Genomic DNA, 127,975 nt, shown 5'->3' with positions numbered 1-127,975 from the left:
TTAAACATGTTTGATCAGTTGATTGACTTTAGAATATCCCGTCAGCATTTTCGATGACATGGTTGACGCATCGTATCCCAATTGCATAGATCAATACCCACGAATATCCCTTTTAGAATGGGTCTTCAGCAATCCTTGCAACCCTTGTCATAAGATGCAACTAACAGGTGGTCAATCTCGCAGACTAGGTTGACACATGTCATTGTATCTCAATTGCGTAGATCGATGCTCATAATGTTGATCACTGGCCTGTCTAGGATCAGGCTTGATTATTTACAAAACGAATCCATATAGTTGGAATATTGCTTAGTGTGGCGTTACACAACAAACAAAACAATAACTATACATCATTACTTTCGCCAGATGCATATTTACCTGTCGGCCACACTTCACGACTATATCACCAACTCAGGTGCATTTGGCATGCATACACATGAGCAATAATCAAGCAACACCTACATATTTTTAGAAGTACAAGAACACGGCATGTTGCTGTGTATGCTTTGAAAACCATTCGGTGCATTAAAGTGGGAACTGTAATATATTTACTCCGATTAAAACAGAAATAAATCTGGCATCTTCTCTGATTCTGTCTCCTGATTGTAGGCTTTAGGCACTTCGTTGCTCACCCCCAAGACATCCTATTATACTTGATATTTTAGAACTGTACAATGAACCCTCGTTCGTCTTTTGTTGTTTACCAAGTCATAGCTGGTAACTCAAAGGCTAACACTGCAGTCTGAAATTCAATACTTTGTCGACAGGATCTCATGAGCGTTTCTGATTTTGACAGTGACTATTTGTCAGTGAGCATGCTTAGTACTCATGCTTAGGGATACCACATGTGACACTTTGTATTCAGGGGGTATTGTTAGTGGACACCATGTATAATGTAGTCAGGAGTTTTAATCCTCTGTCTTTGTGGATAGAACCCGTGAAGGTCTGGGTTAGAAAGAACCTTCAGTAACCCATGCTTGTCGTAAGAGGCGACTAGCAGGATCGGGTTGTCAGGCTCACTGGCTTGGTTGACACAGGTCATCGGTTCCCAATTGCGCAGGTCGATGCTCATGCTGTTGACCACTGGATTGTCTGGTCCCGACTCGATTATTTACAGACTGCCGCCATATAGCTGGAATATTGCTGAGTGTGACGTAAACCTAAACTCACTCACTCACTTTGTGGTTAGTCCTTTCATGCAGATGAAGGCCAATTCAAATCAGTTCAAGCAATCTATGTCATAGAAGATTAGAATCCGTGTTTATCTGTGACGACGTATAGTAAACTTGACGCATCTTAATATTGACAATGTTATAGACACCTGGATAAAAGTTAGGCAAGCTGGTAATTTTTACAAAGTTGTATGTTTCGGCTAAGATTAGTGGTATGAACGCACAGTACGTTGGTAAAACTGAATGTTTTTTTGTAAGATCATGTCTTGACTACAAAAAAAAGCACATAAAAGGACAGTTTCTAGTTTAAATAATCAATGTGGCACCAAATACACATAATTTGTTTGGGGCTCAAAATGATACATGTTACAGGTACGGAGCTAGAGAGAGGCAACAACAAGGTGTATGTGATGAGACAAAGAGTCTGTTTGTAACGTGGGAACGTTGTACAACCAATATCTAGTATACTCGGAACTTAGGACGGGGCACGGAAGGTGAATCACTGCATTATTCTGAATGAAGGCTGTCACTGCACGAGAACGGTGTGGCCTAGCGTTGTCATCCATAACTACAGATCTTGAAACAAGGGGATGATTATCCAAATACAACTTGAGCCAACACTTTCTGGATATACTGATCATCCCTCAAATGCCCACGTATTGTCACCAAGTCACCACACCGTGACGGAACCCCACCAAAGACAACAGTTGATTGATTGTTTTTTGCTGCAAATACTTTATTTCGCTGCCTCCAAACTCTCAAGCGTCCATCAGTAACATGGCGAAGGAATTCATCAGATGAATGTATTCTTCGGTAAGTCCCCAGATTTCAGTGTGGTAAATACAATGTAACATGTTTGTTGGTGATGGTGGCTCAGTACAGGACTTTTGGTGACCCTTCTAGAGTCTTACCCGGCTCTCATTAATCAGTTCCATTCCAATTTCCGTACATACCCGGCGCAATAGGTACCCAGTGGTGCTTCCGAACAGTGCTTGTGGCAAATGGTTGTCTACGAGAGAGCCTCAATAGAACCGTGTCTTCGCGATCTGACGTCATCCTGGACAGTTGTGAGGTGGACATTCATTTCTTGACCAATTGCTTGAAATGATATACCACAGTTATACATACCAATAATTTGCTATCTCTGGCCATCTGGCAATCTTCTCGGTACCATAGTGTCAGAAGAATCATTGAACATTGTAACCCATGCCGATTAAATGCTGATTAAATAGACATGTGGCACGTGCACAAACTGCACAAACTGAAAATTTGTGGATTTGATCCTTGACATGCTCAAGGGTTTGTTTGGGAGACACTCTCCACCAAGTAGTCATGCAATAATTTCTTAAATGAACATTATTATCCCCCGCCACGAAGTAGGAGGGGGATATAGGTTTGAGCTAGGTCCATCCGTCCGAGATGATTGCGACAGATTTTCTCAAAATACTGTTATAGATAGGGAAGCCAAATCTGGTATGTGTTTTCAGGACACAAATGCCGTGATGGAGTTCGAAAACAGAAACCGTGTTACAATTTGTTACAGAGTTATCGCCCTTGTCATGCATTTCTTGACTTAGTGCACGGTATCCCCAATGGAGACAGATTTTCTCAGAAACAGTTATATAGAGAGAAACTAAATCTGGTACATGTATGTGTTTTCAGGACATGAATGTCGTGGTGGAGTTTATAAACAGGAACTGTGTTACAATTTTTAACGGAGTCATGGCCCTTGTCATGCATTTCTTAGCTTTTTCTTGGTGTCCTCAAATTGGTGCCATATAGGTGACATGCTTCCACGCAGCGGCACTGGTAACATGCACAAGGCAGTACTTATCTTCACAATCTATTTTCTTGAAATGGTTTTATTTGTGGTGATTGATGATTTTCTGTATGCTTCATCTCGCACATCCCTAACATCTTATCATAAATCATATTGTATATTTTTCTTGCATGGGCATCAATAAAGTTCATAGGCCCTGTGATCTCCTCTGTGCTGCGTGAGTCAGTGAGTTTAGTTTTATGCCGCACTCAGCAATATTCCAGCAATATGGCGGCCGTCTGTAAATAATCGAATCAATCCAGGGATCAACAGCATGAGCATCGATCTAGGCAATTGGGATACGATGACATGTGTCAACCAAGTCAGCGAGCCTGACTACCCGATCCCCTTAGTCGCCTCCTAACAAGCATGGGTAAGATCAATTCTAACCCGGATCTTCACGGGTTTACTCTTTGCTGACATAACAGTAATCCTCTCAGTAGTCATTTAACGACTTATGCATCGCTATTTGTAGGAAGAATGAATAGTTGTCAAAATAGGTGCAGAACACTGTGGCGGGGTATTGATGATCATGTCTTCTTGTTATTACAGGCATCATCATACTCAAGCTGAACTTGAACATAGTTCTGTTAACATATTTAGAGAGTGCAAGGCGATTTTCAAGGTGTTTAGTTTGTCAAGTTGTAAAGAAACAGAAACTATTTAGAAATTATGTATGTGACGTCATTGCCGGGAAAGTCTGTGTCCGGAAAGGGAGAGTCCATGTCGGTGTGGAGTTGCGTCCAAGTGGTGAAACATCCAGTACTCGAGTATGATGCATCTGGACAGACCGTACCCGGGGGGTTTCGTACCCAACGCTTTTTTGTGTCTCCAGAGATGTGAAATATAAGCCCATTGTAAAGGTTAAAGTTGATTAGTTACATATAGATATAATATTATTGTTTTGAAACTCGTAGCGATTTATATACTACCCATCAAAAGTTTAGAATCACTAGTGTAAATGTAGCCACTAACTTCTGTCAACTGTTCCAAACTAGATTTTGCAAAATATTCCACACTGTTTAAAGGTACTGTTTACTCATGGACTGACGTATTGTAAAACATATTCGTAACATTGAAAAGATTTTTCTCATGCGTTCAATAAATGATGAAACTCAGTGAAAATTGGTGAATTCTTAACAAATCTTTACTCCCCAACGCAGCTGTTCACATGCACGATATTTGCACAGGCTTTTCAGCAATTTGATGCATGATCCTCGTGGAGTTAATCTGCATACGATTTGCAGTTGCTTCCCCCAAGTTATTGGAGAAATTCATCTTCGATGCATCCTTATATATGTACACACACATACACACACACACATAACATATAGTGAGAGCTGTAAGTGGGTCTAAACTCTAGGTGGGTAGTATTATTACATTTCCTAAAAATGCTAGAAGCGCACGTACAATATCCAAAACAAGCCCCCCAAGATCGTCCGAAATACACTGAATTGGACCCATGAAAACAAACGGGATTATGAGTGAGTGAGTGAGTTTAGTTTTACGCCGCACTCATCAATATTCCAGCTATATGGCGGCGGTCTGTAAATAATCGAGTCTGGACCACACAATCCAGTGATCAACAGCATGAGCATCGACCTGCGCAATTGGGAACCGATGACATGTGTCAACCAAGCCAGCGAGCCTGACCACCCGATCCTGTTAGTCGCCTCTTACGACAAGCATGGGTTACTGAAGGTTCATTCTAACCCGGACCTTCACGGGTCGGGATTATGAAAGTGACTTAAGTCTAAAAGATAGCTCATCAGCCTCGACGTAAAGACTATCAACAGGAGAAGTTCCAAAGGATCCAAGACAATGTCTTAGACCTTGGTGGTGGACAGAATCTAGTTTATGGTAGCATTTGCAGGTTCCACCATATACCATGGATCTGTATTCAGATTTCTGACCAAGATGACCAGTGAACTATATAAGTGTTAGGAGGGTAGTTTGATCCACTCCCCTCTTTGAATTAGAAACGTCTTTCAACAAATCGAGTGCCGTCAGAGATTAAGGTTTAAGGTACTTGATATGTGGCGAAAAAAGTTAAATTGGAGTCGAAAATTAGCCCCAAGAACTTGTTCTCCATTACAACGTTGATGGGGGTGCAATTCAAAAATACCGCTGTGTCCTTACGTAGTATATATTTATTCTGCTGAAATGTATATAATTAGTTTTTGATTTCGAAACTTTAAAGCCGTTTTCAAGTTTCAACCATTTGTGATTTCATTTATACAGATTTGTAACTGTCTGTCCATTGTATGCATTCCTTTATGACGACAAGAAATCAAACTCATCCTTGAAAAGTGGTCCATCGACATTTACTAAATTAAGTGACAGACAAAGTACTGCCTTTGAACGCCCCTGATACTGATTGTAATGATAAGACAGAGTTAACCCCACTTTGACTGAAATTGCCTGTCTGACAATAAACTGCTATAAAAACTGAGATAAACGACCTCTCAAATCAAAATCATATAAATCCCATAAAATGCCGTGCTTCCAGGTGGCATCGTATGCTTACTCCTGATCAACGAAAATTGCTTCTCCGTGTTCTCCGGCATTCTTAATAAAGGATTATCAACGATCAATAGCATTTCGATTTTTCCGGAAACCACATTTACGAGATACCAAATTAATCTATTTTTTTTACCATTCGTTCCATGGTTTTACAGACACGGATAGTTAAAAATATTGGTCTTCAATACTATGGATCTGTGTGAACCCGTACAGGCTTTGGTATAGGGACTACAATGACATTATGCCATGAAGGTAATGTATTTCCTGAAGTCCATTTTTGATCAAATATATTTAGCAGTGATCAATGGATGTATTGAGCTCACATAATGGAAATATTTCACTATAGTCTTCATCATTGTATGAGTTGAAATCTAGCCTTTTTTTGTTGTTTCAAATATATATTTTTGAAACTCAGGGACATAAATTGATGACGAAGGATGTTTGGCTAGAGTGCCAACACGTTTATCTTCAATATCAGCTGTATCAATTAACAAATTGTAACAGATGGTAAACAGTAGATTTTGAGCCTGTAAATTATGGACTGTATGATGCCGGCGAAAATATGTTTCTGCTTTTTCCCTTCACTTTCTGGCATGTTTTCATTCATTATTAAACAATGATTTATGAACATGTGGATTAGAAGAGGACAGCAATGTAATTAAGTATATCGGAAAACGACTGTGTAGGATCTTCAATATTCCTGAAAAGGTCATGCTTTAGGTGTTCAGTACATCGTGTCTTAAATAATGACCAGTCCATCTTGGTGAAGTTCCTTCTTGATAAAGGTTGATCACACCAGAGGTAATAGTTTTGAGAATGGTAAGGAAATTATCACCCCAGCATCCATTCAATTGGTTATTTAAGGTTGAATTTGGTAAGTGCCAGATCTGGAACAGAATATGTCCCAGTGGCTGGATGTCAATAGATGGCTGAATCATCGTTAAATAAACATACGTTATCCTCTGAAATAAATCAATTTTTCAATACATGACTTTGGAAGCTGATCGTATAGATTTTGAACATCCGACTCTCGAGTATCAGAAAATGCTGCACAGTGTCACCGCAATATGCAGTCAGACGAACAGCAACAGTTTGAAGATTTGTGTAAAGAACTACGGGATGGTTTAGTAAGTACTTGTTTTGTTTATTTTTATGTTTTGTATTTTTTATGTCAGTACTTGTTTTGTATATTTTCATATTTTGTTTTTTGTATTTTGTTAGGTTAGCACTATCAGGTTATACGGGTCTATAGGCAAACTAGAAGGTCAGTTTTGATAAGAATACATTGCCACCATTGGTTTGTTACCGTGCAGCATCCACATCAATAACTTAATGAGATTACTAGGAACATGTAGTCTGGGGCTCCATTTTACCACATACCTCTACTGTAACAATGGCTGACATAGGGCATTATCTAAAGGTCAGGAATATGGCATCAAACCAGATATTTGATTGGGTTCACTCTAATACACGTTGATGTGCATGGGGGTTATGTGTTGAACCTTTTTTCATATAATCAAAAGACTACACAGTTGCGTTATGAGCACAAAATGTTGTTTTATTTCCTGAAATTATTCATATTTCCACCAGCATGCAAAAGGCCTAGTGGCTACATCCCCACCAGAATATATAATGGTCAATTACTGTTATGAATTTTAAATTTCTAGTGGATGAACAGTCCTATCTTTTGTTCTTTACATTGGAAATTTATAGGTAACAGGAAGTGGAATAATATGCAAATATGTTGAAGGTTAGGTGATGTTCTGAATTTATAAATATGTAAATGTCTCCGAAGCACTACATTGAATGGTAAATGTGTTTTCACTTTGATGACATGATGTAATCGAGCTCTGCAGTTTCTTAAGATTACGTCCCTCTAAAACGTGATTGTCGAATCCCCCATAGACTTGGTCTGCCCAGAGTACCCCGTACACCAAACACAATAATACCACCGTACATAGAGAATACCACACTCGGTCTCATTACATACGATTATACGAAACTCGTGACCTTCCTTTGGTTTCTGACTATGTAATGAGACAGTGAATGAAACAGAAACACGGCAACGTATGGGTAGTTGCATACTAATCTCGTACGTCACACGAGTGTCATATCGCGTTGACCTGTGTCGTAACGACTTGACCTGAGATTATAACGATTCGTAACGACTTGACCTGAGATTATAACGATTTGATTGGATAACCGATGACCTCTCAATTAGGTCACATTCTGACGTAGCTTTTTTTTCTTTCTTAACAAACACGTGAATTCATTCATTCTTCAACTTAAATGCATTGTGGGAATGTAAACATTGCGAACGTTGCCTCTTTATGAAACCGGTTTCGGTTTGAAACCAAAAAATAACAAAAATACCCTATTTTGTCAATTTAATGCATCTAAGAAGTGGGTCATAAATAAAATACCACACTCGGTCTCATTACATACGAATTATACGAAACTCGTGACCTTCCTATATTATCTGACCTCGCTTTCGCTCGGTCAGATACCATAGGAAGGACACTCGTTTCGTACAATTCGTATGTAATGAGACCTCGTGTAGTATTCTCTATTTATTACCCACGTGGTCAAAGTATGGGTAGTTGCATACTAATCTCGTACGTCACACGAGTGTCGTATCGCGTTGACCTGTGTCGTAACGACTTGACCTGAGATTATAACGATTTGATTGGATAACCGATGACCTCTCATGAACATAGGTTCATTCATAACAAACACGTGAATTCATTCATTCTACAACTTTAATGCATTGTGGGAATGTAAACATTGCGAATGTTGCCGTGTCGCTGTTTAATTGTGAGTCGAACTGAGACATTATATCCGTCGAAAAACATAAACGCAATGTTTCCACCAGTGATGTGAGACGAATGAAGCAACTGGAAACCAACAAACGAGGTGCTACGGAGTATGTTACTGTAGGAGGCTGTACGAGGCGATGACAACTGACATGCATCGTGACGTCGGTTACCAAGGCAGTGACGTCATTACAGTGTGACGTCATGCAAATCTTGTACTACAGTACAAAACTCTTCCGCAACCTCTTTATGAAACCGGCTTCGGTTTGAAACCAAAAACATAACAAAAATACGCTATTTTGTCAATTTAATGCATGGAAGACGTGGGTAATAAATAAAATACCACACTCGGTCTCGTTACATACGAATTATACGAAACTCGTGACCTTCCTATTTTATCCAGACCAACGAATTACACAGGACCCTTTCGCTCGGTCAGATACCATAGGAAGAGCACTCGTTTCGTATAATTCGTATGTAATGAGACCTCGTGTAGTATTCTCTATCTACATAAGGAAGGCAACCACAATTCTAAATAATAGACATAGAACTGAGTGTGGTTGTTGTATCTCAGATGACAGTGCCTCTGATGACGTCACTTCGGGTTAACATTATTTCTGATGACGTTGATATATCGTCCACTCAAGTGGAGACCAATCATATCGCTGATAAGATTTTGTCCACTTCTAATTTTAGTCGTCGTCCACTTTTTGAGGCGTTAGACTCAACTATAAGCAGCAAAAGATCCTTCCAAGATCCGAACAATCAACCACTGACAAGAGAACATACTATATTCAATAGATACTCTTATCGCGCGTGGACGAAGTGACCCATAAGTAGGTGTCATGGCATAAGCTGGCATAATAATACTCTTGATCCAAGCCGCCACTATACTCTTGGATATATCTTTGTCTGATTGTTCCTAACATGAACAGCGTCCATGATCAAACACATTGTCACAGAGCTGATATTTTAGACCATTTCAGAGCTCTAACTGGGCATAAGAATCTGTCCATAGCCCAGTGTATGGGCCAACGAAAGGATAGTGAAAACCCAGAGGTGCCATTTGTGTTGCCTGATTCTTGCCAATGGAACTCTTATCTGGTAATGCTTTAATTGTGACGCTGGATATAGATTTATAGGAAAGCGACTGAGAGAACTTCCAGTGCCTGCAATTCTGAAGTCCTGGAGCTGTAGCCAGTGCCATAAGGAAGGCAGTCTTCTAAAAAGGATGAGATAAAGTTGCTCCCTTCATGGGTTTAAACGGATTGTGTAACAATCGTGATAAAACTACTGATAAATCCCATTTTAAAAATATGGTATTTCCTGTAGTTCACATTATCCTGCAATGCTGCTACGAATTGGGTTCTTTCCAATATGTATCCCTTGGTTAGAAGGAACAGAAGCTAATGCTGAGTGATAAACGTCTATGGTCCCATGTAGAAGATTTAGAGCTTTTCTGCAATCATGGGCACTGTTAAAGAGACATTATCTGTTCCTGATCTGATTCTCCAATACTGGAATTGGTTTCATTTATACTCGTACAAAGCAGATGTTGAAGCTCAGGAAACTCCTTCTGAAAGTCCTACTGACTTGAGTTTCTCAGGATAGTTTCCATACGTGTAAGTGGAGCTGCTCCAGATTGCGATGGAACCTGTCTGAGAAGGGTTGGATAATGGGAAAGACGTAATGGCTGCTCTACAAGTAGAGATAGTAGAACTGGTAACCATGATCTTATCAGCCACGCTTCTTCCACTAGAAACAGCGTAATGTGACAGATCCTGATCTTGCCTAGGAATTGTGCACACTCCGGCACAGCGATGACTTAACATAACATCACTGCCACAGGCTAATTTGCATATCACGTGACCGGACTTTTCTCTTGTTTGTAATCAAACGCGCATATTCATAACAAGAAGAGACTGGACTCACCAAAGGTTTTCGGCGCTCTGTTCATAATGTTTTACATTGTTACATATATATTCTTCCACCACTCCGACAGTAAGGTCTATGACAGTACATATTTAGATATCAAACTGGCTGCATCGTTTGCTCTCCATCAGCTTCGATGACAGCACGTGGAGCCGTACAACCTCTGTAAACAAAGGATCGCTACGCGAATCGAAATAGTGTTACATGTTTTTTGGATATTTTCTCAGTGAAACTAAACCATTCTATTAAAGATGTTGAGTTAGATGTGTAGACTCGTCCAAAATAAAACAGTTAAAGTAATCTGTACATTATAATGAATGGACATTGCAAGATGTGACGAATCGTCACATTTTTCTGGCCTGTGGCAGAGATACTATGCTGGCTTGCCGCATGGAACTCTGGGTAGGAGAGTGGGAACTGTGGTCCAGATGTCATGACATCAACTAAATAAGCTTGGTGATCTGGGACTGGACTGGATTGTTGAGGGGATGTTGCAAACAGATGTATATGAGGCTTCCATTTTATTGCTATGAGTCTGGAGGCTTCCAGATGAGTCCACAGTGGTGCCGATCTTGGTGGTAGTAGCAAATATTCAAATGAAGACTTTATGGATACCCTTAAGTGAGTGGCAAACATGTTCTTATGTAACAAAGGCTTATAGGGAGGAAAATGTAAATGTGACATGTTACTGTTGGGATGCATTGTTTGTTGGCAAGACCCCATAAATGTCCTACCAGGATATCCAGCAACACTGTCTTGTTGGAATGTATTAGAATGAGACATGAATGCTGCGTCAGCCTGTTTAGAGAATAACGTTGACAAATAAATGAAAAGCTTATGTGTTAAAACGATGAGCTCATTCATTGTTGCACACGTTTAGCCAATCCTAATATGTGCATTCTACGCAATATCCCTTTCAAATTGTGCTGACTTTTAAGTAATTTCAACTAAAATCATTCAGGACATTCCTCAAAATAAGACCCTTATTCAGTAGACACGAACAAAATTTTAAAACCACCTTCAATATCTACTCTGTATTGGTACAAACGTCAGATTTGTGAACATGTAACTACATCCACACAGTACTTAAAAACACATCAGCTAAAGTAAACTCATTTAGAAAAAGATGTTTAATTGACGTCACGAATACTAAATGCAAATGGCAATGTAGTCCAGAGTCAGTGTTGCGTATTCTTCAACATCATTTCTGTATTTTATTATGTAATGTACTTGTTTGTTTGTTGTTTAATAGTGCACTCTGCCATTTTAAAATGATTGGATCGAGACCAGACAATCCAGCGACTGATACCATGGACATCAGTCCATCGTTGACACACATTGACATTCATCAACCAAGGCGACAAGAGGGACCACCCACTTCCCGTTAGTCGGTAAGGTATTTGAAAAATAAAAAACAAAACTTGGAATAATCATATTGTTTTTTATTTAGAACAAAACACAATTACAATTTCAACAATCGGCTTTGTTATATTTGGGATGACACTATCTCAGTAAAGTACAGATTCTAGTACTTCTTGGGTTGAGTCCCATTTGGAATTTGAACTCAGGCTGACAGAGTGACGCACCTAATCACGAACACACAAAGTCAACGATGTACCCCACTCAGCTATCGCGGCTTCCACAAAATGAGGTCTGACAACTGGTAGTCTAGGTCACGTACCTCCAATTAGAAAGTATTCCAGTACTAATTGGGCTGAGTCCTATCCGGGATTCAAACCCACCCTACCAGAGTAAGGCATCTAAGCCAACACGGCTTTCACAAAATGGAAGTATGACAACTAATTGCCTTGATAATATATACTGAGTCAAAAAAGAAACTTCACAAAATTTAATTTGAAAAATAATGAATAATTTTTCTCTGATGATACGTCTATGTATCCGAAATGGGATCCCTATCTGTCGACTCTAGAAAAACATTAGCAAAACCCACCCAAACCCATCCATTTGTCGTGCAAATGACGTTAGTGCAAAATCAGGTTTTGCACGTGCAGTCGATCACGCGATCTTTGCATCGAAGTTTTCTTCATATGCACGTGTTTGCATTGGCCTCAAGAATTGAAAAAACACTTTTAAACCACAGTTCTAACGGTACTTGAAATGCCACGATTGTCAAATGTGCAACGTGAACGTGCCGTTGGCATGTTGCAAGCGGGAAGATCAGTTTTTGACGTCGCAAGAGCAATGGGATGCAGCCGGCGTACTGTGTATGACTTGCGAGGTCGTCTACAACAAACTGGCACCACTTCTGATCGCCCAAGGTCGGGTCGTCCACGTGTGACGTCACGAGCAGATGACCGTCAAATAGTCCTACGTCACCTACGTGACAGATTTCTGCCGGCTACACGAACCAGGGCTGAGATGTTTAGAGGTCGTCCGTCCTCACAGACCATTCGAAATCGGTTGCAGGCTGCCAATCTCCATTCTCGACATCCATATCGTGGGCCAATATTGACGCCGTTTCATCAACGTCAACGTCTGCTGTGGGCCCAATGTCACCTCCGATGGACCCAGAGAGGCTGGAATCGAGTCGTCTTTAGCGATGAATCCAGGTTTATCCTCAGATTCGCGGACGGCAGGCACAGAGTCTGGAGACAACAACGTGAACGGTATGCCCTATGTTGTGTACAGGAAGTCGACAGATTCGGGGGCGGAATTTGCATGGTGTGGGGTGCTTTCTGTGGGAACAACCGTTCCCGACTTCTGGTCATCCGTGGAAACCTCACAGCTGCTGCTTACCGAGACCAGGTGCTCACCCCTGAACTCGTTCCTTTCATGGCGGCTCATGGCCCAGGTCTACAGTTCCAGCATGATAATGCTCGGCCGCATACCGCGATGTTGACACGAAATTTCCTTCAAAACGCTGGAATCAACGTCATGGACTGGCCATCGAGGTCCCCTGACCTTAATCCAATAGGGCACGTTTGGGATGCACTTGGGAGAAGGCCTCGTGGTCTTAGGAACCAACCTCAGAATTTGCACGAACTTGGCGCTGCCTTGCAAGAGCAATGGCGCAGAATCCCCAACCACGTGTTCAGCATCAGGCAGTCGATGAGGAGACGGTGTTTGGCAGTGGTGAATGCGCGGGGCGGCCACACACGATATTTAACTGAGAAATTTCGCATTTTTATTCTTGTGACTTCTGTATACCCATGTTTTGGAACGGCGGTGTAGCCTAATGGAACTGATTATGGCACTGTCAGTGTGGTTTGAGTGGGTTTTGCTAACGTTTTTCTAGAGTCGAAAGATAGGGATCCCATTTTGGATACATAGATGTATCATCAGAGAAAAATTATTCATTATTTTCAAATTATATTTTGTGAGGTTTCTTTTTTGACTCCGTATACTTTCCTAATATTCAAATGGTTAATGTGTCAAGTTTCCTTTTTTGAAGAGAATATATAGTTAAAGTTTAAATATCTTTTAGCAACATCGCGACAGGGACACCAGAAATTGGCTTCACACATTGTAACCATGTGGGAAATCAAGCTCGGGTCAACGGCATGATGGGCAAATGCTTTAACCACGAGGCTAACCCCATCACCCCTCTTGTAAGCGTAATACATGTACCTATTCAGTTATCACAATTATTTTTCCTCGTCGTTTCTATTTTCAGTATTAAAGATTTCTTTTTTTTAAGTTGAAGAACGTCAATCTGCATCAATGTTTTTTTTCGTAAAAGCTGTTGGTCTTCTAGGCCTCCTGTTATTGTGCAAGGAAGAGCTGGAGGCACTGTGTACGATGGGCAGAGGAGTGGCTTGATTATTACAGGGCAAGGCACTGCAGGCTTCAGAGCCAGAGCTTGGAGTAGCAACACCTTGACAACTGAAGAAAAATGTTTGATTTTAATGCTTGAGTAAACCAGTAACATAAACATCATGAAAGTTGTATCGCAAAAAAGGAAATTTGTTTACCTGTTTGATATATCCATGAAATGCATTAGCGATGAATCAAAACTCCCCTGGATATATTAACATGAGGGTAAATCATGCACAATGTGTTCAATATGTGTGATATTACTGCCTGTTTAGTTTACAGTATCGAGAAAAATTGTCTCAAAGATTTGTCAGAAGAGATAAAATGAATTTTGACCAAATTGATTTATGATTGAAAAAAGTGCGAGATATATCGGAGTCAATCAATGTTGATATGATAATAATGAATGTTTTGAGACTACATTACCACTTGCACTCCTATCAAATCAAATGTAATTTCATACCGGTGCAATTGAGCTGCCGTTTAAAAGCAGATATCTCCTTCCTTGACTTTGACTTCATGTTGTACCACCGTTTTTCGCAATCCTCTGAAGACCTAACCACACTCGGAAATTGAGCATTTATATTTCCCGTCACCTGTGCCCAAGCCTCCTTCTTAATTCGCGAAGTTATTCCCGGCCCAAACTTGCCTTTGATTATTGCCTTCCGCTCTTCGACGAGTTGGAGAAGGAGAAAACTCTGTTCAGAGGACCAATTTGGTTTGCGCTTTATCGTAATAACTTGTGGTATATCCATTTCGTCGGCTGTGAACAGATAGCAAACGCACATCGGCTTGCTTACATCACGTGATGGTCACATGACACACCATCCTTCCTCTAACGACGGAGAGTGCTCTGCATTCTAAAGAAATAACCCAACTGGAGTTGCGTCAAAACCCACATACCAATTACCAGGAACGTGCTTATGTAGTTTTGAATGAAATGTGCTGGGCCCAGCAGCACAGCTAAAACCGCGCTGTATAGCGTTCGAGCTGTATGGTTTGGGGTTTGGGTTAGGGGTAGGGTTCCGGTTTGGGTTAGGGGTATGGATCGAGTTTGGGGTTGGAGTTAAGGTTAGGGTTCTGGTTTGGGTTAGAGGTAGGGTTCCGGTTTGTGTTAGGGGTAGGGTTCTGGTTTGGCTTAGGGTTAGGGTTCCAGTTTGGGTTAGAGGTAGGGTTCTGGTGTGGGTTAGGGGTAGGGTTCCGGTTTGGGTTAGGGTTCTGGTTTGGGGTTGGGGTGGGGTTAGGGTTCCGGTTTGAGGTTGGGGGTGGGGTTAGGGTTCCAGTTTGGGTTAGGGTTCCGGTTGGGGTTAGGCATAGGGATCCAGTTTTGGGTAGGGTTAGTTTTGCGGGTAGGGTTAGGGTTCCAGTTTGGGTTAGGGTTAGGGTTCTGGTTTGGGGTTGGGGGTATGGATCGAGTTTGGGGTTGGAGTTAGGGTTAGGGTTCTGGTTTGGGTTAGAGGTAGGGTTCCGGTTTGGGTTAGTGGTAGGGTTCTGGTTTGGCTTAGGGTTAGGGTTCCAGTTTGGGTTAGAGGTAGGGTTCCGGTTTGGGTTAGGGGTAGGGTTCCGTTTGGGTTAGGGTTCTGGTTTGGGGTTGGGGTAGGGTTAGGGTTCTGGTTTGGGGTTGGGGGTGGGGTTAGGGTTCCAGTTTGGGTTAGGGTTCTGGTTTGGGGTTGGGGTAGGGTTAGGGTTCTGGTTTGGGGTTGGGGTTGGGGTTAGGGTTCCAGTTTGGGTTAGGGTTCCGGTTTGGGGTTGGGGTTAGGGTTCCGGTTGGGGTTAGGCATAGGGATCCAGTTTTGGGTAGGGTTAGTTTTGCGGGTAGGGTTAGGGTTCCAGTTTGGGTTAGGGTTAGGGTTCTGGTTTGGGGTTGGGGGTATGGTTCCGTTTTGGGCTTAGGGTTCCAGTTTGGGTAAGGGTTAGGGTTTGGGTTAGGGTTAGGGGTCCGGTTTGGTGGTAGGGTTCTGGTTTGGGGTTGGGGTTAGAGTCAGGGTTCTGGTTTGGATTAGGGGTAGGGCTCTGGTTTGGGTAAGGGCTCCGGTTTGGATTAGGGTTAGGGTTTGGGGTTGGGTAGGGTTAGGGTTCTTTTTTTTGGGTTTGGGTTAGGGGTAGGGTTCTGGTTTGGGTTAGGGGTAGGGTTCCAGTTTGGGGTTGGGGTTTGGTTAGGGTTCCAGTTTGGGGTTAGGGTTCTGGTTTTGGGTTGGGGGTGGGGCTAGGGTTCCAGTTTGGCTTAGGGTTACAGTTCTGGTTTGAGGTTCGGAGTAGGGTTCTCCAGGTTGGGGTTTAGGGGTAGGGTTAGGGTTCCAGATTGGGTTGGGTTTAGGGTAGGGTTGAGGGTTTCCCAACTGGGGTTAGGAGTTGGAGTTCCAGGCTTGGGTTGAGGGTAGGTTTGGTTAGGGTTCCGATTTGGGGTTAGGGTTCCGGCTTTGGGTTGGGGGTAGGGTTAGGGACATCAAAGCATTCCTAAGGAGAACAAAAGCATTCCTAAGGAGATCAATAGCATTCCAGGGGAGATCAAAGGCATTTTTTAAGGAGTAATCCTACATACCAAAGGAGTTTTCAGGATTCACATTCCATAAATTCCAGGAGCTGTCCTTTGAACCTTTAACCCTATTGTATACAATGATAGCCTACACTATGGTTCTATACCAGCCGGTAAAGAGTTAAGTGGCGTCTTTATTTAACATCATGACTCACGGAGATGGGAATGTGTATTGAAATGTTATGACTAGGAACCAAGCAAATTTGATATATTGAAATCATTGCTATTAAAGTTGAAATGGGTGGAATGTTGGCCACCTACATCTTTTAAATATTTGTGTTGTTTGCCATTCCATTTATCGTGTCTTGTTAACCAACCAATCAGACAGCATGTGTACTACTCTACATCCAATCAGACAGCACAAGCACTACACAATCCCATGTTGCACCTTCCACTATGAGACATTTCAAATCAGTTATCATTGCTATCATAGACCAGAAGAGTTTTGGAAAAGCATTTCTGCTCGCAATCAATATGGCGCAGAAGGTGTTGGACATGAGACGTATAGGCTTCTCAACAGACCAGTTACTTACTAGTGTGTTTCAAGAAGTGAAGGATATTGTGAATACTCAGGTACATTTGCATGAAACTATGATGCGAACAAGTGAGTTGTACAAAACCACATACACCGAGATGGCAGAGCGAATGAAGACCTTAGAAGAGAAACTGCCATCAGTATCGCCCGCTCTCTTGAGTTTGCTGTTGGATTACATGAAAATTGCTGCCACATCTGCCAACGAGAATTCAGAGAACGGAAAGCAAAAATCTCCCATCGCATCTCTTCCTAAGGCTAAGAAAACTAGAAAAGTGAAGGAGAACGAGAGACAACCAGTTGCAAAGAAGAGCAAAAGAACACAAAAGAGGAAGACCAAAAAGGAGGTAGCCAGTCCAGCAATCAAACCAAGGTAAGTGTAATCATTACGATAATTAATTATATTTGTTCTACCTAATTGTTTACAATGAAGTAATTTTGTTTCTCAATTTATATTTGTCTTCTATTGATAGGAGCGATGTCAGCGCTATTTCACCTACTGCACCGCAGCCATCTCCATCACTCCTGATAGAACCTATAACACCTCCTACAGAACCTAACTTCAATGACTGGCTTCCAACAGAGTCCACCTTAAATGACTTGTGGTTGGATTACACTCAACTCATGGAAGACATTGAACAGCAAGAGAAACAACACATGGAGATGAATGTCGCAGGTGATTTAACAGCGGAAGATCCATATGAAGAAGAGAAACTTACTCCTCTTCAACGAAATTGTAGCATTTGTCGTCACAATAATATGCTGCGCCACGTGAGCTGCAATAGTGGACAAGTCCAGTGTCACGTGTGTTGTAATGAACTTATTGACTGTTTGTGTGACTATGATCCAGAGGGGATGATGGAAGACATGTTATCTCAAGATTTTGAAGGACATATCCTATCAGTGTAAATTCAGAGGTGTTTTAATCATGCTTTGTAACATGGTGATGATCATTATGTACTGTAACACACTTTTGTGAATTGTAATAGGGATAGTGATAGAATGAATAAATAATCAAACCAAATGTGTTTTATGTTATATATATTGTTTAGTAAGTCACATTCTCCTCAGTACAACATGAGTTCCCAAAAGAAAAGCAGTGAGTTGAAACAGCAAAAAGCATTAGAAAAGTATTATTATGGCCCTCACAATCCGGGCGCTTATTATGGACCCTCCAAACTGCGTGATGAATTGAAGAAAAAGAGTCACCATAGTATCAAGCTGAGGAAGGTGAAACGATTTGTGAACAACCAAGATGCTTATAGTTTACACAAACCAGTCAAACATAGATTTAAAAGAATGAAAGTAAGAGTGAATTCCATGAATGAAATGTTTGATGTGGATCTAGCTGATCTTTCACGTTACAGCAAAGAAAATCAGGGTATACGCTACTTGCTTGTAGCTATTGATATCTTGAGTAGGTTTGCCTTTGCCTTTCCTTTACAAAATAAGAAACCAGAGACAGTCCTGAAAGCCTTCAAAAAAATACTGTTGAAACGAAAACCAAGGAAAGTTCGTGTAGATGCTGGAAGTGAGTTTAAGGGTGTATTCAAATCCTATTTAGAACAAGAAAATATTACTCTCACCATTGCACGGAATGAAAACATCAAAAGCAATTATGTGGAACGTTTCAATAGAACACTAAAATCGTTGGTCACCCGTTACATGACACACAACAATACCAAACATTACCTTGATGTTTTACCTGAACTGCTACACAACTATAATCATACTTTGCATTCCTCCTTACCCAATTTATCACCAGTTCAAGTGAATAAAGGTAATGAATTGACAGTATGGCAACATTTGTATGTCAAACCATTGATGAAACCAGTGTTGAAATCAGAAAATGCTAAACACAACCCTGTGAAGAAATTCAGATATAAAGTAGGTGACATTGTTCGCATTCCATACCTGAGGAAACCTTTCAGCAAAGAATTTGATGTCAAGTGGACACAAGAACTGTTTAAAATAGCTCATTGTTTTAGAAGACAGGAAATTCCACTGTACAAAATCAAAGATTTCCATGATGATATGATCAAAGGTACTTTTTACAGCAGTGAATTGCAAAAAGTGAACAAAGGAGAGGATATTGAGTGGCAAGTAGAGAAGATCTTGAAGAAAAGACACAAGGCGGGTAAAACTTATGTTTTGGTACATTGGTTAGGTTGGCCCAGTTCCTTTGATTCTTATGTGGAAGAAAGTCAACTGAAAGACCTGTAATGGAGAAATATGTGTTCCTCAAGTGTTCAGACTCAAAAAGTGATTATTTTAAAGACAACACTCCCTATCATTTCCGTGTAAAACTCAATCAAAGACTTGTGTTTGATGGATTCTGGGTGGTTTCTTTGACTCAACTAAACTTTGGAAAGTTGGAGCTCACTCACATCAATGATCCCTATGTAGATGTACTGTGTAACCTGTGTGACAGTTCATTGGTGGGTGACACACAATTACCTTTGTTAAGACGCATTGACTTGAGGGATGGACCTAACTTTACCTTTGCTAATGAATACAATATCCATGTGATGGTGAAAGAGTCTCCTGACATCGAAATCTGTATAAAAGCAAGTGACGGAACTCCACTGTCATTTTTGAAAGAGGACACACACTTAACACTTCACTTAAGACGTTATCCTTTTGTTGACTGATCATGGATTCTTTACCTCTGTATGTACCAGACTATATCAAATGGCAGAATTACTTCAAGAAACACATGACAGGCAGCTCCCATCTTGTGAATGGAAAAACTCAACCTAAGGTAATTCCAACTCATCAACCCGTTGATCAACCAAAAAACCTCAAATCAAACTGCAGATGACCTCAGAACCTCAAAGTGTTGTGGAGAGGGCAGATGCCAAACAGAAGCGACATAGATCTTTAAAAAGAGCTGCAGGTAAACAGGTGACCACAACCAAGAAGATACGTCAGGCAAGCAGCATCCCCTCTAAGACTGCTCGTGTTCTCAAGTGCACCCCTGTGAAAGAAAACGATATCTTTAGTTAACATCATGTCTCTGTTGACAAGTAAAGATTTTGAAGAGTTCGTGCCCGAGTCATTAAACCTTTTTACTCTACCACCTTATCAGACCAGCATCCATCAACATTATTTTGAAGATGTACGCCCACTGAGTCAAATTAATGATTTGACACCTTTGGAATTTCATGTATCCAATTCAGGCAGTGACTACATTGATCTAAAGAGGACAAGACTACATGTGAAGCTGAAGGTTACCCGTTCAGATGGAACATCATTGGTTGCCAAAGAACATGTGGCTCCTGTCAATCTGTTTCTGCAGTCACTGTTTTCACAAGTCTCTGTCTATCTCCATGATCAACTGGTCTCTTCCACCAACAATCATTATGCTTACAAGAGCATGATGAAAACATTGTTGAACTATGGAGAAGATGCAAAAAAGACTCAACTGTCATCTCAATTGTTCTACAAAGATGTGGTAAACAACAACAGTGATATTGAATCAACTGATTCTGATACAGGAGCCAACACTGGATTGAGCATGCGTGGTGAATTCATTGCATTAAGTCAGGAAATGACCATGTCTGGAAATCTATTTGAAGATGTGTTTGAGATGGACAGACACATGATTAATGGAGTAGATCTAACTTTGAAATTGTTCAGATCATCGCCTGCTTTCTGTCTGATGAGTGGAGTTGCTGATCAAGAGTATAGCATTAAACTGTTAGATGCTTATCTCAAAATCTGCAAACTCAAAGTGAACCCAGCACTGATCCTAGCCCACAATACCTTGTTTGAAAACAACTCTAATGCACTCTATCCTTTCATCAAGTCTGAAGTCAGAGTCAACAGTATCCCTGTATCACAATTAACACATACCATTGACAATGTCTCAAATCCTATTGCTAATCGATACATTGTAGGATTTGTAAACAGTAGCAGTTTGAATGGGAAATATGATGGGAATCCATTCAACTTTCAATCTAGCATGATTAAAACGATCAACCTCTATGTGAATGGAGTCAGTGTTCCTGGGAGAGCTAAACCTGCAGACGATGCAGACACGTATCTGAACATGTTTGAACAGTGTTTGATTCCGCTGAAGGGGTCGTTGTCGGCACAGGTACTACAGATACGTACCCCAGGTACGTTTCTGTATACAGATACCCTAAACAAAGTCAAAATACAGAAACGTACCTGGTACCCTAAAAGGCGGACGAGTCCACGAGTGTGCACAGCTGATTGCTATTTCCGGCTTTGTGTACGAGACAAATACGCACGGTAATCTTAATCCCTGCAAATAATACAATGCCCAGCAAAAACAACGTATAACTTAAAAGGTAAATAATCTTGTCTAGTGATGTTTAATTGCAAATTTGACGTCTCTACTGACAAAGCCGTCTTCTGTTGTTTGTTCACGCGAAGTGATACGATGTTGTTTTCTTACCCCTGGAAAAAAGTTTGACGAAAGCGTAACTCATGGAGAAGACGACCCCCTTCTACAGACTGCTTTTTTTGGTCCTCAAAATTCGGCTTATAGACGGTCATATACGGTAGCTGGAATATTGCTGAGTGCGGCGTAAAACTACAAACAAACAAGACGCAATGTGTGACATGGTCCGGTGGGACAGTCTGCAATCTCCTCACTTGGACGATATCTCACGTGACTACTCTGCATTAAAAGTAATTACGAATAATTATTATAATTACGTGATATTAAAAAGTATGATATTTTAATACATTTTGTTTTTTAACAAATGTGAACAAGATAGATACGGATGAAGATATTTCAGCTGTTACATCCTGTCATTAAACACACCATGATCAGCTAGTTGGCACGATAACAAGGTCTATTGCCAGTTGTAGTCTGTCTCACCGACCCAAGAGTATGTAGTGAATAACATATTTATTTACACTAACGTCCATTCTCGTAGCTTTGAAAGGACACTTTCGGGTTCCTTCAGGTAGGTAACCACCGTGGTGTAGTGGTTAGAGCGTCCGCCCGGAGAGCGGAAGGTCGCGGTTTCGATCTCCGGCTAAAAGATGGTACTTGTTGGTCCCTGCCTGGCGCTAGGCATTAATGGGTATAACAAGGACTGGTCGGCTCGGAGTCAGTGTAATGTGTCTGAGTGGGGTATTCATGCTTAACTGCAGCATGGTATCTCAGTGAGCTGGCACTATAAAACCAGTTTAGTCTGGACTAGTGCATATATATGAGCGAAATATTCTCAGGTACGGCGTTTTCCCACACCTCCTTCATAGAATCACATGTCCTTGCATGGAACCGTATACATTTGACAATATCATTTAGTCTGCCTCACTGTCCCTGAACCACATTATTTCCCTTCTGCCTATCCCTCCCTGCAATGCTAAAGCCCTAAATGAAGCAAGTCTAGATTTCCCCAGGTTCTGAATTTCCCATCTGACTGAGGCTCCTTTTTAATTTAAATGGGTTTATTTTTGTTACCATCAAAATTATGTATATTCCACAGTCTCAATGGGGAGGTAACTCTGTTCAGTTTACAAAGGCATTCTTGGCGAATGTAAACAAGTAACTGAAATATCAAACATAAAATAGTTCACTATTGGCAATTGTCCGGATGAGCGAGGTTCGATTGTACATAGTGGATGAGGCTTGACATGCAGGTTCGATAATTTGTGAATGTGTAATTGAATGCTTTTTATTTGATACTGCTTTATTCCACCATATGTTAAAATGGACCAAACAGAGCGACTCAAAGAACGAACATCAATGTCCGATCATCCGATCTCCTAAGTCAAAAGTGCTGGGCCTAGATTTTCGAAGCTCTCTTAGCGCTAAGATAGTCGTAAGTTAATGTTAATGTATTCCACTTACGGCTATCTTAGCGCTAAGAAAGCTTCGAAATCTAGGCCCTGGCTTCCTATTCTGACCATCTGACCCCTTTCTCTGACCAGCGGGCGGTCTCAGCATATATCACGCCGCTTAACTGTGAGTGAGTGAGCGAGTCCGGTGCTGGTGACTCGCTTCAGTGAGTGAGTGTGTGAGTTGCTTTTTATGGCGTCTTTAGCAATATTCCAGCAATATCACGGCGGGGAACACCAGAAATGGGCTTCACACATTGTACCCATGTGGGGAATCGAACCCGGGTCTTCGGCGTGACGAACGAACGCTTTTACCACTTGGCTACACGCTGCCCCCCTCTTAACAATCGTGACGACTTGGATTACATGAATTGACAATATAAGTTTTTCACTGGTCACGAGGGGGGACATGGGTTGATGTACCCTCGATGTTTGTTTATGTTCCCCTCGCCCGAAGCCCATGGGCCCCGAGGGACCAGTGAACAACGTATTTATCTTACCGAACACCTTATTGTTAATTTTGAGTTGTTTGAAGCACGAGTACAAATCCTTTTGTAGCCATCGCTAGATTTTTGCTGACAAGAAAAACAGATTAAGAGTTATTTCCCTTCCGTCGATTTGCATTCGCTAAACATCGGTAATTTCCGTACATCATACGTGTTTCAATGTTAAAGAATTACTACCTCGAAGTACCAAATGAGTTGCCACTGACAGCGGGGTACATTGAAATATTACTCGCAGAAGAGCGCTCAGCCAATCAGAAAGCGACATTTATATGCGAGGTAAGATAATGCCATTTAGTGGTCATTTATAACGTATGTTTGTATTTGGGATAACACTTTCTCAGTTAAGTACAGACTGTTGTTCCTGTTTGGGTTTCGTCCTACCCAGGGTTCGAACCCCCACACTCTCAGAGTGAGGCACTAATGGTCAACAAAGTCAGTGATCTGACCCACTCAGACATCGCGGTAGAAAAATGGAAGTATGACAATTCGTAGTAAAGATAACGTTCTTTTTTATACCCTGAATGACCTTCACTGCAAGTCACGGACGAGTTAAACAACCCATGCCTGTCGTAAGAGGCGACTGATCGGGTGGTCAGAATGCGTAGATCAACGCTCATGCTGTTGATCACTGGGTCGGGTGGTCCAGACTGAATTATTTACAGATGGCTGCCATGGCTGGAATATTGCTGAGTGTGGCGAAAAACAACAAACAAACAAGACACGATGTGTGATATGGTCCGGTCGGACAGTCTGTAATCCTTTCACTTCACTACAGAAAGGGGCAAATGGTAGCGAATGCATTTTCTCAAATCAGCAAAAGGGATGAATGGTGACGACTGCTTTTTTTCAACTTACAGAATGTGGTGAACTCCATTGGGGAACGGTGTGGTAGCCTAGTGGTTAAATCTTTCGCTCGTCATGCCAAAGACCCCGGTTCGATTCCCAACATTGGTTCAGTGCGTGAAGACCATTTCTGGTGTACCCCGCCGTGATAATGCTAAAACGGCGTAAAACTAAACTCACTCACCCACTCAAACAGTACGACCATAGTTCTAGTGTAGACATCACTGACGTTCATTCTCAGCCACCTCCACTTCACTGTATCCTGTAATATTGAAGCCCTGTCGCATGTCCCAAGATGGCACCTTTCATTGTGAATAGAATTAGAGAACTGCATGAAACTCACGATGCTGTCACGTGACGCGTGATGCAAATTATTGCTTAAAGCTACCTGTAATTATGAATTAAACATATGCATTATATGCATAGCATAACAGGACATGCGTGAATTATCTTTCCAATAATGACACGATGGTACAGAAGCCTGTGGTGTGATACAAAATACACTGTCTGTCTGTCTCACGCCACAGGACATGGGCGACGGCACTGCCATGTTATATTCAGAGTTAATATTTTTCGATAACACAGGGTAGGGATGATATCCATATCAACAGAAAACAGCAGCCCCAAATTTGCAAAAGGTGAAACGTCATCAATAAGGAGGCGAGAATTGCAAGATCGATGCTCATGCTGTTGATCACTGGGTTGTCTCGATTATCCTGACTCGATTATCTGCCGACGGTCGTCTTATAGCTTGGATATTGTTGAGTGTGGCGTTAAACAACAACCAAACCAAGCCAAAAATATATTCCATACCAAAATGTCAGCAAAGAATCGACCCGACAAAAATCAACTTCGATTAAAAAAGACTTGAAGCAAAACAGTCAGGGCCCAAAACAATAACCCAGTTTCCTACACAGCAACAAAACAGTTCCAGCGTTATGCAGGCTGAATGAACGCATATTGCTGTGAAATTGATCCAGGCACAGATTTAGTGTTAGACAAAGGTCAGTATGTTTTATAAGTATTTGTCTATCGCATCTATCCTCTCGACAGATATAAACGATCTGCTCTTTACTTCACAGCCCCACTTACCGATATTGCCGTACATAAACTACACCAGAAGCACTGCGCCACTGTTCGGGACGCGACCTTCACTTTCCAGGTTAGGACACGTTATCGCCTTCTTTGTTTCATCATCGACCGACCCTGAAGGTTGAGATTTGTTTGTTTATATTTTTATCCGTAATTCGGTTCCGTAGTTTTCGTTTCCGTTTCAAATTTTAATGTAACCTACCGTGACTGCCAACTACTTATTTATTTAGTTTTCTTTAATACAAAAGGGACGAGAAACAGGCATATTTAGTATATGTGACCTGTTTGTCCCTTAAGCCGGATATTTATGAGGGGCTTGAGTGAGCTCGAGGCCTACGTTAACTGGTGGGTCACCAACATCACGTATGTTGTAAACATAATATTTTTATGTCAGGCATCAATATGGCGCCCAAGCGTAAAGCCTAGAGGTCAAGTTGACAAACATTATAAAACCATTTTGCCTTTCACAAAATATACTATATCACTGGGATAAGTTTGAAGAGTTTGAGCATACTTTTACGCCGCTCTTCGCAATATTCCACAGGAATACCAAGATGGGGGGGAACCAGGAAACGGTCTTCACACATTCTACCCATGTGGGAAATCGGATTCGCTTTTCGTACGAATACTTAAACCACGCAACAAAACCGCCCCCTTATATGAGAATATAACTATAGTCGTTTGCAAGGTACATTAGCAGCATATAGTAGATGAATTTGAAATGGAGAACATAGGCGGATCCAGAGAGGGGTTGGGGTTGGTGCAGGGGCACACACGCACACACACACACACACACACACACACACACACACTTTGTCCTGAAAGTTCATTAAATGACCATTGAAACTCTCGTGAAAAGGGGTGAAGACCAACGGTGCACCCCTCCTTTCACAAAAAGCTGTATCCGCCCCTGAAGGAGATAACGTATTGTTTCAATTTGATATTATTTGGACATTATCAACCCTTCTGGTGGAAACTGAATGACGAATAACCTTAACATAACTAGACAAACAAATTCCTCGTTTCAGAAAAAGATGAAATAGCAAAATTTACATTCGCCGAAGACTAATATTGATTATGAGTAATGCAAATCAGAGAGTAGATATTTTAGAAACTTCCATGTCAGAATTAATTTGTATCTAGATACGTTCCGACATGCTAATGTCATTAAACAGATTTCACATGTCGCTACCGATAAAGCCTTCCCATTACAGTTCACGCCAGAGTTACCTTTCAAGCTACCAATCAGAGCGTCTCTTACGAGATCGGAAGGTGACAGTCGGAACATGTCTTTTGTTCATGCAATCTCGGAAAGGTTAATGCGGGGTATTGCGAAAGACATTTGCGGGCTGTACGACTGAATCCATCTCTCACATCTCTCACATAAACATTTGAACAGGAGGCCACTTACTATAGTCCGTTGGAAGAATTGCCTTGCGATCAAGGCTATATTTCAGACTTCAGACTGTATCACATGTTTTCTTCACCTGTAACGGGATCGGGTGATCAGGCTCGCTGACTCGGTTGACACATGTAATCGTATCCCTATTGCGTAGATTGATCACTGTTCCATGTTGTTGATCACTGGATTGTCTGGTCCAGACTCGATTATTTACAGACCGCCGCCATAGAGCTGGGATATTGCTGAGTGCGGCGTTAAACAACAACTTCTTCAACTCCACATATATAAGAAATGTTCACCTTTTCCAACCAAGAAATTAGAAAGAACATCAAAGACATCATGTTTTACAAGTCAAAAAATCATCTTCAAAGACTTCATATACCAGGCTGGGGGCTGTCCCACAACCAGATCTTCGCGCTACGATTGTCGTTGATCGAAATATTGGCCACCTCGAACATGCTTCGCGGAAGGATCCGCGGAAATCAAGTGTACCGTGTACCACACTGCAGTGGTCTTCGATTATGAGAACAAGGCGCATGATGTAGGATGACACATGACAAGGTTACATTCAGAACTACATAATAAATTACCAGATTCTATGGATGTGTAGATAGAAGCCACAAAACCCTTTCCACGTTCATACGAAATCTCTGCCAAAAGTGAAGTGAGGTGAAATTGGGTTTAACGTCATGCTTGAGAATATTTCGCTCATATGACGACGTGCATGCGTGTGTATGTGTATGTGCGGCTGCTTGTACTAGCCCAGACTTAAGCTGGTTTTATAGTGCTAGCCCACTGAGATACCATGCCGCAGTGAAGCATGAATACCCCACTCAGACACATTATACTGACTCTGAGCCGACCAGTCCTTGCTGTACCCATTAATGCCTAGCGCCAGGCAGGTACCAACAAGTACCATATTTTAACGTATTTTGGTATGACGCGATCGGGGATCGAACCCGCGACCTTCCGTTCTCCGGGCGGACGCTCTAACCACTACACCACGGAGGCGGTCTCTGCCAAAAGTGGAGTCCATTGTACAATTGTGATTATATCATGAGCAGATATTTGTTTCAGCAGTATTACAGATGTATGATCTTGTTTGCAAAACAAATCTGGTCTGAAGCAGACAATCCAGTGATTGTCACCATGCGATACGATGACACAGCATGTGTTTATGACGATACCAGGTGTTTGCAAAAAGGTGAGTGTATCCTGCCCCACCGGTGGCACCCGTCATAAACATATGCTGAGTCTAGTCATTTGTTCACCTGCAATAATTCGGGAACGTCTGGTATAAGTCAAAATAGGGAATTGCATCGGACATATTTTTTGGTCACTGATGCATCAAATTTGGAATTTTCCTCCACATGAAACAAAAAAAACCAAAATAGCAATTAAATCATTTGCGTGTCACATACTTTAGCATAAATGCCCATATCTGCTTTTTATCCTGAATCATAAAAGCCTGCTTTACATATTTTTTGTCGGTGTGACCTTTTGCCACCTGTTCATAACGCCTTCATGAATCAATTTCAAATGGTTCTATGCATGTTGCGTTGTTATACGAATTACATTTACAATGCCGGGAAAAAGAAAATGTGAAAAATGGATTTGATAATTATAAGTGTCAAAACGTTATTTGGCTGAGCTTTTCATTTCGTATCGCCTCTGATACCGTTATCAAATATCAGATTAACCAATCCCAGTTTGTTTCATTTTAAAGTGAGTGAGTGAGTGTGGTTTAACGCCACTTTTAGCAATATTCCAGCAATATCAAGGCAGAGGACACTAGAAATGGGCTTCACACAATGTACCCATGTGGGGCATGGAACCCGGGTCTTCAGGGTGACGAGTGAACGTTTTAACCACTAGGCTACCCCGCCGCCCCTCATGTTTAGAACTGTGTTTTGGCCGGCAGTTTATTATGATCAAATATCTAGCGACCGCAGTTCCCGGTAGGGGCGCTGGTGTAGCTATTTTAGAAAATGGCCAGAACTTGGTTCACCGACCCCTACAAACCGTCGCGTTTAAGGCTTAATTACACCTATTTCCGTGACGATTTCCGCGCGGTTTTTTTTAAATATGAGAAGTACAAACCTTCGAAATGGCGTATTTCGCACAACTGTATATTCTGGACGAGAAAACGATTTAATATGAGGTAAGTGAAATTTCAGATATCTACCAAATACCTTAAAATCAACAACGTCAACAAAATACGGCGAAATACGCTTAATATAGATCTAAAAGAAATGAAAATATATTTTTATGTATTTTTTTTCAATGATCAAAGCGACGAAAAAAAGGCTTAAAGTTTTCAGTCGGTCAGCTGATTAGAGTTACCTGCCCTTGTATCTGCCGTCACATATTCCCAGGCACTTCCAATGAGCGGTTCCACAGAGGGTACAAAATGTATTTTTAATCAGAATCATCATTATGAAACCTTATATTCTCATTTATGTCATCGGTTATCTATTTTCTGATACTTTAAGCAATATATTTGAGCATCCAAATTTGAAGAAAAGGCAGAAATTGTATATTAAGTGAGTTTAAAAGTTTTTGCTAGTTATTAACACTAATTATCATTATTTTTGCCACTTTTCTGCTTCTTAAATGAAAACACGTTTCTGCTTCTTAAAACGGCTTTAAATGAGAACAGAAGTTGATTGGCAAGTAGTTTAACCTGTCAGGAACTTACCATCTGTATGGAAATATAGTAAAGTTATTTTATAACATTACATGTATTTCAATTATTAGTAACTAATTATCATAATTTATGCTGCGTTTGCAAAATTGAAAACACCTTTCTTCTTCTTGAATAGGCTTTAAATGAGAACAAAAAGTGATGAGTAAGTAGTTTAACCTGAGGAACTTACCATCTGTATGGAAATATAGTATCAGTATATTAGAATATTGTATTTCAATGTAAGTTTGAAAATGTTTCAGACATCCTGATCCTGTAAGCAAAGTTTCACTGTGACTGCCAATGTTCTGCCCAACACACGAACTAAATGGAATTGGGTATATATATATAAGTTGCAGTTAACTTTGAAGACATAGATCATCAATTATTTAGTGTTCTATATATCAGTAATATGTACATGTAAATGTAATGCACAGGACACCTTTTTGAATAGGTGAATGTTCTTGTGGGTGCAAAAGTTATTGTTATTTCTTGTCATTACGAAATGCTCAAATGAGCAGTATTGAAAGAGATATCTTTTTCGCATTGTAGATTGACATCCATATGGATTAACTAGATGTTTATCTGCCAGCCAATTTCAATCTCAAATCACATGGTTTTAAGCATCAAATAGCATTATTGTTAAACCTCCTTTCATATCCAAAGACCAAGTACAGACGAAATGGCAAACATCATTCATATGCAATTTCCAAAGTCACCTCATTATCACATTTAGGAACATAGATATAAGATGGTACACTAAAATGACAATGTTGAATATTTACAGATGCACGCAGGTAGTCGCCTACTACAGCTAGGCCTATACTGAAAATGGACCGGGCAGCATAGTCTCTCTTTAATGCCACTATTTCTCTGTGTGATTTGAGGTGACCATTTACTTTAAAAAAATGACAAAATGTTCTGTTAAATATGTACTAAAATTCTGTACTTGAGACATATTGGCAAACATTTCGTGCAAAATTTTGCATGGATGTAAATAGGGTTGCTTACTAACCAGTTTGTCACTAACAATTCAGTTTGTGGAATAGATTAACAGGTTTTTTATTTGTTGTATTTTTGGTAAGTTTGTGTCAGATACTTCTTGCTTCCAATATCATAAATGTTCGTGTTCCATTTCAGTTCTACACTGCACATACTTTTGAATTGTAACTGTCATCCATATGAATGATGTATTAATAAATAACAGATTCACAATATAATTTCATTCCAAAGTTGGTTAATCGAGTACAATGTTCTGTAAACTTTACGCAGTCATTTTTATAACAAAGTATGGTATGTTATTTGTAACTAATGGTTTTCTACTATTTCAACGGTTCAAACCTCGCCCATTCATGATGCCGAATTGATGAATACGAAGGCAGTCTACCCAGGTATTACTTTAATAATGTTTTAGGACATTATGTTCCTCTTGAAATAATAGGATTTTAATATAATCATTTATCCTGCTTTATCACAATATGGACCTAACTAATGCTTCATTAAAAAGTTCCTTATAAAGCTGCAAAGACTTTTCTATTGTCCATCTATATTGTTTTTTATCCCCGCAACAATGAAGTTGCGGGGGATGTAGAAACGAGTTCCGTCCATCTGTCCGTCCATCACACTTTGTCCGAAGCATATCTTCTAAACTATTCGTGATAGCTTAACCAAACTTGGTACACATGTCTACCATGATCACTAGATGTGCCTTTTAGGGGTTAGACCCAGATATGAATTTTATTTTTTGCTGTTTCCATGGAAACATGACTTAGGCTGTGACTATGAGGAAGTCATCTTGTCTGGAGCAGATCTCCCAAACTTTAGCTTTATCAAACTTGGTACACATGTTCACAATGATCCATAGATGTGCCTTTTGGGGGTTACACCAGTGTGTGATTTTTATTGTGGTTTCCGTGACAATAAGTTTGACTTTGACTGAATTTGGTGGTAGTGTTCATTTCTGGAGCAGAACTGTAAAACCTTACAATACTCTCCTTCCACTCTGCCATATACACTACAAGACATTTGACATACGTGTACTATAATCATAACTAGTAGACATATTCATGAAGAGTATCTTGCCATTGCGAGGAATATTGATGACTTTGTCCTCTTATTCCATTTTTTTGTCCTTCAGATGATCCAAAAAATGTGATCCGGAGACCAACCATGGAAACAACTATGGAATATTCATGGTAATTTTAGTTCTGACATCCATGCAGGCTTCTTCCTCAATTGGCCTACACTGTCATATAACTGACCTACCTTTGCTTAAGAGAAAGTTTACACACTCTAAAAATTATGTCGAAATTCAACTATCAGTGTCATTATTGTTGGTGTTATGTTCTTAATTTATATTTGACTTTTATTTTGAACTGGATAAGCCTTGTAGGCTCCTATTGTAATGAAAAAGTAAAGACGTTGATGAGTCCAGCATAATAATTTTCTTCTTCCAGATGATCCAGATATTCACGTCTCGCCATGTACTGCTGACTGGACACCAACAGGAATACTTTGAATGTATGTCTTAAAAATATATGAAAAAAAAAGTATTAAATGGACATGTACTTCTGTTCTGGAATCCAAGCTGTCATTTCTTTGACATACCATGATATACATGACCTGCTGTGGTAAAAACAAATTTCTGAGGTTATGAATTATGTCTAAAATAGTAATGAAGACATTGAGTTCATTGTTTTATGGCTGTTCTTCCTCTATATTTCAGGTATGCTGCTATTTCCATTAATGGCAATCTGAAACAGAAGACAGATTCACTGGTGAAAGGCTGAAAACTGATATTGTATAGAAAAATGTATAATTGTAGAGCTTTGTTGATGTTTTTTGGAGTCTGCTACTCACTGAAACTTCAGCTCCTAAGAACTATGGAAGTGATAATTGATGCTGATATTAAGTTGTATATTTTGCTTCTGTAAAACCCCATTGATGTACAGAGATAAATGTGATGAAAAATGTATAGTTTGTAGTTTTGTTTAGTGCTTCACAGACTCCTGTCTGAGAGTAGCTGAGAAACTGAAAACACTAAGAGAGGATACGTTTCTATTCTAGGCTTATTAGTGCTACTAATAAACATGTTTTACCCCTTTATTATTGTTATGATGACTATGGATAAAAGTCACATAGTCTTCTTTGCCGTGTAAGGGTTTTCTTGTCTTGATGTATGACATTAAATTATATTTATTTACGAGTTTTGTGTGTTGTTGTGTTTCTTGGGAGCTACCCTTACTGTGAAGAGTTGCTTGAAGTCATAGTAATTATTGATGTAATGATTTCAAAATTTCAGGAATTTATAAATGATACTTATAGATAAAACCTATAAAGTCATTGCCTACATACTTTGATTAATTTTTGTTCCACATGAGTGGACGTAAATGACTTGGCAAATCTCAGTTTAGCTCGATTTTTGGGACATATATGAAGGGCTCCTACAACATTATTATGATATTCTTTGACATATAGTCTTCACTTCTGCCGTCAGAACAGTAATTGGGACTAGAATGCATAAAAAAAATAATTTTAAAAGCATTAAGAAAAATCAGCCTGCGGTGCCTACAACTTGTACAGAATTCTGGAGAAATCATATTTAAACTATAACTTAGTTTAAGTTGGAGAAAAACACACGAATCAGTTGATTCCGGACGGAGAGTCCATTAGTCCGTCCAATTCTACTTCCGGTATCAACTGTTTGAGTGGATTCTCCATTCCATGCAACTTAGGCAGGTTACAACAACCGTACCCATAACAACACATGTCACGTACGCTGATAATTGAAATCAAGTACCAGAAACCGTCAGAGAACAGTTACACTCCCCTTGCCTCGGTCTAACACATTTACCTCGGCTCGCACTGGAAGGTGTCCCGATTGAATCTACTTGGAGTATCGTTCACGTGACGATCTCATGACGTAACTGTCTGGTTTGTATCCATGGGTGGGTACCCAGCAGTTGTGATTGGTTTTTCTTTTCAAATCAAAGCGTGTACCTTATTAGTAGGGCTGCGCAATATAACCGGTTTACCGGTATTTACCGGTTCAGACATGAAAACGATACGTATTGCGATACGCTGATCGAAAACCGGTATTTTGACATGCAATCGGAAAACTTCGTAACACTCGGAAATCTTCGGATATTTCGGTTTTAAAATTGTTCCTTTCCTTGTTTCATTTGTGCCGAACATTATTTACATTTTTATTTTGTCATGATTAAAAGTTTTTATTAAAGCCTAATCAAGCATTGTGATTTTGTTGTGTTTTTGCTTTATAAATTAACACATATCGTAATACATGCTTTCGTATCGCAATATATCGCAATATGAAAATTCCCTGCAATACCCACCCCCTACTTATTAGTACAGTAGGTCAATAAGTAAGTCCTCACACATGCTGTTATGATATACAGTATTACGACAGCTGCAAATGGCTACCTTGTGAGGCTGAGGCTGTGTGATAACTCGCTGCGCCTAACAGGCAGCATGAGTCGAATACTCCCCAGGGAGTTGAGTTGGCTAAACAAAGAATGCCAGAAAAAAAGACATCCGTTGTTCAAGGGAACACTCAGGCGCCTTGAGCATGTACTAGTTGCGTGGATATGTGCGCTATATCCTATCATCATCATCATCATCATCATCATCATCATCAATAACATGCCGCAGGATCTGCTGAATGTGATATCACGTCTCCGCTGTTGCGCGAGGTATTATGTAGGTAACGGGAGGATCCGAATGAGAGCATAGGCTGAGAATGACCTCAGAAGTGTGCTTCAGACATTGAACACGAGTTCGAACTCCGATCTTTGGTGAGACCAGACGAGGCTTTAACTACTGGGCTACCCAACCCATAGAGTGAGTGAGTTGGGTATTAATACGTCGCCTTTAGCAATATTCCAGCAATATTACGGCGGGGGACATCAGAAATGGGTTTTACACATTGTACCCATGTGGGGAATCGAACCCGGATCTTCAACGTGATGAGCGGACCCTTTCACCACTAACCTACCCCACCACCCAGTGCTTTCATAGAACTAGGTGAATATAGAGCTGTATAGAATATTGGCTTCTGTCTACTTGGCCAGCGTATTGTTGAAACTTACCAATTATCTACAAATCATTTCCTCGACAGTAACCAGGCATTTTCTCCAAAACCATCGGCAATCATACTCACTTGTCGGCCATAGATGGCCTTGACATTCAAGTGATCTGAGCAGATCCGCAGAAACTGAATTGGGCAATCCGACTGGTGGAAAATATAATATACTGTAAGATTTTGACTGTTTGCTAATGGACGCGAAATATGAACTTTGCAATATTCCTTCTATTTTGGATGATGTACGGAACAGTAAATTGTTAAGAATACTTTTAGAGGTTGTAAAAATGCATTCGATATTGATTCATTTTTAGGAAATTATATCTATAAATATTTAACCTCTAAAATTATTCTTACCAATTTACTGCTCAGGTCACTTAAATGTCAAGGCCATCTATGTCCGACAAGTGAGTATGATTGCCGATGGTTTTGAGAAAATGCCTGCTTACTGTCGAGGAAATGATTTGTAGATGTTGCAATAAGTTTTTAGACCCGTGGAATGCCGCTACCGATCGAATCAAGCCCTACATAGGTGCTGTCAACGTGACACCCCACCCCCCCTTTCAAAATTCCTGGATCCGCCCATGGGAAAATATATTCAGCATAAAATAGAAGCAAACGAAAGAAATACATAACAACGTACGGTAAGTGATATGCATCTGATTGCAGTCACATAAGCCTGACAATAAGAAGGGTGATCAGGTCATCTTTGACGCCGCAATTATCTATGCGGGAGTTCTTATCTCATGCGTGGCACAAACACAGTTTCATTCTGGGTTCGAATCCCTTATCACCTTCATTATGGTTCTTCAATATTTCACACACACCCCAAACTCCCCCTCTACCCAAGCCCGTGGGTCGCTCGGCATCATCACGCCGAAGACCCGGGTTCGATTCCCCACATAGGCACAATACGTGAAGCCCATTTCGGGTGTTTCCGCCGTGATATTGCTGGAATAAATGTATTGCTAAAAGCGGCGTAAAAGCCAACTCACTCACTCACTCTCCCACATGGGTACTGAAGATCAATTCTAGCCCAGTTCTTCACGGGTGCACGTTACCAAGAAAACACATGATACACAGTTTGAAGACGATTTTTTCGAATTTCAAATAGCTTTGGGCATGCATGGATAAACACATCAGTAAAACTGTTTTTTATACACCTACATCCAGAAAAAATACAACTTGAACAGTAAATTTGTATGTATCGTGGTTTAGTTTCACAAACATATCTTAGAATAGTACAGCCACGATCAACAGACTTAAGGCTTCGTATAGTCAGATTCTTGTCTCAATCATATCATGACTGGAGGAAAACATACAATCCTTCTTATTACTGGCACACTTACGATTAGTTTTGATAAAAATACACCCCTGCTACATTAGTCTGTCACACAAACCCTGAAGCAAACATATCCAAGAAAGCCCACGCAAGTCTAGAAAATGTGGCAAGTCTAGATTTCTACAGCTTCAGGTAAGTCTCAGGGCTCCTTTTCATTTAGATATTTATTTCTTTTACTGTGAACTTATTTTCTGTAAAATATGTTCATTTCAGAGACCAGTTGTTAGTCTATTGCTACATATGAAGCGCGGACATCTCACCCTACCGGGTACCCATTCACTGCTTGGTGAACAAAGAGTTATTTCGAACAAAAGTTTCAGCATGAGGCAGGGTAGACCGCTCCAAGGCTGTACTGAATGTAAAGCCAATGGATATATAGTATTTCTATCCTTTAAAGAGGCAAGCCCAGATTAGCGGACAGTACGGGTTCCAGTCTGTTAGAGGGACAATGCGGTATTTATTACCGTAGAGTTATGCAAGGCTAGTGGCAAGGGCCAAAGCTAGCATTGCTCCAAGGCTGTACTGAAAGCTAAGCCCCTGGATGTATAGTAATTCTATCTTTTAAAGCGCCAAGTCTAGATAAGCGGACAGGCGCAAGTCTGTTAGAAGGATATTTAATTTTTGTCTAATTTATCATTTAAACTATTAATTATTACCTTAGAGACTTGTGCAAGTCTAGGCCAAACACTTGACACTCCCGTGATCTAAACTGCCGCGCAGGACAACCCATTCAGCTACAAACGTTGTAAACACTGATGTGTGACCTGTGACCTATGACCTGTATATACGACAGCGTACTTCCCACAATCCTCGACGTCGCCCTTAATCTGCCCCTATTAATGATATTAAGCTGACAGGAAGAAGTAAAGTGTTCGTGTAGACAATTACGGCTAAACAAGCTCTTCTGGCCAGATACATCTCCAAAATAACAGAAAAGCGTAATCTGTATCACTTTGAATTATTATAATCTCAACACAAACGACAACAGCTACTCTGAACATCGACCGTAAATCAGGTCACCGTGTTTACGAACTGTTTTGAAAAAGATAAAAAAGGAATCGATTTATATTTCGCCATTGTTGTTCCATTGAGACTGAATCACACTGTATGGCACATTGCAGTTCTGAGGCTTTCATGTTGATGATTACTTGATATACACGTTCCTTGCCTTATCAATTTCTATGATGGAGTTTCTTTCACTCATGATGACACAACTCAAAGTTTTGGTGAGAGCAGATTTGAATTCAATTTCAAGTCTCACATTTCCCGATTTCACCAGATTGAGATGTTCAGTTCCTACTTCATCCAGTTCGAAAACAAAGAGAGCACTGCCAAGCATGAAGTCATTTCTTGAAATGAAGTTTCCCTTGTTTTGTTTCCAAAGTCCTTTACTATCAAACATGTTCAGATACGTGTCTGCATCATCTGCAGGTTTAGCTCTCCCAGGAACACTGACTCCATTCACATAGAGGTTGATCGTTTTAATCATGCAAATTGAAAGTTGAATGGATTCCCATCATATTTCCCATTCAAACTGCTACAGTTTACACATCCTACAATGTATCGATTAGCAATAGGATTTGAGACATTGTCAATGGTATGTGTTAATTGTGATACAGAAGGATGAAGCAGGTGGAAACATCATCCTTGAGTTCTGTGGACTGAAGGCAAAAATGTATTCCTTCTTGATGAAAACAGACAAAGAACTCATTGAGAAAAAGACAGCCAAAGGCATTAAAAAATCAGTCATCAAGAAATTCCTCAGACACTGTCATAAGTTTACACAACAAATAAAATGCCTTTTGTGTTTACTTTAACCACAAAAAAAAAAGTTCACTTCAAATCGTAGTGTAGCATTGTTGCAGAATTACGGAAATGACTTTGTTTTCTGGAAGCATGAGCCATATCGAATTCATGCAAGTTGGCTGTGTAATGATATCTTGCAGGGTTTTGTAAATAATTAATCTTTGCCGGAGGTACCATTAACCTTTATTTTTACTTAATTTTCACTAGTGAGTTAAAGCTTTTGATGGGTAGTATGTCTTAGATTGAAAAAATTGCGATCCGCTGGAGTGTAGCGCCAAAACACAACTTTGAGGCGAGATGCATTAGTTTCGCCCCACTTTAACGTGGACGGTTGCGTTTGGGTGAATATTTTCAATTTCAGTAACTGACATTCCAGTCTGCGTGACTCACCAGGCTAAACCTTCCATTCATATTGACATATGTTTGTACTTCTTTTCAAACCATTTGATTTAAACCATATGTTATTTCCAAAGAAGCTATAAGGTTTGAACATTGATATTACATATAAAAGGAAATAGACTGCTGCATTTCTAGGTTGGAATTTCTGATGGAATATAAGGTAAGAGGTGATGCATGCGTACAAGTTAGACTAACAACTAGTCTCTGAAATGACCATATTTTACTGAAAAAAGTTCATAGTAAAAAATAAATAAATAAATAATGAAAAGGAGCCCTGAGACTTTCTTCATTTTCAGAAGCTGTGGAAATCTAGACTTGCTACATTTTCTAGATTTGCGTGGGCTTTCTTGGATATATTTGCTTCAGGGTCTATACGACAGACTAGCTTACAAGTGTTAACAAATAAGATGTACTATTTAATGAACATATTATTTATGGTACCAAGCGCTTATTGAAAGTGGTTAGAATCAGCTATGAATTTATAGACATGAGCAACATTCCACCCATTTCAAATTTAGTAGCAATGATTTCGATATGTCAAATTTGCTTGGTTCCTATTCATAACATTTCAATACACATTCCCATCTCCATGAGTCATGATGTTAAATAAAGACGCCCCTTAACTCTTTACCGGCTGGTATAGAACCATAGTGTCGGCTATCATTGTATACAATAGGGTTAAAGGTTCAAAGGACAGCTCCTGGAATGTATGGAATGTGAATCCTGAAAACTCCTTTGGTATGTAGGATTACTCCTAAAAAAATGCCTTTGATCTCCCCTGGAATGCTATTGATCTCCATAGGAATGCTTTTGTTCACCTAAGGAATGCTTTGATGTCCGAAACTGATTACTTCTATACTACTTTCCGGTTTTGGTTGGGGGTAGGGATCTGGTTTTGGGTTGGGGGTAGGGTTAGGGTTCCGGGTTGGGGTTAGGGTTCCAGTTTGGGGTAGACCCGAGTTCTTTACTGCATGGTTGATATATTGCTATGAACAATCCAAACCGTCAGGGTGCGATCTGCCAAGCAACCCAGTTTGACGACACTATCCATGTCACCTCTAACGACCTTCTACCCTGTGACAACTCCGGGCAGAAGACACTGATGGATTCGCTTCATTCTCTTGTTAAAAACCGTCATGTCAAAAGAGCACGGATCAGACCCTAAAGCATGCAAGACTGGCTACCGTAATGACCAGGGGCTCCTTTCACGAGGCAACATTTACTAAGGTTAACCTTAACTCCCATTCTTTAACATTGCCCTAAGGTTACCTTAGTGACTTAGGATCACCTTAGTGCTTTGTGAAAGGGTTCCGGTTTGGGTTGGGGGTCAGTCAGTCAGGAGGTCAGTCTTAGGACTATCAACACAAAGCCGACCGTCCCGGTGGACACTCAAAAGCCCCATTTCTACCCGAGTCATGGTCACCCTCGGATGATTACATAGTGACGATTAAGCAGACGCTTTGATGAGGCTACTCATAAGACTCAAACGTGAAAATAGAAGCGACAAACCCTTTCCACATTCATAAAATAGATCTGCTAAAAGCAAGAAAAAGCAAGATTGTACAAGCAAAGAAGATCCGGTTTAGAATTGGTCTTCGGCAACCCATGATTGTCATAAAAGGTGACAAAAGGGATCGAAAGTCAGAAACTTTTAAGGGTCTGGCGAATCTTCGCGGAGATATTTTGATCCACAATTGTCGGAGCAGAACAGTTCTCCCAATCTATATCATGTTGCAGCCGAAGTTATCAAGAATTTAGATGTCAGACTATACGAGATGTCTGAACATGGTCCCTTTCCCCAGGGTACACTCTATTACCTAGCTACATTTGCACATAATTATGTTAAATATTCGTGAAGATCTGGGCTAGAATTGGTCCTCAGCAACCCATGCTTGTCGGAAGAGACAACTGTCAAGATCGAGTGGTCTGACTTGGTTGAGACATGTCATTTGCGTAGATCAATGTTCATGGTGTTGATCACTTGATTGTGTGATCCAGACTCGATTACTTACATATAGCAGTAATACTGATTAGTGTAGTCACATATGGGGCCAACAGTTGAAATCTGATTCGGCACGAGTTCAAGAAATTTGGACGGGTAGTGATGGAGATTAACGCTTTTAATATTGATTTAAAAAAATTATGTTTGAATTATTCTGTCCCCGGTGGGGACCATTTTCTGAATGACATTAAGTACTCATAGAAACTATACTAACGGGATCTTTTGAAGTCAAGCAACTGATCAAAGAAGCCAATGTCAAGGTATACACAAAATGGCAATGTGAACTTTGGTGATATTGAAAAAGAAATAATTTAGGTTTGATCCCGTTGGTCGCGTCTTACGACAAGCCACTCAAATATGACGACACTCTTCGTGTTTAGAAATGACACCCTCTAATAACTATGATGCCCTTTATGGATTGGGGGCCCTTATTGGGTTGTGGGAAGTATGCATTTATCTTGAGAATACTAACTTATTAATTTAGACTCTGAAATCGACCACCAAATAATTCCACATTATTCTCAACTCTGTTCCACAACTAATCAACATAGCATCGGGTAATCCTTTGAACAACGTTGTTGTTGTTTCTGCATTACATGTGAATATATGGGTAACTGTATACCCCTAAATAAATGAACTTTAAGAACTTCAAGATAACAGTGATTAATCATTCAGGTGTTATCGGTGATCGATAGTTAGCTTTTCAACTGACCTACTTGTCCCACTGCGCTGCCACGTGCATATCACATAACGTGTATTTTATTCAACACACCAGATCCAATCGTAGACAGTGCGATTACCAACAGACACGAGAAAAACAGGTACCACTGATTGTTGTATACCCATAACGTACCATACAACTTGAATTAAACGAACTGATTAGTAACTGTTGCAATTATGTATACATGAGCGTTTAAAAACGCATACTGAAATTAAAATGTTTCACACAATATATAAAAATGGGTTGTGTGCATATGTGCTCCGATGGCGACAAGAACTTTTGACACAGATTTCATACCTGCAGTATGAACACTACAGTGTTCTGAACAGATTCGTGACATGGCAAGACTTCTTGGGAATGCCTGAAGGCACTTGATGTACTAAAAGTCGTTTCCAATTCCAAGTTGGGAGGGGATCAAACTACCCTCCTACAACTATGTCGATCACCGGTCTGTTCAAAACTTGATTATGGGTCGATCGTATATGGTGCAGCCTGCAAAGGCAATCTAAGAAACTATTAGGTTCAATCCACCATCAAGGTCTAAGACTTTGTCTTGGATCTTTTAGAACTTATCCTGTGAAAGTCTCAATGACGAGGCAGATGCGCCACCCCTTAACTAACGCCGTATACAATTATCCTTGAAGTATAAACAAAACTATATTCTAACGAGTCAAATCCTGCATTTAACTGTGTTTTTTTATGCTCTTTATGAGGATCTGTACAACAAGAAGGCTTCTCTTGTTCCGCCTCTGGGACTAAGAGTCAAGTCAAGCCTTTCATTTCTGCTGCTGACATTGAACTTGAAAATATATCTTCTTCCCGTTTGCTTCTTCTCCTCCTTGGCAGTTGGCTAGACCAGAAGTTGACCTCACACTGACAACATTTAACACATCCGAAACTAATGAATTACAATGTAAACTAGAATATAATCAATTAAACAGTAAATATAATACATACACATCCTTATAAACAGATGTATCGAAGGATGGTGGTGCGGTTATTTGTGATCCAGAACATTATCTTCTCGATTACAAGATCTCTGCTCAATTTTCACAGCTGAAGCAAACTTCATATTGACAGCCTTGAAATATATTAATAAACACCCCAAATATAAATAATATGTAATTTCAGACTCTCTTTCGTGTCTTCGGGCTATTAAAAATCTTTCTTGCAAACATTCACTTTTAATAGAAATTATTGAATTATATCATGATCTTGCTACTGGCCAATACGACATCGTCTTTTGTTGGTTAACCAGCCACCTTTCTGGGAACACAATGGCTGATTGTGCTGCTAAGGCAGCACTCAACAAATTTGTTACACCACTTCTTATTCCTTACTCTAACTGTAAAGCTATTATCAGATCTTATATCCATGATCTGATGCAAAACCAGTGGGACACTCAAGTAGGTATAAATAAATTACATGAAATAAATCTATCGGCTACACCTACTTCGGCTGTCAGTCCAGATTTGAAGAGGTCATGTCGATGTCGTATTGGCCACAGCAGGTATACACATGAATATTTGTTGAAAGGTGAGGATCCTCCATTTTGCATCCCTTGTGATGAAAGAATCGCGGTCAAGCATGTCATGGCACTCAGACAGATATAATCGACAAATATCGGAAACATCTAAGTGTTCATGTGGTCATTATAACGAAGACGTTATTCACTACCTTTTTACATGTCGGAACTATGAAAATTCAAGAACAACTGTGTAACGAAATAAGATATTATACAGCACAATAACTTCTTGATTCACTTACTATGTAGTGTATATGATATATCGTGTAACTCGGTATATGTGTATGCTTGAAGCCTTCCACAACAATGAATTATGTAATTAGCTGAATAAATATTGTATGAACCTGGTGCAGCTATAATTGATTTAATTCTTGGGTTTTAAAAGAAATAGAATTATTAGATAAATTTAAAGCAATATGTTTTGTAAATAGATAAATGTTATTTTATAAATGGTAGTATAAATTAGCAATGGCGATTGTTAGTGGCTGTATCCTCAAAGGGGGTTAAAGTATCGTAAAATTATTGTCCTCCTGAGAGGATGCGTAAGTCCCAAAACAATGAAAATTAATTGTCATTTCTCGTCACTATATGGCTGGAATATTGCCGAGGTGACGTTAACTTTTAACTCACTCACTCACTCTTCTTAATATCATCGCATATCCCAATAAGAATCCCGAAATGCATGGCATCGTCGCCCAATGTAATTAATCACATAACGAAGTATAGCCCGGTGAATGTTCCCCCATTGTTCCTGTAGTGCTTGTGCCAAGTTTGTGTGGCTCGTGTGATCGCAGACGTTTATCAAAAGCTTCCCATAAATGTTCAAAGTTCTGCAAGGCTTGTCAAGTGTGTTCCGCCGTAGACGTGTTTAGAAATGACGTGTTTAGAATTGCTTGTTGCATAATGGGAAGGTCGTGTGGCCGAAGTATTTCATCTGTGTAATGTTATGCCATTATATTGACGTGGACATGTACCAAATCTATTCCAAGGCCATGAAACTGTTACTGTTTCCGTGCACAGAACATTAAACACTTGGCGAGACATCATACGTGATAAGTATGCTATTTATGTAGATTGTGTAACGTATATTTGCCTCGAGTTCTATGCCAGAAGGCGGTGGTACATGGGCCAATCTGGTGACGTTGACCTCCAAATTCAGTTTGTATCCATTTTTTGTCATTGGCCGAACCAGCCTGACATTTTATTCTTATATAAATACAACTCTTTGCGTCATATTTGCTTGAGTATAACACCCCTGTATCCCTGGTGTCAGCATCTTGGATACCCGGTGCTATTTGACACTGTCCCCGTTGACACTCTGTGGTGCGAAACATTTTTCTTCCATTGTGGCACTACAGTCATCCACTCGAAATGAAAAGATAAGATGAATAGAAAATGTCGATCAATTAATGAGAAATATTTCACCAATGGGATTCCTAGAATCGTTTCCTTGTGATAGAGACTGTGGATTATCCCCAATAAAAAGCAACCCTTTCTGCTATTTCCAAAGCTGTTTCTGGGATCTGTGGGAAGTGACGAACGTGACCCGTCTCCGTAGTGTCTCGCTTGTAGTGGAGCGTGCACGGAGACAGCAATCGCTCAATCTTTTGTCAATCCTAACGAAATATTGACGTTACTGTGTCCGTGCACAGAACATTAAACACCTGTCGAGGCATCATACCTGACAGAAGTCGTTGTCTGTCTGACATGTCAGAGGAGGAAATTGCTGCAGGGCTATTACAAAAGTTAAACGATTTACAATTAAGAAAGTGTCATCACAAAAACGAATACTTATCTCTTGACCTTTGGCCGAACATCGCTTCCGCTATTAATCAAAGTTGGGTATTCCAATATCGGGGTTGAGACATATACAGTCAGTGGCCAAAAGTCTGTTCGCACCAGTGACGTCACGGCTATTTCTAGCGGAGTCGGGTCCCTTTTTAAAATTCGCGTATGTATGTAAATAAAATAGGTACTCACCTCAAATTTTTAGAATTTAGAGATATGACCCTGTGCTCTTAGGACATCCCGGAGCCGTCTTGGGAAACTGTCATATAGACGACGAATGTAAACGGGACTTAGCCCAGTCCAAGTGTAATCCAAGACACGGATGAGATCTTGTCTCCAGTTAATGTCACCTAATCTGGCTTTTGGTCGATATTTAACAGTTTTCCATGCATTTTCAGATATTGAGATCTGGGCTTTTTGGGGGGCCACGGCAAAGTTGGAATATGGTTTTCCTGTTTCCAACGGTTAGCCCCAACGGACACATGACAAGAGGCATTGTCTTCTTGGAAAATCCAATTGCGGTTGACAAACTGCCTGGCAACTAAAGGCCACAAATGGTTATCAAGAATGGCAATGTACTTATCAGTGTTCATGTTGCCATCAACGACAGTTAAAGTTCCCACACCATACGCACGCACTCACACACACACACAAAAAAACCAAAAAACAAAACAAAACAAAACAAAAAAAGACAAAAAACACATCACAGAAAACTTCGAATTTTGTTCATGATCGGCACGAATCCCCAAACAATCGGGTTGCCACAGCTTATCCGACTTTCTCCACACATTAACTTTTCTGTCTTTCCCGATCTGGACTTGTGTCTCATCACTAAAAATGACATTATCCCACTCATGTCGTCCCCAATGCAATTTTGTCCGACAAAATCGGCGTCTGTTCTCTCTGTTAACACGAGAAATGGTGATTTTCGTCACATGTCTACGGTACTCCTCAGTGAAGAATCATCTTCTGACAGTACGAGAAGACAGAGTAGTCTGTCCCTGATTGTTATATTCTCTCCTCCAGGAGAAACAATGACTGGAGGAGTTTCTATTCTGGTACGGCAGAGTATGATATATAGCCATGTCCCTCTTAATATGCCCCCTTCTTCGGATATCAGACTGTCGGATGTACAAACTTCGCATGATCAGTGTCCAAAGCCATGTATTATGGACGATGTGAAAGACACAACCTGCGTTGGGAAAGTGTCCATACTAATAAAATAGGTAAAATTCTAGATGGATTTATTTCAGATGATACGTCATGAATATAAAACGATGAATCTACCACTTATCTACATCAAGCTACGGGAACATATTCTGCCCTGAATCATTCACTCACCGATTCCAACTTATATAATGAATTTGAATGGATGGTCCATGATGACCTATGCAGGAGTGATCACTTCCCCACCATTCTCAAATCAGTCAACCGTGGTGATGATCCACCATTATCAAGAAGGAACTTCGCCAGGACTGACTGGTCATTATATGAGACTGTGACATTTAAAATATGGCCATTTTAGGAACAGTGAAGATAATCTTCATTAGTTTTAAGATATATTTAATAGCTGACAGAAATAACAGTCCTAATAATAATTCCACATATTCGTAAGCCATGTTTCAATAACGGATGCAAACAGGTTAAAAAGTGTTAGGAAGAAAGCAGAAAAGTATTTTCGACGACATCCTAACGTCCATAATTGAATAAAGTTAAAATTTTAAAAAGAATACATTCTCGTACACCCATTCCAAAGGTGTGGAATATGAAACAAAGGATTAAAGGCAAAGGTTCAAAATCTACTGTTCAACATCTCAAAGACGGTGACATGCTACAAACTGATAAATCTGCCAATGCGTATAAACTTTGTGACACTCTCTACCAAACCTTCCTCTTCGTCAAATTAAGTCCCAGTGTTTATAAAATATCAGAAACTACCGAAAAAGTAGTGGGGCTACGGTGGAAAAAAATTGGTCTCACTATCTCCTACGTAGGACATACTACATCCTACGTTGTACTTAATATCTCCCACTCACGACTTAGGACTTAGTAGCTCCTACGCACTACTTAATATCTCCTACGTAGGGCTTAGTATACCCTACGTAGGACTTACTAGCTCCTATGCAGTACTTACTAGCTCCTACGATATATCATTAATATGCATTAATCTGAAATGGTCGACTTAAATCCCCAGACATGCAAACCGTCAGTGACGTTTGTATATATACACCTCGTCAAAAGTATCGGAGCACCCATTTGAAAGTCAAAGCAGAAATATAACTTTTTAACACTACACGTACATATGTAATAAACGACACCATCTGTGAACATACTATCACAAACACACCCTGTTCCGAGCTGCAAGTGCATGCTTGCCTTTAGCATGCACGTTCCGGGGGACGGTTTACTATAAATGCACATAGCCCCGTTTGGTGCATATTATGTTGGCAGACACATCTAAATTTGATTATAGGCATTTATTTTGACCAACCAGTGAAATGCCCAAGCGTCCAGTGCCTCTGAACCAAAGATGGCAAATTATTGTTATGCAACAGACTGGTATATCATGTCGTGCTATTGGAGCACAACTGAACATTAATCACACTGTCATCAGCAGGCTGACACGTAAGCATACTGTTACCGGTGAAGTGATGGGTGCACCGTGGTCTGGACGTCCCAGATAAACCAATGACAGGGATGATCGTGCTCTCGTACGCCATACCAAAAGAAGCCCAATGTCTACTTGTACACAGCTGCGATATGAATGGCACCCATACAACTCAGTGCCCATCAGCATCATCAGACGAAGCCTAAAGTTGAGATTGAGATTGAGAGCACTCCTAAAAAGTCAGTACCACCATGCCCGTTTAGCCTGGTGCCAAGCACGTGCTCGCTGGAACCTGAAGACATGAAGAAGATGGTCCGATGAAAGCCGATAATTGCTGCATCATACAGACGGGAGGGCACGAGGTTGAATGCAGAGATTTACAGCATATGATCAGAGGAACATCCAAGCTGAAGCTCCTTTTGGGGGGTTGATCCGTCATGGTGTGGGGGTGTTGTTCCTATGACTGTAAACTTGACCTCATCACAGTTCCCGGGGCATTGAATGGACAGATGTACCAGAACTTGATCCTGGACGGTGCTGCAGTGCCCCATTTCGATAACCATGCTCTCGCCACACGTCCAGTCATCATGGACAATAAAGCCAGAACACATCGTGCTCGAGCTGTTGTTCAGCATTTGATACCCTACTATGGTCAGCCAGAAGTCCAGCGATGAATCCTATTGAGCATTTGTGGGACATTTGGGGACATAGGGTGAGAACCTTCAGGAATTGGCCCATGCATTGCATGGTGAGTGGCAGCAGATCCCCCAACAGAGAATCAGACGTCTGGTGGCCAGCATGAGACGGCGTGTAGAAAATATTATCCAAGTGCGAGGCGGTTACACCAGATACTGAGTTAGCCAGTCATTGTAGACCTTACTGGTGTGTTCAACATTAATGAAATGTGAACTGCGTTGTGTGTCTGTTGTAACGACCCCGGCAGCCATACTTATTTCACCTTATTTTACGGTGATATTAGTGAACATTAATTTGCTACAATTAAACCTTCAATTAGTGCTCAAATTCGGTCTTGTGTTATCAATTTTCTAACTGAATGCTCACATGAGGCCATCTAAACAGTTTAATGAGCTTTACTAAGCACAATCAAAATGTTGGGGGTGCGATTGTATGACGAGGTGCATATATACACAAATATTGTCGGTGAGGTGTAAAGGGAATTTGATAAGAATCCTGCAATTATGTGGATGTGCCACACGTAATTATTATGTCTAGCAACATCAATAATTTCTTTTATATTACAGTTTATGTCTACTTAAAGACTGGTAATGGTTAGGAGGTATTTCGAATCGGGGTACTGAGTGACGCTTAATGTCGTAATTGCGATCTTTGGCAGGCGTGTGGGGTTGTATGGTATGGGTATTAAGTTGAGAAATGTTTGGTCATGCAGGACGTCAGATGGTAGAAATGTGAGTCAGTGAATATTCATGACACAAAAGCAGTATTACTATACAGTGATTTTGTGCATTTGTATTACGTTAGGGTTACGTGGACCTTGTTCTATTGGTAATTGCAGTCATGGACGGTTGGGTATGGTCAGGTTTGATCTATCATACATATATATCTTTTCATACAAAGAGGGGTAGGGGGAATGGGAGGAGGTTATGATCTGAAACTCTGGTTAAAACACGTTTTCAGCAAGTTGTTGCTTGTCTTCAGATGGGGCAAGGTTGGATCGGATACAACGCTCGGTGTTTGCGCGACACCGAATCGTCATAATATCAACCACTGGTTTGTTTGTTCGTGGTTGTTTACAGGTTGTCTTGACTGGGGTGGAAAAGTGCTGAATACATGCTGAATAAAACAATACGAAATTCAAAAAAGGCAAAAATTGTCATTCTACTTACTTGTACACCGCTGTAACACAAAAGCCATATAATGACCTATAATCATTGACACTCGCATTACAAAAGGTCGCATAGCCTACCGACCCGATCCGCTTGAAGTCCTCTCGGACCACAAGCATAGGTTACTGGTGTCTAGTTCTAACACAGAATCCCCATGATGTGAAATTCCAAAAACTCAACAGGCTGTAATAATTATTCGCAAGTTGATGGTGACGTAGTCTTTTATCTTGGAGGAAGGTCAGGGAAAATATTGTTGACAAACATTTTTTGTGTGGGCGTAGCTACTACACCCTACCGGCTTCTGAATTCTGGGAATAAACATGCATAGATTGCCACCGATAGTCTAAGACAGGTCTGTGCACGCAGATTATGACTGCAAAGACCTCTGCAATATCCAACGCATAATAGTAAAGTGTAACAGAAAGTGCAATACATAACAGTGAACTAACTGCAACAAGTAATAGTAGAGCAAACTGAACGCAAGGCAGTAAAGTATATCAGTCGGTCCAACACAGTAATGTGCAACAATTAGTTCAACACATGACTCTAATAGTGAATGAAACAGTAGATTCTAATATACTGAGTCAAAAAAGAAACTTCACATTCTTTCTTCAGGCACTATAAAAGAACAAGTGATGGTAAGATGGTTAAATTGTTATTATTTCATTGCTGAGATCTGTGTAATGTACTCGATACACTGACAGTGCCATAATCAGTTCCATTAAGCTACACCGCCGTTCCAAAACATGGGTATACAGAATGTCAAGTCACAAGAATAAAAATGCGAAATTTCTCAGTTAAATATCGTGTGTGGCCGCCCCGCGCATTCACCACTGCCAAACACCGTCTCCTCATCGACTACCTGATGCTGAACACGTGGTTGGGGATTCTGCACCATAGCTCTTGCAAGGCAGCGCCAAGTTCCTGCAAATTCTGAGGTTGGTTCCTAAGACCACGAGGCCTTCTCCCAAGTGCATCCCAAACGTGCCCTATTGGATTAAGGTCAGGGGACCTCGATGGCCAGTCCATGACGTTGATTCCAGCCTTTTGAAGGAAATTTCGTGTCAACATCGCGGTATGCGGCCGAGCATTATCATGCTGGAACTGTAGACCTGGGCCATGAGCCGCCATGAAAGGAACGAGTTCAGGGGTGAGCACCTGGTCTCGGTAAGCAGCAGCTGTGAGGTTTCCACGGATGACCAGAAGTCGGGAACGGTTGTTCCCACAGAAAGCACCCCACACTATGCAAATTCCGCCCCCGAATCTGTCGACTTCCTGTACACAACATAGGGCATACCGTTCACGTTGTCGTCTCCAGACTCTGTGCCTGCCGTCCGCGAATCTGAGGATAAACCTGGATTCATCGCTAAAGACGACTCGATTCCAGTCTCTCTGGGTCCATCGGAGGTGACGTTGGGCCCACAGCAGACGTTGACGTTGATGAAACGGCGTCAATATTGGCCCACGATATGGATGTCGAGAATGGAGATTGGCAGCCTGCAACCGATTTCGAATGGTCTGTGAGGACAGTCGACCTCTAAACATCTCAGCCCTGGTTCGTGTAGCCGGCAGAAATCTGTCACGTAGGTGACGTAGGACGATTTGACGGTCTTCTGCTCGTGACGTCACACGTGGACGACCCGACCTTGGGCGATCAGAAGTGGTGCCAGTTTGTTGCAGACGACCTTGCCAGTCATACACAGTACGACGGCTGCATCCCATTGCTCTTGCGACGTCAGTAACTGATCTTCCTGCTTGCAGCATGCCAACGGCACGTTCACGTTGCACATTTGACAATCGTGGCATTTCAAGTACCGTTAGAACTGTGGTTTAAAAGTGTTTTTTTCAATTCTTCAGGCCAATGCAAACACGTGCATATGAAGAAAACTTCGATGCAAAGATCACGTGTTTCGACTGCACGTGCAAAACCTGATTTGGCACTAACGCCATTTGCACGACGAATGGATGGGTTTGAGTGGGTTTTGCTAACGTTTTTCTAGAGTCGACAGATAGGGATCCCATTTCGGATACATAGATGTATCATCAGAGAAAAATTATTCATTATTTTTTAAATTACATTTTGTGAAGTTTCTTTTTTGACTCAGTATATATTAATACAAAAATATCTCACCTGTACATCATGTAGCCATATTACTTTAAGCCGTACGTATCACGGCTTGGTATATCTGCAATATTGTAATCTTGGGAACCAATGAAATAAAAAATAAATTAATAAAGTCCTACGTAGGAGATACTAAGTTATAAGTCCTACGTAGGAGACACTTTGACCTATGTAGGAGATACTGAGTACTAAGTCCTACGCAGGAGATAGTATGACCTACGTAGGAGCTATTATGACCTACGTAGGAGATACTAAGTCCTGAAATGTAAGGATATAACAAAGACATATCAATGATAGCTAAAACGTGCAGAATGTCGAGAGGACTTGCCCGTTTTGAGGACACATAACCTGCAGGTTTGTACTTGATATATCGTCAGCCACAGGTAAGTGTTCTTAACACGTTGAGTTGTGTCACGTGGTTTATCACATAAGCTCCTCCCGTACACTTGAGACCACTGAAGGTGACATGAGCGTAACAAACGTCATTGCATTATTTAGTTTATAGTTTCCGAAACGCTGTATGATTTCACCACCGCACCTGCATGGCATATGACTATCTGGTGGAACACAGAATGAAACATCAGGACAGGAAATCTTGCACAGACGATATAGAACATTGACAAATTTAATCAGCTATAGTTAAGGTAAGATATTTCGTGTATATTAATATGAACTCCACAACAAATTGCATTAATTGTATCATTGATACTTGGGCGGCGGGGTAGCGTAATGGTTAAAGTGTTGGCTCATCACGCCGAAGACCTGGGTTCGAATACCCACATGGGCACAATGTGTGAAGTCCATTTCTGGTGTCCCCTGCCGTGATGCTGCTGGAATATTGCTAAAAGCGGCGTAAAACAAAACTCAGTCAGCCAGTCAGTCATTGATACTTCTTAATTCAGATCTGTTTTGCTTGAGCATACGTATTTGTTGTGTTTAGATATTTCCACGCTGAACATGCACTGGTTGCTGGGACGCCAACACGTAATCCGCATCAGAAAGCACATCTATCATACGGGATTGTAAACTTGTGTCATACCGTCGTTCGTTATCTCTACGGAGTTGTAACCAGTTATTGATCTTGTGTCGAACTTAGATACCCATAAATACAAAAAGGTGAGGTGAAGTGAAATGGGGTTTAACGTCGCACTTAAAAATGTTTCTCTCATATGACGACGTGCAAATGTGTGTATGTGTGGCTGCTTGTACTAGCCCAGACATAGGCGGTTTTATAGTACTACCCCACTGAGATATCATGCCGCAGTGAAGCATGAATACCCCATTCAGACACATTATACTGACTCCGAGCCGACCAGTCCTTGTTGTACCTTGATTTGGTTAATTTAATACATCATATTTCGGCTGAAAGAACTCTTCATAATCACCTCTTTAATTAGCAATATCAGGGAGTGAGAGAGTTTAGTTTTACGCCGCACTCGACAACATTCCAGCTATATGGCGGCGGTCTGTAAATAGTCAGGTTTGGACCAGGTGAGGTGAGGTGAAATTGGGTTTAACCTCGTGCTTGAGAATATTTTGCTCATATGACGACGTGCATGCGTGTGTATATGGTGTCCTATAATTGCCATCGCGTGGCGCGTAAAAAAAGAACTACGTCGACGACGACGTCGTCCACGACGTCGTGCAGAAATACACAAGAATGATCTACGACAAAAATACAAAATCGACGTCGTCCACGACGTCGAAGGCGACGTCGTGTTTAGAAATTGTTATATTAGAAAATCGGGGAATAACCTTTTGTGGTGCAGTTGAACTGCTATTGATCTCTAATCACCGATTTCATGTTTAACATTACTACTTATTTAAGTAAACCAATCGAGGGGTTAGCGCCAGAACACCTTAAGTAAAAAATTCTGTCAAATTTAGTTGATGTTTGATGTTGTGAAAACGGTGTTGTTTTAAGGGATCAATACACTGGTTTTCTACAAAATGTAAAATGTCTCCACTCAGGAAACGAAATATGACTTTTGTACCAGCGGGTTGACATGTGAACCAGCGGGTTTAGTGAGTGAGTTTAGTTCACTCAGTTCATTAGTAGTGAGTTATTAAATTTCTAACATAAACGTGCAAGCTATAAGAATGTTGGAATTGACAGTTTTCATCATCATTTCCACAAATTCAGTCATGGAAAATGCACAATAGGTTGCTTTATACTTCTCGTGGTGGAACATACATATATGTAAATGGTTATATGTTTATTGTGAACAAGAAGAAAAGGGGAAAATGGATCTCGTGGAGATGCATTCAGAACGACTGCATATCAGTCTTAACAGTGAAGGACATAATTTCTTAAATACCTGGAGACCACAACCACGGACCTGTACACAGCGGACTGTACCAAAAATACTGACGGCCCCCGCACAAACAACAACCTCCGGGGTTGCAATTGGCATGGCCGTCTCACGAAGGTTGTGGTAAAACAACATCCCATCCTGTTCGAGATGGCCAAGTTCCTGGAAGATGAACGAGGACTGAACGAGGCAAAGATGCTTCAGTACAATGCCGGCCAAAGACTGTCCCCAAATAGAAGTACAGAGATTTGGAGGAACGACTAGATACCTTGAAGTTCAGGCTTGCAAATAACCACCCGACATTGATGGAGTACCTGGACAATGACAGACAGACAGACAGTCACACAGGTTTTATTCAGTAGTTAAGGCCCAGTGGCCCAGAGTACAATTGAAGTTACTCAATTACAACTATTGGTCACGTGACATTAAATTATGATTTTACATGTGATTTACGGATGGACATCAAATGTTTCATGAAAATGGCAACAGATTTAATAATATCAGCATTATTAGAATTAAGTACATTGAATATCGTTTGTGGGGCATCATTAGTGCATTTTAAATACTTCTTTCGGCAGGCAGAGAAAGTCTTACAGACTAATAATAAGTGTCGGTCGTCTTCAGTTTTACCAGAAGAACAATAAGAACATGATAAATCTTCCAATGTATTATTATCTTTTCTGAAAGGTTGTATTTTTAAGGCATGTAGAGAGATTTTAAATTTACAAAAGAAATCTTAAAAGGGACTTATCATTAAGAACACTGACATATTTTGCAGGTCCGAACATCGATTTACATTGTGAATAATGACTAAGAAAACTGGATGAATTGACTGATGCGTACCAACTCTGAATATATATCTTTTATTCGTTGTTTAAATGTTGACAAATCATTTTTATATCACCAACATCTTGCTTAAACCAAACATAAGAAAACTCGCTAGAAAATTACATATTTCTCACATCTGAAGCCCATGAATACTTTCCATTTTATTCAGTGATAACAATATTTGACAGCTTTGATTGGGGTAGCGATAATCAGGCATTCTTGTAAGTTTAATCCAGTATCTAATAACTCTCATTTGACTCTCAATATGCATGTTATAGGGTCCTGTTTCGCTAAGTATGGCTTTATTGGAAGCAAATGTACCTTCTGTAAGAAATCTTTTAAAATAGGATGCATGGACATTTTCAATGGCTTCGAAATAATTTGCTCCCCATATTATATGGGAAATTATGACATGATTATATATGTTAAAAGAAATATATTAAATCACAACCTTTTGTAATATGTTATAAAGGATCAAAGAAAGTATACATTTACACACACAAATATTCTTATGTGTTTTCATTGTATTCTAAACCGTAAACAACACCAGCCCAAATCCGATAGCCAGCGCGAATGCATATGCTTAAATTTGCTAGTACACATGAAAGGCAAAATGGTATTATATCTACTAGTACCTAAATACTTCTTTATAGAGTCGCAAAGCGTAGTATTTTAAGCAAACACGTTGCTCGAAGTGAAGCCTTATTTTCTATATATTCTCAACAAACACACTGTGTCACAAGCGTTCGGTCCGGCTTGGCTCGAGTCGTCAAAGGCACCTAACACCTCAAAGGTGTATCTTTAATTGTGCTTAAATCCATACATTAGTATTATATCTACCTACATATCACATTGAAATGTTACAAAATGCCTCATGTAAAGGTAACTGCTCCGTTAAAGTGAAACCCTTGTCTGCCCTCCCTCAAAATAGCCTCAATCAAAAGTGTTCAGTCTGTTCGGCCCGACTTGGCCCGGGCTGTCAAAAGCAACTTAAACCTCACACATGTATCTTGAAATGTGTTTAAATCCATAGATCAGTATTATATGCCGGACCGAACAATAGTGGCGGTGATTATGTTTAGAGTGTGGGGAAGAGATCTTTTCATTTGCAAATGGGTATGCCTTACATACAATGAACAGTGGCCTTCTAGGATGGTATTTGATTGGATATAGGCGTAAAAACATTTTCGGGTCGACAGAAATGTTTATCGGGAATGACTGAAGCATTTTTGCGTTTTAAATCCTGTTTCGTTTAACGATTCTTCTTTTAGACGTAACCTTGGTCAGCCACGTTCAGAGGCCGATAACCACTCGATATAGACAGACGTCGCCCACGAGGTCGCCCAGGACGTCGTCCACGTTATTTTTGTAGCCAAAATATATTTTAGAAAGCGACGTCGCGCGCGACGTCGTCTTTTTTATGCGACGTCGTGGGCGACGTCGTCCACGACGTAGTTCTTTTTTTACGCGCCACGCGATGGCAATTATAGGACACCATAGACCAGTCCTTGTTGTACCCATTAATGCCGAGCGCCAGGCAGGGACCGCTCTCCGGGCGGACGCTCTAACTAACACACCACGGAGGCGGTCGGTTTGGACCAGACAATCCAGGGATCAACAGCATGAACATCGATCTACACACCTGGGACACGATGACATCTGTCAACAATGTCAGCGAGCCTGACCAACGGATACCGTTAGTCGCCAATTATGACAAGCACGGGTTACTTAAGACCATTTCTAACACGGATCTTTAACGGTTGAGTTCAAGGTCAGATGCAGTTGTTAACGAATCCAAATCACGTGTTGGAAATATGTGATGAAAAGACCAGGCTAGGTCTGAACCATTTAAATAGACATGCTAACACTAGGAGAGCAGAGCTACAAACATATCCTCGTATAATCGGTTTTCGGTCACATAAGAAATCCCGCCGCGTATTTCAGACAATGCATAATAAATCTTGATATTGTCTATCTTACCCTTGAAAGTGGTTATTTATTGACAACATAAATAAATTCGATAAGATTACCTCGTGTGTAAACACTTCTGTCGGCCGTTAACTTTGCTGTCCAAACATCGCTGCATGGATGTGACGTCATCAGTTTTCGTTCAAATGATTGGTCGGCTGTTTTAAGGTTTACAGGAGGCGGTATAGCGGTGTGGCAGGGACATAATTTTATAGGATGCTGGTGTCAATCAAACAGTCTCAGCCATATCTATACAAGTTAACATTCGTCGCACACAGAAACGAAGAAAGAATAATTCCAAAATATTTCACAAGAAATGTCGACTACGTAGGACTTAATATATCCTTTTAAGGATGGTTATTAAGTTGAGAAATGTTTGGCTATGCAGGACGTTAGTCGAAATGTGAATCAGTGAATATTCATGACACTAACGCAGTGTTACTGTACAGTGCTATTGTGTGTGTATAACGTTAGGGTGACGTGGACCCTGTTCTAATTGCAGTTATGCAGGTTTGGGTATGGTTATGTTTAATCTTTCATACATACATCTATTCACACACACACAAGCACACACAAATACACAGAGAGAGAGAGGTGGGTGGGATGGTTGGGGTGAGGTTGTGATATGAAACTCGGGTTAAACACGACCTCCGCAAGTTGTTGCTTGTCTTTATAGGGCTAAGTTGGATCGTATGCAACGCTCGTTTGCGGTTTTATTCGTAATTGTTTACAGGTTGACTTGACTGGGGTGGACAAGTGTTGAGTGCGGCGTAACACAATACGAAATTCAAAAAGGCAAAGAATTGTCATTATAGTTATTTGTATAAATCTAAGGGGATACGTGCACATAGATTGTCCCCTATAGTCTAAGATACGTCTGTACACGCAGATTATTATTCATGTGCAACGACCTCTGAAAAACCCAATGCATAATAGTAAAGTGTAACAAAGTGCAACATATAACAGTGAACTAATGATAGTAGACTCTAACAGTAAATGAAACACATAACTGTAGATGTAGACTCTAATAGTGAATGAAACGAATGACTGTAGACTCTTACAGTGACTGAAACAGTGAAACAGGAGATTGCGTGCGTGTCTGGGGCTTTAAGTCGACCGTTTCAGATTCTAAGTCCTACGTAGGAGATACCCACTTAGGAGATACTAACTCCTACGTAGGAGATACTAAGTCCTACGTAGGAGATATTAAGTCCTACGTAGGAGATAAAATGTCCTATGTAGGAGATACTAAGTCCGAAGAAGGAGATACCCACTTAGGAGATACTAAGTCCTACGTAGGAGATACTATGTCCTACGTAGGAGATACTAAGTCCTACGTAGGAGATAACCACTTAGGCAATACTAACTCCTACGTTGGAGATACTATGTCCTACGTAGGATATACTAAGTCCTACGTAGGAGATACTAACACCTACGTAGGAGATCCTAAGTCCTACGTAGGAGATCCTAAGTCCTACGTAGGAGATACTAAGTCCTACGTAGGAGATATTAAGTCCTACGTAGAAGATACTAAGTCCTTCGTAGGAGATAACCACTTAGGAGAAACTAACTCCTACGAAGGAGATACTAAGTCCTACGTAGGGGATACTATGTCCTTCGTAGGAGATACTATGTCCTACGTGGGAGATACTTTGTCCTACTTGGGAGATACTATGTCCTACGTAGGAGATACTAAGTCCTACGTAGGAGATACTATGTCCTACGTAGGAGATATTAAGTCCTACGTAGGAGATACTATGTCCTACGCAGTAGATAAGTGAGTGAGTGAGTGAGTGAATATTTAACGTCACATCGGCAATATTTCAGCCATATTGTGATGACAAAAAGTTACGTACTAGGAATAAACATATGTATACTAATTTGAAAACCTGCCAGCGAAGGACAGTATGACGACTAAAATATCACAATTGGATTAAAACTAGTTTGAGTTCAGTGTAAAATGCTAAATCATTTCAAAACATCACAATATAAAATCGGGCTATAGATCGCCAACAACTGAAAGTAGATCACCATACTAGGGATCATGGGGACTTACATTACGTTTGCTACCTGCATGAGCCCTAGCTGGATTTACACCATCCCCTCAGCCGCTGGCGATGGAAGGGAATTTAGCCATAATTTAAAATAACAAATATTCTACGCTTAAAAAGCATGGTTGAACTAAAGTTTTGGGACTTACGTATCCTCTCAGGAGGACAATAATTTTACGATACTTTAACCCCCTTTGAGGATACAGCCACTAACAATCGCGGTTTGCTAATTTATACTACCATTGATAATAAATGACATTTATATATTTACAAAACATATTTAAACAAAATTTATCTAATAATTCAATTTCTTTTAAAAATGCGATAATTAAATGAGAACGTACATTAAAAAAAAGATCCTTCATTGTTTTGACACTGAAATATTTATCCCTTGTGATGGAAAAATCAATACAGTCAAGCAGGATATGCTTGACTGTGATTCTCTCATCACAAGGGATACAAAATGGAGGATCCTCACCTTTAAGTAAATACTCATGAGTGTATCGAGACTGGCCAATACGGCATCGTCGTAGAATGACCTCTTCAAATCTGGACCGACAACCCAAGTAGGTGTAACCGATAGTTAGTTTTATTGCATGTAATTTATTAATACCTACTTGGGTGTCCCACTTCTTCTGCATAAAACCCCTGATGTAACTTCTTATAACTGGTTTATAATCACGATAAGGTATTAGAAGTGGTGTCACAGATTTGTTGAGAGCGGCCTTTGCAGCAGAGTCGGTCACTGTGTTACCAGTGATTCAAACATGGCTGGGTAACCAAAAAAAGACGATGTCGTATTGGCCAGTAGCAAGATTATTATGTAGTTCTATCATGTCAAGTAAAACAGGATGCTGACACGAATTGTTTTCAATTGCTTGAAGACAAGACAGCGAGTCCGAAAAAATAATAAAGTCCTTATGTTTAGACTGTTTGATATATCTGAGGGCATTTAGAATGGCCTTTGATTCGGCTGTAAACATGGAAGCGTGATCTGGTAATCTAGTTGATAATGTTTTGGATCCAATGACAGTGGCACAAGCAACTGGGCCAACATCCTTGGATCTATCTGTAAATATAGATTTATATGTATTATATGTACTTCTTAATTGATTAAATTCTTGTTTATACTGTAACTGATTTGTTTCTGATTTCTTTAGTTTGATTAATGTCAGGTCAACTCTTGGCTGGACCAACTGCCAAGGTGGAGACGAGAGCAGGCGGAAAGGAGATATGTTAGTGAGTGCAATATTAGCAGCTGAAATAAAAGGTTGAATTCGTATTTCCAGAGGTGGAATTAGCGATGACTTTTTACCGTAAAGATCTTCATACAGAGGATTAAATACACAATTGTAAGCAGGGTTAGACTTATTAGCATATAACTTGGTTATGTCCTGTAACGAGAGTTTAATTCGGCGTTGTTTTAGGGATGGCTCGTCAGCTTCAACGTAAAGACTGTCAATAGGAGAAGTTCGGAAAGATCCAAGACATAGTCTTAGACCTTGATGGTGAATAGAATCAAGCACTTCAAGATTACTTTTACAAGCTCCACCATAGACGATGGAACCATAATCAAGCTTGGAACGGATCAACGATCTATACAAGTGTAGGAAGGTTGACTGATCACCTCCCAACTTAGAGTTAGAGACAATTTTCAAGAGATCCAAAGCTTTCAGACATTTTGTTTTAAGAGTGTGAGTGAGTGAGTGAGTTATTATTTAACGTCACATCGGCAATATTTCAGCCATATCGTGACGAGAACATTTGAGATTGAAATGGAATATGTGTATAATATAAAAAACCTGCCAACGAAGGGCAGTAAAACAACTAGAATATCACAGATATGTATGTAAAACCAGCAATTAAACTAAAATATGTTAATTTGAAATGACAATACAATATAAAAACGGACTATAGATCGCCAATAACTGAAGGTAGATCACCATACTAGGAACCATGGGGACTTACATTACTTTTGCTACCTACATGGATCCTAGTTGGATTTACACCAACCCTTCAGCCATTGGCGACAGAAGAGAAATCTAGCCATAAATTAAAAGCACACATATTCTACGATTAAAAACGTGGTAAGCCTAAATTTACTCTAAATGTGTTGGGACTTACGTACCCCCTCAGGAGGACAATAATTTTACAATACTTCAACCCCCTTTGAGGGTACAGCCACTAACAATCTAAGTTGATAATCTAAACTACCAATTATAAAACCTTATCTATCTACAAAACATATATCAAAATTCATTTAACAGATCTATCTCCTTTAAAAAATCAATGATTAAATGATAGTTAACATTACTAAAAAGGTCCTTTATTGTTTTGACATTAAAATATCTACCCCTTATGATGGAGAATTCAACACAGTCAAGCAGGACATGCTTGACCGTGGTTCTCTCATCACAAGGGATACAAAACGGAGGATCCTCACCTTGCAATAGGTACCCATGAGTGTATCTAGTGTGGCCAATACGACATCGTCGCATGATGACCTCTTCAAATCTGGACTGACAACCCAAGTAGGTGTAACCAATGTAGGGTTTTATGGCATGTAATTTATTAATACCTACTTGGGTGTCCCACTTCTTTTGCATCAGATCGCGGATGTATGTTCTAATGCTAGCTTTGTAATCAGAGTAAGGAATAAGAAGTGGTGTCACAGATTTGTTGAGTGCTGCCTTTGCAGCAAGATCGGCCATTGTATTCCCAGAAATACCAACGTGACTGGGTAACCAACAGAGGACGATGTCGCATTGGCCAGTTGCAAGATCATTATATAATTCTATAATTTCTATTAAAAGTGGATGTTTACAAGAAATATTTTTAATCGCCTGAAGGCAAGAAAGAGAGTCTGAAAATATGATATATTGTTTATATTTAGGGTGTCTATTTATATAGTTAAGAGCTGTTAGTATTGCGTTTGCTTCTGCTGTGAAAATTGAACTGTCATTGGGTAATCTGGAAGATATTGTTTTGGACCCAATGACAGTGGCACAAGCAGCCGCGTCACTGTCCTTGGACCCATCTGTAAATAAGGATTTATATGTATTATATGTACTTTTTAATTGATTATATTCTTGTTTATATAGTAAGTCATTAGTTTCTGATTTTTTAAATTTAGTGAGTGTTAGGTCGACTTGTGGCCTAACCAATTGCCAAGGAGGAGAAGAAAGAAGACGGGAAGGAGCTATATTTTCCAGCTCAATGCCGGCAGCAGCAATAAATGGCTGAATTCTGAGCCCAAGAGGCGGAACAAGAGAGAAGACTTTTTGTCGTATAAATCCTCGTAGAGAGGATGAAAAACACAATTAAATGCAGGATTTGACTCGTTAGAATATAGTTTAGTTACATACTGCAAGGATAATTTTATACGGCGTTGGTTAAGAGATGGCTCATCGGCCTCGACGTAAAGACTGTCAATAGGAGAGGTTCTAAAAGATCCAAGACAAAGTCTTAGACCTTGGTGATGGATAGAATCAAGTATTTTAAGGTTGCTTTTACAGGCTCCACCGTATACAATGGAGCCGTAATCAAGTTTCGAACGGATGAGAGATCTGTAGAGGTGTAGGAGGGTAGTTTGGTCCCCTCCCCACTTAGAATTGGAAACGACTTTCAACAGATCAAGTGCCTTCAGGCATTTAGCTTTAAGTGACTTAATGTGTGGCAGAAAAGTTAAATGCGAATCAAAAATAAGACCTAAGAACTTGGCCTCCTTCACAACTTTGATGGGTGTGCCATTTAGAGATAGTTCCGGGATCTTTATGCGGTTTATATTTACGGCAGAAATGTATACAATTAGTTTTGGATTTAGAAAATTTAAACCCGTTTTCAAGACACCATTTATTTATTTTGTTTAAACACATCTGCATTTGCCGTTCAATGGTATGCATATTTTTACCACGACAAGAAATATTAAAATCATCCACAAATAACGAGCCATCTATGGAATCGTTTAAAACTTTTGATAAACTATTTATCTTTATACTAAATAGTGTGACAGACAAAATACTGCCTTGTGGAACACCCTGATCCTGATTGTAATGATCAGACAGGGTTGATCCCACGCGGACTTGAAATTGTCTGTCCTTTAAAAAGTTGGCTATAAATTGAGGCAAACGGCCTCGCAAACCAAAGCCATGTAAATCTTTTAAAATGCCATATTTCCAGGTTGTGTCATATGCCTTTTCAAGATCAAAAAAGATAGACACAGCGTGTTGTTTATTAATAAGAGCGTTTTTAACAAATGATTCCAAACGCACTAAGTGATCGACAGTACTTCTGTTTTTACGGAAACCACATTGTATATCTGTTAGAAGGTTATTTGTTTCCAAGTACCAAACAAGTCGATTATTTATCATTCGTTCCATGGTTTTGCAAACACAGCTAGTGAGTGAAATAGGTCTATAATTTGACGGATCCGTATGATCACGTCCAGGTTTAGGTATAGGTACTACTATAGCGTCACGCCATGAGGGAGGAAAGTTACCTGATGTCCAAATATCATCAAAGATATTTAAAAGCGTTTCTAGACAGGATTCTGGTAAATGCTTCAGGAGTTGATAATGTATGTTATCAGCCCCTGTAGCAGTATCGTGAGCTTGTTCAAGAGCAGTATGGAGCTCATGAAGAGAAAATAGTTCATTATAGTCTTCACCGTTATCTGAATTGAAATTAATAGTTTTCTTTTCTTGTTGTTTTTGATATTGTTGGAATTTAGGTACATAATTAGAAGAGGAAGAATGTTTAGCAAGAGTTTCCCCCAGTTTGTTCGCAATATCTGATTTATCAGTAAGTAATTGTTCTCCATGTTTAAGATGATGGACGCTAGATTTGGTACCTTTACCTTTAATTTTCTGTATCATGTTCCACACTTTAGACATGGGTGTTCGAGAATTTATTTTGGATACATAATTTTGCCAAGATTGGCGTTTATTCTGTTTAAAGGTACGGCGCGCTTTAGCATTTAAAATTTTAAATTTATTTAAGTTATGCACCATAGGGTGGCGACGGAAATAATGTTCTGCTTTTTTTCCTTGCCTTTCTAGCTTGTTTGCATTCATCGTTGAACCAAGGTTTTCGAATATGTGGAATTGCAGAGGACTTTGGTATACATTCATCAGCTATGATGTTCAGTTCATCAGAAAAGCATTTGATAGCATCAGGAACATCAACAAAAAATTCAGGTTTAAGTTTCGTAACACACAGCAGTTCATAAAGAGGCCAGTTAGCCTTTCTAAAATTCCATCTTGATGATGGAGGAACATCAGATGGGGTTACAGGTTTTAGTAGAGTAGGAAAATGATCACTTCCACAGAGATCATCGTGAACTGACCATTCAAATTCATTCAGTAAGTTGGAGTCAGTTATTGACATATCAAGAGCTGAATATGATCCTGTGCCAGGATGTAAATATGTATTTGTACCATCATTATATATACATAAATTATTATTCGAAATAAAATCCTCCAAAACTTGACCTTTTGCGTTTGTGGCCACACCACCCCAGAGAGGGTTGTGCCCATTCAAATCACCCATGAATATACAAGGCTTGGGTAGTTGATCGTAGAGAGTTTGTAGTTCAGCCTGCTGAAGAGTTGATGAAGGTGGAATGTACAATGAACACAGAGTAAGTGTAACGTTCAAAGTAATTCGCACTGCAACTGCTTGAAGATTAGTTTTAGTGTAACAGGGCTATGAATAACATCATTCCTTACAAGGATTGATGATCCTCCAGTGGCTCTAGCACCAGGTGGAGAAAAACAATGATATGCATTATAGTGACGGAAGTCAAAAGTATTTGTCTGCTTTAGATACGTTTCTTGCAAGCAGAAAGCTGAAGGTTTAAAGTCTTGGACTAATAGGTGCAGTTCATTAAGATTAGTGTTTAGGCCTCTGCAATTCCACTGAATAATATGTGAAGAAACTATTTCTTCGGAGGGTTTATTGGGGATCTACCCCTTGCTTTCCTTGAGGGCGACAAGCTATGTGCCCGCATTTGGATGTTTTCGGACACATCCATGTCCTCTAAGGATCCAAACTTGTTAAAAATTTGGATTTGGTCATTTGAACCTTTGAGGCTCTGCTACTTTGGCATTTTTGCAAATCATTTCTGGCTTTGATTTTATGCTTGGTAATATGTTTCCCATTATTTTGTGATTGATGTTTTGGTATGGGCTGTAATGATGATGACGAGGATTGTTCTGGAGAAGATGACCGTGACTGAACTTGAAGTGTTTTTGGAATTGATTCAGCTGTCTGAGTGGACTGGTTGGGTGAGTATATTTCAGGCTTTTCTGTATCCACCCATGTCAGATCAGTTTGGCAGAGTGTTGATGAAGTGGATACAGTGACTTTGTGACTGACGGCAGAGGGCGCTCTCGTAATTGAGGCATAAGAAGTATTTGGTTCCGGTGTGGGAACAAGAAGTTTCTTAGCATCAGCAAAACTGATATTCTGTGTAAATTTAATTTTATTGATCTCCATTTGTTGCTTCCAGATTGGACATTGTTTAGAGAAAGAAGAATGTGTCCCAGAGCAGTTGACGCATTTCTTAATGGTATTATTGCAATCCTCAGTAACATGAGTTTTCTCACTGCAATGAGCGCATGTGACCGAGTTAGTACAGTTATTTGCACCGTGTCCGTACTTCTGGCATTTGAAACATCTCAGTGGATTAGGAATAAAAATATCAACACTGATATTGCAATATCCTGCTCTAACTGATTTTGGAATGGTTGGAGAAGAAAAATGGAAGAGATAAGTATTGGTAGGTTGTGTTTCAGAGTTTATTCGGGTTGTAAATCTCTTAACGAAAAGCACTCCTTGTTCTTTCATTTCTGATACGATGTCGAGTTCAGTCATATCAGCAAATAATCGATCTCGATCTCTGACAATCCCTTTGCTCGTGTTCAGAGTTCTGTGTGGAGAAACTGATACCGGAACGCCAACAAACAACTCGGTTGACAACAGGTTGGCTGATTGCTGTTTCCTGTTACATTCTATAAGAAGGGATCCTGAACGCAATCTTTTGATATTCTTTACCTCACCTGCGATACCATGTATACCTTTTGATACTGCAAAAGGGTTTAATTTTATAGCTGATTTGTCAAGTGTCTCGATCACGAGAAATCGTGGCCAATATTCGATTGACGTGGACGGTCGTGGTTCATCATCATCATCATTGTCAAGCTGACGTTTGTTTCTTTTAAGGGGGGGTTGTGTAAGCCATAGTAAGTTTAGTATGGTTCATCATCTGAGCTCCCCACCCACCACGGAGTATCACAAGGACAATGCTAAAAGCAAGTGGGCCTCCGACTTGCAGCACCAAGGATACTCAGATGAGATACTCCAGCAGAAGAATTATAAATAATAAATCCACTAGATTGGCCCATGAGCCACCGCCTTCTGGGCATACGACTCTAGGCAAATTTAACATTAATTGAATTTGTAAATCAATATAAATTTAGTGAAGTAAGTTGACCAATGCCCCTATCAGGATTATTAATAGCAATCAAATTTGTGCAATTTCAAATATAATGCACAGGGCATGACGTGACCAGCCGATTGGTTGAACCGGGCCCATTCAACCACCCGTCTAGGTGAAGTAAGGGGCGAAGTGGTGTGTTGGGCAAAGGAACACTGTTCCCGGACCCAGTGCCCTCAACCACCAGCCTCCCGTCCTCCACCGACACAGGGGCGCAACCCACGGCAAACGGGTTGGTGGACCAAAATATCCCCCCCGGGTCCACAACGGGGGGGTTGAAAGGCGCTTAGCGTGACCCAGCACCCACCACGAGGAGGTGGCCTTTCATGGGTGCCTGTTTTAAGATATTTGATATGAGGTAGGAATGTAAGATGATGGTCATATATGATACATGTACCTAAGAATTTAGCTTCTTTAACTACTTTTATGGGGGTACCCGATAGATGTAAGTCTGGGTCTTTATGTGATGTATACTTACGACAGATATGGATGCAGTTAGTTAGACTTAGAAAACTTAAAGCCATTTTGTTCGGACCAATCATTGAGTTTATTGAGACAGACTTGCAACTGTCTCTTAATTGTGCGCATATTTTTACCTCGACATGAAACATTAAAATCATCGACAAATAACGACCCGTCAATAGAGTCGTTTAAAACTTTAGATAAGCTGTTGATTTTTATACTAAACAACGTTACCGACAATATGCTGCCTTGTGGTACACCCTGATCTTGGTCGTAAAAATCAGACAAGGTGGATCCCACTCGAACCTGGAAATGCCTGTTTGCCAAAAACTGTGATATGAAATTTGGCAAACGGCCTCTCCAACCCATGTTATGAAGATCTGTTAAAATTCCATGTTTCCAGGTGGTATCATAAGCTTTCTCTAAGTCAAAAAATATAGATACGTTGTGTTGTTTATTAATAAAACCATTCTTCACAAAAGTTTCCAGTCTAACCAAATGGTCAATGGTACTTCTGTTTTTCCTAAACCCACACTGGATATCCGTAATCAGTTCATTTGTTTCTAAGTACCATATTAGTCTGTTATTGACCATTCGTTCCATGGTCTTACAAACAGAACTAGTAAGCGATATTGGCCTATAGTTTGAAGGATCAGTGTGATCACGGCCAGGTGTCGGTATAGGAATGACGACAGCATTACGCCATGATGAAGGAAAATTTCCCGTTGTCCAGATGTGAACGAATATATTTCATAAAGTTTCTAAACAGGAATCAGGTAAATGTTTAAGTAACTGATAATGAATATTATCAGAACCTGTAGCAGTATCATGAGCTTGCCCCAAGGCAATATGCAGCTCATGAATGGAGAAAACCTCATTATAGTCCTCCCCATTATCTGAAGCAAAATTGCGTTTCTTTTTTTCTGCGTGTTTAGGTTTTTTTAAATTTCGGTGTAAAATTTGTTGAAGATGAATGTTGAGCTAACGTTTCTCCCAATTTATTTGCTATGTCAGATTTACTGAGTGTGTCACCATCCTTCAGATGATGAACACTAGATCTTGAACCTTTACCTTTTATCCTTTGCACCATATTCCAAACTTTGGACATAGGTGTTCGAGAATTAAGTTTGGACACATACTCCCGCCAAGACTGCCGTTTGTTTTGTTTGAAGGTACGAGGTGCCTTAGCATTAAGTATTTTAAATTTATTCAAGTTATGGACAGTTGGGTTCGCTTTTCTAGCATGTTTACAATCTGAACTTACGCATGGTTTCCGCACATGTGGACTCGTAGAGGACTTTGGTATACAATGATCAGCTATATCATTTAAAGCGTCAGAAAATACCTGAATAGGATCAGCTACATCACTGAAAAAATTAGTTTGTAGTTTTGATTTACACATAGTTTCTTACAAGGACCAGTTAGCCTTGGAAAAATTCCATCTTGTGTATTTCTGAAAGTATAGTTGGGAAGTGGTCACTTCCACAAAGGTAATTATGGACTGACCAATCAAATTCATTGAGAAGGTTAGAGTCAGCCAGAGACAAGTCCAAAGAAGAGTAAGTGCCGGTTGCAGGATGGAGGTAAGTGTGTGAATCATCATTATATATACAGAGATCATTATCTGAGAAGAAATCTTCTATTATTTTACCTTTAGTGTTAGTGTTTGTACTACCCCAGATCGGGTTATGACCATTTAGGTCACCCACGATAACACAGGGTTTCGGAAGTTGATTATAGAGCGATTGGAGATCAGCAAGATGAATTGCTGAATTTCGGAATATATAGCGAGCATAATGTAAAAGCCACGTGAAAAGTAATCCGCACTGCAAAGGCTTGGAGATTAGTTTTAAGTGTTAAAGGACTATGGATAATATCCTACTTAACAAAGATTGAAGATCCTCCAGTGGCCCTGTCACCCGGAGGAGAAAAAGAATGATATCCAATGAACTGACGTAAATTAAAATCGTCCGCCTGCTTCAGGTAGGTTTCCTGTAAGCAGAAAGCTGATGCTTATTAATCCTGAATCAATAGCTGTAATTCATTGAAGTTGGTCTTTAGTCCTCTACAATTCCATTGGACAGTACGTGAAGAAACTATGTCTTTGGTGGGTTGATTGGGGATCTACCCCTTGTCGGTTTTTTGGGCGACAAGCTATGAGCCCTGTACTGGATGTTTTCAGAGACATCCATGTCTTCGAGAGATCCAAACTTATTGTAAATTTGGATTTTGTCTTCTGTCCCTTTTGAGGCTTTGCCACTATGGTATTCGTTTATTGGTTTGTTTTTTTGTTTCGATACTTGCTTCCCATTAATTCCAGATGGAAGTTTGGAAGTAGACTGTGATGATGATTATCCCTGGGAAGATGGCCGAGATTCATATTGCTCTAGCAGTTGTTGTGGATGTTGATACAACGGTTTGCGTTGACTGGTCAGGAGAGTAGAGCTTGGGTGCATCAGAGTCAACCCATGTCAAATTAGTTTGGCATTGTGTTGATGAAGTGGACACAGTTGAAGTTACATTTTGATGAGTTCCGGATCTCGTAACTGAAGCATAGGACTCATTTGGTTCTGGTGTGTGAACAACACGTTTTTTGGCATCAACAAAACTAATATTCCTTGTGAATTCAATTTTATTAATATCCATTAGTTGTTTCCAGATTGGACTTTTTTGAAAGAGATGAATTAGTACCAAAGCAGTTAGTGCATTGTTTAAGGTTGTTATAACAATCTTCAGTAACATGGGTTTTTTGGCTGCAGTGAGCGCATGTAATAGAATTTGTGCAGTTGTTTACACCATATGACCATACTTTTGGTATTTGAAACATCTCAATGGGTTGGGAATATAAATATCAACGTTGAGATGACAATACCCTGCTTTAATTGATTTTGGAGCAGTTGGATAAGAAAAATGGAATAGGTAAGTGTTTGTTGGTTTAGTCTCAGAGTTTTTCCGTGTTGTGAATCGTTTCACAAACGTCATTCCTTGTTCTTTCATTTCAGAGACTATGTCTAATTCACTCATATCTGCAAATAGTTGATCCCAGTCTCTGACGATTCCTTTGCTTGTGTTCAAAGTTCTATGTGGAGATACCAAAACCGGTATTCCAACAAACAGCTGAGTTGACATCAAATTTGTTGATTGCTGTTTCCTGCTGCATTCGATGAGCAAAGAGCCTGAGCGCAATCGTGTGATATTGCGGACCTCTCCTGCAATACCATGTACACCATTTGACACTGCAAAAGGGTTAAATTTTAAAGGAGATTTGTCAAGAGTCTCGAGAACTAAAAATCGTGGCCAGTATTCAATTGAGGTAGACGGTCGTTGGTCGTCATCATCACTGTCCAATTGACGTTTGTTTCGTTTTGGGGGGATTTGGTAGTCCATATTTAGCGTAGAAGGTTCTTCATCCGAGCTCCCCACCCGCCATGGAGTATCATAAAGACAATGCTAAAAACAAGTGGATATCCGACTTGGAGCACCAAGGATACTCAGATGATATACTCCAGCAGAAAAACTAAAAGTTTAATTATTCCACTGAATTGGCCCATGAGCCACCGCCTTCTGGGCATACGACTCTAGGCAAAAGGAACAATCGTTCTAATTTAAAGTCAATTCAAAATTTGTGAAATCTTTTTTTTTCCAAAGCCCAAAACAGGATCATTTAAATAAATCAAATTTGTGCAATATAAAATAGAATGCACAGGGCTTGGCATGTCGAGCCGATTGGTTGAACCGGGCCCATTCAACCTCCCGTCTAGGTGAAGTAAGGGCCGAAGTGGTGTGTTGGGCAAAAGGAACACTGTTCCTGGCTCCAGTGGCCTCATCCACCAGAATCCCGTCCTCCACCGACACAGGGGCGCAACCCACGGCAAACAGGTTGGTGGACCAAATATACCCCCGGGTCCACAACAGGGGATCGAAGAGCTCTTGGCGTTACCCAGCACCCACCACGAGGAGGTGGCTCTTCACGGGTGCCTACGTAGGAGATACTAAGTCCTACGTAGGAGATACTAAGTCCTACGTAGGAGATATTAAGTCCTACGTAGGAGATATTAAGTACTACGTAGGAGATAGTAAGACCAAAAAAAAATTTCACCGTGGCCCTACTACGCTTCCGTACTGGCATGATAAATAATCTTCACAAGTTATTCCTCCTTCTCATCATGACAAGGACACCAGAATACTGACGTGGCACGAACAACTCTTACGGGTGTGCATACTTTCAGGTTAACCCAGTGTTTGCACGATGGGTGTGTGCATTCTGCCCATGAGACAAACTCGATGCTCTGGCATCCTTCGAGTTCCTGTGGTGTAAATCTGTGACAGTGACAGCAAAGTTCATCATCTGTGATCTCATTTTCTTCGTCAGAAGAATCAACGACGGGATCGATTCTAAGGAAGTAAATGCCTGATGTACCTAGCTGAGGAGACGATGATTTATCTGTCATGATGTTTTGTCTCGATTTTGTTTTTTTATTTGCAGATTTTCTTTTCTTCACAGGGGGATTGCAAACTTGATGTTCTCTAACTTTCTCCATAATTGAATCCTCTGTAATGCCCTTGCCACCGACGACCGCACTAAGAACTTTCCTCTCCTTTGTAGACTGCGATTTATCAGTCAAAACGCTCTGTTTTGAAAAAAAAGAAAGGTCTTGACAGACGATGTTGTTGTTTTGTCGTTAGAATTGTCGACACGTTCGGATCTATCAGCGTCTTCACATGGGGTGTGAAAAACAGTTGAAGGGGCAAAGTTAATGCGACTTACAGTACCGTTATCAAATGGATAAATCCCACACGTCTTGAACGATGACTGTAGATTTGATGGAGTTAATGCCAAGGAGTACGCTTTACATGCCAGTTCACAAACGGAATGTTTTGCAACAGCAACGATGGCATTGATCCTCATGAATTTATGTCGGAGATTGTTGTAAATCTTGGAAAAAGATCCAAAACAGCAGACGTCCAAAGGTTGTGTTCACAAGCCCAGGTTATCAGCGATAATGACACATGCAATCTATGTCCATCATAGAAAATAAGCAAGGGACGATTAACAGACGCTGTGACGGAATTCTTCAGGAAATGGTGTTCAAGATATTTCGGATTTCGACCATCCAGAATCAGAAACAGTTCCGGCTGCTCCTGGTGTCGATCCTGTCATGTTTTCTTCACGCATTCTTTTCCCCTTGAAAACAAAATACGGGGGTATTACGGCGCCTGAAGCACTACCGCACCCTATAATCGTAGTAGTGCTAGATCTCGGACAGGTGACAGCATATGGGGTGGCCTGACTTGACCATACCACAGACGGAGGAGTGTGGTTTTCCACAATTCCCTTCTCATCAATGTTGTATATCCGATGTGGGTTATCCTTCAAGTTGTACTTGTCAAGAATCTGTCCAAGTTCTTTGAAGTAGTGTCCGACCGTTTCGTGGGACGTAGCCTTCGCACGCTGTAACTCAAGTGATCTTGGTTTTTGGACTTTGAGATCATGCCAACGCGACAAGAAATTATAAAACCATTGCATAGACCGTGGTTCGTCGGTTTTGGATTTCTTCCCCAGGTGAATTGCTAAATCTGTAGCAAGGTCGGCAACATCAGAACGTGTATATCCAAAGCCAAAGTCGGCCATTGCTTGAATATGAACAACAAGATTTCTCTCCTCTTTGATTGACAACAAAGGCTCAGGACCAGACTTTAAACACTCCATACCAATATTCCCACTAGTACGGTCACGGAGAGTAGCAAAGGGAACAGAAAAGTTTTTAGCAGCTTTCCTAACAGACATTCCGTCAATAACGGCTTCATACGCATTTTCCAAAGCCTCAGATGAATATTGGCGCTATTGTCCCCTTCCAGTATACTGGCCATTCGTCAAAACCTAAACTAAATATATGCTATTAATCTCTGTTCAGAAACAACGATTTGCTGTTTTTCGAAAAACGATAAGTGATGACCCTTCCCATCTTCCATAGATTTTCTTTACGATGGCAATGTCACGTGATATATAATGTGACAAAATGATGACAAGACGTAAAGAAACAGACGACGAGTTACTGTGTAATTTACAAGCTATGATTGATCAAGATGTAGCATTTATTTGCAAGTCACTTTTTTACATTAGTAATCTCAGTCGTAAAATAGGAGTTTCACATCTATTTATTGATATTTACCTTGTTGATCTTGACACGAAGCATTTTCGTAGTCCGAGCGATAGAATTCCGACTCTCGGCTGAATGTATCTGCCTGATGTCGCGAAATCTCCTAGCGTATCATGAGAAAACTTATACAAAATGTCTGACCGAAAACCGATTCTGAACGAAAACAAATGACGGTGGGATACTATATCTTTCTGAAAAGATCCTTTGGGATCGTTTCCTGCAGACAAATTTCGCCCAAGATCGCCCGAGTTGCGGCCGTCCAAACGTTACCACCCAAGCCCAGGACCGCTACATCCGGGTTGCTCACTTGCGTCATCGTTTTGCCGCAGCCGTAGAGACTGAACAGTGATTTGAGAATAATTTCAGGAACCGATTGCGTGAAGTGGGGTTTCGACCAAGAAGGCCAGTTGTCTCCCCTGTTTTGAGAGACTTCCATCGGCACAATCTCTTAAGGCACAATCGAGTCCGGAACTTGAACCTTAGAAACTGGAGGCGAGTCTAGTTCAGTGATGAATCACGATTTCTTCTTCACCGGTGAGATTGAAGACAGCGTGTTTACAGTGGAAATGAACGTTTTGACGCTATTTGCATTCGATAGATCGACAAACATCGGTGGATTAAGTATCATGGTGTAGGGTGCCATATCCAGCACACAAATATCAGATTTATTAGTGGCTCAGGGGAATTTGACAGGGAATCGGTACGTCAACGAAGTGTTTGCACATCACATGCTTCCGATTATGGACCGACAGAGGGAGTTGTTCCAGCATGACAACGCGACTTCTATCACCACATCTAAACCCGATGGGATACCTATGGGAAGAATTCGATCGACGTGTACGTCAACGACAAAACACGCTTCCACAACCGGCCATCGTATTGCAGGAAGAGTGGGGGAAAATACCGCAAGAACGACTTCGTCGACTGATCCAGTCTGTGCCGAGTAGTAATTGGTGCCAATAGTGGCCGTACAAAGTACTGAATTTGATGCCATGGGCTTGTGGGCTCAAGTAAACAGAAACACAACAATAAAGGCTGGTATTGACGAACACTTGTCTATAGACATGTGAATTTTCACTTTTTAACCATTGAATTATACATGAATAAACTGTTTTGAAACTAATGCAGTAAACAACATTTTTGAAGAGTGTGGACAATTTGAATTGTCACAAATGTGATATAAAATTAGCAAACATTACAACGTAAGAAGAAACTTTATCACCGAAAAAGAAGCAGAAAAGAAAAACATTTAGACCTGTTTTGCTTGAGCAACGTGTCTGTTGTATTTAAATACATGTATTTCCACGCTGTACATGCACTGGTTACTGGGATGCCAACACGTACTTTGCCATACTCCGCACAAGGAAGCACATCTATCATACGGGAGTTTCAACTTATGTCATACCGTCCATATACCGTTCGTTATCTTTGCGGAGTTGTCACCAGTTATTGATTTTGTGTCGAACTCAGATACCCAGCCGTCAGTACATAACTTGGTAATTCATTGACAGAAAGCCGTATCTGGACTGGATAAATACAAAAAGGTGAGGTGAAGTGAAATGGGGTTTAACGTCGCACTTATAAATGTTTCGCTCATATGACGACGTGCAAATGTGTGTATGTGTGGCTGCTTGTACTAACCCAGACTTAAGGCGGTTTTATAGTACTAGCTCACTGAGATACCATGCCGCAGTTAAGCATGAATACCCAATTCAGACACATTATACTGACTCCGAGTCGACCAGTCCTTGTTGTACTCATTAATGCCGAGCGCCAGGCAGGGACCAACAAGTGCCATATTGTAACGTCTTTTGGAATGATGTGGCCCGGGATCGAACCAGCTACCTTCCGCTCCTCAGGCGAACGCTCCTCAGGCGATTGATAAATAAAAAGCTGTTGAGGGTTTTCATTGGAGTGAATGCCACTCAGTATTTGTATATTGAGTCAAAAAAACAACCTTCACATTCTTTCTTCAGGGCACTATAAAAGAACAAGAGATGGTAAGATGGTTAAATTGTTATTATTTCATTGCTGATATCTGTGTGATGTACTCGATACACTGACAGTGCCATAATCAGTTCCATTAGGCTACACCGCCGTTCCAAAACATGGGTATACAGAATGTCAAGTCACAAGAACAAAAATGCGACATTTCTCAGTTCAATATCGTGTATGGCCGCCCCGGCCGCCTCTGGGTCCAACGGAGGTGACGTTGGGCCCACAGCAGACGTTGACGTTGATGAAACGGCGTCAATATTGGCCCACGATATGGACGTCGAGAATGGAGATTGGCAGCCCGCAACGGATTCCGAATGGTCTGTGAGGACAGTCGACCTCTAAACATCTCAGCCCTGGTTCGTTTAGCCGGCAGAAATTTGTCACGTAGGTGACGTAGGACGATTTGACGGTCTTCTGCTCGTGACGTCACACGTGGACGACCCGACCTTGGGCGATCAGAAGTGGTGCCAGTTTGTTGTAGATGATCTCGCAAGTCATACACAGTACGACGGCTGCATCCCATTGCTCTTGCGACGTCAATAACTGATCTTCCCGCTTGCAACATGCCAACGGCACGTTCACGTTGCACATGTGACAATCGTGGCATTTCAAGTCAATGCAAACACGTGCATATGAAGAAAACTTCGATGTGAAGATCACGTGATCGACTGCACGTGCAAAACCTGATTTGGCACTAACGTCATTTGCACGACGAATGGATGGGTTTGAGTGGGTTTTGCTAACGTTTTTCTAGAGTCGAAAGATAGGGATCCCATTTCGGATACATAGATGTATCATCAGAGAAAAATTATTCATTATTTTTCAAATTACATTTTGTGAAGTTTCTTTTTTGACTCAGTATATTATTTATTTAGACGACTGTATAAAACACTTATGTTGCAGGTCAACGGAATGCTGGTGAATGGGGACCAAAGCAGGTATGCTTCTATTAGCCACTGGTACCTTCTTACGAATGAATCCCTCTAATACTTGATTGCCGAATACCACATAGGCGTGGTGGCCTCTGAGTACACCAGACTAGGTTTGGAAGACAACCACATAACATAAAAATTTAGATGTTAAGGATAGGACAATTAAATAGTTTGGTTGCTTTGGTTGTTCTGACAACTCTTGAGAACAATGTCGTGCTGGAATAACTAAATGTTGAAAATATTGGTGGAAAATTAGTAAGGTATAATAAGAATACTCCATTAAGAATAAGTTATTGCCAAACCTACGCAAATGTGATAATAATAATAATAATATGTGTATTTATAATGCGCTGAATTCCTCACATAAGGCATGCTCAAAGCGCTACATATTTACAAATATTTACAAAGGGAAAGTTTATGCTAGAACGAGGCTGAAATTTTTGGAAAGTTAAGTTATAGATCGTAATATTTTCTGAAAAGATGGGTTTTCAGGGAACTTTTAAATGAGTCAATGGAGGGAGACATTTTGAGTTCAGTCGGGAGTTGATTCCACAACTGTGGAGCACCATAGCTGAAGGAGCGAAACCCGAATGCCTGTCTAGGAATAGTGAGAAGGTGTCTATCTGCCGATCTTAACATTCTGGAAGGATTGTGCTTGGTGACTAGCTCAACAAGGTACTCTGGAGCCGTAAGATGGTAACACTGGTAGGCAATACTCAGGACCTTGAATTCAATTCTGGCTCTGACTGGTAGCCAGTGAAGAGACTTAAGAACAGGCGTTATGTGGATCCTAGAGGGAACTTTGCTGACAAGTCGAGCTGCAGAGTTTTGTACTTTCTGGAGTTTTGATAGAAGTTTTTCGGAAAGTCCATAGAACATGCTGTTACAGTAGTCAATCTTTGAGAGAACCAGAGATCGCACCAGTGCATGAGCTGCCGCTGTAGTAAGGGAGCTTCGGATGCTGCTAATGTTCCGCAAATGGAAGTAACAGGATTTGCAGACTGTGTCAATATGAGCTTTCAAAGAGAGATCAGAGTCCAGATGAAGTCCAAGGTTTTTTTACGGTTTTCGAAAATGGAATGACAATGTTGCAAACTGTGACTGAGTTAGTCATCACTTGATGAAGATTCTTCTTATTGCCGACAAGCAACGCCTCTGTTTTCGTCTCATTCAGTTTGAGCAAATGTGTCGTCATCTATGTTTTTACGTCACTTGTACACTCTGACAGTCGTTCCCACATTCGATATGCTGTACTGGAATTGCACGAAACAGACAACTGGGTGTCATCAGCATAAAAATGGTGGCTCACATCATGCGTACTGATTACATCTCCTAGATCTCTGGTGTAAAGCGTACACAACACTGGTCCCAGAACCGATCCTTGTGGTACTCCACAGGATAAAGGGCTTTTCTTAGATGCGTGATTATTTACGATAACTGACGGCTGTCGATTGCTGAGGTACGAAACAAACCATGCGCTCTAAGATGTGTGTCAGGTTCCGTGATTTTAATTAGAAAAGTAAGTACCTGTCAGAAAAAGAGTCTGTGTGTCCTCTGCTTTGCTCTTATTATAAAATCATAATGTAAGGCTGACAATCGTCTGTCCATATGTTCGGCGATCGAGTGACATAAAATCTCAAAAGTCGATAAATCTGTGAATGAGTTTACCCATACGATATGGCTTTATTTATGAAATCACATGTCAAATCTAACTTGTGCATGTGACATGTTTGAATCTTTGTAAGTGAATTCACCAATGCACTGTTCGCGTATGGGAGCTTTTGTCTGTGAGCTTTTGAATGTGGTACTCCTGATCTTGTTTACACCATTTATATACATTTTGCAAATAATATAAACCAGGCGAAAGAAAGTTATCACCGACTTCACTTGACCAAAAATTAGACACAAAGACATATGCGAGATTTAGGGTAATTATTTTGCAAACAAAAAAAATCATTTTCCATTAAGTTGACTAAATTCAAAGAAATGCTGGTCTTTGTCGCGATTCATTAAAAAGTATTCAAGGGAGGAAAATTAGAAATAACACAAATCAGAGTGCATTAAAAAAGTACATAAAGAGTCACATAAAGAGACAAGAGTCAGGGGACACGTCATCAGTAGTGAGTGTGATCACCCTGGGCATCAAAACACGCCAACACACGTCTCCTCATTGACGTAGTCAGTCGGCGGATAATGTCACCAGGAATCCTGTTCCATAAGGTGGTACACGGGGTTCATATCTGGAGAATGCGCTGGCCAAGGCAATTCGTTGACGTTGAGGTTGTGCAAGTATTCTCGATCCATTCTGGTGTGAGGCCTGGCGTTGTTGTGCTGCAAACTGACTCCTCACCACAAAGGTCTCAACATATTCCTGTATCGCTGGAAATTCAGATTTTGCCGACAGATAATATACCAGCCTTGTTGTTCTCTGGCCACAAATGCTGCCCCATACGTGACTCCTTCTTCATTGATTGGATGAACTTCTTGAACGCAGTTTGGTGGAAGTTGCTCTCCTCTAGGTCGAAAAACTCGATCTCTGCCATAGTTTCTGAACCGACTGAACTGACTTTCATCTACAAAGAGCACTCTCTCTCTCAGTCACGCCACTGACACCGACGTACAGTTGTAGTCTGCACTGACGATGTAGAGGGGTCAAGGCCATTTAACGGAAGGTGCAGTAGGCTGGTATACCAGCCATACCAAATCATCAAAGGGCTGTTCGTCTGCTGATGGCATGTCCTGGTGCTGTCAGTTGCCGTCATAAATCTGTTCTGGAGGTGGATCTGCCGAATCTGTTCCAGGGGATGTTCCGGCAGAACATCCGCCAGATGGAGCGGTCTTGGGCCATTGTCGTGACAATTGGTCTTCCCGAACTTTGGTCTTTCTTGGGTCTTGCCTGTTTGCTGGTAGCGGTTTATCAATTTACTGGTGTTATGAACCCCGATATTGGCCACACCAAACCGCCCTGTCTCATTTCGGCTGAGTCTTAGAATAATCGTGTTAGGTTTTTGGTTGCTCTGTCCAAAATCGGTATTTATGCCATAATCAGACTCATGCATTTGGACCAATGTCTCACAATAACTATTTTTACGTTTTGAATAAATGTTTTCGGACAGCTGCTTTGTTATTTGGACCATGTTGACTTTTGGCAAATGTTTTCTGCTTGGCTTCAAACCTGCATCAGCCGTTTGTTTATATACAATTACTCTTAAAAGGGATAAGCTTCTTTGCCCGGTAGTTTAATCTGTTCCATTTATCTATTATTCCCATAAATATGAGCAAATGTATCATACGATTTCATTGTGATACGTCCTTCAAACCACTGACCATTTACTTGTTTTACTATATCCGCAGATAATTGCAAGAAGTGTCTGGAGGTCAAACAGAAGTTAGGAAACACTTGCGGTGAACCACATCTATATGTATTGCATTCATCAAGGAGACTTTTCCACACCAAAGGAGAAAAAGCTAAGAAAAGTGATAAAAAGAAGCTCCTGCATGATGTTGGGAAGACTGCAACAGCTCTTCGTAACTCTATAGGGGGCATTATTACTCTTCACCTTCAGGATTTGAATGAGGCAGACAGAAGTCTGGAGGAAGTTGATGAAGCTATTGGGCGAACATTTAGTGAACTTATTGAAGATGGTGCGCTGTTTGTAGACTCGTTTGTCCGTAATTGGCTTTCGGATAAACCTGGTTTTGAACTTTACAAAGACTTTCTATTTGTAAATGTGACGAAAACTAAGTGTATCACAACAACAGACTTCAACACTAAAATACGGACAGATTTCGAAAACCATCAGCCAACAGCTTTGTCTATTGCTGCCATTTTGTCCAAGACGTTTTATGATCCAGACTCTCCCCCAAAGATCAGAGGCATTGATGTTCGGCACTTATATGAAGACAGGCATGTTGAATTAAAATCATACAAGCCCAAAACACAACAGCTATCTTTACACAAACATGATGAAACAGAACTTGCTAGGTACATTTGGGATGATCTAAAATTGAAAGATAACATAACTTCCCTTTCAAAAGTGAAAGGGGGTGGTTCTTATTATGTTGGAATAAGTGAAGAAGCAAAAACTTTCGAACACTATGTGGGCAAGGAACCCATTATTCATGGTTTTGAAATCACTGCTGATTTCCAGCGTAAATTAATTAAAGTCCTTTCTGAAAAGGTACAGTCTGAAATCGTTGTTCTTGGTATCAATGGACGGTTTACCGATGCTCCATCTGATTTGTATGAAGTTGCCTTCCATGGAGTGGATGGCACAGACCCAAAGAAGTATGTGTTGGAAGTAGCTGTGAGATATGTTGATGGTGTTGTATTTTTTGACAAAGGTCCAAGGTCCTACGTGATAAACTGCAAGGGAGTGATACAGCGCATGGACCGATCTGTGTGGTTACAGAGAATGCAACAGAAATGCCCAGCATGGCATAAATATTAGGAAAACGTTTCAAAATTATGTCGTGGATCATTGCATAATGTCAAATCTGGGATTTGTCGGCCTGATCACCAGACCAAGGCATGTGACGTCAAGTTCGAAGCTTTCTGTCTATGTGGTCACCTGTCAAACGCCCATTTGATGACAACCAATTAACATGTCTCCCATAACAAACATTTCTGCTGACAAATGCACTGGTAAAGCCAATTACAAGAACATATTCTTTTACTGTAATATGTAATAAGCATTGCCTGTCGTTCTAAACTGTTTAGCAAAGGAGACAAAATGTCACTGACGTCAAGCAGCGACAGCGACCCAGAACTGGACTACTCAGACGAGGAAATCAGGTGCTCTTTCACAAGGAGTCCTACCATCTCTGACGAGGATGGGGAAGACACACACATCCTTGGTAAATAATTATAGCACATTCATTATGTCTATATTAGTACGTTTGACGCATCACATCTCAATGCATTTGAGGAAAGAAATGAAAGTGAAGCAGAGTTTCATGAGTGCAATTATACACAAGATATAAGTAAGCACCATCTATGGCCGTTGTGTAACAAAATTCCACCGTCACCTATTTTTGTTTCTTCCAGCAACATCCAATTTTGGGCTGAGTTACGATGAAAGAAAAGAGCTACTCAACACTAATTTCACACAACAAAAACGAGGTAAGTCCATCATAAGATTTGCAAGACCAAAGAAACTGTGCACTATCGGGCGACCATGCCTCTGAGTCCCAAATGCACTGGCAATCAGACTAATTAAAACTTCCAATAATTATTCAACAAGTCGGATTTACGTGTCAATTGAATTATGTATGGAATGCATTACTTCTCAGCTTTCTAAATATATAATCTTCAATTAGTTTGTGTACCCTAAAAAGAAACGCCCGCGAATTAAAAATGTGTTCGCCAAAATTATCGGCACACAGCCGCAAATAACGGCCATTGTTGACTTCAGGCACATATCACGTCGCATGGTACCCAGTCTAATATTTTCTTCATAATGAAATAATTTTTAATAATTTGATTCATATTTTTGCTCTTCCGTGAAGAGAAAACATTCCCATTTTCTAAAAATTTGTAACTTTCGGTTTAATTATTTATAAACAAAAACAATCTCAATGTTACACCGATTGGACGAATAGGAACGATCATGACAACGGCGGTAAACAAACAACTCCACGTGCATTGTGATGCCGAAACAAATGTGCCATCTTTTTTATAGATCCAACTATTTTTCGCTGGAAATAATTACATGGTCTGATTAGGTAAATGGTATTGTCTTTGTAACAAAATTATCATATTTATCGAGTTTATAATGCTGGATAAACCTTCCGACACTGACATTGTTTGACATCCGTAGGTCACGCGTAAGGGCGTAGCCAAACTCGCGGTATTTTTAAGTGACAAGACACAAAGGATGTTTGAAAATACGCATTCATAAGCAGAATCTGAACTCAAAAACATTCAAAGAAAACGACTCAATACCTAAATAATGCAGATCATGAAACATTATCACAATATTTGTAATTGTACCCACCCTTGATGAAACCGGAAGCACTTACGGCATGACACTCATGGAGGTAAAATAGGCACGAGTTGGAAAACGACCATTGATACATTTTCTACATTGATTCAAATTCCCGTAAAATCCAAAATATATAATAGAATTCAGTTTTTAATCACTTTCAGTTCGTTACTGTTAGCTGTTTTCAACAGTAGTTGGTATATTTTGCTTGCGTTGTATATTTTTTCTCTTCAATATTGCCGCCGGTGCGTAGATCTTTATTTTTACAAATTCGTAATGGATCTCGCGGTCGATGATTTTCGAAGAATGTTCTAACACGTGAGATATTATAAAATGTCAGTATGTCATAACAATAACATAATATTGTTATGGGTCTATCGCCACAAGAAGGACAATTCTGGTGACTGAAGATGTCATGCATGAATTCTATTTTCCTTTCACAGAAACGGATGAAACCAGATCTAGTTTAAGAATGTAATGTAAATGGATTTCTTAAAAATTGGAATGACGAGATACAAAAATAGTCATAGTCTGCGTGAGTGCATTTTACTCAAAATCGGTGTTTATTTTAGCCATTAAAACAGCTAAATAGCACATCTTTTGTTTTCCAAGCAGGAGCAAAATTGAAATAAATCTTTTGCCTCAAAAAGCAGAGCTTTCAAAGTTGTACCTACTAGTTCTTCACATTTTTGACGTGTGTCCATTTTTTCAACAACACAAACATTACTGGTCAAGTGACCCAGTGCATTGCTCGATTTAGCATTTAGAATTTGCACTGGCGCAACCTAAAACTGCAAAATGGAACCTCATAGTTATACCTACTTGCATACTGTGCATGTTCATATTTCATCTGGGAAACAGACTGATGACCCAAACTGGCTTGGAGCAATGATCACACTGACAGTAATTGTTAGAGTGACCTTTTTTTTCATTTCATGAAATTTTATGAAGTATTAAAAACATTATCATGCTAGACCCGAATAATGTTGTTGTAATGACACTGTGAATCAGCAATATCAAAACCACAAGTAATAGATAATTATATACTGTGCAGGAGGTGCAACCTGTTTTTGTCTGAGGCATCGAGGTAATCATGTAAGGTAGCACCAGGGACAAATAGGTTTACTTTCCCTAAATCAAGCCATGCAATAAATGTTTTTTTGTTGTCCAGTTTTTATTGCCATATGTATATGTGGCAACGACAATATCAAATACATACAGACCCTAAAAGAAAGAGTGCTCAGGTTTTGGCATTTTTTAATTCAAAGAAAACTGTTCTTGACATTTTTTGTTTTATGATGGCAGAGGCAATTTTACATACTGTAGTGATAGGTGCATATCACTATCAGACACTTCAGCAAACAGCAACACTCCTTTAAAGTCCAGTAGACTAATTTCCCAATATGTCATTGCTCCAAAACCCAGGAAATTATGCTAAGGTAAATAATTTCTATTTACTTTAACTTTAACAGAATATGAGGCCTGTTGACTTTCATCTGAGACCATATGATCTATCACATGTATATTGTCTCCATATCCATATATTTTATGGTATAGTTGTATTAAATAATTATGTAAAGTTGTTAGTTTTCCACATCACTGAAAGACATTAATTAGTTATTTACATTTTGCTAATGCATTTGATAGATCCTTAGTGCCTATACCCATGACCATTTGGGAGAGAAACATACTAATCATATACTACCAATCAAAAGTTAAGACTCACTTAAAGCAGTCACTATATGTTATGTATAAATATATGGTTACATTGAAGATAAATTTCTCCACTAACTTTGGGGAACCAACTTCAGACCTCATGCAGATGAATTGCACGAGGGTCATGCATCAAATTGCTGAAAAGCATGTACAAATATTGTACATGTGAACAGCTGCGTTTTGGTGTAAAGTCTTAAGAATTTGCCAATTTTCACCGAGTTTCATCATTTATTGAACTCACGACAATAATCTTTTCAACGTTACGAATTTGTTTTACAATGCATCAGTTCATGTGTAAACAGTACCTATAAACATAATGGAACATTTTGCACAATCTAGTTTAGAACAGTTGACTAAAGTAAGCGGCCACATTTATACTAGTGAGTCTAAACTTTTGATTGGTAGTATATTATTAATAACAATCAACATATGAAAATGTTTAAGTTGTAATCAGCTGTGATACGTTAAGCATTAGAAATCTATCATCAGTATTCACCAAGGATTTTAATTTATTGCATAAATTTATATATGTAATTCAAATTGTTCTGAAGTGAGACTATAAATTTGGAATACATTTAATATGAACGCAAAAGTTATTAAATCATCCCTAATTTTACGTCAAACTATAATTGATACTTTATTTTAGTATGCAATATAATACGTATGCATCATGCATCATATTTTGGCACAATAAGAAAAGCATGAATGTTATTTTGAAACACACACGTTGTTGTGTCGGACAAAGTTAAAAAGCCAAACAAACATGCATTAACATGCCTCACAATTATATGTTTCTTATCTGCATATGCAGTGTAGAATAAAGTGGTTGTCCTAATATCAACAAATGTTCAAATAAAAGATACTGAGAAACTTGCATGTGGAGTGTTGATCGACTACTGTTTCCGGGTCACGGGAGCCTACAAGGTCAAACTGGTTCCGTGATATGCCAATGATATAGTAAAAAAACAACATGTTTTTTTCCTATGAGCTAAGATTAATCATTCTAAATAATGATTTGACTTTCATTTGGGATTGCCAGACGAAATATTTCCAAATTTACTGTTAGTATTGAAAGACGAAAGATTTTTACCAAACAACCCCTGTCTGTGACATCACATCAGGTGACCTTTGCACTTACCAGAAAACAAGTTAGATTTCGCGATCTTAATTTTCGTTTCTCTTTTGTCATATTAAACTGAAAATGATAAAAATGAAACACGCGTAGAATGGGAAATTCTTCAACTTTCCCCAGGGCTTATACACGAAGGTCCTGTAAACTCTGTTCTTATAAAAATAGCAATATTTTATGTTGGGTTGGACGAAGTGCGTCATGTTTGCTTTTCGTACGTGTAACACGGCTCAACACTGGTTTTCTGTGGGCTTGTTTCGAAAATAATGAACCATAACACTTGAAATTAATACACGTGAATATTCATAATTCATATATTTTATCCTGCAATTTTCATGTCATGACACGTTGGAATAAACGTAATTGATTCATTTGAACAAAACATGTGATGACATCGAAAAATACGATTTGTTTACGACGAACGTTTCCGATTGTTATATTTCAGATGTTTTCTAATTTATCGTCGTGCTGATGATTGCCGATAAAAAATATCCTAATTTAAAGTCAGATAATTATGAGATATCGGAAATAGGAATATTGAAATTTGCAGCAACATGAAGTTAGAAACGGATTCGGGATTGAGGATTGGGGATTCGAATCCCGAATCTGAATATTTTTTCCATATTTGGGATTCGAATCCCGAATCTGAATATTTTTTCCATGTTCGGGATTCGAATCCCGAATCTGAATTTTTTTCAGATTCGGTATTTTTGCACATTCGACACTCGGCATTCGGTATTTGAACTCTTATATTTCACCCCCCTTCTAAAGTACTAGGTGCTCGTTGTATACCTGGGTAACTACAGTTCCCATATTTGAACCTCAAATCTGAGTTTTCTCAACATTCGGGTTTATGGGATTTGAATCCCGAATCTAAATATTGTTTCCCTATTCGGGATTCAAATCCCGAATCTGAATTTTTTTCAGATTCGGTATTTTTGCACATTCGACACTCGTCATTCGGTATTTGAACTCTTATATTTCATCCCCCTTCTAAAGTACTAGGTGCTCGTTGTATACCTGGGTAACTACAGTTTCCCATATTTGAACCTCAAATCTGAGTTTTCTCAACATTCGGGTTTCGGGATTTGAATCCCGAATCTAAATATTGTTTCCATATTCGGGATTTGAATCCCGAATCTGAATATTTTTTCCACATTCGGGAATTTTTTTCAGATTCGGTATTTTTGCACATTCGTCACTCGGCATTTGGTATTTGAACTCTTATATTTCATCCCCCTTCTAAAGTACTAGGTGCTCGTTGTATCCCTGGGTAACTACAGTTTCCCATATTTGAACCTCAAATCTGAGTTTTCTCAACATTCGGGTTTCGGGATTTGAATCCCGAATCTGAATATTTTTTATATATTTGGGATTTGAATCCCGAATCTGAATATGTTTTCCATGTTCGGGATTCGAATCCCGAATATGATTTTTTTTCAGATTCGGTATTTTTGCACATTCGACACTCGGCATTCGGTATTTGAACTCTTATATTTCATCCCCCTTCTAAAGTACTAGGTGCTCGTTGTATCCCTGGGTAACTACAGTTTCCCATATTTGAACCTCAAATCTGAGTTTTCTCAACATTCGGGTTTCGGGATTTGAATCCCGAATCTGAATATTTTTTATATATTTGGGATTTGAATCCCGAATCTGAATATGTTTTCCATGTTCGGGATTCGAATCCCGAATATGATTTTTTTTCAGATTCGGTATTTTTGCACATTCGACACTCGGCATTCGCTATTTGAACTCTTATATTTCATCCCCCTTCTAAAGTACTAGGTGCTCGTTGTATCCCTGGGTAACTACAGTTTCCCATATTTGAACCTCAAATCTGAGTTTTCTCAACATTCGGGTTTCGGGATTTGAATCCCGAATCTGATTTTTTTACACATTCAGATATATTCTTTTGCACATTCGGCACTCGGCATTGGGCATTCGGTATTTGGTGTTTGAACATTATTATGCATTACTTCTACTCATTTTGAATTCGGGACTTCAGCGGCTGTGTAAATGTAGTCTTTGTACCTTCACTCTTCAAACTTATCTACCCTCGGCGCTGGCGTTCTCCGTCGGGGAGAGTCGAAAGGTCGTGAAGCTCTCCCCTGCATGTATGTGTTGCAGATAGAACTTTGCACATCGGGATTTTATATAAAAAAGTGTGTGTGTGTGCGTGTGCGTGTGCGTGTGCGTGTGCGTGCGTGTGTGTGTGTGTGTGTGTGTGTGTGTGTGTGTGTGTGTGTGTGTGTGTGTGTGTGTGTGTGTTCATTTATCAATAGGACAGTTAAAATATAGGTAATGTGTCTTTCAAGCCCTTAACAAACCCAAGCCAAGAGGTGCTCAACTGACTGGCCAAGCTAACATTCCAAGTTAAACCCTTTGTCTAATAGCTTGCACTGAGTCTGTACTTAGTCACTCTATAGCGAATTTGACAGGAAAACTTTCACATCAGGTTAGTCCAATATGTCTCTATATATTTATATTATTGCATTTATATGTTACAGTACATTGAACCTGTTCTATTAAAGTAAACTAAGTGTTTGATATTATCTAAATCTCACCCATTATCTATTTAAATGAATGTGCTGAACGAGGCTTATAAATTGTAAGCTTCTGTAATTACTAACAAACAGCTTTTCTATATCTTTACTCTTGTGTGCATGAGATAAGAGGCTGATTGTGTTGCAGAATACTCCTATTGAAATTCTGTTGTGGTTAGGTATGAGTGTGCAGCAAACGGCATTAACATTTCAAGTAGTATGTAAATTATATATATATGTGCACACACGTATACACATATATATGCACACACATACACACATATTATATATGCACAAACATACATATGTGCATACATACATACATACGTACATACTCAAACATGCATGCAAACATATACACATAATCAGCACATACATTAAAACATAAAAAATACTAATAAAATGTTATGAATTACCCATCTGTATGTAAGTTACACCTATGAAACATTTTAGATACAGTATTAGCCAAAAATATATTTAATTCAAAGTTTTGAAGACGCTTTACATTAATGAATAAATTATACATATCATTCATGGGTACATTATACAAACTGAGAGAGAGGGTAAATAAGTCATATGTAAGATCATAATAAAAGTCACATTCACACAAGAAATGTATTTTATTTTCGACCTTTCCTCAAAAGGGACAGGTTCTCAGGTGAATAGGAGCAGGGGGGTTAGAAAAACGTGCTGTTTCAATATACATCGTAATTACAATATGAGATATTCATAGGTGGGTTGAGACAACAGATGGATTGTTCATCGGTCTGAATAGTGCCTCAGTATCCATTTTCGTTGTAGCTAACCATTCTTTGGATAGTGTACAACATTATCTTTGTTCGCATCGTAGTTTGCAGGTTTCATTACATCACACAACCTCACTGATGGCGCAGTAGCTTCACATGTCACCACCTAACTTTAGTGATAAAAAATGCAAGTTTTTTCAAACATACAGTAGTCTCCACAAACCTGTATTTAGAAATACTGTGGTTAGTTGGATAAATGCCAAACTTCATCCCTTCGTTCATTCATCATGCATTCATTCATTGGTTCCTGTGACTGGTTCTATAATGTAGGATGGGTGACTTATTGGACGTTTTTGCTGAATGAAGAAATAAAGTTTTTGAGGTTTTATTTTGCTTACATGAACAATATTGGGGAATTCCGAGTTTTGACAACTGAAGGTGCAAAGAGTATAGTTACAAGGACGGTGAAGTTCCCGAATTCCAAGTGTGTTAATACCCGTGAAGGTGCGGGTTAGAATTGGCCTTCGGTAATCCATGCTTGTTGGTAGAGGCGACTAACGGGATCGGGTGGACAGGCTCGCTGGCGTGGTTGACACGTGTCATCGGTTCCCCATTGCGCAGATCGATGCTCATGCTGTTGATCACTGGCTTGTCTGGTCCAGACTCGATTATTTACCAACCGCCTCCATATAGCTGGAATATTGCTGAGTGCGGCGTAAAACTAAACTCACTCAGTCACTCTCCGAATGTTTTAATGAAATGCATGATAAGAGTTCAAATACCAAATACCGAATGCCCAATGGCGAGTGTCGAATGTGCAAAAGAAAAAACTGAAGGTGATCAAATTGCAGATTTGGGATTCGAATCCCGAATATGAACAAAAAATTCAGATTCGGGATTCGAATCCCGAATATGAAAGAAAAATTCAGATTCATCATTCGAATCCCGAATCTGAAAAAATATTCAGATTCGGGATTCGAATTCCGAATGTGAAAAAATATTCAGATTCGGGATTCGAACTCCGAATGTGAAAAAAATATTCAGATTCAAATCCCGAAACCCGAATGTTGAGAAAACTCAGATTTGAGGTTCAAATATGGGAAACTGTAGTTACCCAGGTATACATCGAGCACCTAGTACTTTAGAAGGGGGGGTGAAATATAAGAGTTCAAATAGCGAATGCCGAGTGTCGAATGTGCAAAAATGCCGAATCTGAAAAAAATTCAGATTCGGGATTCGAATCCCGAATATGAAAAAAAAATTCTGATTCATCATTCGAATCCTGAATGTGAAAAAATATTCAGACTCGGGATTCGAAACCCGAACGTGAACAAAATATTCAGATTCGGGATTCGAACCCTGAATATGAAAAAAATATTCAGATTCGGGATTCGAATCCCAAATGTGAAAAAAATATTCAGATTTGGGATTCGAATCCCGAATGTGAACAAAATATTCAGATTCGGGATTCGAATCCCCAATCCCCAATCCCCAATCCGTTTCTAACTTCATGTTCCCGAAATTTGCGCTAATTTATTCAGGTTCCTTAAAGGAACGCATTCCATTGTCAATCAAGCATTTCAGGTAAATTCAGAAAAAATACATTATTTATGTTTGCTTTGTCATAAACTTTGACAATTATTTGAAATTATCACGATATTTTGAGACAATAATGTTCATTTTTCTATCTAGTATTAATAATATGCCAAATATTGTTTTCAGTTTTCCCGTAATTAATGACAACCGACTGTTTGAATCACCCACCCTCTTTACAATGCCTTATACTGAAATTAATTCAGCAGGCTAAAGGTTAAGGATGGTATTGATAACTGATTCAGAATAATATATTGTTTGTACATAACAGTGAAAACCCCTTGTTCCTACATTGCTAAACAGTCCAAAACAGTCCGACTTGACAAACCTGTTATTCCTTTAAACCTGTACAATCTATACTTCCAATCAAAAGTTAAGACTCACTAGTGTAAATATATCCACTTACGTCAGGCAACTGTTCTAAACTAACTTTTGCAAAATATTCCATACTGTTTAAAGGTACTGTTTACGCATGAACTGATTTATTGTAAAAGAAATATGTAACGTTGAAAAATTGTTGTCATGAGTTCAATAAATGATAAAAGTCAGTGAGAATTGGCGCATTCAAAACAAAACTTTACACCAAAACGCAGCTGTTCACATGCATGATATTTGCACATGCTTGTCAGCAATTTGATGCATGATCCTCGTGCAATTCATCTGCATATAGTTTGCAGTTGGTTCCCCCAATTGTAAGTGTTTATAGTTACATCGAAGATGTATACATATATATACATAACCTATAGTGAGTCTAAACTTTTGATGGGAAGTAGATTTGTCCCACATGCTACTGGGTTTTTTATTCCACTTTTTTGTTGTACAGCAAATCATATATGTCATAATATGTCATTTAACATATGTTTCATTGGAAGAATTCATATTATGTCGTACATCAATAAAAAGTTTCATCGAAAAGGGTAATTGAATAAAATGGTTCAAACAGAGCTTATGGCATCTGGACCAATGTCATACATCGATAAACTAAGTTTCATCGAAAAGAGTAATTGAATAGAATGGTTCAAACAAACAGCTTATGGCAACTGGAGACCCGTGAACATCCGGGGTAGAATAGGTCTTCAGCAACCCATGCTTGCCACAAAAGGCGACTATGCTTGTCGTAAGAGGCGACTAACGGGATCGCTGGCTCGCTGACTTGGAATTTAACAAATTTATTGTAATCACAGTTAGAGCAAGCTATGGCTTTTTTATGTTGTAGTAATTTGTTAACTCCCTCTGGATAAAAGCAAAGGAAAGTCCCACATGCTACTTGTTTCGTCAGTGGTGTATTTTGATTTCAGATCTGAGGCTGTATCCAGGAAATATGCACAACTGGCTCAAGGACAATCACCCAGACATTTTCCAAAGACTCCAGCACTTTTTGAAGGACAAGAATCACTTTGCTTTTTGTGCACCTTCTGTTTCGCAAAGTCTGAACAGTCGACGAGCACCTATTTTGCCAAAGAACATGATCTGTGATGTGTGTATTTTCACCGAACATCAACCAACATTCGTGTTGACATTCCGGACTAGGGAAGACATACAGGACAAGGTTGGCGGACTCAATGCTGAACTCAATAGGTACATTGTGGCCGAAATCAGACGAGGAACTTCAACCAATTTCAGCTCCGTTTATGGGGTTGTGAATAAGCATGACTGCCTTTCAGACCAGCTGTTTAATGCGAAAATTGAGGCCTTTATTAACTTTGTCAACACAATAGCTGCCCCGCATTCTCTTCGTATGAACTATGCAACATATAGAAGTTCTGCACACTGTTTCATGAAGATGGTTCCTGAACAGACTTCTGGTATGTATAGCAAAACCTATTAAAGAGTACATTTTGTCTCAGGCGAAACCAAATTATATTCCAAGAATGATTCCTATTAGCCTTATGTGAATTAAATCTCATTGCTTTCTAACGCCACACCAAAGCCTGTTTACTTTGACTAACCAACAAAATGAATAATGATAAACAGCATAAACAACTCTTTCTCAAGCTTGAAATTGATAGATCTGCTGCTATTTCGACAACATTCAGCTGAAAGTTTGTAGTGATCATTACCACTTTCACGTTTAAATAATGTTCAGAGACTTTCTGAGTAGTAGGAGTAATAGCAGTACGAGATCAAGTCCAACAAAAGCCTCTGCAAAGCTTTATTTCACAAATAAAGCTTTTGTCAAGCCCTTAGATCTCACCCGCCATTGTCTACTACTTTTGAGCCCCCAGTTAACTTCCCGGCCACGCGTGACGCTATTGTGCCGAACGTGGCTCTACTGTGCCGCTATGACGTGTTGACCTCGATGAAACAGTTTAATGTGAATCGCCTATGATTTGTTTGGTGTTCGTAATAAAGGCTTCCTTGGCTGGGCTTTTCGTACCCCCTGTTCTATGTACGTTTTTTTCTCGCCTTCACTGATAGCAGACTTACGAGACTTGGACCGGATTTCTTGTTTCATCTTACGGTACTTGTCGAGTTCAGAGAGGATTGAACGAAATTCCTCCTCTGAGATCTTACTGTCAGTGAGTGCCGTGGAAATATGCTCACTTACCGTGTTCAGCTTTGCTTTGGCTAGATTTCTTATTTCGTCGTGTTTCAATGCTTTACGGTGCAATTTGCGAGATACAAACTTAAATACCAATCCAGCCAACACTGACACCCCAGCTGTTATTTCAGTGCCCAGCACTATGGGTGCGGCTACGACTACTGCCCCTAGTCCCATGCTGGTTGCCATAAGGGCGGTATCAGTCCCGTCCACGATATTGAAAGCTCTATGGTACTTCTTACATAGTGCTTTCCGCGTGTCGCGGTCTTGTTCTAGTTGGTGTTTTACATCACATAACTGCCTCAAGCGGAACCCGTCTATGGTTTCCGATGTCTTAGCGACTTCCTCTACGACTGGGTATAGTCCCATCCTATAATATATATTGCAATAGATATTTTAATTGGGTTTCATTTAACCTTAGATTAATGTACTTAAAGCTGATAATACTTAGATTAACTTGTGTGTAAAAAATCGTGGTCTTAGCTCTACTTCCATTTAGGACACGAATTCCATCAAGGCTTGCTAAAGGTCTGTTTCCCGATACCTTAATAATACGACAACGTTGGTTTTTATGCCTGTCTCCCCAACATAACAAAATATCATCTAAAAGTTTAATAAACCTCTTGGGCCAAACCCCTAGCTCTCCGAGATAGACGTCTATGATGAGTGTGAAGTTTTTCGCGACATCTCTAAAACCCTGTTGGTAATCGAGTAATTTGAGCTCTATCTTTACCTCCTCACTGGAAGCTAACATGTTGCCCGAGTGGCCCAGTATTCGTATGACTTGTACGCTAGAATCCGGAATGAACGACCCTAGAATGATGCCGTTGTTCCTAATCTCGGAGATAGTATTATTTTGTTTCAAGGAGATATAGGGTGAGGTGAGGGTTAAGTTGACTAACCATTCAGGCTTTTTAAAATCTGATAATGACACCCGCCTATACACATTGTCTTTCAAATGCAGGATGTATAAGGCGTCTTCCTCACCAAGCTGATCGAATCCTTCTGTGTCCCCTAGGTCGTTAAGCGTAGCGTTGGGCCGATGCCTAGTCATTGCTATAATACTATTACGAGATAGTTTCCAATTGTTTTTCTGATAATAGTTCAGGGGTGCACTTCACCCCCATGGAGTGTATGTTGTCGGGTAGGAAGATCTTGATGAGTGATATCGTGTCTTCAACGGTCACGGTGACCCCTGTAGACTGGTGTTGGAGCCGACACCCACCTGCACGTAAACAGTGCAAACGTGATACTGGTGTTGTTTCCCCCACCGTAGTTTGATCCCCTTCACGATTTCGACTTCATCCCGCGATGGTTCCCCTAGGTAGACTTTGATGACCAGCGTTGAGTTCGCCGGTAGACTCTCCAGAATGTTGACCACGCCTTCGAATTCAGACACCAACTGCAATACCACGTTTTGCATCCCGGGCTTGCTAGATAGCATGTTGGCTGCCATACTGGCGAGTGGACTGATGATTACACTACGTGTCTGCGTCGGGATGTAAGCCACGAGCAGGGTTCCGTTGTTCATGACTTAGTTAAGGTAGTTGTCTTTGTTCTCCGTGAACACGTAGGGGGAGCCGAGCCTAATGTTGAGAAACCAATCGACTTTAGAGGGCAACAACACCCACTTGTCGTCGTTGGTTAAGAAGAGGGAATACTGCTTATTTTCGGTGATGGCCGTCGCGTTGCTCTCAACATCTTCTAAGTCGAACAGTTTGCCTCCGAACGATGGGTATACCATCCATTTATCATCACCGGTGCAGACTAGGGTGTACCGAGTGTTGACGGTCGCTCCTGAGGTATCTACTATATCACTTAGGTTTCTAGTACCACCAATGATGGGGACTTCAACGCGTTTGTAAATGTTGTTTTTCAGTTGCAAGGCATACAATTTACCATCAACTCCAGGGTCATCGAATCCGCGTGTGTCCCCGAGGTCGGATATCCCCACATTGACGCATTTTTTCAACTTCATTCCAGGACCTTGTGCGCTGGTCATTTTATGTGCAGCGTTATGCTGAGGTATCCTATATTCACATATATTATGATTTATATCTAACACCGATATTATCAACTCAGGGATGTTGCCCCGAGTTAACCTCTTATACTGCCGTGGTGAAAACGACTCGGTTCTACCGTCGTTGTATTTCTCCGTTTTCACCGGTACGGCTCTCAGTATCGTGAAAGGGTGCCCACCTTGAATGTTGTCTGTTGTGCTCACCTGACCGAGATGAATGCACACCTCTCGGTACAGTACTAGGTCGGGTAACTTCGTGCCTGTGACGGTAGTTGTTGGTTTTATCTCATCAGGTGGTATCCCGAGTGTCCTCGCCAATGGTCGGCCGTGCCTCAAGGGGTTTGTTCCGTTGTTGGTTAACACCACTGTGCCATTTGAGTCGTTCATCTTGAGTTTGGCTCCCAAGGGTTTGAAGACCTCGTCGCTTAGCGAGCACACGCTGTAGTATCCGGCGATTATCTGGTTACGGGCGCCACTTATGAACAGCTTATTGTTGCTAGCGTTGATGTTAGTCCATAGCGGTAGGAAGGTGATATCGCAGAGTGCGACTTTGAGTTGACCCGACGTGTTATCAATAGTGTGCATCAGCTGAACAGCCTCACCGCTCGTTATTCCTGGAAGTGTTACGTACATGTTAGAGTATATATACCCATTATATAATACTTTAAAAATGGACAAACAAGGAGTGTTTTACTCCCCGGGAGTGTTTTACCCTAAACTGGACATAGATTTCCCCCCACATGAAGATCGTGGTCGCTGATGGGCTATATTTCAACGCCCAGTTTATAGATGTGTTTGGCCAGTATAGGTTTTCGGTGACTAACGCTAAGGTAGTTCATGCTTGGTTCAACAACCCGATGCAGTTCTGGCAGAATCAACTCAACTTCGCCGTGTGGTGGGCTACAACGGGGTGTGGTGTGACATTGACCGACACTCGGCGGGGACCGCTGAGTCAGTCTGTGTTCATGTTCCACGTGTACTACCAGAGCAGACGTATCCTCAAAGAGATCAGCGCTCCACTCCCACAGGACAAAGCATGGGACGCAGTAAACAACCAGTACGATAGATGGGCCTACTAACGTATTTGCAACGAATTCGAACTAAACCTGAAGACGGATTGGCGTTTAACGGGGCCGAACCACTTGTTGGGTATCCCTCACAATATGCCTATCGTGGATGCCAGCGAGAAGATGAAAGAATGGGGGTACAAGTCGTATCATCACCTCACAACAAACGAGTGGGATGACCGTTACATGGCTTTCGACAACAGCAAGGATTACCGAGTCTGGAGGTTCGAGCAGGGGGCAGCGGATGACTGGGAAAAGTTCATGCTGGACACGTCCAAAGGGTTTACTCGTGCCGGTGTAATCAGATTCAACGACTCGATTCGAACGTACGTGTGGGCGTTGTTGGGTGAGCAAACGCAAACGCGTTCCAACATCCTCGGTAAGGGGACTGCTTACGACACTCAGAAACAGTTCGTTGTTAACGTTGAGGATGCTATCAATGCTCCAGTTGATCTCCTGAGTGCCATCAAACGCTACCAAGACGTGTTGGAATACGCCCGGTCGAAAGTCGACTAAGTCTTCGACGTGGGACTGTATATGGCTCCGAGCGATATGCAACTGAGAGTAAAAAAAGTAGTGGGTTACAACAACGAAATAGTCATAGCCACGGCAGACCAAAAGTTGGGCGTCAACTCCGATGTTAACACCCCCCATGTCCCGCCACCCACACATACTGGTGCGATGGGTATAGTCGAATCACCCCCAGAGCCTAGGGTTCAACCAACACCCCCACAGTCCCAACCCCCACAATCCAATCAGCAGCACATCGACCGTAAAACAGCGCTGGTGGCTGGCGGGGTCACGGTCGGGGTGGGACTCATTTGGTTAAAAATTCCTTAGCCGCTACGTACACCAGACCTACCATGGCGACAATGGCTGCCCACAGGTTTTGACCGAGCCATGTGGCAGTTTTAGCCAGAGCGCTCAGCAGCCAAGAGACGATGCTACCCAGGATGCCGGGCGGGGCTTCGGCGGCCTTCATGATATCGACCCCCGGGTGACCCTTCAATCGCAGCGTGCCCTTCTTATCGATGGTAAACTTGGCATAGTCTCGTACCAACGGCTTGATGTTGTCTCTCTTTTCAACTGCGTCGTAATAATCGTCGACTGCCGGCTGTACAAGTTCAGCACTTAAGGGGTTGTTCATGAATGTGGTGTCATCCTCCCACACACTATCATCCCACATATCATCCATCGGGATGTACTCATGACCACCTTCAGCCATTATTTATATTGAACTTTTATATTTTATCTATATAACAATGTATGGCAGGAAACTAGATCCTTTCCGAAGATCAAGAGAGCCTCTAGGCGTCAGTCGGTTAAGAAGAGGGAATACTGCTTATTTTTGGTGATGGCCGTCACGTTGCTCTCAACATCTTCTAAGTCGAACAGTTTGCCTCCGAACGATGGGTATACCATCCATTTATCATCACCGGTGCAGACTAGGGTGTACCGAGTGTTGACGGTCGCTCCTGAGGTATCTACTATATCACTTAGGTTTCTAGTACCACCAATGATGGGGACTTCAACGCGTTTGTAAATGTTGTTTTTTCAGTTGCAAGGCATACAATTTACCATCAACTCCAGGGTCATCGAATCCGCGTGTGTCCCCGAGGTCGGATATCCCCACATTGACGCATTTTTTTCAACTTCATTCCGGGACCTTGTGCGCTGGTCATTTTATGTGCAGCGTTATGCTGAGGTATCCTATATTCACATATATTATGATTTATATCTAACACCGATATTATCAACTCAGGGATGTTGCCCCGAGTTAACCTCTTATACTGCCGTGGTGAAAACGACTCGGTTCTACCGTCGTTGTATTTCTCCGTTTTCACCGGTACTGCTCTCAGTATCGTGAAAGGGTGCCCACCTTGAATGTTGTCTGTTGTGCTCACCTGACCGAGATGAATGCACACCTCTCGGTACAGTACTAGGTCGGGTAACTTCGTGCCTGTGACGGTAGTTGTTGGTTTTATCTCATCAGGTGGTATCCCGAGTGTCCTCGCCAATGGTCGGCCGAGCCTCAAGGGGTTTGTTCCGTTGTTGGTTAACACCACTGTGCCATTTGAGTCGTTCATCTTGAGTTTGGCTCCCAAGGGTTTGAAGACCTCGTCGCTTAGCGAGCACACGCTGTAGTATCCGGCGATTATCTGGTTACGGGCGCCACTTACGAACAGCTTATTGTTGCTGGCGTTGATGTTAGTCCATAGCGGTAGGAAGGTGATATCGCAGAGTGCGACTTCGAGTTGACCCGATGTGTTATCAATAGTGTGCATCAGCTGAACAGCCTCACCGCTCGTTATTCCTGGAAGTGTTACGTACATGTTAGAGTATATATACCCATTATATAATACTTTAAAAATGGACAAACAAGGAGTGTTTTACTCCCCGGGAGTGTTTTACCCTAAACTGGACATAGATTTCCCCCCACATGAAGATCGTGGTCGCTGATGGGCTATATTTCAACGCCCAGTTTATAGATGTGTTTGGCCAGTATAGGTTTTCGGTGACTAACGCTAAGGTAGTTCATGCTTTGTTCAACAACCCGATGCAGTTCTGGCAGAATCAACTCAACTTCGCCGTGTGGTGGGCTACAACGGGGTGTGGTGTGACATTGACCGACACTCGGCGGGGACCGCTGAGTCAGTCTGTGTTCATGTTCCACGTGTACTACCAGAGCAGACGTATCCTCAAAGAGATCAGCGCTCCACTCCCACAGGACAAAGCATGGGACGCAGTAAACAACCAGTACGATAGATGGGCCTACTAACGTATTTGCAACGAATTCGAACTAAACCTGAAGACGGATTGGCGTTTAACGGGGCCGAACCACTTGTTGGGTATCCCTCACAATATGCCTATCGTGGATGCCAGCGAGAAGATGAAAGAATGGGGGTACAAGTCGTATCATCACCTCACAACAAACGAGTGGGATGACCGTTACATGGCTTTCGACAACAGCAAGGATTACCGAGTCTGGAGGTTCGAGCAGGGGGCAGCGGATGACTGGGAAAAGTTCATGCTGGACACGTCCAAAGGGTTTACTCGTGCCGGTGTAATCAGATTCAACGACTCGATTCGAACGTACGTGTGGGCGTTGTTGGGTGAGCAAACGCAAACGCGTTCCAACATCCTCGGTAAGGGGACTGCTTACGACGCTCAGAAACAGTTCGTTGTTAACGTTGAGGATGCTATCAATGCTCCAGTTGATCTCCCGAGTGCCATCAAACGCTACCAAGACGTGTTGGAATACGCCCGGTCGAAAGTCGACTAAGTCTTCGACGTGGGACTGTATATGGCTCCGAGCGATATGCAACTGAGAGTAAAAAAAAAGTAGTGGGTTACAACAACGAAATAGTCATAGCCATGGCAGACCAAAAGTTGGGCGTCAACTCCGATGTTAACACCCCCTATGTCCCGCCACCCACACATACTGGTGCGATGGGTATAGTCGAATCACCCCCAGAGCCTAGGGTTCAACCAACACCCCCACAGTCCCAACCCCCACAATCCAATCAGCAGCACATCGACCGTAAAACAGCGCTGGTGGTTGGCGGGGTCACGGTCGGGGTGGGACTCATTTGGTTAAAAATTCCTTAGCCGCTACGTACACCAGACCTACCATGGCGACATTGGCTGCCCACAGGTTTTGACCGAGCCATGTGGCAGTTTTAGCCAGAGCGCTCAGCAGCCAAGAGACGATGCTACCCAGGATGCCGGGCGGGGCTTCGGCGGCCTTCATGATATCGAACCCCCGGGTGACCCTTCAATCGCAGCGTGCCCTTCTTATCGATGGTAAACTTGGCATAGTCTCGTACCAACGGCTTGATGTTGTCTCTCTTTTCAACTGCGTCGTAATAATCGTCGACTGCCGGCTGTACAAGTTCAGCACTTAAGGGGTTGTTCATGAATGTGGTGTCATCCTCCCACACACTATCATCCCACATATCATCCATCGGGATGTACTCATGACCGCCTTCAGCCATTATTTATATTGAACTTTTATATTTTATCTATATAACAATGTATGGCAGGAAACTAGATCCTTTCCGAAGATCAAGAGAGCCTCTAGGCGTCAGTCGGTTAAGAAGAGGGAATACTGCTTATTTTTGGTGATGGCCGTCACGTTGCTCTCAACATCTTCCAAGTCGAACAGTTTGCCTCCGAACGATGGGTATACCATCCATTTATCATCACCGGTGCAGACTAGGGTGTACCGAGTGTTGACGGTCGCTCCTGAGGTATCTACTATATCACTTAGGTTTCTAGTACCACCAATGATGGGGACTTCAACGCGTTTGTAAATGTTGTTTTTCAGTTGCAAGGCATACAATTTACCATCAACTCCAGGGTCATCGAATCCGCGTGTGTCCCCGAGGTCGGATATCCCCACATTGACGCATTTTTTCAACTTCATTCCAGGACCTTGTGCGCTGGTCATTTTATGTGCAGCGTTATGCTGAGGTATCCTATATTCACATATATTATGATTTATATCTAACACCGATATTATCAACTCAGGGATGTTGCCCCGAGTTAACCTCTTATACTGCCGTGGTGAAAACGACTCGGTTCTACCGTCGTTGTATTTCTCCGTTTTCACCGGTACGGCTCTCAGTATCGTGAAAGGGTGCCCACCTTGAATGTTGTCTGTTGTGCTCACCTGACCGAGATGAATGCACACCTCTCGGTACAGTACTAGGTCGGGTAACTTCGTGCCTGTGACGGTAGTTGTTGGTTTTATCTCATCAGGTGGTATCCCGAGTGTCCTCGCCAATGGTCGGCCGAGCCTCAAGGGGTTTGTTCCGTTGTTGGTTAACACCACTGTGCCATTTGAGTCGTTCATCTTGAGTTTGGCTCCCAAGGGTTTGAAGACCTCGTCGCTTAGCGAGCACACGCTGTAGTATCCGGCGATTATCTGGTTACGGGCGCCACTTACGAACAGCTTATTGTTGCTGGCGTTGATGTTAGTCAATAGCGGTAGGAAGGTGATATCGCAGAGTGCGACTTCGAGTTGACCCGATGTGTTATCGATAGTGTGCATCAGCTGAACAGCCTCACCGCTCGTTATTCCTGGAAGTGTTACGTACATGTTAGAGTATATATACCCATTATATAATACTTTAAAAATGGACAAACAAGGAGTGTTTTACTCCCCGGGAGTGTTTTACCCTAAACTGGACATAGATTTCCCCCACATGAAGATCGTGGTCGCTGATGGGCTATATTTCAACGCCCAGTTTATAGATGTGTTTGGCCAGTATAGGTTTTCGGTGACTAACGTTAAGGTAGTTCATGCTTTGTTCAACAACCCGATGCAGTTCTGGCAGAATCAACTCAACTTAAGCCCGTGTGGTGGGCTACAACGGGTATGGTGTGACATTGACCGACACTCGGCGGGGACCGCTGAGTCAGTCTGTGTTCATGTTCCGCGTGTACTACCAGAGCAGGCGATCCTCAAAGAGATCAGCTCCACTCCCACAGGACAAAGCATGGGACGCAGTAAACAACCAGTACGATAGATGGGCCTACTAACGTATTTGCAACGAATTCGAACTAAACCTGAAGACGGATTGGCGTTTAACGGGGCCGAACCACTTGTTGGGTATCCCTCACAATATGCCTATCGTGGATGCCAGCGAGAAGATGAAAGAATGGGGGTACAAGTCGTATCATCACCTCACAACAAACGAGTGGGATGGCCGTTACATGGCTTTCGACAACAGCAAGGATTACCGAGTCTGGAGGTTCGAGCAGGGGGCAGCGGATGACTGGGAAAAGTTCATGCTGGACACGTCCAAAGGGTTTACTCGTGCCGGTGTAATCAGATTCAACGACTCGATTCGAACGTACGTGTGGGCGTTGTTGGGTGAGCAAACGCAAACGCGTTCCAACATCCTCGGTAAGGGGACTGCTTACGACGCTCAGAAACATTTTGTTGTTAACGTTGAGGATGCTATCAATGCTCCAGTTGATCTCCCGAGTGCCATCAAACGCTACCAAGACGTGTTGGAATACGCCCGGTCGAAAGTCGACTAAGTCTTCGACGTGGGACTGTATATGGCTCCGAGCGATATGCAACTGAGAGTAAAAAAAGTAGTGGGTTACAACAACGAAATAGTCATAGCCATGGCAGACCAAAAGTTGGGCGTCAACCCCGATGTTAACACCCCCCATGTCCCGCCACCCACACATACTGGTGCGATGGGTATAGTCGAATCACCCCCAGAGCCTAGGGTTCAACCAACACCCCCACAGTCCCAACCCCCACAATCCAATCAGCAGCACATCGACCATAAAACAGCGCTGGTGGTTGGCAGGGTCACGGTCGGGGTGGGACTCATTTGGTTAAAAAATCCTTAGCCGCTACGTACACCAGACCTACCATGGCGACGATGGCTGCCCACAGGTTTTGACCGAGCCATGTGGCAGTTTTTGCCAGAGCGCTCAGCAGCCAAGAGACGATGCTACCCAGGATGCCGGGCGGGGCTTCGGCGGCCTTACCAGCCAGTTTAGCCAGGGCCTCCCCAAGGGATTTCAGGTGTTTTTTTTATCCAGTCTCTGACGCCCCCGCCACTTGGTGGTGTTGGTGTGGGGGTACCCCCACTCAATGACACCACAAGGGTTGATATGATGAAGCCCAATGCAGTCAGAATGCTGGCAATGGTGATGCCTTGCTCTCAGAATAGGATTCGGATCCTGTTGGCCAACGTAGTGTCCTCATTGAGGACTCGATCGTTGGTTTCCCGTACACGACTGATCTGGGATCAGAGGGCTTCCTGGTTTGAGGAAGCGGATTCCAACCGAGTCCATCTCTCGTCTTCCAAGTTTTTTATTCTCTCCTCGATACGACGTTTCATATCATCGTCCTCCGTTTCGGTGAGTTTTATCTTCTCGCGAGCGATGTGCTCGTCAACTTCGTTCAGTTTCCCCATGTTGTTCACGAGTTCTCCGCGTACATTTGTCAAGGCTTCGTCTAGGCCTCGCAGTTCCCTGAGGGTAAATTCGAGACCTGGCAAGGATTTGCCATGGTACATGGCCAACAGTTTTTCGACGCTGTCCGACGTTTCTTTAGTATCAACTTCACCGCTTAGTTCGGTTCTGGCTGCTTGCAGATCTTGGACGTCCTTTGAGGGATCAGCGGTAACGAGGTGCTGAGCATCGACGACAGTGACGTCTTTCACTGCTACGGGGACCTCTGGAAAAGCGAGGGAGAACGCGTCAATGACGTGTACCAAGGTATCAGCAAATCGACCCGGTTGCGCATGGGATACGGCTTCACGGCAGACCAGCTAGACAAGATCCCAGACGATGAAAAGGCCATCGCCCAAGAGTACGGGAACAGGTTCTGCGTGCCGCTCGACTTCGAGTTGCTCACGGGACACGCGCCGTTTTACCAGGCCACGCTGGGTGATAGGCTTGAATACGAGCTCACGTTTAACGACTACAGCAAAGTAGTGCGTACGCCGAACGGTGATGAGGCCAGTTACACCATAGACAACATCTCTCTGGAGTTCGACATGGTCACTAGCCCAGAGCTGGCCAGGCAGGTTCGAAACCAGTACTCGGGGAAGGTGGCCATCCTGTACGATAGGGTCCTGCGGCATAGATCGGTCGTGCGGGATAAGAGCGACGCACTGTGGAATATCAACCTAAACGTGGCGGCGCGATCGATGAAAGGTATCCTGATCGTTCCAGTGGAGGATTATGAGCCGTTCCAAAGGGACAGCAAGAAGTTTTTCAACCCCGAGATTGAAAAGGTGGAAGTGACCATCGAGGGCGTGCCCAACCAGCTGTTCAGCGCCGTTATAAGGGCACGCCAGCAGTGGGATGAGATAATGAAACTAGCGACCCGGCACCAACACGTCATCAAGGACCGGGACCTATCCCCCGTGCAAATCGGCGAATACCTGACCACCAAGTACGCGCTGTGGTTGGACATGCGATCCACGGATGATGATAAATTGCACGGCAGCGGTCGCCGCATAAACAACGGCAGCGAGGGGATAACTATCCATATAACCAAGAAGGCTCAACCCGCGGGCTAGTTGAAATTATATCTGTACGTTATTATGGACGAATAATATAGAGAATATAGTTAATATAGAGAATGGGAAATTCGTGCAAGCCATCTACTGATTTGCCCCGCGACCCACACTTCGCTATAGTGTGCGGGCAGACGGGCTGTGGGACGACCGTTTTCATGCTGGATATGTTGGAGGGGTACTACCGGGATGTGTTCGATAATATCGTTATCATGTGCCCTACTTTGCACATGAATAGAACATACGCGGAAAGACCTTGGGTGATGACGGACCCGGACGTACACAGAGTCGACCCGGGTACACGTCTGCAGGACTGGTTGAAGGCTTATCACAACACATTTAAAGGGGAGTCGACGCTGTTCATACTGGACGACTGCAGCGCTAATCGTGAGATAACAAAAAAGAGAGACGTGCTATCGTACCTGGTCTTCTCCGGCCGGCACGCGTCTGGGTACTAATGCAGAAGTTCAACTCGGTGTTGAAAGACCTCAGGGAGCAGACGCGATGGATGGCCTTATTTCACTGCAAGGACAGGGCTTCGTTTGAGGAGTGTTTGAGAGAGAATGATGTGATGAGCAAACATGATAGGGAACGTGTGAAGAAACAGCTCGCTGAAACTAAAAATGCTAAGCTCGTGCTCAAGACCGACCAACCCGTGGCCTATAGGGTGTTTTAGCTTAGCAATGCTAAGTAAATGCTAAGCAAAGCTAAGCAATGGTTGTTTTTGAAGTGCTAGCCGTGTGCAACTTAACCTTCATTTCGTTGTGTTTCACCTGCATCGGGTATTATATTATTAAAACTAAAACTTACTTATTACATTATAAGATGGAGTGTGATGAATTGCTAGAACAACTGTTGGAGGGGGATAAGTGAGGGGATGATGGCAAGTGAGGGGAAGATGATAAGCGAGAGAGACTTGTGGTGCTGGCTGTTGGTGGCAAAGCCAAACATTACTTTGGGGACTACACTCCCGACAAAATTCACAAAATGTCAACGGAAGAAATCAATAAGCTGTACGCTAGATACGAGGCTAGACTCGGGGCCGAGATGACAAACACTATAGGATCAGCTATGACCGAGATATACACTGGTATTGCATCGTACTTCCTTCCCATTCCCCAGGAACGCCAACTTTACCTGTGGGAGGACCTTGAGAAAGACCCTTTTATTGAACATGCCTTGAGCTCTATCAGCTGCGTGCTGTACCACAAATACGGTATGTTTTTAGCCCCGGTGACAGCAGCGATTATCACAACAAAGCATTGCCAATTTAAGGAGGGGAAAAATAATAATGATAGTATACAAGATGGATGCTGCCCAAGAAATGACTGACTGTCTGAGTTTGGTTTTACGCCGCTTTTAGCAATATTCCAGCAACATCACAGCGGGGGACACCAGAAATGGGCTTCACACATTGTGCCCATGTCGGGATTCGAACCCCGGGTCTTCAGCGTGACGAGCCAATGCTTTAACCATTAGGCTACCCCACCGCCCCCCCAAGAAATTAGTCCCCAAACTAGAACCCCAACTGGAGGCGACCCCTTCAGAGGAAACCCCCAGGGAGGTGAATCCTACAGTCACCAGGCAGAAGAACCATAAGAGAGTAGCTGCCGGTAAAAAAAGGTGGTCTAAGAGTAGCTATGCTCCACTGTGGAGCCGGGTTCCACTCCTGTTGATTGCAGGCGCAACTGCTGCCGTGGCTATCTCATGGTTACATAATAAGCAACCACCCAGGGACCCCCGGGAGGAGCCCCCATAATTAGAGGTCAACCCAAATATCATGTTATAAATATATATTTTTATATCATATACATAATGTCTGAGGGGAAAACGTTCGTCAACGATGCATACCACGCCACCGTGGTCGCCAGTCTAGCTGTAGCGTACGCTCGGTTGACCAAAATGGTGCTTAAACAACCAACTATCAAGCTAGATTTCAACCTGCAGGATATAGGTATGCTCATAATGAACCTGGGTATGGCGATGGCCACCAAGGACATCCTAGTTAAACAAGGGATCCTACCGAAAAATATTTTGAAGAAAATGTAACTATATATAGGATGGCTACGATCGCCATGATGGTCGACGGGGCGTTAGTAAATGCCCTGGCATTTTCTGGGAGTAATTTCCTCTTCTCGAAACTAGGGGAGTCACACGGAGCTTAGATACAAGCTGACCGTAAGCGCCACAACCTGGCTGTTGAGAAATTACAAGCAGCGCAATCTCAGTACGCGAAAAAACGTGTACAGAGGATCAATTACATTAACGAACAACTCAGGCGTGAGAACCATGCCGTTAAAACATTCCATGATGTTGACGACGCAGCGAGAGAATACTACCTACTAACTGGTAAACAGCTAGAACCACTCCATAAGCCAACACTCGCTCAGTACTACACACCATCCCCTAGGCAAATGGGCCAGGAATTGATCTTTATCGCGCTGGGTCTAGCAGCGACTGCGTTGGTAGCGAAACAATTAGACTAAGTACTCATATAAGAATACAAAAGATGAGACCCGCCCCGTACCAATGCGAATACATGTGTGGTGTCGTGGTGAAATGGGCACTACTGCCTATGCAAAGCTCACGGAGCAAACGTTGTCAGGCATCATCTTATCTACGAGAAGAAAAAAGCCTCTAATCGCTGATAAAGTCAATGAGGAACTAAACGATTTGGGAAGTATTAAGTTTCAAATCACAATAAAAATGTCACTCGATAAACAGCAGGGCGCTGGGGTCATTGAGTACGTTCAGCCTTACTTCCGAGGTAAACAAGAAGTCGTGACTCATACAGAGACTATAGACGAGTCAATCAATACCAGTTTTCAGCAGATACGAGAATACCTAGAACGCTTCACGCACATGGGGTCCGGTTGGATTGTCGATAACATCGATAATGTTTATCTAGACATAGCTAACTACGTGCCATTCAGAGGCGGGTCGTACATAGACTTGCCCCCCTACTACAAAGCAAAACAGGCCATGGTCAACGTCAAGAATAGAGGAGACGATTCTAGTTATCCCCAAGACGATGGGCTCAACTGGGATGGTATAGATGAACCAACCCCCATATCTCAGATCACTAAAATAGAAAAACAGAACGATATAGCCATAAACGTCTTAGGCCACAAAGGTGACACAACAATAGTGCACAGGGTCAGTCCAGTTGGGGGAACAGGGGTGTTGCCGCATGATCAATATATTCATGACCCAGCAAGGTGATACTTATCACTACACGTGGATAAAACATCTCAGCAGGCTGTTGCGTGACCAGTCGAAATACGGTGGGGAAAAAACACTTTTGCATATGATGCCTCCATGGCTTCACACGAGCTGATTTATTAGAATCCCGCCGGGAGGATTGCCAAGGTGTGGGGCAGACTGCCATACGAGTCGACATGCCCAAGGAAGGCGACAATATCCTAAAATTCGACAACCACAAGAACCAAATGTCTGTGCCTTATGTCATCTATGCCGACTTTGAAGCCTTGGTCAAACCCGTTGAGGCTGCCGGGGGTACCCCAGGCACACAAAAAACACAGGAGCATGAGGCCTGTGGGTTTGGATATGTGGTCGTTCGATGTGATGGGGAAACGAAACGAATGCGCTGCATACAGTCGCTCCCATGAGTATGACCCAAGCCGACCGGCTAGCTCACAACTGCAGCACTCACTCCCACGTGTCCAACTCACCACTGAACGGTGATTCAGTGAGAGATCACTGTCACGTCACCGGGTAAGTATAGAGGCGCCGCTCACAGTGTGTGTAACCTCAAGCTTAGAATCACCCTCAAGACAATAAACATCCCTGTGGTCTTCCACAACTTGAGAGGGTACGACTCTCACTTAATCATGCAGGCCATCGCAAAAGTCGACGGCAACCTGATGTGCATCCCCAACAACATGGAGAAATACATCTCCTTCAGCTTGAATGGTCTGAGCTTCATCGACTCGGTTCAGTTCCTCCTGTCGTCACTCGACAGTCTGGTCATGGCCAACGATACCTTCCCCATCACCGAACGATTACTCGCACGCGATTAACGTAAGGAATAAACTGGGCTGTAAGAATCTGGGTACTACCACGACCTGTACTTGAGGACAGATGTAGTGCTGCTAGCCGACGTGTTTGAGACATTTAGGAGGACGCGTTTTAAGCAATATCAACTCGACCCCCGCATGGTACTACACCAGCCCAGGTCTGTCGTGGGATGCATTGTTGAAAAAGACCGGAGTTAAGTTGGAATTGCTCACCGATTACGACATGCACCTAGTCATTGAGAAAGGCTTGCGAGTCGGGATTTCCATGGTCTCTAAACGATACGCAAAAGCCAATAATCATTACGTGAAGGGCTACAACCCGAGCAAGCCAACCAATCATATTCTCTACCTCGACGCCAACAACCTGCACGGCTGGGCTATGAGCCAGTATCTACCCACAGGGGGATTCAAATGGGCATCGCACGAGATTGATGTTATGAGCATCGCGGACGATTCGAACAAAGGCTATATCCTCGAGGTGGACTTAGAATACCCCAAGGCATTACACACATCACACAACAGCTACCCCCTGGCCCCCGAACGTATGAGGGTTAACCCAGACTGGATATCTGAGTACCAACATAACTTGTTAGTTGGGCGGGTGGCAGTCGTTGAAAAACTAGCGCCCAACTTAATGAATAAGACAAAGTACATCGTACACTATCACAACCGACGGCTGTATCTGTTGTTGGGTATGAGGCTGACCAAAATACACAGGGTGCTCGTGTTCGACCAGAGCCCCTGGATGGAGCCATACATCAGAATGAACACAGACCTGCGAAAGCTTGCCACCAGTGACTTTGAGAAAAATCTGTACAAGCTCATGAACAACTCAGTGTTTGGTAAGACTATGGAGAACCTGACGAAACGCGTGACCGTGAAGCTGGTTCGGTCGAATGAGGAAGACAAGCTCAGGAGACTGATAGCCAGCCCGGCATTCAACCGGAGCAAGATATTCACCGACGATCTGGTTGCCCTACACATGAAGAAAGGCCACATCAAATTCAACCAGCCTGTTTACGTGGGGATGAGCATCCTCGATTTATCCAAACACCTGATGTACGACTTTTACTACAACGAGCTCAAGAAACAGTACGGCGACAGGTGTGAAGTGCTGTACACTGACACGGATTCCCTGCTGATGGAGATTCGAACCGAGGACGTGTACGAGGACATGAGAAAACGCCTCGATTTGTATGACACCAGCGACTACCCCAAGGGCCATGCCATACACAACACGGTAAATAAAAAGGTCCTAGGTAAGATGAAGGACGAGTGTGCTGACACGCCCATAGCTGAGTACATAGGTTTGAGGCCTAAGATGTACTCCATCCTGAAGGCTGACAATGATGAGATCCGGAAGGCAAAGGGTGTTAAGAAGTACGTGGTGAAACAACACATCAAACACGCCAGATTCAAGGAAGCCCTGTTCAAGACCCATACCTTAAGACATAAAATGAACACGCTTAGAAGTGATGGGCATAGGATATACGGACTGACGATAAACAAGACGTCCCTGTCGCCGATGGACACTAAGCGTTGGATAGCTATTGATGGGATAAACACGTACGCGTACGGGCATGAGAAAATTGAACCAAGAACATAGGTGTATATATGTCGGGATGTCACGGAACCAAAGAAAGTTTGAGGCTATTTACTACAGCCCACGTGGGTACTGGAAAGGAGCTAGCGCCGTACATAAGCTGGCTAAAATGGGGCGAGTACACCCAGGTGAGGCCAAAGCGTGGCTTGAAAAACAAGCCCTGTGGCAGATCTATTTACCGGCACCATGCTACGTGCCTAGAAGGAAGTTCGGTATTAACATACCCAATAGCGTTCACCAGGCCGACCTCCTATTCCTACCCCACGACAAGAGGTACAAGTATGCCTTAACCGTAGTGGACGTAGCCAGTCGCTACAAGGAAGCCGAACCCTTGACCGCGAAAGACTCGGCCCAGGTAACCCGCGGATTCGAACGCATGTACAAACGCAGTCCGCTGACGTGGCCGACAGAGCTGCAAGTTGACCCCGGGTGGGAGTTTATGGGTGCCGTGTCACACCTGCTAGACAAACACGATACCAAGGTCAGGCGTGGCACGGTCTGAGCCCATCGCACCCAAACCATAGTTGAGAGATTCAATAGGACATTGGCCGAGCACTTATTCGGGCATCAGTATGCGAGAGATGACCAACCCGGGGAAACGATCGACTGAATGGGTAGCGCGGTTACCTCAGGTGGTGTCGGCCATCAACCATGAAATCACCCGTCTCACCGGCAAGAAACCAGCCGACGCTATCAAACTAAAATCAATAGTGGCTGAGTCGGCTGCGCCATTGCATGGGAAGGAGAAACAGATACCAGATAGGGCCCTCGTGAGGTACCTCTACCAGCCGGTGGAACATGAGGGTGATAGTCGTAAGCAAGCCACAGATCCTATATGGTCAGTCAAAACTTACAACATAGATAAAGTGGACATCAAAGCCGACGAGCCGAATTTGTACTACTTGAGAGATGGGCCAGGGAGAGGTTTCGTTAAGGAGGAATTATTGATCATACCGTACGGTACAATGTTACCCCCTATCAACACGTCATAGTGTCACAATAGTGTCACGCGTGGCCGGGAAGTTAACTGGGGGCTCAAAAGTAGTAGACAATGGCGGGTGAGATCTAAGGGCCTGACAAAAGCTTTATTTGTGAAATAAAGCTTTGCAGGGGCTTTTATTGGACTTGATCTCGTACCGCTATTACTCCTACTAGTTTCTGAATGCTTTCTGTGAAATGATGCAGATATAAGAAAAATATTTGTTGTTTGCCGCTTCACTGGGCAAAATTCCACCTATAGGATTGTGTTCAAACTTGTCTGGACCAGACACAAACACGTGTCGATCAGACAACTCAGTGATTGAGATCATATGACCTGTAAGTGAGCGTTATGCAAACTATTGTGTGAGACAGGTCGATACGTGGGATACGCATATCACTGTGCTTGACTTTCCTCCACTTCCCCCAATTCAGTACCCAGTGAACACATGTGGTATGAAAGTGGTAGGCAAATTGCAAAGGGACCCCTGCCATTCAATTCAAATCATCACTGCAACGTGTATGGCAATAGATACCCAAAGATGTGATGAGACTGGTCATCTTAATGCCAACAGTGTGCGTCCCCGTTACGGACATTGTTTCAAATCTTTTTGTTAATTTCTTCATGCCCTTTCAATCGTAACCTGCACTTTCATTAAAGAATTCTTCACGGACTTGATCTTGTTGATTGTTTCAAGTTTGATGACAATTGCTCACAGTACTTTATTTGCATGGTAATCCCACAGTCTCCACGATTCGTATGACATATTATTGGTGATGCGTTTCTAACGTAGTTCAGTATATCCACTTATCATATTTCACCCAATGCATTTCTCTTTCTTTTTTTCGATCATAAGTGAATATGTACCCAGGTAAAGGTTTCCAGCCTCTAAAATACATTCACCCAAACACACCTAGCATCACCATGTTTCCCTCATAGCAATCTGGGTCACTCATGCTTCATTTGCCAACTGACCCACACGGGCTGAACTTGTGGTTTTCCCAGGCACTTCACTCACTCTTTTTTCAAGAGTATTATACGCATAAACTGAGGGTTCCTGGTGATGGGTGGAGTAACTGAGAGTGACCTTAAAGAAGAAGATCTATCCTTAAGGGTTGATGGTAAAACCTTCTGTTGGTGATTAGGGTGAGCGTTGTGAACCAACTTCATGTTGACCAAAACCATCCTGTAGTGTATTTCCTATAGAGAGTGAGCGAGTTTAGTTTTACGCCGCACTCAGCAATATTCCAACCAAATGGCGGGGGCCTGTAAATAATCGAGTCTGGACCAGACAATCCAGTGATCAACAGCATGAGCATCGATCTGCGCAATCGGTAACCAATGACATGTGTCAACCAAGTCAGCAAGCCTGACAACCCGATCCCGTTAGTCGCCTCTTACGACAAGCATGGGTTACTGACCTTCACGGGTCGTATTTGCTATACGTAGTTGGAACACCAACGCTATGAACATCGTCTCGGGAATACCCCATTTCTGATTACGTCATCTACACGAATATGATGACACTCCCACGTTGTGTCCTAGTGTAAGGAAAACTTCTACACTAAGTACTTTACACTGGAGATAAGGATGGGATCCAATGGATCTTCTAACGGGAGTGTTTTAGGGACAATGGATTTATCTGTGGTAAGAGACATAAATGTTCTAAAGGAATGCCAAAATGCCACACATCAGCTAACAGGCTTTGGTCGATTATATGTGTAGACTGATAAATTGTGTTGGGTAATTCTAAAGGAATGCGTAACAGGAGCTAACTGAAGATAATAACTGTGGACATTTGTTAGGAAGTAGTGATTGTAATAGCACTCACGAAAAGGATGCAGTTGTCTAGCAACCGTGAAATCTCGCGACACTTGGCGAGACCAAGCAAGAACCAAGATGGAGGTGCGCACTGGTTTCATTTCCGAGTTTGACTCGGGCAAAGAAGACTGGTCTACTTAACATAAAGAGATTTGAAATATGGATGAAAGCAAACACAATCAAGAAATTTCTCGCTTCATCAAAGTAGAACAGAAAGACAAGATCATTCATTCATTCAGAACATGTTATAGATGTTAAGGAAACCATAATGAAACCATATGAACAAGAAGTATGGAAAGGTAAGGCATGTAAAGGGAAACAACGAAACCATCAACATTCTCACAGCATGAAGAGCGTATCAACTTGAAAGTTCTGATGATAACTCGGAAGATGATAATGAGGAACAACTTTGTATGGTTTGCACCCTTGAGGAGACAAGTGGGTCTGAGTTCAAGTCTGTAATCACGCTGGATGGAAAACCTCAAGTGTTTGTCATCGACACTGGTGCTAAAGTCATACTTCTTCACTCGTACTAAGCTTCGACTTTTATCCTTCCAAGGATAGGTAATCTGGTTCCTGAATAGATCTTCAATTTGATCTTGGAATCTTGTAGGGGTAGATGTGCGAACTTCTTCCAGTATAGAGTTTCTAAGTTAAACGGAGTGAAAGAATACGGGAGTCAACTCTAAATATACTTGTTGGATCATATGTCCACCATATGGAATACGTACGGAGTAACCTCTCTTGCTTTCGCTCACAATCTATGTTAGAAGATAGTTTTTGTAGCATAAATGTTATGAAAACGACGGCAGATAAGAAAAAAAAACCCAGTTTAATGGTGAATTAGGCAAAATGATTTATCATATTAATTTCTGCTAATGCTTGTTCCTTCACATCGTTAAACCGGAAGCTGGCAAGGATTATTGAGGCATAGAACGTTTTCATATGCCACGAGTGGCGCTTAAGACGTTGATTGAAATATGTTTTATGTTAGTAATTATTAAATATGAGGTTGGAAAAGTCAGAGCACAACCCTGTGAGGAAATTGGTGTCTACCTTTGGTGGTGGCGATATAATTGTTTGACATGGAAATATTTTTCGAACCAAAGCGAGAGAAGTACGTTGCCAACCTTTATATATAGGAAGGCCGGTCATTTAGGAAGATCTATACGAAGACTGGTCATTTTTCTCTCTGTTGCGCAACCCTATTTCCGCTACAGTTTGCCTGTGCTTCTCCCAACTAACAGGAGCTAATGTCTTCAGCAAGGTGGATCTGTCCAGTGCATATCAGCAACTTGAACTGTCTGAAGATTCCAAGACATTGTTGCTGATTAATACTCATCAAGGCCTCAGTGAGTACCAGAGACTGACTTTCAGAGTTTCCACAACATCCGCAATGTTTCGGTATGCTGATGGATCAGATTTTCAATGGAATAGATGGAATTGAAGTTCTGCTTGGTGACATCGTCACGTGAACAGAGAACGAAGCTCAACAGCTCGTATTGGTGGATAAAGTCCCAGGAAGACTGGTACAGGATGGGTTCCACGCTCAAGTTGGAAAAATGCAAATTCATAACAAGGGCAGTAAAATACCTGGGACGTCGCATTGAAACAGAAGGAATTCATCCTCTAGATGACAAGATCACGGCTATCACAAAAAACTCCAAGACCGAAGAACCTGACGGAGAGCATTCATCGGCATGGTGACCTGCCATGGAAAGTTCATCACAAATATGTCACTGCTACTGGCTTGGTTGTACAGTTTGCTAAAGGGAAATGTTGCATGGAAATGGAAGAAGGAACAAGAAGATGCCTTCACGCAGTGTAAAGCAGAGCTATCAAGTAACAGTGTCTTGGTCCACTATGACACTAATCGTCCGCTCACTTTGACGTGTAACGCCTCAACAAATGGAATATGGTGTGTCATATGACACGTTATGGAGGACGGAAGTGAACGACCAGTTGCGTATGCATCCTGGACAATGACAGTCTCAAAGGCTAACTACACACGGGTAGAGAAAGAAGCTTTGGCCATCATCTTTAGGGTAGAGAAGTTCCACAAGTACCTATATGGCAGAAGCTATATCCTGATTACAGATCATAAGCCACTCACTACAATCTTTGGGCCAAAGACTGGAGTTCCAATGCTAATGGGCACTTGTCCTCAGGGCACACAAGTATGAGATCAGATACTGTGAGTCGTCTGAGTGCAGTAACACCAACTGCTTGTCAAGATTGCATTGAACAGAGTAATCAGGTTAACTACCTAGACAATCTACCCACCTTAGCAGAGCAGATTGCCGAAGCAACCAGGAGAGATGTTCTTTAGAGTAAATTCGATGGCCAAATCATGTAGATGCGACCCTGGGAGAGGATCCATATCGACTATGGGGAGTTCAGATCCCAAGAGTTCTTGGTGGTGATAGACAGCGGGACCAAATGGCATGAAGTGGTATTTATGTCATCAACGACAGCAGGTAGAACCATAGAAGATTTCAGGGGGGCTGTTTTCAGCCATTGGTTTGCCTGCTGAAGTGTTATCTAACAATGGACCTAAATTCACATGCGAAGAATTTTATAGAGTCAAGAAAATTCTATACCTATTTGGTATTTACATCACGACCCAGATGTGGCAGATCAGCAGCTGAGGGAGTTTGTGAGACTACCAGACTATCAGTTTGTGAGACTACCAGACTGAGCCCAGGTCCGGTGACGACACCAAATCCAACGATCAACTCAGAGAGCACTCAGCCCCGCAGTGACGGTGTGGCAAGGCGATATCCTGCCCGCTTGAGAAAGCCAGTTGAGAGGCTTGATCTGTGAAACGGACTTTAAATCGTTGTCATAAAGACTTCAAGCCCAAGTTAGGATTTAGTTCAAAGTTGAAAGTTTCACCCTGACTATGTGATGGACTCTAAACTTCCAGTGATATGAGTTAACGTCTTTAAATCGTTGTGATAAAGACTTAGTGTTAAAGCCCAAGTTAGGATTTAGTTAAAAGTTTAAAGTTTCACCCTGACTATGTGATGGACTCTAAACTTTCAGGGATATGAGTTAACGTCTTTAAATCGTTGTGATAAAGACTTAGTGTTAAAGCCCAAATTCGGATTTAGTTAAAAGTTGAAAGTTTCACCCTTACTATGTGAAGGACTCTAAACTTTCAGAGATATGAGTTAACGTTAATACTTGTGTTAGATAAATGTTTAAAGTTAGTATATTTTCACGGAGTCATGTTAAGAGACTTAAGTGTTAAAATACAAACAAAAAGTATGGGAACACCCTAGAATTTGATGGTCATATATTAACGTGTTGAGGTCATTTATACTCTTAAGTTAAATTTTTGTGAACATGAAGTGAAGCAACTAATTCAATATTCGTTGAGATTGAGTGAAATGAAACATTGTTAAAAACAGTGAAAAACAATGGTGCTGAAACACAACGCTGAATCAAACAGCACCATGTTTGATTCAAACACCCAAACACAACAAGCTAGTGCGTGTGGAAGACAGACTTTCCATGGACCTTGTGGCAACGTTTTCATGTTCCCATATGCTGCTCATTTCATCAAGAGTTCATCAAGAGAAAGGGAGTCATATAATCATCTGATTTATCAGGGGAACAAATGCTTCTTCTCCTGCTTAGTTTTATACGTTTAAAAATTGTTCCCACCAATATATTTTTGAGATCTCCTTTTTTTTTCAGAATATTATCATGAACTTATAGATGACACACATTGTATCGTGATCCATCACCTTTGATTTTCTGAACCAGGATTCGGATCTGGGACAGAACTGATTGTCGAGTGATGTTGCGGACAGTTCTATGTGACGAGGTTCCTATTTGATCAATATCTGCCTGAGTGATGAGTGAGTGAGTGAGTAAGTTTAGTTTTACGCCGCACTCAGCAATATTGCAGCTATATGGCGGCGGTCTGTAAATAATCGAGTCTGGACCAGACACTCCAGTGATCAACAGCATGAGCATCGATCTGAGCAATTGGGAACCGATGACATGTGTCAACCAAGTCAGCGAGCCTGACCACCCGATCCAGTTATAGTCGCCTCTTACGACAAGCATAGTTGCCTTTTGTGGCAAGCATGGGTTGCCGAAGATCAATTCTACCCCGGATCTTCACGGGTCAATATCTGCCTGAAGGCATCCAGAGTCCTCTCTGTGGATAAAATCTTGTCCGAACATTATAACGCGTCTGCAAGGATGTGGATGTTTCCTGGTATGTGTCTTACTTCAATTGTGGAATCCAGACTGTAACGTAAATCGTATATTTCCGTCGTGTGGTCCATAAGGTCTGGAGAGTATCTACAAGTCTGTTGACATAGGCAACTACCATGGTGTTGTCCACGGCTACTAGAAGTGAAGAGTTTCTGAGTATTAGTGCCCAGTACACGATGACTAATAAGACCGTTATCAGCATGAAAATGTTGATATGGACTGGTGAAGGACAATCTGGTGAGGGTGACATTGTCGGGTTTCAGACACCAGGCGAAACCCGTCGGGAGTTATGACAGAGTCTACCTGTTTCCTTCAATGTTGATCAATCCAATTCTGGATGAATCTTGTAGATGATGTAGACGATTTCTAAATGTTAGATCGTGCATAGATGTGAGCATGGCCAATAGCCAGTACACACTACATCCATTGCCTTAGAGTGTTTAGAATTTTTTCATTTTGATATCCTGGTTGTGATATCCTGATAGCATTCAAATGGGATACCTTGCTAAGTGTCGAAAATGGCCCATATGTATTTCTGTACCTTCTTGGGCTGAAGCTCAATTTTTATTATGCACTAGGAACTCCAAATTTCCAAACAACTCCGTCAGATAATAACATGAATCGTCTACAAATCCATGAATCCTGATGCGTTGCAGATGGAGATACGCCAGAACCGTAGTAACATGCTGCTACATAAGTGAAACCTGTAAATCTCCTATGATCTGCAAGGCATGTACTTGTTGAACCGAAGGATCTGTTAGAGTGCCCTATGCAGTCCATGCTGTAGGGGTGGTTCCTGCAGCTGGTAGGGCCTGCCTTTAAATCCAGACCTTGGACTTCGTCTATTGTCAGCTATCAACCGACGCGAAGTCTGTCTGGCAGCATCTAAGTTGACAATTCAGAATCGCTGGCTGAATACCTCGGTGCATGCGTTAAAATTCAGGGAGCCTGGGTACTCCTCCACAGAGGTGATAGTCATGGACAGTGATGGCCCAAACGAACTAGTTTACTCTCAAATGGTGTCATATTCTCCGAAGGGCTCAGGGCTGCTGATAGAACTTGTTCTGTAAAATATTTCACATCAGGGATGGTGGGTCGAGGTATAGTCTGATCAGCATGGATAGGGATGACGTCATGCTCATCAGAGTCCATCAGAATGTCAAACAAGCTTTCAAAATCCTCGGTGATCATGGCAGGAGTGAGGGGATGTTTCTTTGCCAACTTCTTCTCCTGCCTTTTTTTCACTGTCAAAGGCATTTATCTCAAACGCCACTGGTGACAGAGATTGACACTTACCGCAACTGGAGACAAAGGAACATGGCGTTTGGACACACTCCCACCATTGCCTATGAGTATTGCGAGGGGACATAAGTTGACCACAAATTTAGAAAATTTAGCTCCCAAGGGAACAGTTGAAATATATTTGCTATCTTCACATATACCCATATTTCAATAAATTCAAACTTTTATGAACCATGACAAAAGTTAAGAAAGAACAAGTTAACACATGTGATCATGTGTGCTACAGGTATAATTATCAGGTTACGGCGAGCACGTCAGCGGGTAACACTTGATGAATGTTTAAAGATTTAATTCATGTTTAACCTGTGGATCAGATGTTTCAGGAAATATGGCAGTCAGGTGTTAAACGTATTTGTAGGAATTATGAACCTACACTTTTAACATACGGGATGACGTGGGGATTGCTTGTCCATGATGAAAAAAACGCTTCTCAAGCAGAAACAATGACTTACAAGCTGACAAAAAGACAAAGGTTACACCATGTAAAAAACTGGAAAATACCATTGTTCATGGTGTGTGAGTAACCAGCATGAAAAGCATGCATGACCCAGATTCCAGGCATGTTACTCGTTGTTTGGGTGAATACATTTTAGAAGCTGGAAACCTAGATCGAATGAAGGAAGAGATATGCGAGATCGGATAAGTTTTGAAATTAAAAAAAGGTTTTACAGACAGTATGTGGCAACAGTCAACATGTCTTTTACCCTGCTAGCACATATCAAGCAATGTTAATGTCATTCTTTTTGTTGTTGTTTTTTCTTCTTTTTACTCATATATTATGACCTTTGCTCAAGTCAAATTCAGGCTCTACTGTCCATTACCGATTCTGTGGTGATTATGAAAGAAATAGCCTCCAAACGTGTCTGTTTACCGAGGGTTTCTATTCTAAATAGAAATATATAGTGAATGATTCCTTTTTGTCTACAGACTTGACAGCAGATTACATCGAACATGGAAAAGAGCTCTTCATTGAGAGAAATGGTTTCACCCAATGCAAAGACAGACTGAAAACGCACAAGAGCGTGGTGATTGTCTCCCCTCCAGGTGAAGGTAAAACAACACTAGGACTAGCCCTCCTGAGGTACTTCAGAGAACAAGAACATGGAGCCAAGTACCAGCCCATCATTCTACAAACACCAGAAGAATGGCAAAAGCAAATCGACAAAACCAGTCACCAGATAATTCTCATCGATGACATGTTTGGTATGTATGTTCTTTCCCAGTCAAAACTCTGCCATTGGAGAGACAAGATGCCAGACATGATCCATTCCTTAGTTGGTGGGTCGAAGCTGCTAGTTATGACCTTGAGAAACAACATTTTTCGTGATCTTTCAGCAACATGTACACTGAAACTATTTCAACCTGACAACGTTATTGACCTCTGGTTCACGAGACCACTGTTGTACCAAGATAAAGATTTGCTTGCCAAAATCTACTCTCAACATCATGGTGCTAATGTGTCTGGGGACTACATAAAGGCAGTAGCAACTGCTGAAAGTGTTCAGGGCTTTCCTCTGCTATGCAAGACTCTGATGCAGTCAGTCGCAAAAGGAACTTCAAGAGACGACATGGATTGTGTCCACATTCAGATACTATCAACAGAAATTCAGAATCTGAAAGACTATGATGTAAGCATATTTGCTCTCCTTGTTATTGTTGCACTTAATGGTGGTTCTGTTAACAAAGAAAACACTCCACCATGTTCGAGGGACGTTTTACAGTGCCTCAAGTGTTCACACTATGAATTTAAGAGTCTCCTCTGTCGTTGCAAGGCATACTTCGACATTTACCTAAAAGAAAATGGGGGAAACAATAGCATTTTCACACCCAAATGTGCAGCAGGCAGTTGCAAGGGTGTTCTCGTTATCACATCCTATGATAATGATACAAAATGGTAGTATCAAACAGTTATCAGATATATTCACCGTGACAACAAAGGACATATCCAAAATATCTCCAGTCTGGAAAATAAGCCTCGTCAGTGTTGACGAATGGAAGGAATTGGGCAGAAGATTCGTTGTTCTCATACAGAATGGAGAGGTTGCTGACGTTTGTGGACACGAATCGTTCAACAACAAGGCCTTCATTGAAACATTCTTTAAACTTCAATCACAAAGGAAAATGTCCAAGTTACTACTGACTCAAGACAGTCAACATGGTTTGCCAATGTTATACTGGAGTGTTTTCACAAACAACTCTTTTCTCACTGAGACTATCATTGACGAGATGAAAATATCTACTAAAACAAGACTGGAAAAGATCATGTCAATGTTTGGAAAAAAGATAAATAGGGCCAGGGAGATCGAGATGTTTGAATCAACTGCGATAGCCTCACTATTGGTAGGAAACATCGATTCTCTGAAAGAGGTTCTCAACGCATTGCCTGAAAGCAGTAAGCAAAACCTAATGAAGATGAACGTAAAGAGGAATATATTTCCTACCAGAAACAGGCAGCAAACAATGCAAAATATCCGTGAATATCAGACATTGTCAGACCTTGCAGTAGATAAAGGCTGTATTGGAGCTCTGAAAGTGTTGAGTAAACACGTTGAAAATGTTGAAGATCTGCAAATTGGACAAAATGTCAAAAAAGGCAATTTTAGAGGGAAATCAAAAGAAGCTTCGAGAACTTTTGGAAACCATTTCCAAAATGGGACTAGAAGAAATCTTACAATCATTGACTGAAGCAGAAGATGGAAGTGAGCACACATTTCTTTGTGTGGCTGTTCAACAAGGAAGTATTGACATGGTGAGGGAGCTTGTAGAGTTTCAAGATGTACATATGACTGAATGTTGTAGACCATTGCTCCAAACCTGCCTTCAACATGATAACCTCCAGCTTGCCAAGTATCTGCTCGAGAATGAGTATGAAACAAGTGCCACTGATCAAAGTATGTTGATGCCTCAGCTATGTGAACAGAACAACACATCAGCAGTGGAACTACTCCTTGAACATGGATGTGATGTTAATACAAGGAGTACAGCAGGATTTACTTTGTTGCAGATAGCTTGTACAAAAAACTACTGTGAGCTTTTAAGAACCCTTTTACGTTACAACCCCGACGTGGTGAAGGCAGATTCAGACGGAAACACTGTTCTCCATCAGTCTGTGAATCAAAGGCTCAAAGATATTGTTGCAACACTTGTACATTACCTCCAAAGAAACAATCAAAACCTAAACTGCAGAAACAAAGAGGGCAATACAGCACTAATGATTGCCATCAAGGGGAAAGATGTTGAAACTGCAAACATTCTGCTGGAATACAATATGGCTGTAAACACTGTCAACAACAAAGGGGACACACCTCTTCACTATGCCTGCAACATACCTAGTATGGACATAGTAACTTTTCTCCTGAGACGGGACGCACATGTGAATATTTCAAACAAGCAAGGAGTGACACCACTGCATGTAGCTTCTAGCAATGGAGATTTGAAAACTATTCAGCATGTTGATGAGCGTTCAACTTGTCAAAAAACATCAAGATCGCACGATACATTGTGTATCAGAGATGGGATAGTCCACGTACTTCTCAAAAGAGGTGCTGATGTCAATCTGCAGACTGTGACAGGTGACACAGCACTTCATTATGCTTGCAGACACGGCACACATTCTGCCGTGGGTGCTCTTATTAAAGCGGATGCACTGATTGAAGTGAAAAACAAGTTTGGTGAAGTACCACTACATTTAGCCTGTATGACACCGTGGAGCACAGAGATCAGTTTACTCCTTACATGCTCTGTTGTTGATATGAAGACTGCAGCAGGGAATACTCCTCTTCATTTAGCCTGCTCAAGTAACAACACGAACGCAGTTCAAACCCTCCTGAACATGGAAGCAGATGTGAATGCCCAAAACAATGGTCACCATACACCACTATGCATTGCATTTGGGAGAAAAAGCCATGGAGCATTAGAGATCCTGTTAAACAAATACAGACCTACTAACCTGAAGCATGTCATGTGCTCCACTAATGAGAACAGGTGTGCTGCAGCCTGGCTTGCATGTTCTAAGGTTGAACATCCCACTGCATTTTACAGTGACTTTACTCTTATCAAAGAACCAATATTAGAGCACCTGTGTAGAAGAAATAATTTGGAGGATATGGAACGTCTTCTCATGCAAGATGTGTCACTGGAGACAATCAATCAATGTTTATATCTGGCTTGCACACTCAGACATGTAAGCATCATTATGGCCCTGTTGGAACATAATGCCAATCCGGGATGGAAAACTCGTAATGACAACACATCATTACATGCTGCTGTTGCATCAAATTCAGAAGAGACTGTAAGTGCCCTGCTGTCAGCGAAGAATATCAAGGAATGCATCAATGCCAAGAACAAAACTGGAGATACTGCCCTACACATAGCGTGTAGACACACACATACAGGAATTCTGAAACCTCTGTTAAAGTCTGGTGCTGATCCGAACATCAGAAACACCTCTGATGAAGCTCCCTTACATGTGGCTTGCAAACAAAAAGATGCAAAAACTGTTGAAATCCTTTTAGAGAAAGGTTTTGATGCAAACTCCCTAGCAAGGGGTTATTCTCCTCTCCATACCGCATGTAAGTATTCCAATCTGGCCGTGGTTAGGGTTTTGGTTGAATACAAAGCTAACGTTAATGCGGCTGCAAGAATGACAACGCCTCTTCATGTTGCTGAAAAGGAAAGGAAAGAAGATATTGTTCGATATCTCATTCAAAATGGAGCCAACAAGTTAGCCAGAGATGTCGACCAACGAACTCCTCTTGCATATAGATACTATGCCAATGGTCATGCACACATCACTCCTGATGTGGAATTATTGTTGAACAAGGGATCAGATGTGAACCGCGCCTTGTCGGATGGAAACATTGCATTAATACATGAGGTGAGAGAAAATCACCTAGATGTAGTCAAAGAGCTGGTTAGGGAGGGGGGCAATCATTGACAAGCGTGACATAGATGGACGTTCTCCACTCCTACTAGCTTGCTATTTTGGGTTTGCTGAGATTGTCAAGTATCTTGTTCAAAGTAAAGCCACCATCGACAATCCTGACGAGCAAGGTCGGACGCCACTTTACATGGCATGCGATCATGGGCATGCTGGTATCGCCAAGTACCTCATTGAAAAGGGAGCCGATCCCAATTTTGAAAGTACATGTGAAGAAAACAAAACCCCGAGGGACATAATGATGAGTAGGGAAAATGAAGAAATAAAAGAAGTGTACAAAAAGAAAAAGAAAGCTCGGGTTTAAATGTGCCTGTAATCAAATGTATTCTTTGCATTTATCCACTTGTTTACCATTATGTCAAGGGAAGTAGAAACACATTTGGTAAATCCATGTATTGTGAAGATTGACTGAAAGATCCCATCATAATTGAAATGGGAAAATATATCCTTGGTGGGTACAGTACTGAGATCGAGATTGAGCTTTAAAGTGGTTCAGTACAGTCAGTTCCACAAGTCTGAACAGAATGGAATCTGTTTTGGAAGATCATTGAAACTGCGTGTTATCTGGTAATGAAGTTCTGTTTCAATATTTAGCGTGTTACAGGCGTAATGATTTTGAGAATGAAACTTTTGTAACTTCAATATTGTCTACAGAATGAATTGTCGCAAGCCAAATTTGTTTTCAAATATATATTGTACTTTCAATGTCTGAAGATAGCTAGAGAAATTCTTTATTGTAACTTATTAACCTTACCTATGCAAATTGGACTGTCACCGTTTCAAAGTTGTTCTATACTGTTATTTAATGTGTCATGTATAGAATGATGTTTTTGTACCATTGATGTATATTGTCTCCAAAATTAATTAAATTAATTTGACGAATGGTCCTTTAGCAACCACAACAAATATTGTACTTTCCGTTAATAGCCAGCTTAATTAAGGGTTTAATGTTGTCAGGAATAATCTTTGTAACTGAAATACTGTCTCCACATTTAACCATGCGTAACCAAGTTAGTTTGTCATTACAATAACAACACTTATTTGGGGGCCCATCAACATCAAGGCACGCCCGAGGATTAGATCAATGTCACAGAGGCATGAACTGAATGGAATCAGTTTGGGCGGATAATTATCTGGGAATGAAGTTCAGTTTCAATATGTAGCTTGTTAAAGGCGTAATGTTGCTGAGAATGATGATTTTGTAACTTAACATTGTCTATAGAATTAATTGTTTCAAACCAAAATTGTAAACGAATAAATATTGTTCTTTGAATGGATGTAGCTTGAGGTATCTGTCATCAGTTTACGGGTGCTTCTCTTTGAAATAACAAAAATATGGCAATTTCAGATATAGTATATAGCCAACTTAAAGGTTTAATGTTGTTGACAATGATATTTGTGTGTAAATATTATCTCTGGAATTAACCCATCTAACCAAGTCTGTTTGCTCTCACATTAAGTATAGTTTCTTTATGACTAATGTGTTTTGTCTTTTTATAATGTCTTTTCAATGCCTGTAGGCAACGACAGTAAACTACAGTTATAACAACTCAAAGTGACCACTAATGTCAGTTTGTTATAGCCGTTGTTCATTATCCGCTTTTCGACTGAAATCCATAGCAAGAGGCTGGGACCCCCAAGACAGTTTCTTCTATACGTGATGTTATATGCATTGTATGCTGTTATTCAATGTGTCCTGATTAGAATGATATTTGTGTAACTTTAAGAGTGAGTGGGTTTAATTTTACGCCGCACTCAGCAATGCTCCAGCTATATGGTCTGTAAATAATCGAGTTAGTCGCCTATTACGACAAGCATGGGTTACTGAAGATCAATTCTAGCCCGGACCTTCACGGGTCACCTTTAAGAGAGAATTTAAAATTGCATCGAACCAAATTAGTTTTTCATAATATAAAGAAAAGTTTGTAGCAAGAACAACATATATTGTTGATTGTATTTCAGTTCATAGATAGCTTAAAGGTTTAGTTCTGTCAGAAATAATATTTGTAACTTGAATATAGTCTCCATAATTTACCATATGTAACCAAATTAGTTTGCCATCACAATCAGATCACTTTCTTTGTAACAAAACAAATTTTGTACTGTTATGTCTATAAATAGCTATTTTTATGGTCTGATGTTATGAGTGATATCTTTGTAATTGAAATACATATTATCTCAAGATTGTACAGTAACCGATCTGATTAGGGATCTGCTATTATATACTCTCCCCCAAAAAGAAACGCATATAGGAATTTCAACTGTATTTTTATGTTTATTTTGAAACATCTTGTAGGCTTTATGAGTCAATGAAATATAGCGAAATTGCACACTGGGAATGCAGACTTATCCGTCTTTGGCACCAACTCGAGGAAAGTCAGTTTGAGTGTCACATGGAGACGTGTGGTGGCGCTGAAGTCAATACCTCGTGTGACCACCGTGGGCATCCAGAACTGCACGGCACAGCCTCGGCATCGAACGAATAAGTCTCAGAATCTCGTGTTGCCCAATCACAGCCCACTCTGCCTGTAGTGCCTGTGCAAGTTGCTGAAGTGTCTGGGACTGGGGGGTTACGGCGTCGCACCCGTCTGTCCAGGGCATCCCACAGATGTTCGATCGGGTTTAAGTCCGGTGATCTTGAGGGTCAGGGGAGCACATTGATGCTGTGGTTCTGGGGGAAGTCTCTAGTGTGACGTGCTGTGTGGGGCCTGGCATTGCCCTGTTGAAACAACTCCCTCTGGCGATCAATGATTGGAAGGAGGTGTGGGCGTAGGATTTGGTCACAGCACCATCGAGCTGTCGGGTTGCCCTGGATCATCACCAAATCACTTCTCCTACGGCAGGTGATCACTCCCCACATCATAACAGTGTCCTGGCCGAATCTGTCCACCTGGGGAACGCAAGCGTCGGCGAAACGTTCACGTCGACGTCTGTACACCCGCATTCTTCCATCGCGTCGTTCCAATAGAAATCGTGATTCATCACTGAACCAGATTCTACGCCAATTCGGTAGGTTCCAGGCCTGAACGTTGGTGCACCATTGAACTCGATGTCGACGATGTTGTTGTCGAAGCACAGGGCCAAAATAAGGTCTTCTGGCACGTAAACCAGCCTCTTTCAACCTGTTCCTGACGGTCAGTGCAGAAAGCCTCCTCAATCCGGGTATTTGTCGAGCGGTACTGGTCGCCGTATCTGTTCGATGGCGCAGGTGATGTTCCCGGATGTAGCAATCCTGCGCCGCCACTACGAGGGGCATCTGCTACCGAATTCTGCCGGCGATATCTCTCCCAGAGCCGTGAAATGGTGCTTTGGTGAACATTCATGCGTCGAGCAACTGCACGTTGAGACTGGCCAGCTTAACGCAAACCAATGTGATATGACGGTTGGCTACACTTAGACGTGGCATTTTGCGTTCGTCAACAATATTCCAAATACAGTGAATAATCGACAGACAACGATCAACCATTTAAACCCATCATTGAGACTATCTGATCCCCAATTTTCACGTGCATTGCATGTGAATTGTGTATTCTGTGACACTACACGCCCAAGTTGAAAATCATGCTGTTAAATACGGGTATTTTACGGATGGTGCGTTTTGTTGTGATGTTTCACAACATAAAAACCATAGGACTCATAAACAGAGCAAAACCTTTTGTAAAATGAATTACGTTTTAATTCACTGCTACATGAAATTGCTATTTTCATGATGCGTTTCTTTTTTGGGAGAGTATATTAGGATAAATTGGGATCAATGCACACAAATTGTATAGAGTGATACAATCTATCCACAAGACTGTAGGACAAGGATGATTTCAATTTTCCGATATATATACTGGACAAAATAAGGTAGGGATATTGGTATTTTTATAATTGATATTTTATCAGTGTGTCAATGAATAAATAGATCAGTGTTCATAATTTCAAAATTTACATATATCCTTAACTATTTTGGTCCAGTATATATGGAATGAACATAAATATATGCAATAACTGATTTCAGTTTAAGTTTTGTTTGTCTTTACAATATATGTTAGATGGCATGTTTATACATTTGTAAATATATATAAGGAATGAAAATCAATAAATTCAATTATTAATTTCGATTTTACTATACCGGTGATCTTTCTGCGCAATATGCTGATGCCGTTTAATGTCGAGACTTTGATTCGAATTAAATTTACTGCAAAACAATGTACTATTTGTGGAAACGCTTTATCATTTATGTTAATGCTGTCAGTATTAAGTTTAGTTTGAAATATTACACAGGGTCTTGTTTGAGTCAACATTCCTAATAAGGGAAATGCTGCAGTGTCAGTCTTTAATGTCTTCAGTTCACAACATTGACCGAAAGATCCCATCATCACTGAAATGGAAAAAAGATAATTAATTCCGATTTCACTATACCGTTGATCTTCCTTCACAATATTCTGATGACGTTTCATGTTTAAACTTCAATTTGAATAAATATTACTAGAAAACAATACAGAGTATGATGATGTATGGTTTATGTTGATATTGATTGTATTAATGTAAATTTGATATATTATACATGGCCTAATATGTTTTTATTTTCTGAGCGTCAACTCTCCTAGGCCTGATTTCTGGAAACAAACTTAAGTTTTTAATGAAATTTCAAACTGAGTTTGACAATTTGAAACAGTTGATCTTTTAACTCAACTGCATTTTAAAGATTAAAAAATGCTAAAAAAGACTTAAGTAATCACCCACCAAACTCAAATTTTCAACTATGTTTGGGTGTAATATTGATTTCAGTTTATTCTGGGAAAGGCATTTTCCTGCCTTTTGTCAAATTTGAGTAAAAACTCTAACTTAAGTCAAAACTCAGACTTAAGTTTGTTTCGAGAAATCGGGGCCTAATCAGGGGAAATACTGCAACACCAGTCTTTAGTATCTAATTGCCGTTACTTTTGAGCTATCATGTTCGTTCTTGGAATATTTTAAATGGCATCATGCGCCTCATGGCTTAACTAATGTTTTCTGTAAGTTGATATTTGAAATGTTGGTATGCACCCTGACCTGTGTTGCCTTGTGATGGTTTTGTTGAAAATACCCATTTTAACAGCATTCCACTTATACCATACCCTTTCAGCCACCAGTGAACATCCGGGTTAGAATCAGCAACCCAGGCTTCCGTAAAGCGGCCTTCACACGGCAAACTAAAGTTTGACAGCACATATTGTTACAATTTTAAAAGTTGTCAAACTCGCGTTTTCACACGAAACACAAGTCGTCAAACTTTCGCGTCATTTGAGCGTCACATGTCTCTATCGGTGTGGTCTGGTGACAATTTGGTTGACTGCGATTGGTTGTTTCTGAACAACAAGAGTTTGACAACACTTCACACGACAAACTCGAATTTGACAACACCAAAAGTTGATGAGAATAGAGACCAATCCTATTTCTCGACAACAGTTTGACAACTCTGAAATTGGTGTTGGTGGAGATTTGTTAGAATGTTCACACTCACAAACTCCAGTTTGACAACATGTGTTGTCAAACTTCAGTTTGCCGTGTGAAGGCCGCTTAACAGGATGGGATCGGGTGGTCAGGCTCGCTGACGTGGTCGACATATTGTGTAAATCGATGATGATGTTGTTCATCACTGTATTGCGGTGGTACGTGGTTCTGTGCTTTGATCAGTTGACCGCTATCAGTGAAGTTCAACAACAACGGATGGGTGACTCGCTACATTTTTTATCTGGCTAATCTGAGAGTTTGAAAGGTTATTCTCTGCCCCACACTGAAACATGAGTCGACTTGTGGTGTCAGCCTGGGTAAGTGACTCAGTTCAAAATGTGCCTCTGTCCACCCAGCTGTAAACTGGGTACCTGGTATGATACGATGGTAGTCTGAATTTGAACCCTGGGCGCCTGACAGTCGGACGGTTGTATTCTCCAAGGGGAGTGTTCTGTACTCGTTGACCAGGGGTAATATATGTCAGCGCTTTGAGCGTGCATTGTGCATGGATAAATGCGCAATATAAATGGACTATTATCATTATTATTATTGTCTGGACTCGATCATGGTTCAGACTTGATTATTGCTTGGTGTTGTGTTTAAGCAACAAACACACAAACAAACAAAGCACCCAGTCAGATTGATGTGAGGGGGAAGCAGAAGCATACAGGTCTTAAATGTCGACCATTTAGGTGAATCCATGAGAACCGGTGTAGTACGGACAAACCTTCAAACTTAATCTATGACAATTTGGCATTTGACTTGCCATTGGTTTCTGACATGCATAAAGGATATAGATTTAACCAGGCAGTCGTTTGACCTTTGTACTGAGTAGCTCTAGGCCAGGCTTCTCACCTGGGAAGTTTCATTAACCAGTGAGTTCAAGGTACAATTCAAGAGTAAACACAAAGAAATATTACATCCTGACCGATTGCATTGTTTGTTAGTTTGTCGTATAAGCCCACACACAGCAATATTCCAGCTCTATGACACGTGTCTGTAAATAATCGAGTATTGACGCCGCCGCTCAGTGACTGACATATTATGCATCAATCTACATAAGTGGGAGCATTACATCCATCAAGCCTGACCACCCGATCCCATTAATCGTACCAGGGAGACTAGTTGTAGATTATCCCTGATCGTACCTTACGACAAGCATGGGTTAGTGAAGACCAATTCTAACCCAGATCTTCACAAGAATATTTACTAATTTGGGTGATATGAAGTTACTGAGGGGTGTTGTGTCAACATTAAAT

General features: G+C 41.3%; 3 protein-coding genes and 1 long non-coding RNA gene across 4 annotated transcripts; all 4 read left to right on the top strand.

Annotated features, from left to right (window-relative positions):
• Window positions 1-16,803: 16,803 nt before the first annotated feature.
• Window positions 16,804-18,082, top strand: LOC124277550. The gene is made up of 2 exons (XM_046713257.1): window positions 16,804-17,471; window positions 17,572-18,082. The coding sequence occupies exons 1-2, from the start codon at window positions 16,963-16,965 to the stop codon at window positions 18,005-18,007; spliced, it is 945 nt and encodes a 314-aa protein (XP_046569213.1). The 5' UTR covers window positions 16,804-16,962; the 3' UTR covers window positions 18,008-18,082.
• Window positions 18,083-29,881: 11,799 nt separating this feature from the next.
• Window positions 29,882-32,998, top strand: LOC124277549. The gene is made up of 4 exons (XR_006898853.1): window positions 29,882-30,835; window positions 31,582-31,639; window positions 31,901-31,964; window positions 32,170-32,998. It is a non-coding gene; the product is annotated as an uncharacterized LOC124277549 (long non-coding RNA).
• Window positions 32,999-51,308: 18,310 nt separating this feature from the next.
• On the top strand, window positions 51,309-118,194 carry LOC124277563. Its single transcript, XM_046713280.1, has 6 exons — window positions 51,309-51,364; window positions 74,899-74,933; window positions 78,282-79,784; window positions 79,975-80,049; window positions 89,940-90,446; window positions 117,224-118,194. The coding sequence occupies exons 3-6, from the start codon at window positions 79,661-79,663 to the stop codon at window positions 118,192-118,194; spliced, it is 1,677 nt and encodes a 558-aa protein (XP_046569236.1). The 5' UTR covers window positions 51,309-51,364; window positions 74,899-74,933; window positions 78,282-79,660.
• Window positions 118,195-118,850: 656 nt separating this feature from the next.
• Window positions 118,851-121,371, top strand: LOC124277562 (ankyrin-3-like). The gene has a single exon (XM_046713279.1). It carries the CDS (start codon window positions 118,851-118,853, stop codon window positions 121,230-121,232), a length of 2,382 nt encoding a protein of 793 aa, XP_046569235.1. The 3' UTR covers window positions 121,233-121,371.
• Window positions 121,372-127,975: the final 6,604 nt, after the last annotated feature.

Source organism: Haliotis rubra, unplaced genomic scaffold, assembly GCF_003918875.1.
Source record: "Haliotis rubra isolate DU_JTF1 unplaced genomic scaffold, ASM391887v1 Scf223, whole genome shotgun sequence".
In the NCBI taxonomy this organism is placed as follows: Eukaryota; Metazoa; Mollusca; class Gastropoda; order Lepetellida; family Haliotidae; genus Haliotis; species Haliotis rubra.
Note: the sequence above shows the minus strand (reverse complement) of the source record. Positions and strands in the feature narration are given on the sequence as shown.

Coding starts and splice junctions, on each gene's coding strand:
- LOC124277550 (XM_046713257.1), top strand. CDS start 16,963: ATGAGACATTTCAAATCAGTTATCATTGCTATCATAGACCAGAAGAGT. Junction 17,472..17,571: donor AGTCCAGCAATCAAACCAAG/GTAAGTGTAATC, acceptor TTCTATTGATAG/GAGCGATGTCAGCGCTATTT.
- LOC124277563 (XM_046713280.1), top strand. CDS start 79,661: ATGTCACTGACGTCAAGCAGCGACAGCGACCCAGAACTGGACTACTCA. Junction 79,785..79,974: donor GGAAGACACACACATCCTTG/GTAAATAATTAT, acceptor TGTTTCTTCCAG/CAACATCCAATTTTGGGCTG. Junction 80,050..89,939: donor TTTCACACAACAAAAACGAG/GTAAGTCCATCA, acceptor TTTTGATTTCAG/ATCTGAGGCTGTATCCAGGA.
- LOC124277562 (XM_046713279.1), top strand. CDS start 118,851: ATGTTGAAGATCTGCAAATTGGACAAAATGTCAAAAAAGGCAATTTTA.